Source organism: Muscardinus avellanarius (genome assembly GCF_963383645.1).
Source record: "Muscardinus avellanarius genome assembly, chromosome: 12".
Classification (NCBI taxonomy): domain Eukaryota; kingdom Metazoa; phylum Chordata; class Mammalia; order Rodentia; family Gliridae; genus Muscardinus; species Muscardinus avellanarius.
This window is the reverse complement of record NC_137798.1, coordinates 5,453,452-5,594,673: the sequence shown is the minus strand read 5'-3', so window position 1 is coordinate 5,594,673 and position 141,222 is coordinate 5,453,452. Positions and strand designations below refer to the sequence as shown.

The 141,222-nt window shown below is 48.4% G+C and overlaps 6 protein-coding genes across 7 annotated transcripts in view; 3 read left to right on the top strand and 3 right to left on the bottom strand.

The window, feature by feature from the left end:
• Positions 1-10,743, top strand: part of RPAP1 (RNA polymerase II associated protein 1) — a gene marked incomplete at both ends in the record, with an annotated part of 18,074 nt that extends 7,331 nt beyond the window's left edge. Inside the window, 16 exons of the mRNA XM_080708050.1 lie at positions 436-537; positions 654-821; positions 986-1,168; positions 1,274-1,408; positions 1,485-1,655; positions 3,111-3,268; positions 3,676-3,834; positions 3,951-4,152; positions 5,193-5,302; positions 5,533-5,728; positions 5,900-6,052; positions 6,403-6,545; positions 7,343-8,099; positions 9,920-10,096; positions 10,232-10,291; positions 10,594-10,743. Coding sequence (XP_080564176.1) covers positions 436-537; positions 654-821; positions 986-1,168; positions 1,274-1,408; positions 1,485-1,655; positions 3,111-3,268; positions 3,676-3,834; positions 3,951-4,152; positions 5,193-5,302; positions 5,533-5,728; positions 5,900-6,052; positions 6,403-6,545; positions 7,343-8,099; positions 9,920-10,096; positions 10,232-10,291; positions 10,594-10,743 — 3,024 coding nt within the window. The remainder of the gene's footprint in view (positions 1-435; positions 538-653; positions 822-985; positions 1,169-1,273; positions 1,409-1,484; positions 1,656-3,110; positions 3,269-3,675; positions 3,835-3,950; positions 4,153-5,192; positions 5,303-5,532; positions 5,729-5,899; positions 6,053-6,402; positions 6,546-7,342; positions 8,100-9,919; positions 10,097-10,231; positions 10,292-10,593) is intronic.
• A 13,218-nt stretch (positions 10,744-23,961) lies between these two features.
• ITPKA (inositol-trisphosphate 3-kinase A) lies at positions 23,962-33,964 on the bottom strand (the record flags this gene model as incomplete). The annotated part of the gene is made up of 7 exons (XM_080707956.1): positions 23,962-24,165; positions 24,258-24,329; positions 24,592-24,693; positions 24,871-25,075; positions 25,160-25,376; positions 25,446-25,542; positions 33,488-33,964. The coding sequence occupies 7 exons, from the start codon at positions 33,962-33,964 to the stop codon at positions 23,962-23,964; spliced, it is 1,374 nt and encodes a 457-aa protein (XP_080564082.1).
• Positions 33,965-42,451: 8,487 nt separating this feature from the next.
• Positions 42,452-87,706, bottom strand: RTF1 (RTF1 homolog, Paf1/RNA polymerase II complex component; the record flags this gene model as incomplete). The annotated part of the gene is made up of 18 exons (XM_080707694.1): positions 42,452-42,558; positions 42,766-42,877; positions 44,082-44,177; positions 45,580-45,657; positions 46,058-46,115; positions 46,289-46,410; positions 46,978-47,055; positions 47,786-47,893; positions 47,978-48,065; positions 50,309-50,391; positions 53,552-53,729; positions 54,324-54,459; positions 55,635-55,746; positions 56,419-56,533; positions 58,868-59,072; positions 64,518-64,665; positions 70,319-70,429; positions 87,503-87,706. 18 exons carry the CDS (start codon positions 87,704-87,706, stop codon positions 42,452-42,454), a joined length of 2,139 nt encoding a protein of 712 aa, XP_080563820.1.
• A 3,780-nt stretch (positions 87,707-91,486) lies between these two features.
• On the top strand, positions 91,487-98,848 carry NDUFAF1 (NADH:ubiquinone oxidoreductase complex assembly factor 1; the record flags this gene model as incomplete). The annotated part of the gene is made up of 4 exons (XM_080707252.1): positions 91,487-92,062; positions 94,756-94,941; positions 97,389-97,463; positions 98,699-98,848. 4 exons carry the CDS (start codon positions 91,487-91,489, stop codon positions 98,846-98,848), a joined length of 987 nt encoding a protein of 328 aa, XP_080563378.1.
• Positions 98,849-102,234: 3,386 nt separating this feature from the next.
• NUSAP1 (nucleolar and spindle associated protein 1) lies at positions 102,235-126,681 on the bottom strand (the record flags this gene model as incomplete). Its single annotated transcript, XM_080707955.1, has 10 exons — positions 126,574-126,681; positions 124,632-124,697; positions 122,306-122,459; positions 118,600-118,698; positions 116,102-116,211; positions 114,057-114,244; positions 110,683-110,840; positions 107,800-107,916; positions 106,296-106,404; positions 102,235-102,328 (listed from the first exon to the last, which is right to left on the bottom strand). Exons 1-10 carry the CDS (start codon positions 126,664-126,666, stop codon positions 102,235-102,237), a joined length of 1,188 nt encoding a protein of 395 aa, XP_080564081.1. The 5' UTR covers positions 126,667-126,681.
• Positions 126,682-127,036: 355 nt separating this feature from the next.
• Positions 127,037-134,236, top strand: OIP5 (Opa interacting protein 5; the record flags this gene model as incomplete). 2 transcript variants are annotated; one of them, XM_080706918.1, is made up of 5 exons in its annotated part: positions 127,037-127,361; positions 128,133-128,199; positions 129,394-129,516; positions 132,344-132,431; positions 134,141-134,236. In XM_080706918.1, 5 exons carry the CDS (start codon positions 127,040-127,042, stop codon positions 134,234-134,236), a joined length of 696 nt encoding a protein of 231 aa, XP_080563044.1. The 2 variants fall into 2 exon arrangements, with proteins under 2 accessions (XP_080563044.1, XP_080563043.1); XM_080706917.1 differs by lacking the exon at positions 129,394-129,516 and having other exon boundaries at positions 127,040-127,361.
• Between the last annotated feature and the right edge of the window lie 6,986 nt (positions 134,237-141,222).

The following is a 141,222-nucleotide window of genomic DNA, read 5'->3' as shown; positions in this document are numbered from 1 at the left end:
TACCGGTCACCTCCTCCATGCCTCCCCCAGGTGACAGCCGTGCTCTCTGGTGTCTGCTCAGCCACCAGGTCTTCCACGTGCTCCCTTGGGCCATCCCTTCCCTCAGGGGCTGCCTTGCCTCAGTGTCCCGGCTCCCCTCTGCTCCCAGAGTAAGGCCCAGCTGCTCAGCTCGTCCAGATGGGCCTCCGTGGGCTGCCCTGCTGATCCTGCAGCCCTGCCTCTCCAGTCCCCTGGTTGCAAATTCAGCATTCCCTCCGCTTGCCTTACACTGTGGTTACTTGTGTGCACGTCCTGTTTTCTTCATGAGCCTGAGGCTCCGTGCAGAGCAGGGGCAGGGATATGACTTATTTGTCTTTGTCTTTCCCTTGGCACCTTGCCAGGTATTTGGGGGCCATTGCTCTGTGTCTTGACTCCTGACTTTTGCCCCTGCCCCAGAGAGCAGGGTATTCCCTGCAGGAGCTGTTCCAGCTGACTCGCAGCCAGGTGTCCCAGCAGAGAGCGCTGGCGCTGCATGTGTTGTCCCGGGTCATTGGCAGGGTAAGTGGACTGCGGCCCTGTCCTGCCCAGCCCCCCCTGCCACACATCAGTCACCTGCGCATCAGGCTGGGCGCGGGGCTTGTAACTTCAGCAAGGTTCTATCGTCTGCCCCCAAGGCCCAGGCTGGTGAATTTGGGGACCGGCTAGTGGGGAGCATCCTACACCTCCTTTTGGATGCTGGCTTCCTCTTCCTGCTGCGCTTCTCCCTGGATGACAGAGTGGACGGGGTCATCGCAGCTGCCATCCGGGCTCTGCGGGCTCTGCTGGTGGTCCCTGGAGACGAGGTATCACAGGGTAGGAAGGTGGCCCGTTGCCAAGACTGCAGAGTGAAAGGGGGGCAGGCGTCACGCCTCCTCCCGAGGCCCCATCCCAGAAGCCTTCCCTTCTGTTCTTTGAGACGGCTCCCACTCTACCCCTGGCCCACTTCCCGTCCCTTCTCCTCTGGCAGGAGCTCCTTGACAGCACCTTCTCTTGGTACCATGGAGCCTCAGTGTTCCCTCTGATGCCCAGCCAGGAGGACAAGGAGGACGAGGCTGAGGACGAAGAATCCCCAGCAGAAAAGGCAAAAGAGAAGATTCCCGAGGAAAGACACCGACCTCCCCCTGACCTGGCCCGGCACGACGTCATCAAGGTAGACGGAAGTGTGGGCAGAAGCCAAGCGTGTGGGTAGGAAGGGCTGTGGAGGATGGCCTGGGGCTCAGCCGCGTTTGGCGGCGCTCTTCTCCCCGCCCTCCAGGGCCTCCTGGCTACCAACCTGCTGCCTCGGTTGCGCTACGTGCTGGAGGTGGCCTGCCCGGGGCCCACCGAGGTGCTGGACATCCTGGCTGTGCTCATCCGTGTGGCCCGGCATTCCCTGGAGGCAGCCACAAGGGTGAGGAGGGTGCCGAGCGATGGGCTGAGGGCCTCGCCGGCCTGCGCGGGACCCTCAACCTCCGTGTGTCTCACAGGTCCTGGAATGCCCTCGGCTGATAGAGACCATCGTTGGAGAGTTCTTGCCCACCTGCTGGTCCCCCGTGGGGACAGGGCCTACTCCCAGTCTGTATAAAGTGCCCTGTGCTGCTGCCATGAAACTGCTTCGAGTCCTGGCCTCAGCTGGTAGAAATATTGCTGCCCGGCTGGTAAGCAGCACACGAGGCAGGGGCGGGGCACAAGACAGGACTGGGCTGGGAACTAATTGTGGCTTCTAGACTGAAGGTGGGGCATCTTGCGCCATCTTCTCTTCCTCTCTGGTCCAGTCGGATAGAAATTCAATAGGAACTACCAGGCAGGAGCCTGGTCACCCACTGCCCAGTGCATCCTGTCGGGTCCTTGCCTTAGACTTAGAACAGCTACATACAGACAGGCACTGATCACCCAGAGCCCAGGAAAGTCCTCAGCAAGCGCCTGATACTCCTGTAATCCCAGCTGCTTGGGAGGCTGAGGCAGGAGGATCACAAGTTTGGGGCCAGTCTCAGTAACGTAGTGAGACCCTATCTTAAGATAAAATAGTCAGGCATGGTGGCTCATGCCTTTAATCCTAGTACTTGGGAAGCTGAAACAGGAGGATTGTAGGTTTGAGGCCAGCTCAGCAATTTAGCGAGACCCTCCGCATCTTAGAACGATCCTATTCTGCTGGGCATGGTGGCGCACACTTGTAATCTCAGCATTTGAGAGGCTGAAACAGGAGGATCACAATTCGCGGACATCCTCAGCTACTTAGTGAGGCCTTCCGCAACTTAGTGAGACCCTGTTTCAAAATAAAGAATAAAAAATAGGGCAGGGGGTGTAGCTCGAAGGTCAAATGCCCCTGGGTTCCATCTCTACACCCGAAAAATAAAAATAAAGAATAAAAAATAGGGCTGGGGGTATAGCTCGGAGGTAGCAAATAGTGAGACTCAACCTACTGAGACCCTGTTTCAAATAAAACGAGGCCGAGGGTGTAGCTCGGAGGTTGAATGCCTCTGGGCTTAGTCTCTAGTACCATAAAAAAATAAATAAAAATTTTCAAAATAAGTAAAAATGGCTGGAGGTCGCTGGGTATGGTGGCACCACTTTTAATCCCAGTACTTGGGAGGCTGAGATAGGAGGATCATAGGTTTGTGGCTAGCCTCAGCAATTTAATGAGGCCCTTCACAATTTAGTGAGACCCTATTTCAAAATAAAGACAAAAAATAGGGCTGGGGGTGTAGCTCAGAGGGTAGAATGTCCCTTAGTTCCATCCCCAGTACTGCCAAAAAAAAGGAGAAAGAAATAGGGCTGGGGGGCAGGAATCTAACTCAGGTAGAATGCCCCTGAGATCAATCCTCAGTACCAAATAGAAGTAAAGTAAAACAAGGACTGGGGTGTGGCTCAGTGGCAGAACACTTGTGCCAGCTCTGGGTTCAATCCCAGTCCTTCCGTCCTCCAAAAAAAAGTCGGAGGGAGGGAAGGAGGAGAAAGTAGCTTCATCCCTGCCATGAGCTGTGACCCTGCGACACCGCAGAAGCCTGGAGCAGAGCAGGGTTGAGCCGGTCTCGGTAGCGAAAGGACCTGGCCCTAGCTGGGCTGTAGTGGCTTCCAGCTGACCCTGATCCCTGGGTTTCTGTCCGCCTCAGCTGAGCAGCTTTGATCTCCAGAGCCGCCTCTGCCGCTTCATAGCTGAGGCTCCCCAGGAACTGGCCTTGCCCCCAGAGGAAGCCGAGGCTCTGAGCACTGAGGCCTTCCGACTGTGGGCCGTGGCTGCCTCCTATGGCCAGGGCAGTGGCCTTTACAGGTGAGGAGCAGCGGGCTCAAGTGCCCTGTGGCCCCTCCAGTCCTGTGCTCAGGCCAGCCTGATGCTTCAGCCTTGCTCGGTCTCAGGCTTGGAGGGGCCAGGAATGAAGAGGGTATCTCCTGGGGGTGAAAGGCTCTTCCCCAGATGGGGAAGAGAGGAATACCGTGGGTTAACATTCTGTGCACAAAAGCATTTGTATCTTGGTGAGATCAGATAAGATCCCCTGTTGGGGGAAGGTTTGAAGGGCCGCATGCTTCCAGTTTTAGGGCGTAGTCTTCCAGGAGCACCCCAGCCCTGGGGCCTTCTCTGTCCTGATTCTCATCAGACTACAGGTCCTGGGCAGGGCTGGGCCCCACGTCTTGCGTCTTCATCCCCTTCACAAGTGAGAGTGAGTTGTTCCTCCGCAGGGAGCTGTACCCGGTGCTCGTGCGGGCCTTGCAGGCCTTGCCGACGGTGCTCAGCAGCGCGCCCGCACAGCCTCTGTCGGTGCAGCGGATGGCCTCGCTGCTCACACTCCTCACCCAGCTGACCCTGGCAGCCAGCAGCAGCCCCACCCAGCCCAGCAGGTAGGCCAGAGCAGCCCGTGGTCCCGGCAGCCCCTGCAGACAGGAGGCTCCTCCCCGGGAGTGCTGGGCCGAGGGGAGAGGCAGCCAGGTCCTCACTGTCACCCCGGCACTCCTAGTGACTCTGCTGAGGCCCGCCTGCCGACCGCCCCTTCCTCAGTCACTTGGACTCAGGTGTCTGGACTGCAGCCCCTCGTGGAGCCATGTCTGAGGCAGGCCTTGAAGTTGCTGCCCACACCTGAGCTGTGGAGCGCCCTGGGTCCCATGCCTACCGCCTGCCTGCTGTTCCTGGATGCCTACTACCAGGCCTGGAGCCAGCAGGTGAGTGCGGCTGGTCTCCACCTCCCCGCTCCTGCCCTTTCTTTCTTTCTTCCTTTCTTTCTTTCTTTCTTTCTTTCTTTCTTTCTTTCTTTCTTTCTTTCTTTCTTTCTTTCTTTCTTGGTGGTACTAGGGTTCTTGGAAGCCCTTCTACCTCCGGGCTACACTCCCAGACCTATTCTATATTTTTTTAAATTTGGAAACAGGGTCTTTTAAGCCAGCGCGATCCTCCTGTCTCTGCCTCCCAAGTGCGGGGATTACAAGCGTGCGCGCCACGCCCGGCTCCTTCCTACCTTCTACCTCGTTGTTTTTTTTTTTTTTTTTTTTTTTAATATATTTTGGAAACAGTCTCACTAGACTGCTGAGAGCCTTGTCGAGTTGCTGAGGCTGGCTTTGAACCTGCACGCCTGTCCGGCCTCCCAAGTGCTGGGATTGCAGGCGTGCCTCACTATGCCTAGCTCTGCCTCGACCTTTTAACCCCTTCCTGTCCTCTTGCCACCGCCATGTCCCACTGGAGCTTCCAAGGAGTCATGTAGGTGGCGACCAGAGATCCCTGAGCAGCAGCCAGCCTTCCTGCAGACGTTATTCTCTCTTTAGGCACTCTGGACGCAGGGCTGCAAAGCAACCTGAAGGCCTCCTTTTTCTCAGAAGGATCAGAATAAAGAATGGTCTCTAGATTGGTTCCTTTTTGTGTGTGTGTGTGTGTGTGTGTGTGTGTGTGTGTGTGTATGTGTGTGTGTGTGTGTGGTACTGGGATGGAACCCAGGGCCATTCTGTCTCCAAACTACTTTCCAGCCCAATTTTTTATTCTTTATTTTGAAGCAGGGCCTCACCAAGTTGCAAAGGGCCTAAGTAGCTGAGGCTGTTCACGAACCACAATCCTCCTGTCCCAGCCTCCCAAATGCTGGGATTACAAGCTTGTGCCACTACACCCAGCTCATATTGGTTCTTTGGGGGCCTTGGGGATGTGAGTTGGCCTGGGCTACAGGGTTTGGAAGAATGGGTGTCCTGCACCACAGCTCAGCGAGCCCTTTGGTCCACAGCCAGACTTGTGCCCCGAGGACTGGCTCCAGGACATGGAACGACTGCTGGGGGAGCTGCTGCTGCCGCTGCTGGGTCAGCCCTCTCTGGGCAGTCTGTGGGATTCCCTAAGGTATATTCTGTGGGTGGGTGGCTGGGGGCAGGCAGTGGGGTGGCTCTCGTGGGCCTTTTGGGTTGGGCTCCTCTTCTCCATTCCAGGGTACAGCACCCTCGGGGAGCCTGACCCCTCCAGGCAGCGTGTGGGGCTCCAAGTTGGGCACTGGTGTGCACAGCCGAGGCCCTGCTGTGCTCTCCATGCTGGCCGCATCAGGCGCAGCCCCTAGCACTCCGTTCTCCCCACAGGCACTGCTCCCCGCTCTGCAACCCGCTGTCCTGCGCCCCGCCCCCTGAAGCGCTCCGCAGCCTCCCGTCCCTGGGCTGCGCAGGAGGCTGCCCTGCCCTCAGCCTAGCTGGCTTGGCCTCACCCTTCCCGTTCCTCACCGCCCTCCTCTCTCTCTCCAACACGCTGGCCCGGATCCACAAGGGGCTCTGTGGCCAGGTGAGCCCTTGCGCCTGGTTAGGGCCAGGATTTCAGAGGTCAGAAAGAAAGGAGGGGCACTCAGACGAAGGCAGGCCTCTGACAGCCCCATCCCTCTGGGTGACTGGGACTGGGTGCCGAGCCCGGAGCATCAGTCAATTTCTGCATCTGAATAAACTTTCTTTTCCTTAGCTGGCTGCCGTATTGGCTTTCCCAGGACTCCAGAACTACTTCCTCCAGTGTGTGGCTCCTGGAGCTGCCCCGCACCTCACACCCTTCTCTGCGTGGGCCCTGCGCCATGAGCACCACCTGCAGTTCCTGGCCCTCTCCCTGGCCCAGAAAGCCGTGAGTCCTGCCTGCAGGTTCTGCCCCAACCCTGTCACCCTCCTGCTTCTCTGCACCTCCCTTCTGTACCGAGGATTAACAGGGGTCCTTTACCACTCAGCTACCCACTCAGACCTACCCCTGAGCCCGGGCTCACCAAGTGGCAGAGGCTGCTCTTGAACTTGTAACCCTCCTGCTTCGGCCTCCCAAGCCCTTGGTAATTCGGGCGGGCGCCACCACATGGGGCTCCCGGGCCTCTTCTGCTTTATCCCTGTGCCCTGGACCTCCCCTCCATCTGCCGCACCCTCGTCCCGCCCTCTGCCTTGTTCCTGCTGTTCAGCCCCGCTAAGCAATGCTGCCGCTCCCCGCAGGCTGCGTTCCGGCCAGTGCCCAGCACCAGTGCTGCCCTCCTGCACGCCGTGGCCTTGGCCCTGCTGAGCCGGCTGCTGCCCGGAAGCGAGTACCTCGCCCAGGAGCTGCTGCTGCGCTGTGTGTTCCGGCCCGAGTTCCTCCCGTGAGTCCGGGTGGGGCGTCATGGCGGCCCTTCCGGATCCTGCAGCGGTCAGGAGTAAGGCAGCCTGAATTTGGTGCCAGGAGACCTGTGATTCTTTGTTTCATTTGTGGATCATCCTTTTCTCTGAGCTGTTGTTGACTCATTGCCTCATTAGTAAAGATGAGGTTGCCATGTCTGAAAATGATTGTGAGACTTCCACGTGACCACACGGCTAAGAAGCGGTGCCTAGAGCAGCGTGTGCAATAGCAGTGCACGCCCTGGTACTCCCTTGGGTTGTTTTCTTGTTTTGATTTGTTTTGCGGTGCTGGGGATGGAACCCAGGGGGATTCTACCTGCACACTACACCCCCAGACCGATTTTTTATTCTTTATTTTGAAACAGGGTCTCACTGAGTTGCAGAGGGCCTCACTGAGTAGTAGCTGAGGCTGTCCGCGAACCGCGATCCTCCTGTCTCAGCCTCCCAATGCAGGGATTACAAGCCGATGCCACCATGCCCGGCTTTCCCTTGGGTATTTTTCTGTGATATAAGTATTTTACCCGTGCCATGAGTTTGAGGCTGTCTTATCCCTGTTTTACTTAGAGGAAACAGCACAGAGAAGTTCTGTGAACTTGTCCCTCAGCTGCTGGCCCCAGCATTCATTCCCTTAACTGCCATACAAGGCCGCATGGGAGGTTGGTGGGAGAGAAGAGAGGAGTGAGATGTATTTGGATGCTTCTGGGAAGTCACGGAGAGCGGGCACAGCCTTCTGGGTGCTGTGGTTCCAGCGCTCATTCTTTTCTTTTGGGTCTCATTACAGAGAAAGCGCCCTGGGGGGTCCAGAGGCAGCTGATTTCTCTGATCGACTGTCCTTGGGGAGCACTGGAGACCCTCAGAGCGGGCGAGGGGCCCTGCTAATGCAGGCCTGCCAGGACCTCCCCAGCATCCGCAGCTGCTACCTGACCCACTGCTCTCCGGCCCGAGCCGGCCTTCGGGCCTCCCAGGCCATGCACCGGGGGGAGCTACAGCAAGTCCCAGGCCTTCTGCTGCCTGTGCCGAAGGAGCCGCTGCTGCCCGCCGACTGGCCCTTCCAGCCGCTGATCCAGCTCTACCACCAGGCTTCAGACCCTGTGCCCGGGCTCCCACCCCCTGACACTGTGGGCACAGCCACGCGGGCCCTTCAGTGGGTGCTGATTCTGGAGAGCTGGCGCCCTGAGGCCCTCGGGGCTGTGCCCCCTGCTGCCCGCCTGGCACGGCTCATGTGCGTGTTCCTGGTGGACAGTGAGCTGTTCCGAGAGACGCCGATCCAGCACCTGGTGGCAGCCCTCCTCGGCCGGCTCTGTCAGCCTCAAGCCCTGCCACGCCTCAACCTGGACTGCCCGCTTCCTGGCCTGACGTCTTTCCCTGACCTGTACGCCAGCTTCCTGGAGCACTTTGAAGCTGTCTCCTTTGGGGACCGCCTGTTTGGGGCTCTGGTCCTCCTTCCCCTGCAGCGTCGGTTCAGTGTCGCCTTGCGGCTCGCCCTGTTTGGGGAGCATGTGGGAGCCTTGCGCGCTCTGGGCCTGCCTCTAACCCAGGTACTCTCAGCAGGCGGCCTGGGCGCCCTAAGCAGGGCCCAGGGGCAGTCCTGAGTGGCGGGGGGTTTGGGTGGACCTGAGGCTTCTCATCTCGCCTCTGGGGGATTGTGAAGGACTGGCAGAGTGCAAGGTTATCTGGTATATAATGTCTGTACCATGCTGCTGGCTTCTAATAGAGAGGTATTCATTATTGTGAGCAAGGCATGACTTCTTCCCTCTCAGCACCATCTACAAAAGAAGAAATTAGCTAAAAACTATAGCTCTGGGAGCTGGGCGTGGTGTGCACGCATGTAATCCCAGCATTCAGGAGGCTGATACAGAAGAATCGCAGTTCGCGGCCAGCCTCAGCTACTTAGTGAGGCCCTCTGCAATTCAGTGAGACCCGGTTTCAAAATAAAGAATAAAAAATAGGGCTGGGGTGTAGCTCGGAGATAGAATGCCCTGGGTTCTATGCCCAGTGCCATACACACACAAAAAAAAAAACTATAGTTCTGAGTTACCCAGATTCTAGATGTTAAGTCAGAATTCAAAGAAGGGATATAGCAGTCGGCTTACTCGAAGGAGAAGGCTCTGTGGAGGGAGCAGGGACCGACCGGACTCTGAAGGTCAGGCAGAAGTGGAACTGAGGGGTAGAAGGGCAGGACGCTCCCAGGGAATAACTAGTAAAAACTCGGGCAGAAAGGGCTGGGCATAGGGGGGGAGCAGGAGGCATTTCTTTGGGGAACTAGCTGGAAACAAGGCTAAGAAGCAAAGTCCTCGAGGCTTCAAGTACCAGACTAACGTGTTAAACTTACAAGTTGGAAAGAGTTATTAAGTCTTGTTCATTGTGGTACTGGGGATTGAGCTGATGGGCCTTCTACAAGCACTCTGAGCTATATCCTCAACCTTCATTTAATTAATTTTTTATTTGATATAGGGTCCTACTTAATCGTTGACGGCTCTCTGAGTTGCAGAGACTGCCTGCGATCCTCCTGTCTCAGCCTGCCAAATACTGAGGTTACAGGGATGCACCACCACACTGGCTTTTCTCTCCTCTGCTACTGGGGATCGAGCCCATGGGCATCCCACCTCCAAGCTACACCTTCAGCCCTTTTGAATCCATCCTTCCTTCCTTCCTTCCTTCCTTCCTTCCTTCCTCCTTTCCTTTCCTTTCCTTTCCTTTCCTTTCCTTTCCTTTCCTTTCTTGTAGTACTGGGGATTGAACCCCAGGAGCATTTTATCTGCAAGCTGCACCTCCATTCCTAGTGTGTACGCACGTGTGTGTGTGTGTGTGTGTGTGTGTGTGTGTGTGTGTTACTGGGGATTGAACCCAGGGGAATTCTACCTCTGAGATATACTCCCAGCCTTTGTTCTTATTTGATTCAAGACAGGGTCTCACTAGGTTGCTAAGAGTGCCACTACCTGCTGAGGCTGTCCCCAAACCTGCAATCTTCCTGTCTCAGCCTCCTGAGTACCAGGATTACAGGCATGGGTCACCACCACCTGGCTAAAAATGAAGTTTAAAGTTTGAGTTGGGGGTGTAGCTCAGTTGTGAAGTGCCTGCCTACCACGCACAAGGCCCTGGGTTTAATCCCCAACACCATACACAAGAAAAAGTTTTTAACTTTACTAAACAGAAGTTTAATGCTAGGCAGTAAAAATTCACAACTGCTTCTCAGTCCCTGCGCCCTGCCCTTTGGTCTTTGGTGCCTGTACTGGAGGAGGGCTGTCACCCAGGGCCCGCTCTGTCCTCACCGTATGGCTCCATGTGCCCCCACATCCACCATGCTGTGCCTGGTGCGCGGTCCCAGCCTCTGGGGCATGTCTCTTCCCCATCGCAGTTGCCTGTGCCCCTGGAGTGCTACACAGCGCCTCCTGAAGACAGCCTGGCCCTCCTGCAGCTCTACTTCCGAGCCCTGGTCACCGGCGAGCTCCGCCCACATTGGTGCCCTGTACTCTACGCGGTGGCGGTGGCGCACGTCAACAGTTTCCTCTTCTCCCAGGACCCAAAGAGCTCAGTAGGTCCCATCCTGTCTCCAGGGGGAGAGGAGAGCTAGCAGTTTTGCTGCCCGGGGCAGCTGGGGAGGTGAAGATGGAGCGAGGCCGGTGGGGGCACCGGTCTCAGCCTCGGCCCCTCTCTGTTGTGTTTCCAGGATGAAGTAAAGGCTGCACAAAGGAGCATGCTGCAGAAGACGTCCCTATTGGCCGACGAGGTAGAGTTGGGACCATTAGGAGGGCGGGAGATGGAGGGTGGTTGGAAGCCGGGTGGGGCAGCCCTCGCTTGTATCCCAGTACATGGGAGGCCAAGACAAGAGGATCACGGTCAGTGTCAGCTACTTAGTGAGCCCCTGTTTCAAAATAAAGGATAAAATATAGATTTGGGGGTGTAGCTCATGGTAGAATACCCCTGGGTTCTATCCCCAGTACCGAAAAAAAGGAAAAAAAAAAGGAAAGGGTGTTGGGGATCCTCAACAGGATCTCCCCACCCGCTTCATAAGTCTTTTCCCCTCTGCAGGGTCTCCAGCAGCACCTTCTCCACTATAAGCTTCCCAACTCCAGTCTTCCAGACGGCTTTGAGCTCTATTCCCAAATGCCCCCGCTGCGGCAGCAGCATCTCCAGAGACTGACCTTAGGGGTGCTCCAGAACGGGGCGTCAGGGACCTAGGACAGTTGGTATGGATGGAGAGGTGGATCTGTTCTTCTGGAGCTCGCCGGTGGACGTCTGGTCAGACAGGCATGATGACGTGCACCTATAATTCCAGTACTTAAGAGGCTAAGACAGGAGGATTGCAGGTTCAAGCCAAGTCTTATTTCAAAATAAAAAATAAAGCCGGCATGGTGGTGCACACTTGTAATCCCAGCATTTGGGAGGCTGAGACCAGAGGATCGTGGTTCATGGAGGCCCTCTGCAACTCAGACCCTGTTTCAAATTAAAAAATAAAAAATAGGGCTGGGAGTGGAGCTCAGAGGTTGAATGCCCCTGGGTTCTATCCCCAATTCCACCAAAAAAAAAAAAAAAAAAGAGAGTAGGAGGAGGCAGCTCGTGGCCTCCTGTGAGCAGGCAGGAGGCAGAGGAGCTGGGGCTTGCTCTCCTGATGTCCTGTCCTGATGTTGTTGGGGCCTGTTGGAATGGAATGGCCTTACATTGCAACCTGACATCTGAGCTCTGCATCTGGGCCTCTGGGTGTCTGTGCTAGGAGTGAAGGGTACTTGGCAGTCTATCCCTGCTAAGACAGGACATTGCAGTATACCTTTCCTCACCTGCTCCCAGCTCCCACCATGGTCAGGCTATATGAATACTATGCTATGTGTTGAAATAAATCCTTTATAATCTCCTGGTTGATTCGGACTGATTGTGTGTACGTGTGTTTCTTTTCTTCTTCTTTTTTTTTTTTTTTTTTGGTGGTACTGGGGTTCCTGGAAGCCCTTCTATCTCCGGGCTACACTCCCAGACCTATTTTTACATTTTTATTTGGAAACAGGGTCTCCTGTCTCTGCCTCCCAAGCACGGGGATTACAAGCGTGTGCCACCATGCCCGGCGTGTATGTGTGTTTCTGCGCACGTGGTACTGGGGATAAAACCCAGGGGCATTCTACCTCTGAGCTCCACTCCAAGCCCAATTTTTTTATTCTTTATTTTGAAAGAGTCCCACATTTGAACATTTTTAAAATCAGTTGGAATCACCATGTCAGGCGTGGTGGCGCACACTTGTAATCCCAGTATTTGGGAGGCTGAGAGAGGAGGATGGCACAGGTTTGAAGGCAGCCTCAGCTACTAAGTGAGGCTCTCAGGAACTTAGTGAGACCCTGTTTCCAAATAAAGTATAAAATAGGTCTGGGAGTATAGCCCGGAGGTAGAAAAGCCCCTGCATTCCACCCCCAGTACCACACACACACACACACACACACACACACACACACACACACACACACAGTCTCACTAAGTTGTGGAGGGCCTCACAAGTTGCTGAGGCTGGCCACAAACCTGTGATCCTCCTTGTCTCCGCCTCCCAAACACTGGGACTATACAAGCGTGTGCCGCCATGCCTGGCATGGTGGTTTGAACTGATTTGAATCATGTTAGTCTAGAGTTAGTATGGAAGGGACAGGCAGGGAAGGACTCTTGAGTTGGGGTGACAGCAAGAACGTGGCCTAGTCCTAGGTGGAGTGCAGCCAGGACAGTGCTCTAGGGAATGAGGGTACTTTTGGAAGAACTGTCTCAGCAGTCCACTGGAAGTACAGCTGTCCTTAGTGGGATCACCATCCGTTTTTATGGTCCCCTAAACATCAGCTGCTACCGGAGGCAGGAAAAAGCCCCAAATCAGCCTGGTGCAGTATCCAGCCTCCACCAGCATTCCCACCATGGACTCCACCTCCACAGGGTAGGGCCAGGGCAGGGAGGAGGAGATCAATTAAAAGTTCTGGGGCTGGGCGTGGTGGTACACACCTGTAATCCTAGTACTTGGGAGGCTGAGACAGACAGAACCTAAGTTGGAGAACAGCCTCAAAGCCTAGTGAGGCTCTCAGCAACCTCACTGGACCCTGTTTCAAAGTAAAAAGGGCTTGGGGAAGCTGAGGTAGAATGCCTCTAGAATCAATCCCCAGTACCATGAAAATAAATAAGGCTAGGAGCCAGGTGGGATGGCGCAAGCCTGGAGTCCTACTATTTGATTTTTTTTTTTTTTTTTTTTTGGCGGGTCTGGGGATGGAACCCAGGGGCATTTGACCTCTGAGCTACACCCCCTGCCCTATTTTTTATTCTTTATTTTGAAACCGGGTCTCACTGAGTTGCAGAGAGCCTCACTAAGTAGCTGAGGCTGTCCGCAAACCGTGATCCTTCAGGTCTCAGCCTCCCGAATGCTGGGATTACAAGCGTGCGCCACCACGCCCGGCTTGAGTCCTACTATTTGAGAGGCTGAGACGGAGATTGCAGGTTCTTGACTTCCTGACCAACCTCAGCAACTTAGGCCCCGTTTCAAAATTAAAAATAAAATAGAGCTGCCGGGCGTGGTGGCGCACGCTTGTAATCCCCGCGCTTGGGAGGCAGAGACAGGAGGATCGCGCAGGTTTGAAGCTAGCCCCGCACGCTGGCTTAGGAGACCCTGTTTCCAAATAAAAAAAAAAATGCAAAAATAGGTCTGGGAGTGTAGCCCAGAGGTAGAAGGGCTTCCAGGAACCCCAGTACCACCAAAAAAATAAATAAATAAATAAAAATAAAATAAAATAAAATAGAGCTTAGGAGTGTTAGCTCAGAGTTAGAATGCCCCTGGGTTTCATCTTCAATAGCACAAAATAAATTTAAATAAAGGCTGGGGCTGGGGTACTTACTGTAATCCTAGTACTTGAGGCTGAGACAGGATCACAGGTTGGAAGCGGGCCTTGGCAGTTTAGCAGGACCCCGTCTCAAAATGGAAAATAGGACTGAGAGCTGGGTGTGGTGGCAAATTTTTATAATCCTAGTACTTGGGAGGCTGAGACGGGAGGATTGCAAATTCCAGGCCAGCCTCAGCAATTTAACAGGACTCTAAGAAATTTAGCAAGAATTCTTTTTGTGTGTGTGGTACTGGGGATGGAACCAAGAGTTATTCTGCCTCCAAACTACACCCTCGGCCCTATTTTATTCTTTTATTTTGTAACAGAGTCTCACTAAGTTGTGGAGGGCATTACTAAGTTGCTGAGGCTAGCTGCGAACCTGCAATCCTCCTGTCTAAGCCTCTCAAGTACTAGGATTACAAACTTGGGCCACCACGCTCAGCCTTAGCAAAGTTCTGTTTCAAGATTAAAATAGTGCTAGGGGGATGGGTATAGCTCAGTGGCAAAGCACGTGCTTTGCAGGTGCAGAGCTCTGGGTTCGATCCCTGGTTCCAAAAGAGACACACACACACACACACACACACACACACACACACAACCAACAACAAAACTTTAAAATAGTGCTGGGGGTATGGATCTGAAGTAGAATGCCTTGGGTTCAATCCTCAGTAAAGAAAGGAATGGAGGGAGAGAAGGAAAAAAAGATACATGGGGCAGGGTGTAGCTTGGAGGAATGTCCTGGGTTCCATCCCCAGTATCACACTCATAGAGTTCACTGGGAGATCCTAACACCAGTTTCTGAATCAGTAAGTCTGTGTGATTCTAATTTGGACTAATTTTGCACTTCTAGTTCCTAGAACTGTAATAGAATCATTTTTTTTTCGGTATTGGGAATGGATCCCAGAGGCATTCTATCTCCAAGCTACACCCCCAGCCCTATTTTTTATAGCCTGCCTCTCTCTCTCTTCTCTCTTCTCTCTTCTCTCTTCTCTCTTCTCTCTTCTCTCTTCTCTCTTCTCTCTTCTCTCTTCTCTCTTCTCTCTTCTCTCTTCTCTCTTCTCTCTCTCTCTCTCTCTCTCTCTCTCTCTCTCTCTCTCTCTCGTCTGAGGATGGAACCCAGGGGCTTTCTACCTCCGAGCTATACCCTCTGCCATATTTTTTATTCTTTATTTTGAACCCCGGTCTCACTGAGTTGCAGAGGGCCTCACTAAGTAGCTGAGGCTGTCTGCGAACCCGGATCTTCCTGTCTCAGCCTCCCGAATGCTGGGGTTACAGGCGTGCACCACCCGCTCGGCTCCCTATCTGGTCTTTTACCCCATCACAGTAGGAGTGTGTACAGGGTGAACAGAGCAATGGACAGTCACAAAAGTCCAGGTTTCCGAGGGCGCAAGGAAGGCTTGGCCTTGTAGTCACCGAGGCACTGAAAAACAGTACTTTCCACGCATGATCTTACAACACCAGCTGGCACCAAGGAAGCAAGTCTCCCGTGGGGAACTTCGAAGGGGAATGGCCTGCGGCCCTCCTGGCATCTCCGCCCCATCTGGAGCTCACCCTGGCCGCCCCTGCCCAGCCTGCTGGCCCAAGCTTTGGAGACAGACCCTGGGGGGGGCTTCCTTGGCTCCCCGGGGTCTGAGCGGGCTGGCTTCGGGCCCCAGGGGGCTCCGAGGCTGGACACTGTTGGGTGACCGCGCAGACCGGGCCTCAGTGGTCACTCCCGGCCTCAAGCCTTGGCAGCTCCGCTGCAGGCGGAGGAGCCGGATGTGCCAGATCCTAGGATGTTTCTGCGCAGCCTGGAAAGGAGGCGCAGGTCCTGGGGTCTCAGAGTGCCTGGGGAGGGCCACCAGCCAAGTAGGGAAAGCGGGGCGCTGCAGGACCGGGCTTGTCCCCCAAGCCACCCGATGGGAAGCGGGTCATCTCGACGGGAGAACCTGGGCAGGTGTCAGCGGACACCCGCAGCGAGCGAGCGGGTGCAGTTCCAGGGTCCTGTGGGCACTGACGGGCGGTGTTGGGGTGCGGCCTGGTCAGCAAGGGCTGTTGCGGGTTTATCTCAATAACCCCTCCCCCGCCTTAATATCAGCTCTGTCTCCCTGACACTTTTTTTTTTTTTTTTTTTAATGTAATGAGGATGGGACCCAGGGGCATTCTACCTCGAGCTACACCCCCAGGCTTTTTTTTTTTTTTTTTTTTTTTTTTTTTGTGATCCCAGGGATGGAACCCAGGGCCCTCTACCTCCAGGCTATACCCCAGACCTATTTTATATTTTATTTGGAAGCAGGGTCTCACTAAGTTGCCGAGGCTGGTTTCCAACCTGTATGATCCTCCAGTCTCAGCCTCCAAAGCGCTGGGATCACAAGCGTGCGCCACCACGCCCGGCTCTATTTTTTATTCCTTATTTTGAAACAGGGTCTCACTGAGTTGCGAAGAACCTCACTAAGTAGCTGAGGCTGTCCTCGAACCACGATCCTCCTGTCTCAGCCTCCCAAGTACTGGTATTACAAGCGTGCACCACCACGCCCGGCTCCACTATCATTCTTGAAAATTCTGTAAAATCTAATTTTTGGCTTGCGAACCTAGTTTTTAAAGCACTGTCTTTAAATCCCTGGGATGAATTCTGGAGCCGCGTCTCTGGCCAACCCCTGCGGGCGGCCGGGCCTGGGCCGGGGATTCAGCGCCCCCGCCCCGCAGGATCTCAGCCAGGGCGCCTCGGGTAGTCGTGGTCTCCTGGTCTCGGGGTCTCGTCTCCCTAGCGGGCCAGCAGGGAGAGGGCGCCACCCCTGTGGCTGGGCGGGCCCCTCCCGGGCGGGTCCCTCCCCTGGGTCCGCGGCTCCCCTGGGTGCACGCTGGGCCGCAGCCCAGGAGGGTGACCTGAGGTTACATCCTTTGAGCTGACCTGAGCTAGCGTGCTCCGCTGCTCACACCCGTAATCCAAGTACCTGGGAGGCTGAGGCAGGGATTGCGAGTTTAAGGGCAGCCTCAGAAATTGAGCGAAGCCTCATTAATTAGTGAGATGCTCTTTCAAAATGAAGTAAAAGCCGGGCGTGGTGGCGCTCGCTTGTAATCCCAGCATCCGGGAGGCTGAGACCAGAGAATTGCGGTTCACAGGCAACTTCAGCTGCTTAGTGAGGCTCTCTGCAACTCAGTGAGACCCTGTTTCAAAAAAAAAAAAAAAAATAGGGCTGGGGGTGTAGCTCAGATGTAGAATGCCCCTGGGTTCCATCCAACAAAAAGAAAATAACAATAAATAAATAATTTTAAAAATAGGGCTGCGGTTGTCGCTTGGAGGTAGAATGCCCCTGGGTTTTACCCCTAGTATCACAAAAATAAACAAACACAAATAATTAATAATTTTTTAAAAGAGCTGAGCAAGCCAGGCGTGGTGGCACACACTTGTAATCCCAGCATTCGGGAGGCTGAGACCGGAGGATCGCGGTTCCCGGACAGCCTCAGCTACTTAGTAAGGCCCTCCGCAACTCAGTGAGACCCTGTTTCAAAATAAAGAATAAAAAATTGGGCAGGGGTTGTAGCTTGGAGGTCAAATGCCTCTGGGTTCCATCCCAGACCCGCAAATAAATGAATACATAAATAAATAAAATAAAATAAAATAGCTGAGTATGCCGGTCCTGGTGGCACGTGCTTGTAACTCCCAAGCTTGGGAGGTGGAGACAGGAGGATCGCGCAGGTTTGAAGCCAGCCACGCTGGTTTAAGAGACCCTGTTTCCAAATAAAAAATATATAAAATAGGTCTGGGAGTGTAGCCCGGAGGTAGAAGAGTTTCCAGGAATCCCAGTACCACCAAAAAAAAAAAAAAAAAAAAGAGCTGAGCATGGTGGTGCATGTTTGTAATCCCAGTGAAGGCTGAGAAAAGAGGATAGTAGGTTTCAGTTACTTGGTGATGCCCTCCGCAATTTAATGAGACCCTGTTTCAAAATAGAGAATTACAAAATAGGGCAGTGCATGGTGGCGCACACTTGTAATCCCAGCATTCAGGAGGCTGAGACAAGAGGATCGCAGTTCATGGACAGACTCAGTTACTTAGGCCCTCCCTAACTTAGTGAGACCCTGTTTTACAATAAAGAATAAAAAAATAGCCGGGCGTGGTGGCGCACACTTGTAATCCCCGCGCTTGGGAGGCAGAGACAGGAGGATCGCGCAGGTTCGAAGCCAGCCGCGCTGGCTTGAGAGACCCTGTTTCCAAAAATAAAATAGGTCTGGGAGTGTAGCCCGGAGGTAGAAGGGCTTCCAGGAACCCCAGTACCACAAAAGAAGAAGAAGAAGAAGAAGGAGAAGGAGAAGGAGAAGGAGAAGGAGAAGGAGAAGGAGAAGGAGAAGGAGAAGGAGAAGGAGAAGAAAAACAAAGAAAAAATAGGGCAGGGTCGAATGCCTGGGTTCCATCCCCAGACTGGCAATTTAATTAATTAATTAAAAAATAGGGCTAGGGGTGTAACTCAGAGGTAGAATGCCCCTGGGCTCTATCCCTAGTACCGAAAGAAAAAAGAAAATTGGGTTGGGATGTAGCATGGAGGTAACATGCCCCCAGTTCCACAAAACAAACACTAGCAACAAACAAACAAACAAAAGCAGCTGCGCACACCTGTAATCCCAGTACTTGGGATGCTGAGATGGGAGGACCACAGGTTCAAGGCCAGCCTCAGCAAATTGCCGAGACTCTTGGCAACCTAGCAACACTCTGTTTCAAAACAAAAAATAAAATAAAATAAAATAAAGGGCTGGGGGTGCAGCTTGGAAGTAGAATGACTCCAGGTTCAATTCCCAGTACCAGAGGCATTCTACCTTCAAGCCACACTCCCCAGTCCAAATTTCTTTCTTTCTTTCTTTCTTTCTTTCTTTCTTTCTTTCTTTCTTTCTTTTTTTTTTCCCCTACAGGTGTGAGGATGGAACCCAGGGGCATTCGACCTCAAAACTACATCCCCTATTTTTTATTCATGTATGTGGGGGGGGGCACTGGGTGTGGAACCCAGGGGCTTTTCTACTGCTGAGCTATACTTCCAGCCCCATTTTATACTTTACTTGAAAACAAGGTCTCACTAAGTTGCTGAGAGCCTCACTAAGTAGCTGAGGCTGGCTCGAACCTGTGCGATCCTCCTGTCTCAGCCTCCCGAATGCTGGGATTACAAGCGTGCCCCACCACGCCCCACTCCAATTTTATTTTTTAGGCCTTCAGTTCCCAGCTGGCAACTCTGTGCTCTCCTCTCTAGACCCTCGGCTCCCACTTGTGAACACACTGGATGGTAATGCCAGTGTAGAGAAGGCACACTGGGCTTTCCTCAGCTGTGAGGCAGCGGTGCCCCCACCCGCCCACCCTCACTCCCCCTCTTTGTAGTCCAACCCTGCACCTCTCTGTTTCCACGGGGTGATGCTTTGGAGACTGACGTCTGGGCTGATGGGGAAGATGGCGAATCCTTCCTCACCCCAGCAGCGAGCTCTACCTGCAGCCTCTGGCAGGTATTGGCCTCGACGCCTCACCTTGTCAGCTTGGCCTCAACCCCTGGCCTCAATCCCAATGAGGCCCTGTTCCTGCACTGTGAACTACCCGGTCGTTATGCAATTTGGGAAGTGGGCTGTTGGTTGTGATAACAGTAGCTTTTTTTTTTTTTTGGTGGTACTGGGGTTCCTGGAAGCCCTTCTACCTCCAGGCTACACTCCCAGACCTATTTTATATTTATATATATATATTTTTTATTTGGAAACAGGGTCTCCTAAGCCAGCAAGGCTGGCTCCAAACCTGTGCGATCCTCCTGTCTCTGCCTCCCAAGCACGGGGATTACAAGCGTGCGCCACCACGCTCGGCTTTTTTTTTTTTAAACAGGATCTCACTAAGTAGCTGAGGCTGGCTTTGAACCTGTGCAATCCTCCTGTCTCAGCCACCCAAGTACTGGGTTTCTAAGTGTGCGCCACCACGCCCGGCCAGTAGCTATCTTTTTTGTTTGTTTTTACCCCGTTTGTGATGCTGAGGATGGAACCCAGGACCCTGTGTATACTCGGCAAGCACTCTACAGCTAAGCTACATCCCAGCCCTGGTGTGGTACCAATATGGGGCGCTCTGGAGTGCTCATCAGCGTCCCCTTACTATCTTCGATATCTAGGGGATCGGGGGCCCTAGATTGGGAATGTGGGAGCCTGGCATGGGCCCCCGCTTTCCCACAGCCCGTGTGCTTAGCACTGCTCCTTGCTCAGACTCCTGACCTCGAATTATCCACGAGGTTGGAGGGACTGCGGGGCGCGGGCTGGGCTCCAGCTGGCGGGTGCCGGCCCAGCGGGCCTGGAGCTGGCCGTGGTCCGTCACGTGTCCAGGGATGTCTCGCCTTCGCCCGCCGCCTGGACCCCTGCGATGCTGGCCGGGAGGGGCAGTGGGCGGGCACTGGGGAAGGAGGTGTGAGGCCTGCCGTGTGCCAGGCACTGTGGGTGCTGGGCAGGAGGGTGGGGGTGGAGCCGCGCACGCTTTGCCTTCAAGGAGTAGGTAGAGCCGGGTGGGAGGTGAGATGTATATTTAGACACAGATATGTATCTAAGATTGGCACTTGATATGGGAGGTATCAAGTGTTTTAGGGGTTTCGGGAGGGAATAGTTGCTTTTGTCTAAATCGTCATGGCAAGGGAACAATGAGCCAGATCTTGAAGCAAGGGTGTGTTGAGGTAGCGGGCCAGAGAGGAGCTTCCCATTGGCCGGCTCTCTCCCTATTGGCCGGCTCTCTCCCTATTGGCCGGCTCTCTCCCTATTGGACATCTCTCTTCCTATTAGGCGGCTCTCTCCCTATTGGCCTGTTCTCTCCCTATTGGACGGGCCGGCTCTCTCCCTATTGGCTGGCTCTCTCCCTATTGGCCGGCTCTCTTCCTATTGGCCGGTTCTCTCCCTATTGGCCAGCTCTCTCCCTATTGGCCGGTTCTCTCCCTATTGGACGGCTCTCTCCCTATTGGCCAGCTCTCTCCCTATTGGCCGGTTCTCTCCCTATTGGCCGGCTCTCTCCCTATTGGACCGCTCTCTTCCTCTCCAGATCCACCCGCCCCCTGGAGCCCTCTGGTTCTGCTGCTGGCTGCGGTGCTGCCCTTCCTTAGCACTGGCCTCCTGGGCATGCGGAGTCCTGGTTCTGGGTACGGAGCCTTTGGAAGCATGGCTCACTCGAGGCTGAGCTGTGAGGGCTCCGTAGGGTCGGGGGGCTTATTTCAGGATCCTCTTGTCTCCCCCCAAATCAGTGGTCAACTCCTCTGGGCTTATGAGTGCGGAAGGAGCTGGGGTGCCCGGGGAAGACGTTTACTTGAACAGACATCCAGAAAGGCGTCTGAGCAGGGAAAGCAGGTAGAGGGTGTGCCCTTGTTCGTCCCACTCCCAGTGAACTAGAAAAGGCAGGGCCTGCGGGGGACAAGGCGGGCGGGTCCTGAGCTTCAGCTGAGCAAGCTTCGAACCTGTGTCCCCAGGACAGCCCCCACCCCTACTACTGCCAGGTGGGGCCTCTGTCCCCAGGGTTCACGAGGTTTCCCCAACCAGCAGCACTCTGCTCAGGAATCCCCACCCGACCCTGCTCCCCGGGTGCCTGTGGGATCAGGTAGGGCGCATTTGAACATGTGGGGAGGTGGAGGCCCACATCGGCTCCCAGGCCAGCTCTCTGCCACAATTCTGGCACGATAGGGACTTTGGGCTGTGACTTCTGCAGCCCAAAGGTTCCTCCTCCTCGGAGATCTGAAACAAATTAAGAGAATCCCCCATTCCAGACTTCCACCCTGCCTTTGTGAGTGTGTGTGGTACTGGGAATTGAACCCAGAGCCATTCCACCTTCACACCACATCCCCAGCCCCATTTTATTTTTTATTTGAAACAGGGTCTCACTAGGTTGATGAGAATCTCACTACTTGCTGAGGCTGTCCTTGAATCTGATCCTCTTGTCTCAGCCTCCCTAGTTACTGGGGTTCCAAGTGTGCGCCACCATGCCCAGCCCACCCTGCTTGACCCCTCTTCTCTTTTCCCCTGGCTGAGGCAGCACCACCCTTGCAGGCTTGGGCCATCCATGATGCAGAGAGCTCAGATAGTGTCAGCTGGACAAAGGAGATAACCCGGTGCTAACCCTCTAGGACCCCTGGCCATGCCAGCCCCCCACTCCCTTCCAGCCTGTCCTCCTGCAGAGCCCTGAGCCATGGTGCCTCTGGGGAAGAGTCTGAGGGACCAGTCACTGGCCTTTCTGGGGATTCCAGCCCCGGCAGGTGGCAATCGAGGTAAGGGGGAGTGGCACCTCTGGTTGGGTGGGACAGCTGGGCACCCTGGACAGGTGGACAATTGCTGGAGCCATGGTTCTCTCTCCTGCAGTATCCAGGGAGCTCGGGTGTTCTGCGCCTTTCCTCTCCGACCCTGCCAGACCTCTGCTCTCATCAGGACGAGCTGGAGTTCCTCAGGCGCCGGGGCTGCTGGGCAGGGGAGGGGGTGGGAGCCTAAGCCTGCCTGCAGGAATAGCCTTGCTTTCCCCCTGGGTCTGAGAGGCAACAACTTTAGGGTCCCCGGCAGGTTTGTGGAGCTTAGAACATGTCTGTCTCCTGCGGTGATGGGGTATGTGCAGACCCCATCGGCAAGTTAACCATCAGAACACTGTGGGCTGAGGCCTCCGCCTCCAGGCTGCGCCTCGCCTCTCCTGCTGGAGCTGGTGTCTGGAGAGGACGTGAAGACTTTCCTGAGACACTGCCGGCCACACCAGGTGGGACCAGGCTTCCAGGCCCTTCTGAAGGCCCGTGTGTTCAAAGGCCTGCATGGACTGATGGACTCTCTCCCCACCCAGCGCCAACCATCACCTCTGGCCAGCTGGCTCAGGACATAGCCCAGGGCTGCCACTACCTCGAGGAAAATTACTTCATCCACAGGTAATGAAGTAATAAGTAATTATTATTATTTTTTGTGGTACTGGGGATGGTATCCAGAGACCTTCTACCTCTGGGCTATACCCCCAGACCTATTTTTTAAATATTTTATTTGGAAACAGAGTCTCACTAAGTTGCTGAGAGCCTCGCTAAGCTGCTGAGGCTGGCTTCAAACCTGTGCGATCCTCCTGTCTCAGCCTCCCTAGAACTGAGATTACAAGCGTGAGCCACCACGCCAAGCACTTTTCCTTTTTCTCCAGTACTGGGGCTTAAAACCAGGGTCATTCGCTGGGTGTGGTGGCGCACACTTGTAATCCCCACGCTTGGAAGGCAGAGACAGGAGGATCGTGCAGGTTCAAAGCTAGCCTCTCTGGCTTAAGAGACCCTGTTTCCAAATAAAAATAGGTCTGGGAGTATAGCCCGGAGAAGGGTTCCATCCCCAGTACCACAAAAAAAAAAAAAAAAAAAAAAAAAAAACCGGGGCACTCTAGAGCGACACCTCCCACTCTTTTTTTTTTTTTTTTTTTTTTTTACTTTGAAATGGTTTTGTTAAATTGCAGAGGGTCTTGCTAAATCTGGCCTTCAATCTGCGATCCTCCCATCTCAGCCTCCCAAGTACTGGGATTATAAGCATGCATCACCATGTCTGGCTGCACACAACTCTTTTTGTGTATGTGTGGTGCTGAGGATTGAGTAGAGGGTAATTCTACCTTCAAGCTACATCCTCAGCTTTATTATTATTTATTTTGAAACAAGGTCTAAGTTGCTGACAGCCTCAATAAATTGCTGAGGTTGGCTTCTGGGTTGAGAAGCAGGTCTTTGGAGGGCCTAAGATCCCCACAGCCCCAGAAAAACTGGCCAGCTTGGGAGGGAGCCCTCTCGGCCCCCGGCTGTCCTCAGAGGCCTCCAACCTTGGAGCCTTTGCAATCGTACCTATGGCCCCTGGGCCCCAAGGTGCCCAGGGGAGGCCTCGGGCACTGACCTGAGCAACCCCTCCTTCTGCACTGTCCCCAGGCACCAGGCGGCCCGTCATTCCGGAGCCTCTGCCCCTGCGCTGCACGTCTGGGTTGTCCCGGCAGCACTGGACTTCCCATGCTGGAAACCAACCCCAGGTGGAGCTCCAGAAGGGCCTGGCCACTCCCAGCCTTTGCTCCTCGGTTTCAGAGGCCATCCCCTCCCATCAGGTTGGGGAGCCTTGACTACCCTGTGCCCGACAGCATCTTTCATCTCCGTAGTCCCCAGCCCTAATATAGATCCTCTTCCATCTTCCAGTGATCTGAGTGGATGTGAGGATTTCAGACGTGAGCAAGAGGGGAGCAGGGGAGGGCGGGATCAGCCGGAGTCGTGACTCTGGGTCTTTTGAGTTTTATTGGGAAGGGGAATCCATTGTAGTGTGGTCAGTTAGACCAATGTAGGTCTAGGCCTGTGAAGTAAAACGTTAATCTGGCCCCTCTGGAGAGGCACAGAGCTGCCTCAGAAGAGCTGGGGGAAGGGTCCCGCTGCCCCTCCCGCGCTGTCATTAGCGCCATTCAGTTCTGGGAATACCGGGGCCGTGCGGGAGGCCAACTCCCTTAGCGGTGGCACCTGGTCCTGCAGGACTGAACGCACCGCCCGCCCAGCGGGGGTTTCCGTCTTGCCGGCATGCACTGTGGGGTCAACAGCAAGGTCCACAGCTGCCTGACCGCCAGCCCGAGTGGGGACAGGGCGCCGCCTCATCTCTCGGCCAGGTTGGCCAGGATGCCGATGAGATTGTCCAGCCCCAGCAAATAGCCGTCCTCGCGGTTGCCCTCCTCCCAGGGCCGCCGGTGGTCCAGGATCTGGCCGTCGGGCAGCGGCGTGGTCTTGCCAAAATCGATGAGCCACACGCCGGCGCGATGGCAGTGGTCGTGCACGAATAGGAGCGAGCTGCCGATCACCTGCCGGGCCTCGCGTCAGCCGCCGCCCTGCCCCCAGAAGCCCCCGACGCTGTCCCCACGCTGTCCCAGCGCGGAGCCCACCAGCCCCTTACCTCGTGCCTCCTAAAGAACTCCGAGACCTCCAGGGTGTCCCTGATCTGCTGCAGGCGGTTCAGATACAGCCTCTGGAGGGGAGGGCGGGCACGGGCGTCAGGCGGGAGAAAGGGCCTGCTACAGGTGGTCCTGCTGCAGGCAGGGGCCGTGGTGCACCCATGGCTTGATAAATACTGTATGAGGCCCCCATGGCTCAGAGGGGAAAAAACACACAATTACAGGCTCAGAGGGGAAAAACACACAATCACAGCACGGGGAGAGGAATGCTAGCGGGGACTCAGGTGGGGCACTGAGCCGACCCTCGGGTTGGGCGCCCTGGGACCAGCCTCTCACCAGCACTTCTGCGTCCCCTTGCATGAAGTCCTCAAAGACCCGAGTCACCTGCTCCCGGCTCCGCGTAGTCTTGAAGTCCGTGCTGCAGGAGCCATCGGCCTTCTGGAGGAGGAGGGTAGGGGGTGTCAGGCGGCCCCACCACCTGGGGCGAGGCGGGCAGGGTCCTGCCGGGCGGCGGGTGGGGTTACCTCCCAGGATGCTGACTGCTGGGGACCTGCGGGTGGCCGGAGGTCAACAGAAGGGGAGATGCCCGCCTCGCTGGGCAGGGGCCCGGCCCACCTTGATGCCCTCGATGCGGAAGCCCAGCGTGGTGCTGGAGCTGATGCCTTCCCGCCACTGCATGTAGCGAGGCTTGGTCACGGCCCGCTGCGCGTGCTCCTCCTCCGTGGGCGCCGCGGGGTCCACGGCCAGCATCTTCTTGTACATGTCCTTCCGCAGCTTGGGCCGCTCTCGGGCCTTGGTCAGCTCCTCCTCCAGGTAGGTCCTGTGGGAGCGAGTGATGGGCGCTCAGGGCCCCCGGCGCTCGCCGGCCCTTGGGGGCCCCTCCCGGCAGGCCGGGCAGGCCCACCTGACGCCCATCTTGCAGTCCAGCACGCAGGGCCCGTCGAAGCCGTCCAGCAGGTCCTGCAGCTGCAGGTAGCTCTCGCCGTCGCGCTCCACCTCGCCGTGGAAGGCGGGCACGCAGCCGCGCAGCACGTCGGCCATCAGCCGCGCCAGGCAGGAGCGCTCGGGCTCCGAGCTGCGCTTCAGGATCAGCCCGCTCGTGCCCGCCGCCTTGAAGCTCCCTGCGAGGGGAGGGGGCGAGTCAGCCGCGACCCTCGCCCGCCGCCCCGCCTGCCCGCAGCCACGCTCACCCGTGTGCCCCGCCAGCTGCACCCACGAGTAGCGCCTCTTGAAAGGGCTGATGACCGGCAGGTTCACCATGGTCCGGATCTTCTGCCAGTGGCTTTTCTGAAAGTAACAAGCCCCCGTTTGCAAGGGGTACCTCGGTAACGCACAAGTCCCCCTCTGGACGGCGGCGGGCCCCATCCCATCGCGGTGGAAGCAGCTAAGCCCGCAGGACTCTCGCTCACTCAGGGAAAGTTTACTGTGGGCCAGTGTGTCGGGCACCCAGGCACAGGGAAGGTTACTGTTTCTCAAATAAACTGAAAAGATCCCCAGACTTAGTGTCAGAAGGCTCAGGTTTGCATCCCAGCCCTATCACTCAGCTGAAGTGGGAAGCCTGGCGTGGTGGCGCACGCTTGAAATCCCAGCATTCGGGAGGCTGAGCCAGGAGGACCTCGGTTTGCAGGCAGCCTCAGCTACTTAGTGAGGCCTTTTGCATCTCAGTGAGACCCTGTTTCAAAATAAAGAATAAAAAATAGGTCTGGGGGTGTAACATGGAGGTAGAATACCCCTGGGTTCCATCCCCAGCACTGCAAAAAAAAATTATATATATATATATATATATATATATATGTAAAAATTAAATAAAATGGGGAACTAACAGCGCCTGGGTTGTTGAGAGTTGACCGTGAGGCTTGAGTGTGACCTGCACTCAGCTCCCCTCCATCCTTGGCGAGAAGCAGAGTGGGCGGGACGAACCTGGATCCCTGGTTCACTCACCTGTGACCTCACTCAGTTCCTCTCATTTCTGGAATAAACCCAGAATGAGCCCTTCTCACAGGCCCAGGGTAGAGAAGCCAGCCTAGCAGGGCCTGCAGGAAGAATGGTTTGGGCTGCCCAAGACTCTCTGGCAAAGCCCGAGGCACCCACGGTTCTGGTCTGGACCCAGAAACCTGAGTCTCACAATGGGAGAGCAGAGGGCCGGTCACCGTGGACAGGAGCAGCTGTGGACTTTCAGGGGTGCACCCCTTGCCTCATGACGCTGCTCTGCCTCCACCCATCCTGAAAGCACATCATAATCTGGACCTGTGTCTCACCCCAGACTCAGCAGCCCTGCATCTCCGAGGTGCACACGTCTGCTCATCAGACTGTGTCTGCCGCCTCCTCCCAGGGGTCAGGGTAAAGTTTAGAGGAGTTAAGCCTGTGTGTCCCCACAGGACTGGCACCCGGAAACCAGCCTCCCGCCAAGAGAGTCCTAGGAGGGAGAGGGCAAACAGAGGAGGTGGCCGGGTAGCGGGGCTGCTGGCCAAGGAGCCCTTGGTGACGACGCACTGGTCAGTTCCGGTCCTGGCGAGTGAACCCAAGCAAGTACTCTTAGACGTGTGGGCCTCCTTCCTGTGAGGACACAGTGGCCGCCCTACTATGAGCCACCACTTACTGCCTACTGTGTGCCAGGCGCCTCATCTTCCCTCAGCATGGTTCTTGCCTTGCTACTGAAGTCCCTTACCCGAGGGCGTGATCACATGACCAATCCCCAGGGATCTGGGGGTGTAGCCAGAAGCAGCCCACCAGCAGCCTGAAATCTTTTTCAAAACTCCCTTTTAAAATCTTTAAATACATACAAGGTTTACATTCTGCTGCATAAGAAATCCAAGATTTATTATAAAGCTCCCCACCTCCAAATCCTCAAGTAAAATTCCAGGAAGATGATTTATGTATCACATATTTAGCAGTACCATCCTCGCCCCCCATTGATGATGCCCACAGGTTCTTCTTTTCTTCTTTCTTTGGTGCTGAAGATTGAACCCAGGGGTATTCTACCTCCAAGCTACACCCCCAGCCCGAATTTTTTGTTTTTCATTTAATTAATTAATTAATTTATTTTTACATTCTGGGGATGGAACCCGGGGGCATTCTATCTCTGAGTTATACCCCCAGCCCTATTTTTTCTTTATTTTGAAACAGGGTCTCACTGAGTTGCAGAGGGCCTCACTAAGTAGCTGAGGCTGTCCTCAAACCGCAATCGTCCTGTCTCAGCCTCCCAAATGCTGGGATCACAAGTGTGTGTGCGCCACCACGCCCGGCTTGTTATTTTTTTGAAACAGGGTCTCACTGAGTTGTGGAGTGCCTTGCTAAGTAGCTGAGGCTGGCCCCAAACTCAGATCCTCTTGTCGCAGCCCCCCCACGTACTGAGGTTACAAGCGTGTGCCACCACGCCCAGCTTGCCCACAGGCATCATTAGTCCCATACTATAGGAGGAAATCAGGCTCAGAGGGTCAGATCCCCTCACTCCTCGTGCCAACTCCCATCTCTGGCTGAGGATGTTACCAGCCCAACTCCCTCCCTTGGTCCAAGCTTCTAGCAGGTTGCAAAGTCCATATTCCAATCCCGCCTCTCCTAGGAGGGTTAAATGAGACACTCCATGAAAACAGTTTTTGTTTGTTTGATGGCACTGGGGATGGAACCCAGGGGCATCCTACCTCCGAGCAACACCGCCAGCCCTATTCTTTATTCTTTATTTTGAAACAGGGTCTCACTGAGTTGCAGAAGGCATAAGTAGCTGAGGCTGTCCGTGAACCGTGATCCTCCTGTCTCAGCCTCCCGAGTGTTGTGGTTACAAGCATGCGCCACCCCCGGCTCTATTTTTATTTTTTTTAGGTAATGGAGGTTGAACCCAGAGACATTCTACTTCGGTGCTAGGTGCAGCTACACACTCAGCCCTATTTTTATTATTTTTTTAATTTTTATGTTTATTTTTTGTGGTGCTGGAGATTGAACCCAGGGGCATACTACCTCCAAGCCACACCCCCAGACCAATGTTTCGTTCTTTATTTTTGAAACAGGGTCTAAGTTGTAGAGGGCCTAAGTAGCAGAGGCTGGTGGGGAACCCAGACCCTCCTGTCTTAGCCTCCCTGTCTCAAGCTTGTAATCGAGATTACAAGCATGTGCCATCATGCCCAGCTTTTATTTTTTATTTGGAAACAGGACCTCACTAAATTACTGAGATTTGCCTCAAACTTGCAATTCTCCTGCCTCAGCCCCTCCAGTATTAGACTGTATGTACGCACCACCATGCCTGGATGAGAAAGGGCTTTCTTTTTGTTGTTATGGTGGTGGAACTGGAGATGGAGCCCAGGGACATTCTACCTCTGAGCTACACCCCCAGTCCTATTTTTTTATTTTTTTGGTGGTACTGGGGTTCCTGGAAGCCCTTCTACCTCCGGGCTACACTCCCAGACCTATTTTATATTTTGAAACAGGGTCTCTTACGCAAGCATGGCTGGCTTCGAACCTGTGCAATCCTCCTGTCTCCGCCTCCCAAGTGTGGGGATTACAAGCGTGGACCACCACGCCCAGCAGGTCCTATTTTTTTTTTTTCCAAACAGGGTCTTGCTAAATTGCAGAGGGCCTAAATTGCTGAGGCAGGCTGTGAACCTGCAATCTTCCTGTCTCAGCCTCCCAAGCACTGGGATTATGGGGATGTGCCACCAGGCATGGCTGAGAGAGCTTTTTCAAGGTAAAAATGTCTTGCAGACCTGGGATACTAAGAGGGTCAAATCTCCGAGGAGCTGGGTGTGGTGGCTCATGCTTGTAATCCCAGTACTTGGGAGGTTGAGACAGGAGGATTGCAGGTTTGAGAATTGCTTTAGCAAGTAGTGAGACTCATTAACCTAGAGAGATCCTGTTTCAAAATAAAAATAAAATAGGGCTGGGAGATAGTTCAGAGGTAGAATACTCCTGGGCTCAATCTCCAATACCAAAAACAAAAAAACAAAAAAACTCTAAGACAATAATGAGATAAACCTGGAGCTATCCCCCACACACAAACACACTGGCTGATACCTTTGCCTTCATGCAAAAGAATGGGTTTAGTAGAAGCTGGGTGTGGTGGTGCATGCTTGTAATCCCAGCATTTGGGAGGCTGAGACAGGAGGATCTTGGTTGGAAGACAGCCTCAGCTACTATTTAGTGAGGCCCTTTGCAACTCAGTGAGACTCTGTTTCAAAATAAAGAATAAAAAAAGCCGGGCGTGGTGGCACACGCTTGTAATCCCAGCATCCGGGAGGCTGTGACCTGGAGGATCGCGGTTCGCGGACAGCCTCAGCTACTTAGTGAGGCCCTCAGCAACTCAGTGAGACCCGGTTTCAAAATAAAGAATAAAAAATAGGACAGGGTGTGTAGCTTGGAGGTCAAATGCCCCTGGGTTCCATCCCCAGACCTGCAAAAAAAATAAAAAAATAAAAAATAAAAAAAAATAAAAAATAGGGCTGGGGGTGTAGCTCGGAGGTAGAATGCCCCTGGGTACTGCAAAAAAAAAAAAAAAAAAAAAAAAAAAAAAAAAAAAAAAAGTATGGGTTTAGTAGTGGGAGCTTAGCCTGGTATGGTGGTGCATGCCTGTAATTCCAGTACTTGGAAGGCTGAGACAGGAAGATTACAGGTTCAGAAATTTAGTGAAACTCAACAAGCTAGCAAGAGACCGTTTCAGAATAAATAAACTGGGCGTGGTGGCGCACACTGGTAATCCCAGTACTTGAGAGGCCGAGACAGGAGGATCACGGTTGGCGGCCAGCCTCAGCCACTTAGGCCTTTGCGACTCACTGAGACCCTGTTTCAAAATAAAGAAAAAGCCGGGCGTGGTGCGCACGCTTGTAATCCCCACGCTTGGGAGGCTGAGACAGGAGGATCACACGGGTTCGAAGCCAGCCTCAGCTACTTAGTGAGGCTCTCAGCAACCTAGTGAGACCCTGTTTCCAAATAAAATATAAAAAAGGTCTGGGAGTATAGCACGGAGGTAGAAAGCCTCTGGGTTCACCGCCAGGACCACCAAAAAAAATAAATAAATAAAAAATAGGGCTGAGATGGGCGTGGTGGCACATGCTTGTAATCCCCGCGCTTGGGAGGTGCTGGTTCGGAGCCAGCCTCGCTGGCTTAAGAGACCCTGTTTCCACATAAAAAAGTTAAAAAATAGGTCTGGGAGTGTATCCCGGAGGTAGAAGGGCTTCCAGGAATCCCAGTACCACCAAAAAAAAAAAAAAAAAAAAAAAAAGGGGCTGAGGTGCAGCTCGGAGGTTGAATGCCCCTGGGTTCCACCCCCAGTACCACACACAAAAAATAAAATAAAAAAAGGAGGGGGCTTTCATGCTCAACTCAGCAGAGCCCTCCCAGACACCCCCTGGTAGTGTCCTAGGTGGGCATTTAGCTCCCTTGCCAGTAAGTGACCTGCTCAAGCACCGAAAGAGTTGATGCCTCTGTCAGGGAACCCAGCTTGCTGCCATCCTGGGCAAACCTCCCCCAGGAAACATAATACATTCTCAAATGAACATACCCAAGAAGGCTCCTGGAGAATCACTGCTGGGTGGGTGGGTGGGTTGGTAAGTGGGTGGGAATTTTGGCTCATGTACAACAGCAGGGAAGATATTTTTGAGCAGGTGAGACTTTTATTGTATGCATATCAGAAAGCAGATTTTTGAAATTACAGAGTGAAATCCAGCTTTTTTCCTTTTTTCTTTCTTTTTTTTTTTTTTTTGCATGTGTGCGTGTGGTACCGAGAACTGAACCCAGAGGCATTCTCCCTCCTAGCTACATCCCAGACTGATTTTCTTATCTGAAAACAGGGTCTCTGTAGGTTGCGGAAAGCCTCACTAAATTGCTGAGGCTGAACCTGCAACCCTCCTGTCTCAGCCTCCCAAGTACTAGGGTTACATGTGTGTGTGTGCCACAATGCCCAGCTTATTTTATCTTTTTGCATGGTGCTGGGGATTGAACCCAGGGGCATTCTACCTCTGAGCTACACTCCCAGCCCTATTTTATTTTTTATTTGGAAACAGGATCTCGCTAAGTTGCTGAGGCTGGCTTCAAGCCTCTGATCCTCCTGTCTCAGCCTCCCAAGTCCTGGAATTGGAATTACAGGCGGGCACCACCATGCCTGACTGAAATTCTGCCTCTAAGCTGAAGCCTAATCCTATGGCCCAGCCTTCCCATGGAGACATACACACAGCCAGAGGCTACGTGGGCATCCTGGTCCAAAGCCAGGGAGCCATGTAAAGGCTCTGATGGAGTCAGAGGAGGACCCTCTGGTGCCCGACCTCCACGAGGGCTGAGAAGGGAGTACGCACCGTTGCGCGGCCTTGGCTGGATACTGAGCACAGCCTCTCCCTTGTCTAAGCTCCACCTGGAAGCCTAAAGACACATCACCCCAGACTCTCAACTAGTCTGCAGGGCCACCTGCGCTCTTGACCTCTGCTCCTGGCCTCCAGTCACCCGCCTCTGGCTGAAGCTCTCTGCAGCCCAGCACCCTCTCCGTGCTCCACTTGTCCTATTGAAGGAGCACTCCCTGTGGTGGCAGGGAGAGCAATCAGTTTAAATTTATACAGTGATTTGCACTAAGGTATAAATGACCCACGACTTCACCTTCCCATGGGCATTTGCTTTTTAAAAAGGAAGTCTGTTAACCTAAATTCCGCTCTATAATTAGTAGAAAGTGATGTGTGGGGGCTCTGAGTCCAGGAGGGGAGAGCATCCAGGTCTCCTTACCTATCCTGGAGCGCTGGGAGAAAACCAGAAGAACAGGAGCCCGCGCCCTCTCTTCTGCCAGACCCACCCCGCTCCCATAACTGTTTGAGGGGCAGGCACGGGGTAAGCGCCCTGACAGTTGCCCCTGAGGACAGGCCCCCAACTCCTCTCTTGGCTTGTTGGGGTTTCCCTGCCCTGCCTCCTCCCTCTACCAGAGCAGAGGCCAGTGGAGGGAGGGAGGCTGCCTAGTCTCAACTACCCTGGCTCCAGGCAGGCTCCCGGAGGCTGAGGCCAAGCCAAGGTTGTAGGCGTCTGGAGGAGGAGCTAGAGACTTCCTGGGCGAGGCGAGGGTGTGGGGGCCGGCCACCTAGCACCCTTCCTTCAGGTGATCCCTCAGGGCTTCCTGCCTGGGGAAGCCCCAAAGGAGACCTATGGCTGCGGGACCGGCCCGAGGCAAAGTCCGCTCAGGGCCCTTCCACGCGGGCGCAGGCAGCCTCTGTCAACAGCCCCTAGCTTATCTGCGCCGCGTGGCTGTGGCTGTTTGCCTTCCGGGAGGCCCCGGCGGGCTGGGGGTTGGGAAGGCCCAGAAGACGCAGCCCTGGAGCTGGAGGGGCCCTCGGCGGCCATCTGTACTAGTTCCTGGCGGCGCCTGGAGACGCCAACGGTGTAGGAGGCGACACAGGGCACTCACGGAGAGGGGCTGCCCCACTGCCCGCAGGCTTGGGGTGCGGGGCTCCTGCGCGCGGGGGAAGAGGGAAGCGGGGCGCCCCCTCCGCCTCTCGGGAGTTGAGCCGGGGGTCTTCCCGACGGGGAGGTGAGGAAGGGGTCCTGCTTCACATTCCACGTCTTGGAAGCCTCGGCGGCGTGCGCTGTGGCACGGGGGTGGCCCCAGCAGCTGACCACGGGCCAGGGGTGTGCTTACCCGCCGGGGGGGTGGGGGGCACGGCAGGCTCGTGGCTGAGCCCCGCACCTACACCTGGCAGCGGGGGGTGCTGTTCCTTCTCTTTGCGCTCCCCCCTTCTTTTTCTATCGCCACTAACCCCACCGTCCCCTGGGTCCTGCGATCTCCAAGGCTCAGAGTCACAGACCCGCTGCCAGCGTGCGGCGCGGCGGCCCTCGCCCCGCGGCGTCCAGGCAACCGGGACGCGTCCCGGCTCTGCCCCGGGCGGGTCCGGAGCCGCGGGCGGCGGGGCGCCCCTGGCCTCCCCCCGCTCCGGGGACACCCGCGTAACGCGGATCCCGAGCGGCTCCGCGCTGACCGCGCGCAGTGAAGTCTGTGGCCTTGGCCAGGACGCGAGGCCACGGCGGCGCCCCGGGGGCGGCACCCGGCCGGTGCGACCGCGGTCAGACGCGGCCCCGGAGCCCCCAGACCCCCGGCCGGCCCCCAGCCTCGCCCCCGCCCCCCGCGCACACCCGGGCGCACAGGTGGGCGCACGTGGGCCCGCGCCTCGTGCCGGGGCAGGCGGCGGCGGGGAGCCGGCGCTCACGCCCACTCGCGCGGGCGCCGTGGCAACGCGGGGAGGCGGCGCGGGGCTGGGCGGGGGTCCCGCGGCCGTACCTGCACCGCGTCCTCGCCGGCCTCCAGCTGCACGTTGCCGCGGCTGCGGCTCTCGCTGTCGCTCAGCAGGTCGTCCTCCGAGTCCTCGAGCAGCGACGAGCCGGTGGAGGAGAGCGACGAGGTGGAGGGGCGGCGCGGCTGCTGCAGGTGCGCGGCCGGGAGCCGGGCGGCCGGCGGCTCGGGCGGCCCGGGGCTGGCGGGCGGCGCGTCGGGCTCCTCGGCCGTCACGGTCAGCCGCGGGATGGCGGGCGCGGGGGGCGCGCGCGGGAGCCCGTTGGGCACCTGCCCCCCGCGCCGCTTGGCCCCGCGGGCCCGGGGCTCCCCGGCGGCGGCCGAGGCGGCGACCGCGGCGCAGCGCGCCTCGAAGAGCAGGCGCAGCTCCCCGACGCTCCGGCGCGGCGCGCGCTCCAGCCCCGGGCTGCAGTGGCCCGCGCCCCCCGGCCGCGCCATGGCCGCCGGGCCCCCGGGCAGGGTCATCTCCCTGCCCCGAGGCAGCGGCGGAGCCCACCGGCGGCGAGCGGGGACTGCCGGCGCGGCGCCCGGGGCTGGAGCTGCCGGGGCGGAGCCTGAGCGCGCCCCGCCCGCCGCGCCCGCCGCCACGCCCACCGCGCCCCGCTCGCCACGCCCACCGCGCCTCGCTCGCCACGCCCACCGCGCCTTGCCCACCGCGTCCACCGCCACGCCTACCGCCACGCCCACCGCGCCCGCCGCCACGCCCACCGCGCCCCGCTCGCCACGCCCACCGCGCCCCGCCCGCCCGGACAAGTTCCGCGGAAGCGCGGTCGGCGCGGCTCCCGGCTCCCGCCGCTCTCCGGCCCGGGGAATCCTGACTCCTCGGCGCAGCCGCGCGTGGCCCGAGCCCTGGGGCTGCGGAGGATTCCTCCAGCGGCGCGGAGGACGGCCCCGCGGGAGCAAACTGCTCCGGCCCGGGCTCCCTTCCGAGTGCCTTCCCTCCCCGGCTAGCGTTTCCCTAAAGTTTCCCGGTGTCTGGGGTTCAAGGCCGGCGAGGCTCCCGCCCAGGCCCTGCAGGAGGGGAGCCTGGATCCCGCCGAGCCCACCCGGGGGCGGCTGGCCGGGCCGCCTCTGTGTCTGGCAGGATCCCGAGGCTCCAAAGTCCTCCTTGTCAAGTCAGGAGCGAACTTTGAGGCCCTAGGACCGCTGTTATTTCGTGTCTCACCTCCCCGTATTTACTGACTTTTTTGTGCGCCCTGACTACACAGCCGTGAGATGTAACGGGATGCACTGGTCCGTGTACACGCTGCTCAGTGTATTTCCCTCGGAGTCCCGCCCTCTCACACTTTCTCCTTCCCCGTAAATGGTAGTGGGATTGGTATTGATATTTTCATATGTGGATATAACATTATTATTTTTTTTTTTTTTTGCGGGTCTGGGAATGGAACTCAGGGGCATTCTACCTCCGAGCTACACCCCCTGCCTTATTTTTTATTCTTTATTTTGAAACCGGGTCTCACTGAGTTGCAGAGGGCCTCACTACGTAGCTGAGGCTGTCTGCGAACCGCGATCCTCCAGGTCTCAGCCTCCCGAATGCTGGGATGACAAGCGTGCGCCACCACGCCCGGCTTATAACATTATTTTTGTGTGTGTGTGTGGCACTGGGGGTGGAACCCAGGGGCATTTCTACCTCTGGGCTATACTCCCAGACCTATTTTATACTTTATTTGGAAACAGGGTCTCACTAAGTAGCTGAAGCTGTCCTCGAACTGTGATCCTCCAGTCTCAACCTCCCAAATGCTGGAATTGCAAGCGTGCGCCACCACGCCCAGCTGATAGAACATTTGACTGTTTCCTTTCTCAAGTCTTATACCCCCCTTTTCCACCTCCCTCCCCCAATCCTCTTCTACGGGTCTTTTCCTTAACTGAAGTCTCTTTTATTTCCTGTTTTCATTCCAGCTCCCACATATGAGAGAAATGTACAACCCTTGACTTTCTGAGACTTGACTTTCTGAGACTGAGCCAGTTGTGGTGGCGTGCTTGTAATCCCTGTAATTTGGGAGGCTGAGACAGGAAGATCTCAGGTTAACAGCCAGCCTCTGCTGCTTAGTGAGGCCCTCTGCAATTTAGTGAGACCCTGTTTCAAAAAAATAGTTAAGCAGGGCATGGTGGCCCACGCTTTTAATCCTAGCACTTGGGAGGCTGAAACAGGAGGACCGCAGGTTCACAGCCAGCCTCAGCTATTCAGTGAGGACCCTCACAACTTAGTGAGACCTGTTTTAAAGTAAATACTAAAAATAGTGCTGAAAGTATAGCTCCCAGGTAGAATGCCTCTGGAGCCAAGCCTGGTGGTGGACACTTGTAATCTCAGCATTTGGGAGGCTGAGAAAGGAGGATCACAGTTCACCGACAGTCTCAGCTACTATTTAATGAGGCCCTTTGCAACCCAGTGAGACCTTGTTTCAAAATAAAGAGTTAAAAATAGGGCTGGGTGTGTAGCTCAGAGGTAGAATGTTCCTGGGTTCCACCCCCAGTGTTGCAAAAAATAAAAATAAAAAATAAAAATAAGGCTGGGGTATAGCTTGGAGATAGAAGGCCCCTAGGTTCAATCCCCAGTACCCACCCCCAAATGCTGTAGTTCCATTCATTTTTCTGTAAATGACAGAATTTTCTACTTCTTTTTAGACGAGTGAAATTCAATTGTCTGTTCTGGGATGACAAGTGTGTGTCACCATGCCTAGCTGCTGCTGCTGCTGCTCATTCTACCTCTGAGCTATACCTCTATCCCTATTTTTTTTTTTTTTTTTTTTTTTTTTGCGGGTCTGGGGTTGGAACCCAGGAGACATCAATCTCTGAGCTACACCCCCTGCCCTATATTTTTTTTGTGTGTGTGTGTGTGGGTTTGGGGACGGAACCCAGGGGCATTCGACTTGCGAGCTACACCCCCAGCCCTGTATTTTATTCTTAATTTTGAAACAGGGTCTCCCTGAGTTGCAAAGGACCTCACTAAGTAGCTGAGGCTGGCCGGGAACCGCGATCTTCCTGTCTCAGCCTCCCGAATGCTGGGATCTGGCTTGGTTTGGGTTTTAATTCCTCCTCTTGGTGGTGGGGGACATTCAGCCTCACACTCATTAGATGGCATGTGCTGGGGGCCAGAAGGAATGACAGCAGTGCCAGCAGGGTGACTGGCAGCCCACTTTCTCTGGAAGGTTCCAGCCAGACTCTGCCTGTGAGTGGGAACCCCAGGGGCGTGGTGTTCTTGGCCCCAGGGCTAGGGGCTGGGAGGCTCTGGGCCAGGCGTCCAGGTTCTGGCTGGTGATCTGCCCCAGGTCCACAGTCTTCTACAGTTCGTGCCCCAGCCCCTGGGCCCACCTGCCCTCTCCCATTCTGACTCCAGCCCCTGCATGATGGCCTGTGGCAGCTGTCAGGGACAGGACCCAGCCTCTTCTGCTTTCACAGATTCTACTGAAAACCCCTATGATGGTCAGGGACACTTAATATTTAACAAAATACAATCATTTGTTTTTATTATTGTGGTACTGGGGTTGAGCCCCCATCTTGCACATGCTAGGCAAGTCTACCACTGAGTTACATCCCTAGCCCTTTTATTATTTTTGGGGGGTACTGGGGATGGAACCCAGGGGTATTCTACCTCGGAACGACACCCCAGCCCTATTTTTTATTCTTCATTTTGAAACAGGGTCTCCCTGAGTTGCAAAGGCCCTAAGTAGCTGAGGCTGTCCGTGAACTGCGATCCTCCTGTCTCAGCCTCCCAAAGCTGGGAGTTCTCCACCATGCCTGGCTTCCTTAGCCCTTTTATTTAAAGAATGTGAAGCTTTATCTGGGCGTGGTGACAAATGCCTGTAATCTTAGTACTTGGGAGGCTGAGACAGGAGGGGCCAGCACTTGGCAAATTACTTTTTTTTTTGGTAGTACTGGGAATGGAATCCAGGGGCTTTCTACCTCCGGGCTATACTCCCAGCCTATTTTATATGGACGCGGGTCTCACTGAGTTGCTGAGAGCCTCACTAGGTAAGTAGCTGAGGCTGGCTCTGAACATGCACAATCCTGTATCAGCCTCTCAAGTACTCGGATTCCAAGCGTTTACCACCACAGATGGCCAATTTAGACTTTTTTTTGGTGGTACTAGGGGTGGAACCTAGAGGCTTTCTACCTCTGGGGTATATACTCCCAGATCTATTTTATATTTTTTATTTGGAAACAGGGTCTCACTAAGTAGCTGAGGCTGGCTTCGAACTTGTGCGATCCTCCTGTCTCAGCCTCCCAAGCACAGGGATTACAAGCGTGCGCCACCACGCCCGGCTCCAATTTAGACTTTTTTTTTTTTTTTTTTTTTGGTGGTATTGGGGTTCCTGGAAGCCCTTCTACCTCCGGGCTACACTCCCAGACCTATTTTTACATTTTTATTTGGAAACAGGGTCTCCTAAGCCAGCACGCGCGGCTGGCTTCGAACCTGTGCGATCCTCCCTGTCTCTGCCTCCCAAGCGCGGGGATTACAAGCGTGCACCACCACGCCCGGCTCAAATTTAGACTTTTAAAATATAAAGGGCTAAGGTGTAGCTCAGTGGTAGAATGCCCCTGAGTTCAGTTCTGCAAACAATAAAGGTGGCGAGCTTGTATAGCAGAGGCGTTGCCTGGCCCAGGCCCAGGTGCTGGGTGGTGGAGCTGGGGTATGAGCTCTGCTTAGAGCGGGGCTGCACAGTGGTTCTGGGTGCTCACAGGTCTGGAGCACAGACCAGAAGTCTCAGCCTTGCCTGTGTTCTAGTGGCTCTGAGCTACAGGGGGCCTAGAACTCACCGCCAGGCATGGTGGCTCGCGCTTGTAATCCCAGCATTCGGGAGGCTGAGACCTGAAGATCACGGTTCGCAGACAGCCTCAGCTACTTAGTGAGGCCCTCTGCAACTCAGTGAGACCCGGTTTCAAAATAAAAAAAAGAATAAAAGAAAATAGGGCAGTGGGTGTAGCTCGGAGGTTGAATGCCCCTGGGTTTCATCCTCAGACCCGCAAAAAAAAAAAAAAAAAAAAAAAAAAAACCCACCTCCAGGTTCCGCTCACTGGGCTCTAGGGCTGGCTTGAGATTCTTATGGAAAGGCAGGGTGCAGATGGCCATCCCTTGGGGCTGCTCTTCCCGTTGCCCCAACCAAGCCCAAGGAACCCAGATTTGGTTTGGGAAATCATACCAAAAAAAAAAAAAAAAAAAAAAAAAAGAAATCTGAGCTGAGTTGCTTCCTGGCTTCCTAGAGCGGTGGACCACAGCCATCATCCATGGTTACCCAAAGAATGGTCTCTCCTCCTGGAAGAAGCCGGGAAGTGAAGCTTCCACCCGAGCGCCTCGCTCCTCTACCAGAGGTGGCCATTTCACTTGTCTCCCAGAAATAGGCAGCAAGTGGCGTTCCATAGCACCCAGGTCCAGAGAGAAGTGAGCACCTTTGTTCAGATCCCTGTCCTCCGGGGCCGCTGCTCCCGAGTTAAGCAGTGTGTGGTAGGGGGCTGGAGAAAACCTTGGTGGCCACATTTCCGGGCCAAGTCCTGGGGACCCAGCTCTCCAGCACCAGAGATGGGCGTGGGCCTGCTGCTACCATCCTGCAACTCATCTTTCATCCCTAAATATGGTCCAGAAGGGGTTCAGATGGGGAGCTCTTCTAGGTGCCCCTCACTCAGACAGGATGGAAGGATGGCGTTTCCTTCATAGCCAGGCTCACAGCCCCCCGGACCCCTGCCTCAGACACACTGAAGGCAGAAATCAGGAGCAGGGAACCGTGCTTAGGCAAAGAAAAGCTGTTTGTTAGGACCAGATCTCACTGGGGTTGTGTAGCACGTCACGCGCTTTCCTTGGCTGGTTAAGCTTATTGGTCTCAGAGCCAGGCACAGTGGCCCAATTACTTGGGAGGCTGGGGCAGGAGGGTCTGTAGGTTGAAAGGCAGCCTTGGCAATTTAGCAACCTAGTGAGGCCTTTTTTCCAAATAAGAAAAAAAAACCAAAAACTCGGGCTGGGGGGTCTAGCTTGACGGGCTTATTGGCCTCTCACTAAAGACAGGGACAACTGGAGACCACTGTGGGTCTGTGGAACTACCCACGGAGAGGCTTCTGGGGAGCCACAAGGATAGAGCTACTAAAAGACACTTTCACTCTTAGGGTGCAGGCCTAAAGGGAAAGAAGGCTCTCTGGGGCTTTCAGCCGTGGCTTTAAGAGGTGCCACTCACAATGCAAGCCTCGACTAAGTCTAATCCCCTTGATAAAATGGGATCAAGTTTATTTACAAATATCTGTACAAATGTGGGTGACAAGTCAGGCCCCACAAAGAAAACAAAAGCATCCTCTTTGAAGGGAAGCTGCAGGTAGTCTTTCTCTATACCTGTTAAAAGCCAGACAGCCTGCCCGACACATGGACACTGGCCTTTTTTTCCCCCCTGGGATTTGGGGATGGAACCCAGGGGCATTTTATCTCCGAGCTACACCCTCAAACCCCCCTTTATTTTTTGGTGGTACTGGGGTTCCTGGAAACACTTCTACCTCCGGGCTACACTCCCAGACTTTTTTTTATACTTTATTTGGAAACAGGGTCTCCTAAACCAGCACGGCTGGCTTCGAACCTGCGTGATCCTCCTGTCTCCGCCTCCCAAGCGCAGGGATTACAAGCATCTGCCACCACGCCCGGCCCCCAACCCAATTTTTTATTCTTTCATTTTGAAACAGGGTCTCACGAAGTTGCAGAGGGCCTCACTAAGTACCTGAGGCTGTCTGCGAACTGTGATCCTCCAGTCTCAGCCTCCCGAGTGCTGGGATGACAAGCGTGCCCACCATGCCCGGCTGACACCGGCCTTCTTGAAGGAACCAAAAAGTGTACACGACAGCCTGGCACTGCCCCTCGACACTGAAGCACGTGGGGCGGGGGCGGGAGGGGCCGCCGAGCAATTGCCCAACACAAGAGATGCGGCGACCGCGGCCAGCGGGCAAAGCCCGCACCTGGTACTTGGCCACACCGCGGCCCAGAGGCCCTGCCCTGGTGGAGCCTGCAGGCCGCCTGTCTTGGAACTCGGCGGTAAGCTAGCTCTCGGGCCTCTTGGCTAGCTCTTCGCCCTGCTCTGGGCTTTGGCATCCCAGGACAAAGGTTTCAGCAGCTGCTGGTGGGAGGCAGTGGCAAAATGGCTACAGTGTAATGCAGTTTCAATAAAAATTTTATTACACAGCCATAATGTAATCGACACTTCTCCAAATCCAAATGATACTAAATACAGATCTACATGGTGTATCAGAAAGACTCCAGAATTATATGGGATCTATGATTTTATCTTTTAAAACCAGGAAGAAAAAAAAGTCCATGTTTGACATGATAGGAGGGTCCCGGCAGCTCCAGGACTCGCCGGAGCCCAGGCGACGCTGAACAGTCTGCGACCACGTCTACACAACGGTCTCGGAGGAGCTCGGGCAATGGACTGTTCAAGTATGTGTGATTTTAATGAGTCCATCACCGCTCCTTTGCCCACGAGAACTGTCACAGCTACCATCTAGCTGTATTACAGTCATATTTACCAGTTTTACAGTCACAATACTTTAAAACCATCCATTGCCGCTTTTAAAAAATATGTAAACTAAGTTAAAGCAACACTGAGGCTCTACTAGACCCAGAAGTTATCAGGTTCATTTTTATGTTTAAATACAACTTAACTGTGTCATTTCCCATCCCCCCTTCCTTATACAAAAGCAGATTGAAGATGGGCAGGGAGCTGATCCTCTCCCTCACTGGAAACCAGCAGCTCTCAGCTGGTTCTTGAGCTTGGTTCTTGGTATATATAGTAAGCTGTACTTTGTTCTGAAAGGATCTGTTAAATGCCACTTTTATTTACACTTGGAGGTTTACACCTGAGAGTGATTATCAAGCAGTCAGCTTATCTCTTCTCAAACATTTCATAACAACATACACACCTCTTTGCTGGCTTTACCCTAGCTGCACAATACATGTGCTTACCATATGTGTACACGCACACACACGCACATACACGCACACACACACACCCTGCACATGCTAACATCTGCAACCTAAATCCTGTGTCTGCTCTCCACATTCAATGTTGAGTAATTTCTCTTAAAAACAAAATGTTACTTTTGCCAAAATATCAAAACAGAATCACCAGGAGGGGACAGGAAGCCGCAGGCGCCCCCTCCACGGCCCTCCCACCTGCGCACAGCCTGCGGGGCGCCGGGCTGGGCCTTTCTGCAAGGTGGGAGGTGGGGGGAGTCACACAGCTACAGCAGTCAGGCCTGTTTAGTAAGAATCACATTTAATGAGTTTCTTTCTTGCAGTTTCAGATGCTCAAGTACAGCTGAAAAAAAATCTGAAACAGCTATAGACCAATGACAGACTGATACAAAGAGTACTGCATTTTAAAAAAATGATAAAAAATCCACACACACACACACACACACACACACACACACACACTCGCTCTTTCTCAAATTAGACCCCCCTCCCTCCCCACAAATGTACACTTTTTGGAAACTAAATTGGTTTTGAAAACCCCTCTCCTGCAGAGACAGGAAGAAAAAGATGAGGAGAGAGGAGAGGAAGGAGGACTGCAGGTGCCCGCCCTCCATCCCATGGCGGCCAGGGAGGCCTGCTAGTGCTGCGCTGTGGCCACCGGGGGCTCCAGCCTGAGTCCCAGCTCCATGGTAATACTGAATGCGTGCAGAGTGGCCAATGAACTGTGCTGGTTTAAAAAAAAGAAAAAGAAAAAGAAAAGACAAACACAAATCTAAAGACATGGAAAAAGCCTACAGAGGCCCGAATCCACACTGGGTGAGCCCACGGGGCTGGTGGGAGATGGTGCAGACAAGGGAGGTCTATACAGCAAACGGTTTATATTACAGGCGACTGGCAGTTTAGAGTCTCTTCCCGGTTCTGCTGCTCCAGCCCAGAGGGCAAATTAAAGGAAAAAAGGAAAGGCTGGACACCGATGGGCATGCAGAGTCAGAAGCAGCAGCTGGGTGCGCTCAGATAAGCCCCCGTCGTTTTTTGTAGTCTTCTAAGTTCAGAGATCTCCTTGGAGCGCCATCCTTGGCTGGCGGAGCCTTGGAGGTGATGGCTAAAGCCTTTGACTCTGTGGGAGAGGAAAGCAAACTGGCTGTTACGTGGGCATCCCTTATTGCGTGGGAAGTCCTTATGTGCGAAGCCCTCAGCGTCCTTCAGGTCCTGTGATTTTCCTCATACCATCACCCTGTCTGACCTCAGCCTCGGACGCCCCACCTCCTCCCTACAGGCAGGCCACCTCCTGCCAAGAGTGCCCCGAGTCCCGGCCATCCCCTACCTGAGCTGGGGACCTGTAGATCAATCTTCACATCAAAGTCATGGACTTTGAATAAGTCTTCTGAGAGGTCGCTGGCTGATTTAGAATTCAAATCTTTGTCCTTTCCCTGGCCCTGCAACAAGAACAAGAAAACGGATCATACGAGAAGAATTACAAGCAGATCTCCAGCAGCAGCAGCCCTAACGGCCACGGCCCTCTGACTCCCTCCTGCAGAGGCCACGGACCAAGAGCTTTCCCGAAGCCTTCCTGGGTTTCCAGGGAGGAGGAGAAGGAAGGTGCAGCCTGCTACGTATCGGAAGACAGGGTTGAAGACAACAGGCTGCCTCGAGAGCCAGAGCCCAGGAGTTCTCGGGACAGGCGGCTCTGCAGGAAAAGCCAGACGGAGGCAGCAGACCACTTGCAAACGGGCCGTTTCTTTCAGTTTCCCATTTTTGTTTTCACTTTTACAACCATCTGATCCTTACATGCTGTTTGCTCCTCTTAATGACCCTGAAAGGAAGGTAGAGTGTATTGCAGTATTCCCATCTTACACGTGAGAAAATGCGCTGCAGATATTTAGAAACCAGTGGCCTAAAGACACAGCAACCTTAACCCTATTAAGTAGTGGTTTGGGCCTAGTTTAGGTTGTCTGATTAAAACTCAGTACCGCTAGTGGGGCGTGGTGGGTGGGCTTGTGATCCCAGTACTGGGGAGGCTGAGACAGGAGGATCACGGTTCACAGCCAGCCTCAGCTACTTAAGTGGGGCTCGCTGCAACTCAGTGAGACCCTGTTTCAAAGCAAAGAATTAAAAATATAGAGATGCCGGGCGTGGTGGCGCATGCTTGTAATCCCAGCATTCGGGAGGCTGAGACCAGAGGATCACGGTTCACGGACAGCCTCAGCTACTTAGTGAGGCCCTCTGCAACTCAGTGAGACCTGGTTTCAAAATAAAAAATAAAAAATTGGGCAGGGGGTGTAGCTCGGAGGTCAAATGCCTCTGGGTTCCATCCCCAGACCTGCAAAATAATAATAATAATAATAACAACAACAACAACAACAACAATAATAATAATAATAATAATAATAATAATAATAAATAAATAAAAATAAAAACATAGAGCTGAAAGTATAGCTCAGAGGTAGAATGTCCCTGGGTTCAATTCCCAGTACCGGAAAACAAAAACAAAAAGCCCCAGCACTGCTGACTACAATTGTAAATAACTGGGATGGAGAGAAGACACCAAGTGGGACTTCATATTCCTCCCAAGCGGGGAAACCACGCTGGAGTCAGGTAGAGCTCTCGGGCCGGCGGCCGCTCCTGGCTGGTTCTACTTGCCTTGCTCATCTCCTTCGGAGCATCCGGCAACACTCCAGAACCGTATTTTGCATTTAACTGGGCCAAGATGGCAGCTTGAACAGCGGGGTCTCTGGACTGAGAAAGAAAGTAAGTTACTTTGGAGAGTGCTCGACATGCACGGAGTTCTACTGCTAGATTCTTTCCTGTCTACCACCACTACTATCACCAGTGCCACAGCGACCTATAAGCAGCTCATGTTTTCCTCAAGGCAGCAAAAAGAAAAGAAAAGAAAAAAAAAAAAGCAATCAAAAACTTTTAAACTAGCTGGGCATGGTGGCGCACGCTTGTCATCCCAGCACTTGGGAGGCTGAGACAGGAGGATCGCAGTTCGCAGCCAGCCTCAGTGACTTAGTGAGGCCCTCCAAAGTCAGTGATAGCCTGTTTCAAAATAAAAAATAAAGCCAGGCGTGGTGGCGCACGCTTGTCATCCCAGCACTTGGGAGGTTGAGAGATGAGGACTGCAGTTCAAGAACAGCCTCAGCGACTTAGTGAGGCCCTGTGCAACTCAGTGAGGCCCTCTTTCAAAATAAAAAATAAAAAGTAGGACTGGGGGTGTAGCACAGAGGTAGAATGCCCCTGGGTTCTGTCCCCAGTACCACAAAAAAACAAAAACAAAACAAACAAAAAACAAAAGAAAAGCCGGGCATGGTGACGCACGCTTTTGATCCCACCGTTTGGGAGGGAGGCTGAGACAGGAGGATCCAGTTCAAGGTCAGCCTCAGCTACTTAGTGAGGCCCTCTGCAACTCAGTGAGACCCTGTTTCAAAATAAAGAATAAAAAATATAAAAAATAGGGCCGTGGGTGTAGCTCGGAGGTAGAATGGCACTGGGTTCCATCCAAAGTAGTGGAAAAAAAAAATTAAAGAGTTGGGATTATAGTTTATTGGTAGTGTCTCTGAGTTGAATCCTCAGTACCACATGCAGCCAAGCCAAAAACCCAACTTCAAATATTCAAAACTGTGTACCAATATGGTGCCCAAAGTGGAAAATCCCACACTTGACCTCATAAGACAGGTTAAAACACAGACACACAGAGAATATAGAATTATTTCAGGTGCTGCACGTAACATGCATATGAAGCGTCAGTGAGCTGCGTGTGTAGTCAAGGGCCCTCCTCACGGTACCTCAGTATGCGTGTAATAAAACGCAAATCCTCAAAAAAAAAAAAACAAAACCAACAGCTTACACTCTGAACACGTCTGTGTCCAAGCACTCCGTAAGAGGCTTCACCCTGGGCTAAGCCGGCCGCACTGAAAGCACCTGCCAGGGGTCTGGGTCAGGGCTTTACAAATCCATGCCAGGCTCTCACTACCGAGGTGCCTTAAAGCAAGATAAAAAGGGAAGTATCCAGACCCAAGAGCTGAGGCAAGTCCCAGCTAGGAAAATATTTTTAACTTCTTTATTAATTTCCTAATGGAATTAATTTTATGTCCTAGAATCTAGGTCCCAACTCAAAAAGTCCTCTGTGGGCACTCACGTTGGAGACGATGGTAGGCTTGCACTGCCGCCGGGTGAAGGGGTCCATCTGCTGGTTTTTCATGTTGTGACTTTCGGCCTGAAACAGAGCGTGTGTATCAGAGAACCCTTCTCCTTGCCCTCCTCCCATTCACCACAGGCTCACAGATAAATAACATCTTTCTTTGCAAGGCACTGAGAAAATCCAGAGGCCATCTATCTTCCTTTTCCCATCAAGCCGGGCATGGTGACCCACACCTGTAATCCCAGTACTTAGGGAGGATCACAGGTTCAAAGTCAGCTTCAGCAACTCTGTGAGGTTCTCAGCAACCTAGTGAGACCCTCTGTTTCAAAATAAAAAATAAAATAGGACTGTGGGTGTAGCTTGGAGGCAGAATGCCCCTGGGTTCAATCTCCAGTACCACACACACACACAAAACCTCAGTCACATAGGAAAGACGGCATTTTCTTCAGGATCTGGATAAAGCTGTCTTACTCACCACAAGGGCCTTCTCAGACTCCACGATGTTCCACTCCCGGTTCCTCTGGTTGATGTAACTGTGGGGCAGGTAAGCGGGGCGAGTCAGTGGCCGGAGAGGAGGGAGGGAGGGAGCCACGGAGCCCAGCCCTGCAGAGCCCTGGAGTCAGTGCTGCACATGCATGAGGCTCCAGGCGTGCCCGAGAGTCCAGGCCGAGAACGGAGGCCCGCCAAAGCAGGCTCAGTAACACACCTGATGGCAGAGATGTTCTTGGTCCGCTGGCGGTCCAGGGCCTCTGCCCGCTCCTCCAGCTCGTTCAGCTGGTCTTGGATCTGTTTGGCCTTATCCTGATCCCCCAGGTCCTCAGCCATGGCCTGCACACAGAGAGGCGCGTGAGCTCCTGCTCTGCCTGGCCGCCAGGCACTGCCGCTTCCAGCACGGGCAAGCCAGCCCGTGAGCGAACAGCATACGTATGAGTGCTTCACAGGTGGAGAGCACCATGCTCTCGCTGTGGTAACATCTTCCCGTTCAGTCCCCTACCGTCGGCCCTGAGGCTGTAACACACAACCTCGGCCCTGTGAGCCCCAACTATCATGTGAGAATGAAAACCACAGGCCGAACCAGCCTACAACTCAGCCCCAGCTTGTGAGAATGAAAACCACCCACCGCAGTTCAGACCCAGGGCCGAACAGTCCTCCAGGGTCTATTTTATTACACATGAAACGAAAGTGACTGCAAAGTACAGACAACGGAACAAACAAGAGCAATTTGAAGTTGTACAGAGGCATATGGCCAGTGAATTCCGCCAGGTGTGAGGACGCACTGCACGGATTCTAACGGAGCCAGTTTCCTCCCAATCCTGCCACCATCGCTTGGCAGAGGATGCACGCGCTTCCGTGGCCGCAGAGCATAGGCAAGGAGCCTGGAGCACAAGGCCTTACCTTTTCCTTGAGCAGCTGAGTCTTCTTCATAGCATAGTTGGGTGGAGCCTTTCTGAACCTTTCTTTCTCTTTCACAATCTGTACGAAAGAGACACCAGCAGTGAGGTATTCCTGAGCTCTTTTTGTAGACAGCCCATTTTGGAGGCAAGCAGCTAGTTACAGGGGGCCGCTCGGAGCAGTGCCAGGCCCTGGGAGACAGAGCCAGTTCCTCCCCAGGGATACTATGCTGCTTCCAGGGTCACGAAGACTCTTCTGGGACAGTCTGAAGGAACAAGCACCAATAAGCAGCAGCAGCTCAAGGGCCCTACTATAAGGCTAGCCACACTGCCCAAGAGAATAGAGATCAACTCATTTCACTAAATTTTTTTGTGTGTGTGGTACTGGGGTTCCTGGAAGCCCTTCTACCTCCGGGCTACACTCCCAGACCTATTTTTATATATTTTTTATTTGGAAACAGGGTCTCTTAAGCCAGCGAGGCTGACTCTGAACCAGCGCGATCCTCCTGTCTCCGCCTCCCAAGAGCGGGGATTACAAGCGTGCACCACCATGCCCGGTTCACTAAATGTTTTTCAGAAAGAAATCTCTGAAAGGGCAAAGCCTGCCCGAATACACATCCCTGCAACCCTGACCACACTCAAGTCCATGTGGTCACATCTGTAGACGAGACTGTCTACAGAGAGAAGCTTGAGGAACTTGACTAAGGCAGCAATATTAGTGTTCCCTCATCCTCACGCACAGGATCCGGGGAGAGAAAATCAATTAGGCTCTGTAAGTACTGAAGAACCTGATAGACCTCCAGGCTTCTTACCTCTTCAATGTCCTGATCATTGAATTTATAATTAAGAGCTTCTTTGATAGATAACTCCTTTTTATTGATTTCATCTAAGGTGGGCAACTGCATGCCAGCAGAGAACATCTGGACAAAACACGAGAAATGTCAGTAAGAGGCTTGGGAAGAGCCTCGGTGTCACCGGCTGCGGGGCATTGTCTAGCCACTCACCGCTTCCTTCCACTTCATGAATTCGCTCTCAGTGAACTCTTGGTTTGAGACGAACTCTAGGCGGAACACTCGCTGGTCATTGCCGTGCCTGCATGGGAGAGACAGCATCTTGTAGGGTGTGCGCTGACTCCAGCATCAGCAGAGCAACCCAACCGCACCGTGCACCTCTCTAGCTCTCACCAGCTAGGAGAACGCGTCATTCTAATGCCAAAGCACCCAACTAGACCAACGGAGCCAGGACCTCTAGGAGTAAGCACTAGGCACAAAATGCACCTCCCAGGTTGTCTTAATGGGCAGCCAGGGCTGAATTCACAAGTAATGGACGGCAAATGGACTTGGCCAATGCTTCAAAAGTCAATTTATTGCCCGGCATGGTGGCTCACACCTGTAATTCCAGTACTTGGGAGGCTGAGATGCGAGGATTTCAAGTTTGAGACCAGCCTCAATAATCTAGTGAGACCCTGTTACAAAAACAGGCCAGGCGTGGTGGCACATGCTTGTAATCCCCGTACTTGGGAGGCTGAGGAGGGTCACAGGTTTGTGGCCAGCCTCAGCTACTTACTGAGGCCCTCTGCAACTTAGAATAAAAAATAGGGCTGGGGTATAGCTGAGAGGTAGAATGCCCAAATTCAATCCCCAGTACACACACTAACACACACACACACACACACACACACACACACACACACACACACACACCAATTTATGCCAGGCATGGTGATGCATGCTTGTAACCCCAGTATTTGGGAGGACGAGAAAGGAGGATAACAGGGTCAGGGTCAGCCTCAACAACTTAAGAGAGGCCCTCTGCAATAAGTGTGATCCTGTTTCAAAAATAAAAAATAAAATAAACAGGGCTGGGGGAGTGTAGCCCAGAGACAGAATGCCCCCAGGACCACACACAAAAAATCAATTTGTAATAGAACCCCTCCCAGTCAATCAACGTGAGAATGATTCAACATTACATATCTGAGTGACAGGTGATCTCTGCTCCCTGGAGAGGAGCCCAGAGCTTCCGCCTGAGCGCCGTGAGCAGAGCGCAGGGTCTCAATGCCATCCTCCTGGGGTCTGTTAGTCAAGGCCACTCTCTCGCTCAACAGCTCTTTTCAAACCAGGTATGATGATGGGGTGAGATGTGAGCGGTACTGGAGACCATGGTGACCAAACCAGGCCGGGGACAGCCATGTCCCTTACCTGCTATTTGCTGTGTGATCTAGCAATCTATTTTTTTTTTTTTGGCGGGTCTGGGGATGGAACCCAGGGGAATTCGACCTCCAAGCTACACCCCCTGCCCTATTTTTTATTCTTTATTTTGAAACCGGGTCTCACTGAGTTGCAGAGGGCCTCACTAAGTAGCTGAGGCTGTCTGCGAACCGTGATCCTCCGGTCTCAGCCTCCCAAATGCTGGGATGACAAGCGTGCGCCACCATGCCCGGCCTTAGCAATCTATTTGTATCCTTCCTATATGGGGGCTTTAGAATTCTCAGCACCCAAGAGTGAAGGTTATTTATTGGTACTGGGGATTGAACTCAGGGGCATTCTACCTCCAAGCTATACCTCCAGCCCTATTTTATTTTTGTTTTTGAAATGGTCTTGCCAGGTTGATGAAAGTCTCACTACTTGATGAGACTATTCTTGAATCTGCAATCCTGTCTCAGCCTCCCAAGTACTAGGATTGCAGGCATGTGCCACCTTGCTAGCTAGGCAGGGTGGTTTTTTTTCTTCTTCTCAGTTCTGGGGGTGGAACCCTGGGGGAATTCTACCCCTGAGGGACACCTCCAGCCCTAGTTTTTATTCTTATTTGGAAACAAGGTCTCACTGAGTTGCAAAGGGCTTAAGTAGCTGAGGCTGTCCACAAGCCGCACTCCTCCAGTCTCAGCCTCCCAAATGCTGGGATTACAGGCGTGCGCCACCACGCGGCTTGGCAGGGGTTCTTCTATGACTATTTTGGTCTCTCCTTCATCCCATGACTAGAACTGTGCCTGACCCGTGGAAGGGTGAGCGACACCTGTTTTACTGAAGAGGAAGCTATGTCCCGAGGGGCGACTTGGTTTGTCACAGATGAAGTTAGTTCAGTGAGGGACTGAGCCAGGGCAGAGGGCGATGCCCCTCCGTCCTGTACGTGCCCTCCTCATGCCCCTCTCCCCTGGGAGAGCACGCAACTTTCCCTAGTGGTGAAGACAGGATCTCGGCTCCTTCCAGGTGCCTTGTGGGGCAACTAGCGTGCAGCTGGCGCGCACTGTCACAAGGAGCACCACGCTGTAGGCGAGGACGGCCCCTGGCAGTGCCTGTGGAAGAGGGACCCGAAGCTGCCACACAAGTCCCTCTTACCGTAGTTGTAGCCCTTTGTTTGTTCTGGTGCCGCCCAGCTGGTAAACTTTGGCAGTTTCCACGACACCTGTGATCTCAGCGACCTAAGTGAAAGCACAGACACTAACTAGTCTCAGAACTTCCCACGCCGCTCCTCTGTGGAGCGGGCCTGCACTGAGAGGGGCCCACGGATGGCAGCGGTCCACGCCTGTAAGCCCAGTACTTGGGAGGCTAAGACAAGAGAACTGCAGGCGCAAAGCCAGCCTCACTTAGTGGACCCTGTTTCTAAATAAAATGCAAATCAAATAGGGCTGGAGACAGAGCCTGGAGGTAGAAGGCCCCTGGGTTTCGATCTCAACCCCCCCCCCACTCACACAAATCCAGACGCCAAAGCACAGGTCGCCTTGTGCCCGGGTAGGCAAGTTCCAGGTGCCTCATTCTTTATCTTGAAACAGTTTGAGACCCTGTTTCAAACTAAAGAATAAAATAGGGCTAGGGTAGCTAAAAGCCCAGGGATAATACGCCCCTGGTTTCTATTGCCCACTACATAAAAACAAAACAAAGCAAAAAAACGAAACAGTCTTACTAAGTTGTGGAGGGTCTCACAAAGTAGCTGAGGCTGGCCAAGAACCTATTATCCTCCTGTCTCAGCCTGCCAAGTACCGGGATTCCAAGTGTGTGCAAGACGCCTGGCCAAGTTTGTGTGTGTGTGTGAGACAGGGTCTCACGATGTTGCCCAAGCTGGTCTTGTACTCCAGGGCTCAAGAGATCCTTCTTTCTCAGCCTCCCGAGTTGCTGGGACAAGTGTGCACTACCATCTCCATTTCTAAAAGTCACAAACATTTTCTTTTTTTTTTTTTGAGGGTCTGGGGACGGAACCCAGAGGCATTCTACCTCTGAGCTACACCTTCCTGCTCAATTTTTATTATTATTATTCTTTATATTTTTATTATTTATTTATATTTATTATTTATTATTCTTACTAAATTGCAGAGCGCCTCACTAAGTAGCTGAGGCTGTCTGCAAATCGCGATCCTCCGGTCTCAGCTTCCCAAATGCTGGGATTACAAGCCTGTGCTACCACGCCCGGCTTCTAAAAGTAAAAAACTTGTTGTTGTTTTTATTTTGGTGGTACTGGGGGTGGAACCCAGGAGCTTTTCTACCTCCGGGCTATACTCCTAGAACTATTTTATACTTAATTTGGAAACTGGGTCTCACTAAGTTGCTGAGAGCCTCACTCAGTAGCTGAGGCTGGCTTCGAACCTGTGTGATCCTCCTGTCTCAGCCTCCCAAGCGCGGGGATTACAAGTGCCACCGTGACCCGCTAAAAGTCAAAAACGTTTTAAAAGTACTTCTGAGTACTTCACTGAGCTATACCTCAGCCTCATCTAGAGGTCAGTTTATTTGGTACTAGAAATTAAAACCAGTATCTCAGGTACGCTAGCCGAGCACCCTACATGAACTATGTCATCAGCCCTTTTATTTTTTATTTGGAGACAGGAGTCTTGTTCAGTTACCTAGGCTAGCCTCAAATTTATGATCCTATTACCTTGAACTTCCAAGTATCTAGGATTATAGGTATAATCCATTACTCCTGGTTTCGGTGTCAATTTTGTTTTTGTAAGTACTGGGTATTGATTCCAGGGGCATTCTACCTTCAAGTCATACCTCCAGCCATTCTGTTGATTTACTTCCTTGTTTACTTATTTATTTGATGGTACTGGGGATGGAACCCCGGGCATTCTACCTCTGAGTCAGGCCTATTTTTTATTCTTTATTTTGAAACAGGGTCTCACTAAGTTGCAAAGGACCTCTATTAAATACCTGAGGCTGGCTGCAAACCTGGAATCCTCCTGTCTCAGCCTCCCAAGTGCTGGGATTAAAAGTTTGCACCACCATGCCTGGCTTTATTTTTTTTCAATTTTGAAACAGAGTCTTGCTAAATTGCTGAGAGTGGCCTTGAACCTGTGATCCTCTTATCTCAGCCTCCCAAGTAAAGGGATCACAGTTGCATGCCACTACACTTGGTTTAGATGTTAATATTTATCAAGGAAACATGAAGATCATGGAGGTTAGTTTCTGTTGCCTAGTTTTCTAGGATATAATATGGCTACTGGTTGTCATACAAGGGAATAAACACTTTAAAACTAGACACACCTATTATAATCCCAGTACTTGGGAGGCTTAGACAGGAGGATTGTAGGCTTGAGGCCAACCTCAGCAACTTGTTGAGATCTTGTTTGGAAATTTCAAAAATACAATAAAATGGTTGGGGTTGTAACTCAGAGTCAGAACGCGGAATGTTCCCTGGGTTCAAACCATAATACAAAAAAAAAAAAAAAAAACAACAAAAAACCAAAAACAACAACAACAAAAAAAACCCAACAAAAACACAATAATCTCACAGTGCTGTGGCACAAACCTGTAATTCTAGTACTTGGGAAGCTGAGACAGGAGGGTCAAAGGTTCAAAGCCAGCCTCAGGAACTAAGATAGAGCTTTAGCAATTTAGCAAGATACTTTTTCCAAAGAAAAACCAAGCTGGGAGTGGTGGTGCACCCTTGTAACCCCCGCATTTGGGAGGCTGAGAACAAAGGACTGGGGTTCGCGAACAGCCTCAACTACTTAGTATGACCCTGTTTCAAAATAAAGAAAAAAAAAATAGGGTAGGGGGTGTAGCTTGGAGGTCGAATGCCCCTGGATTCCATCCCCCGTACCGCAAAAAAACACAAAACCAAAAAGCAATGGGTTCTCCTGACTGGAACTGCCAAAATAAACCTTTTAGTTTTTACCTCCAACAGGGATCAATACATTCAAAATATGAAAAGATGGGCGTGGTGGCATAAACCTCTCAGTCCTAAGGCCGAGATCAGGAGGGTCAAGTTTGAGGCCATGGCCAGGAATGGTGGCGACACTTGTAATCCTAGTACTTGGGAAGCTGAGACAGGAGGATCGCGGGTTCGCTGCAAGCTTCAAGAATTTACTGCCCCCCCCCCCAGCAACTTAGTGAGACACTGTTTTAAAATGAAATAATAAAATAAGGCTGGGAGTAGAGTTCAGATGTAAATGCCCCTGGGTTCAATCCTCAGTACTTAAAAAAGAAAAAAAAAAAAAAGTAAGTAAGTTTGAGGTCAGCGTGGGCAACTGAGTGAGAATCCATTTCAGGGGGGGAAAGAGAGAAGAGGAAAAAGAAAGAATGAATAAATGAATGAATGAGTAAATAAATAAACAACATGGATAATCAAGTCTGGATGAAAACACTAACCCGGTACACTGGTTTGCTGTTGTGGTTTCCGATGCCAATCCGCACAAAGCATCCAGTAACAGTTTTAGCGAAGAAAGGCATGTGACACCAGCGCTCCAGCTTGTGCCGGGAGAGCCGGACCCGATTCAGCTCTTCAGGCAGGGACACTGGCTGGGATTTTGGAGGGATCTCTTCTTTCCTGTGAGAAATAAAGGGGCAGTGGGAATGTGTTCACCATAAAAGCAGAACAAAACAAAAATGACACCAAGGTTTCAAAGTTTAACTGAAGTACATGTGATTAACCCAGGTTAAAAAACTAAAGCATCAGAAAAGAATTATAAGCCAGGCATGGTGGTGCACACTTGTAATCCCAGCATCTGGGAGGCTAAGATAGGAGGATCGTGGTTCGAGGCCAGTCTCAGCTACTTAGTGAGACCCTGTTTCAAAATAAAGAATAAAAATAGGACAAGGGGTGTAGCTCAGAGGTAGAATGCCCCTGGGTCCCATCCCCAGACCGAAAAAAAAAAAAAGAATCCTGCTGTAACCAGCAGTGTGAACTATCTTGAGTGAGGTGCTGCCCCAGGTAAGAAAACTAGGCAGACCTCTAGGCCCACCAGAGGTGACACAAAATCCCTTCCTATCTGCCAGCCCAGGTGCAAGGCCCACGGCTGGGATCCAGTCCAGCAGCTCAGTGCGGAGCCACCATCTGCGCCCACACAAGAGCGTTTAGGGAGGCGCCAGCCTCTCCTCCAGGAGCCGCCCTCCGGCCCACCACACGGAGAGCGCGGCTTACTCCTCCTCCTCATCAGACGACGACGTCCGGGACGAGCGGTCCGACTTCTCGCTAGACTTGTCGTCCTCCTCTTCCTCCTCGTCATCAGAGTACACCTCACTGGTTTTTAATGGCTGTTTTTTGGCAAGGAGCTCAGCTAGAAAGAAAGAGGAAATGTTACCTAGGGACCCTCAACTGGGAACTGTTAGCTTTCATCTTGGAAAAGGAACCGAAACATCGAAAGAGGACTTCAACAGCTCTGTCCTCTGGAGGCTGGACCGCGAGGACGCGGGCTATGGAGGGTTACAGGAGGCAAGATCAGGCCCCAGCTCTCGAAGCCTGGAGATGGCGCAAGAAAGGAGGAGTATATATATCATATCTATAAAGATATATATATATATATTTCTGCGGTACTGGGGATGAACCTGGGGGCATTCTACCTTCCAGCTATATTCCTCAGCCCCCCCCCCCCGTTTTTTGGTGGTACTGGGGTTCCTGGAAGCCCTTCTACCTCCAGGCTACACTCCCAGACCTATTTTTACATTTTTATTTGGAAACAGGGTCTCCTAAGCCAGTGCGCACGGCTGGCTTCGAACCTGTGCGATCCTCCTGTCTTCGCCTCCCAAGCGCGGGATTACAAGCGTGCGCCACCACGCCCAGTTTATTCATTTTGAAACAGGGTTTCACTGAGTTGCAAAGGCCCTTACTAAGTTTGCTGAAGCTATCTGCAAACAACGATCCTCCTGTCTCAGCCTCCAAAATGCTGGGATTACAAGCATGCGCCACCATGCCTGGCTATATTCTCTATTTATTTTTTTGTGGTACTGGGGGTGGAACCCAGGGTCATTCTACCTCCAGGCTACACCCTTAGATCTATGTTTTTATTCCTTATTTTGAAACAGAGTCTCACTGACTTGCAAAGGGCCTCACTATGTAGCTGACGCTGTCCACTAACCGCAATCCTCCTGTTTCAGCCTCCCAAATGCTGGGATTGCAAACATGAGCCCAGCTGGCTATCTATTTTATAGAAAAATTTTATTTGCATGTAGAGTATTATTGTTAACAGCAGAAGAGTTAAGGCAACCCAAACATTCACAAATATCCATGGACTACTATGAAATTGTAAAAAGGAAGGACACATACACTGTGTTTGAGTCAGAAAGGTCTGTTTGCTTTTCGGTACTGGGGATTACACACAGGGACTATACACCCAGCTCTTTTTATTTTAATTAATTAAAATAAGAGCTAAAGGGGAACCATAAAGACTGGCACCAGAAGATCAGCTCACATGGTCCAAGCCACACAAGTAGCCATTACATCTCTCCCACTTACCTGTTCTGTTCTTGCGTTTTTCTCGCTCTGCCTTAAGCTCCTCCATGGCTTGAGATTTCTTATCTAGTCTTTCATCCCGCTTGGAACGCCGTTCCTTGTTGTGGGATGTTACCTGGAAGGGAGAGGTAAGTGGGGCTGTTGGTACTAACAGTCAATAGGAGTCTCTACACCCAACAATTAAAACACTTGGTCCTCCGTGCAAACGTATATTGGCTGCAGAAGCTTAGAACTTATGACGGGAGAGAGCATCCTCTCGTGGACAGAGGGTAGAGCAGGAATCAGTCCTCACCTGCCTTAAGAATTACCCGAAGAAACTTCCTGGAAGCACAGCCTAGATCATAATCTGACATCTGCTGATAATACATGAGACGTGCAGAGATGTCTAACTCTCCATGCTGTATTTATACCAAGGATCACATATATCTGAGTGATGTGTATAACTAATGTGGTTATAACTAATAACTAATGGTTATTAATACTAATCTGGCTACTTGAGACAAGAGGTTTACTAACTTTTCCTCCAAGGATGCTCTCCTTCTAGCAGGCTCCTATTTAAATGGAGATTTGAGAGAAAATGTCTCAAGGAGGTAACAGGTACAGTGAAATGATATGTCCAGAAAAAAAAAAAAAAAAAAAAAACACCTTCAGGGTAAAGACAAAGGTACTCAGTAGGTCTTGCACTCATGATACGAGGCTGATAAATATAAGCCCACCTCTTGCATACACACAGACACTCAAAACAGAGGTGCACTCTCTGGGTACTGAGAACCACCAAATTTCCCACCTGAGATTCTTGAATCTGCGTCAGCTTTTTCTTTTCCTGCTCTTCTTCTTGCTTTTTCTTTTTTTCTTTCTTTTCTTTCTTTTTGGCTGTTTTTAGTTTTTTCTTGATTTCAAACCTGATTAAAAGATATTTGTCTGGTTTTCAAAAAGTAATAAAACATATGTAGAGACTATTATTAGATAGGAGGAGGAAAAAAAGAAGAAAACTAGTAAATATTTAGATTTCCTCAAAAAATGCCAACGTACCAAAATACCAAATATAAGTACAATAAAAATACATGAAAGTAAGCCAGGTGTGGTGGCACATGCTTGTAATCCCAGTCCTTGGGAGGCTGAGACAGGAGGATTGCGGTTTATGACCAGCCTCAGCTATTTAGTGAGGTCCTTTGCAACTTAGTGAGACCCTGTTATAAAATAAAGACAAAAAATAGGGCTGAGGGTGTAGTTTGGAGTTGGAAAGCCTGTGTGTTCCATCCCTAGTACCACAAAACAAAAACAAGCAAACAAAATACTTGAAAGCATTAAGCTGGAAAAGATTCAAAATAAATAAAATAAAATATTCAAGGCAGGTGTGGTGATGTAGACCTATAATCCCAGTACTTGAGAGGAAGACTGCAGGTTTGAGGACAGCTTCACCAAGTAGTGAGACTCTCATCACCCTAGCGAGACCTTGTTTCAAAATAAGAAATAAAATCGGGTTGGGGTATAGCTCAAAGGTAGAATGCCTCAGGGTTCAATCCCCAATGCCAAACACACACACACACACACACACACACACACACACAAACACACACACAGATTTTTTCTGGTTGCAGAGAGCCTCACTAAATAGCTGAGGCTGTCCGCGAACCATGATTCTCCTGTCTCAGCTTCCCAAGTATTAGGATTACAAGCGTGTGCCACCACGCCCGGCTATAATATCAATTTAGAATGTACACTAAAAATACCATTTCCCAGCCAGGAAAGTTGGCCAACACCTGTAATCCCAGTACTTCAGAGGCTGAAATAGAAGGATCGTGAGTTTGAGGTCAGCCTCAGGAATTTTGTGACTTTTGAGACCCTGTTTCAAAATAAAAAATAAAGCTGTGCGGGCATGGTGGCACAGGCTGTAATCCAGCATTCGGGAGGCTGAGAACAGAGGATCACGGTTTGTGGACGGCCTCGGCTACTTAGCGAGGCCCTCTGCAACTCAGTGAGACCCTGTTTCAAAGTAAAGAATAAAAAGTAGGGTAGGGGGTGTAGCTCGGAGGTCGAATGGCCTGGGTTCCATCCCCAGACCGCGAAAAAAAAAAAAAAAAAAAAAAAAAAAGGCTGGGGTGTGGCTCAGGGAATAGAATGAATGCCCCTGGGTTCCATTCCTAGTACTGAAAATATAATAAATACATAAATAAAAACAATATAATATAATATAATATAATATAATATAATATATACATAAATAAAAACAGATCCTGTTTCAAAACAAAAAATAAGCTTGTAATCCCAGTACTTGGGAGGCTGAACCAGGAGGATTGCAGGTTCGAGGCCAGCGTCAGCTACTTAGCCCTCCGCAACTCTGTGAGACCCTGTTTCAAAATAAATAATAAAAATTAGGGCGGGGGTGTAGCTCAGTGGTAGAACGCCCCTGGGTTCTATCCCCAGACCCCTCCCCACACTCAAAAGATAAAAGAAAAAAACTACTGTACAATAAAGTATACATTTGTGAGTGTGTGTAGCGAGGGGGTGTGGCTGGGGGCATTTTACCACTAAGGCACATCTTCAGCCCTATTAGAATTTTTTTTTTTTTTTTTTTTTGGTGGTACTGGGGTTCCTGGAAGCCCTTCTACCTCCGGGCTACACTTCCAGACCTATTTTTACATTTTTATTTGGAAACAGGGTCTCCTAAGCCAGCGCGCACGGCTGGCTTCGAACCTGTGCGATCCTCCTGTCTCTGCCTCCCAAGCGCGGGGATTACAAGCGTGCGCCACCACGCCCGGCTAGCCCTATTAGAATTTTAAGACAGGTTCTTAGCTAAGCATGGTGCAAAGCCAGTCTTGGCAACTGTACAAGACTCTTTTTACAAATAAAAAGTAAAATAGAGCTGGAAGTGTAGCCATATGTAGAGCGCATCTAGGTTCAACCCCTAGTACCAACAAATACCAAAAACAAAACAAGCAAACAAACAACCACGGTCTCACAAAGTTGCTGAGGCCTTGCTAACTGGTCAGGAGGGCCTCCAATTGGTGATCCTCCTGTCTCAGCCTCCCAAATCCTGGGATTGCAGGCATGTGCTACCACACTGAATTTTATGCTATTTACTGAAAACTGTACTGAATTTGTCAAGACCCAGAGTGGCTGTATGGATATTCGTTCATACCATAGAGTAGAAAATCGTGATCCAAACTGTGGGTGTGCTCTCCACAGGGCAAGTGCGGAGCAGAGACCAAGGGAAGACGGCACCACAGCCTCACCTTCTTTTCAACACCTCCCTCTTCTCAATGCGGTTGAAGAGCTCTTGCTCCCGCTCCTTTTCCGTCATCTGCTCCAGACGAGCCCTGTCTTCCTCGTCTCCCATGAGGTCTTCTCCGTAGCCATCATGGAACTCTTCATCTTCGGAGGAAGAGTCGGAGTCTGAACTAGAAGAGGAGCTGTTGCTGTCAGAATCTGACACCTCACCTGCAACGAAGACCCACACAACATCACCGCCGTGCTCAGCGACCCGGTGTCGCCGAGTGTCACCCTTGATTCTCCCGGGTAAAGTGGCACAGGGCCATCAGGAGGAGACAGATCCTTCTGTACTGGCCTAGGTACGGGGATTACAGGTATGCGCCACCACGCCTGGGGAACTGTATATATATGCATTATATACAGTTACCCAGTGAGGCCCTCCCCAACTCAGGGAGACCCTGTTTCAAAATAAAGAATAAAAACAGGGCTGGGGGTGTAGCTTGGAGGTAGAGTGCTCCTGGGTTCCACCCCCAGTACTGGAAAAAAAAAGACCCCAATCTAGGAATGAGTTACAACTGGTCGCCATGTCTTTCTCGTATCCTTTAACCTAGACTTTTTTTGGTCAGGAAATGAATTCATTTCTTTTTTCTTTTGAGTGAGACAGTGTCTTGCTATGCTGTCCAGGTTGGCTCCACACTTTTGGGTTCAAAGTGATCCTCCTGAGCCGGGCATGGTAGCATACGGTTGTAATCCCATACTTGGAAGGCTGAGACAGGAGGATCACAGGATTGTGGCCAGCCTCAGCAACTTAGTGAAGCCCTGTTTAAAATAAAGAGTTCTTTTAAAAAGGGCTGAGAGCCAGGCGTGGTGGCACACGCTTGTAATCCCAGCATTCGGGAGGCTGAGACAGGAGGATCGCGGTTCACGGACAGCCTCAGCTACTTAGTGAGGCCCTCCACAACTGGGGTGTAGCTCGTAGGTCGAATGCCCCTGGGTTCCATCCCCAGACCTAAAAAAAAAGGGCTGGGGGTGTAGCTCAGAGGCAGAATGTTAATTCCTACTACCACAAAACAAACACATACACAAAGAGATCCTCCTTCCTCAGCCTCCTGAGTAGTGGAGAATACAGTGGTAAACTCTGCCTGGCTTGCAACCTTTCTTTGCCTTTTGAGGCTTTGAAAAGCAAAAGCCCACGTAGGTACAGTGGTACATGCCTATTAGCCCAGTACTTGGGAGGCTGAGACAGGAGGATCCGCGGTTGTAGGCCAGCACGTTATAACTTATTCTGAGACCCTGTTTAAAAATAAAAAATAAAAGCTGGGCCAGGTGGCATATGTTTGTAATCCCAATACTTGAGAGGCTGAGATAGGCAGATCACGGGTTCAAGGCTAGTCTCAGTAACTTAGTAAGACCATTTGAGAAAATAAAATAGGGCCGGCGTGTGGCTTGGAGGTAAAATGCCCCTGGATTTCAACCCCAGGACCACAAAATAGTAGTAGTAGTAGTGAGCAGCAGCAGCCAGGCGTGGTGGCACACGCTTGTAACCCCAGCATCCAGGAGGCTGAGACAGGAGGATCACAGTTCAAGGACAGCCTCAGCTAATACTTAGGCACTCTGCAACTCAGTGAAACCCTGTTTCAAAATAAAAAATAAAATTAAAAAAAGAAATAGGGTTGAGGGTGTGTTTTGGAGGTAGAATGCTCCTGGGTTTGATCCCCAGTACCGCAAAAAAAAAAAAAAAAAAAAAAGAGTAGGTCAGAGAAAAGAGTAGGTCAGAGAAAAAATGTCCACGGGTTCAATCCACAGTACGTAACACGCATGCACGCACTCACACACGCAGGAAAAGACAAAGTGTGGTATGTAAAAAAATATATATACTGGATTCAGGCATGGTAGCACATGTTTATAATCCCAGCATTTGGGAGGTTGAGACAGGAAGATTGTGATTAGCGGACAGCCTCAGCTACTTAGGCCCTTCACAACTCAGTGATGAAAGGTTTGAGCCGCTGCCCCACAGGGGGCGGGGCCGGAAGCTAGGAGGCGGAGCCCTGTGATTCCCAGAGGAGACCACGCCTCTCGATCTGAGAGAAGCCCGATAGAGACAGAGAGACGGGCTCTCCCCCACTAGCCCCTGTGGGCCTGCGGGGGCTGCCGGCCGACTCCCCACTAATAAAGGCATGCATATCATCATATCGGAAACTGCGTGTATCTGTGCTCTGATGGGAAACCGCCAATCTTATATCTTGGTGCCGAACCGTGTCGAATTGGGCCTTAATCCACTGAGCCCCAAGGACCCGCAGCCCTTCTTGGGGCTCAGAGCCCGGCCAGCGCTTCTTGGACTGTCCATCTGCTCTACCTGCAGCTTACTCTCCATCTGCGCTCTGAGCTCGGACTTTACACAAAAGCGCCGCACTCCAGCTCAATCCTGCCACCGCCGGCCTGGCCCGCCAAGTCTAGGCCGCGCGACCCGCCGGGCGGCCCGGGACCCCTGCACCGGCTACGCCTAAACTTCCGCCGCTGCAGCGTCCGCCAACATGGTGTTGCCAGCCCGCCCCTCCATCCAGGAGGCTGCCGTGCTGCCGCCCGCAGCTCAGGCTCCAGCCGCAGCCCCACCACGCTCCAGTTCAGGTGCCCGCTGCCACCCCATGCCTGCCCGGACCATAAGCCTTCTTCCCCAGCCCCGCGTTCCGGGAGAGCCCGCAGCCATCTTTCCGGCCCCGAGCCAGACTGCTTGGGTGATGCTGGCACCTGCTCTGCCTGCCAACCGCCTGTGCGGGCCAGGACCTCTGCCTGCCGCTTGGACCTCCTAAAACCTTCGTTCCAGCTCAGCGTTCCAGTCACCGTCGGGACCTCTGGCCATTTTGCCCTGCCCGCCCACCCCGAGCCAGGCTCATTGGGCAGCGCACAGCCGGCCTCGGCATCTGCAACGCGCCTGTAAGCCATTTTGTCTCCACGCCGCGGGCCCGGCAAGCCATGCCGCCTGCGCCCCCCACTGATCCCACCTGAGCCAGCCGCCAGCACTGTCCACACCAGCCACCGGCATCCGCGCGTCCCAGCTCCACCACGCCCCCAGCAGCCGGTGCTGCCCGGCAACGCTTCACTCCGGTAAACTGCCTCCTTCCCTTGGTTAGCGGGTTCTGGACTTGGGTCTTCCGGTCCACTGGGACCCCAAAATCCAAGCGCTTGGTGACCCATTGTTCCCCAGTCCACTGGGACCACCCTCCGGATGACCAGGTCATCCTCCGGTTTGGAGAAGGGATGAAGATGTTCTTCTCTATCTCTTAACCTCTGTTTCTGAACGATTAAACAGGGAAATCGGGGATGCCCATTTCCTGTTCTTCGTTTCCGCCCGCAAACCAATTATGGGAAATCGAACCTTTAAACTAGCAGATGCCCTGAGCGCCTGTCTGGGCTTAATATGAGTTGGTAAATGGGTTGCGGTGGCCCAGGAAGAGTTAGGAACTTTTCAGCTGCTATTTATTTTCCCACCTGCCACAGCCGCCATCTTGGACACCACGTGGCAACTCACAGGCGCCACCTGGTGGTCCTTCTGAGTCACAGGCTTATAATTCTGCGGGCTCATGGCCACCATTTTGTGATGAAATGTGGGTGCCGGGGTCACAGGCCCCATCTCCCTCTCTCCTGGCCCCACTTTGTGAGGTGGCTGGTGCAGAAGGTGTGGTCCGGGTCCATGTTCCTTTTTCCCCTCATCCTCCTTCCTCCATCTTCCTTGCTGGCCCAGGGTAACTCTACTGGTACAGGGTAAGCCAGTTTCCTCTTTGGCCTGCTCAATCTTTCAGGCCTTAGCCTTCCTCCCCAATCTCGGTCCAGGGTGATGACGGCAAGCCCTCCAGCCTCTGCCCATGGCTTAGGCCATATCTAAAAGGGCTCCGTTACAACAACTCCAGGACAAATTTTCTTGCACAGTGTTGGGACCCACTAAACTTTGTTTCTCTCGACATAACTCTCTTTGATGTTTATATTTTAGCAGGTCCACTTGTTTACATACTACGGTGCTCTCCCTCTTCGGATACCAAACTGCCATAAGTATTAAACCTCTAAAATTGGTAACTGATGCTCCTGACGCAGTAACAGGTGTTTGTTTGACAAGTCCATACCCACTCAGTGCTGAAAAGAGTGGTGTGGGGTCCTCTCTGGGAGGTGCTGCTATTAACGACTCTGGTCTAATGAAAAACTGCTAAAGGGGCGGCACACGTCTCCCTCAGGGAAGTGCTGCTATTTGTATTATAGATCTAGTGACAATCTGTCTCATATCTAAAAGGGCTCCTGCCCAGCCTGGGATCCACTCTCACGATTTTCTTTTTTCTTTAATAACACCTTGCCTGTTAGTCTCCTCAAAGCAAACCACATCACTGAGCTCTCCAGAGTAACCTCCAACTCTCGCTGCGACCACACCCACCTGCCCCCTTCCAGCGGCTCAGACTCCGATTTCTCCCAATCTGGGGCCCCTGGCGACGACGTCCCTTCACAGCAGGAAGTAACTAGAGGGGGTAATCATCATCCTGTATCCCCCCCTAGTCAAAGAGGTCGGGATGAAAGGTTTGAGCCGCTGCCCCGCAGGGGGTGGGGCCGGAAGCTAGGAGGCAGAGCCCTGTGATTCCCAGAGGAGACCACACCTCTCGATCTGAGAGAACTGAGAGAAGCCCGATAGAGACAGAGAGACGGGCACTCCTCCACTAGCCCCCGCGGGCCCTGGCGGCTGACTCCCCACGAATAAAGGCATGCATATCATCTTATATGGGACTCCTGCGTGTATCTGTGCGCCAGTGGGACCCACCGTATCTTTATTTATCAAGTGAGACCCTGTTTCAAAATAAAGAATAAAAAAATAAGGCTGGAATTATAGCTCAGAGGTAGAATGCTCCTGGGTTCCATCCCCAGTACCACACACACACACAGACACACACACAAAAAAGAGCATATGTTATTTTATTTATTTAGTTTTTGTGTGGGACTAAGGTTGGAACCCAGGGGCATTCTACTTCCGAGCTACACCCCAGCCCTATTTCTTATTCTTTATTTTGAAACAGGGTCTCACTGAGTTGCAGAGGGCCTCACTAAGTAGTTGTGGCTGGCTGCGAACCACGATCCTCCTGTCTCAGCCTCCCAAATGCTGGGATTACAACTGTGCGCCACTACACCTGACAAGTATATATTATTAATGAGTACTAAGTTAAATCAGTAACTTAAGAATTGTGCTTGATTCAATTTGAGGTAACATTCACAATCATGGGCTTAGAACTAGGTTAGGCCAATTTTATACCAATTTGCATATATGCCTCCCCTTTTGTCCCCCAAGAAAATTTGAAGTTCATTATTCTAGTCCTGGAACAAGTTCAGTTGTTATACTAATGTTGATTTAATAAAAGAACCCTTTGTACTGAGTTCGTCTGTTTCCAGACCTTGCCTCCTCAGTGGGACCGTGTGTGAGCGGGCAAAGGGGAGACTGGAGCGGAGCCGGGCCGGGCCTCAGTGACCTCCGCGTCACGCTGGCTGGGGCTCGCCCGCGCTGCTGGAATCCACTGTTTACCTTGTTTTTCCCATTCTCGCAGGACCCCCGAGCACGGCTGGCGGGGCAGCAGGCAGGGCCGAGCGGCGACACCGCCCTGCTGCGCAGCCTGGGCGCCCGCCCGCCCGGCCGGGCTCGCTCACCTTCCTCAGGGGCGGAGCTCTCGGCCGAGCTGTCTTTGTCAGAGCTGCCCGAGGAGGCGGTTTTGTTAGCTCGCTTCTTCATAGTTCCTTTCTTCTCTATTTTTCGGGCTTTTCCTTTCTTCTTATTTTTATTGCTCCCAAATGTCCACTACAAGAAGAAAAGAAAACAGAAAACTGAAATAGAAACAGGACTTTACTGGGAAAAAACTGTGTAGAAAAATCCCAGTACTTGGGAGGCTGACACAGGAGAATCACCGATTTGAGGACAGCCTCAGCAAACAGTCTCTCAGCAACCCCGACTCTGTTTCAAAGTGACAGTAAAACAGGACAGCGGGAGAGGGGAGAACTTAGAGGTATAAATCCCCAGTAACACACACACACACACACACACACACACACTCTGGAAAAATAAATGAAAGCGCCCGGGGTGGAGGATCGCAGGTTTGAAATCGGCCTGGGAAACTCAGCGAGGCTTGCACCAACAAAGTGAGACCCTGTTTCAATAGGTAGAATGCTCCTGGGTTCAATCCCCAGCGCCACACACACATACACAAAGTTTACCAACCCAATGTACACACAGGAAAACACGAACTCAGCAGTGAAGGCTGTTACTGGAAGCATCTGCTAAATATGTTATTTATTTATTTATTTATTGATTGATTGATTGATTGATTGCGGGTCTGGGGATGGAACCCAGGAGCACAGGACCTCCAAGCTACACACCTTGCCCTATTTTTAATTCTTTATTTTGAAAGTGTCTCACTGAGTTGCAGAGGGCCTCGCTAAGGAGCTGAGGCTGTCCATGAACCACGATCCTCCTGTCTCAGCCTCCCGAATGCTGGGATTACAAGCATGCGCCACCACGCCTGGCTTGTATTATCTTTATAACCTGTATACTAAAGTAACTACAAAATGCTAGCTATCTAGGCATACTTCCAGAAAAGTTTTTTCTAAATGAATTTATAATTACAAATTTTATCTCTTTCAAAGTGTTCCATTAATCTTTTTTTAGTGTGAACAGTCGCACAAGAGAATCAAAATGGGACAGCTTGAAAGGTCAAACGGGGGAAGAGAAAGAGGGAAGATGCTTAGAGAGGAAAGAAAGGAAACAGGAGAATAACAAGAAGTATCAGAGTCTTTGAAGAGGCAGGTGGCTGGGCGTGGTGGCGCATGCTTGTAACCCCAGCATTGGGGAGGCTGAGACTGGAGGATCGCGGTTCACAGACAGTCTCAGCTCCTTACTGAGGTCCTCTGCAACTTACTGAGACCCTGTTTCAAAATAAAGAATAAAGCCGGGCGTGGTGGCGCACGCTTGTAATCCCCGTGCTTGGGAGGCAGAGACAGGAGGATCACGCAGGTTCGAAGCCAGCCACGCGGGCTGGCTTAGGAGACCCTGTTTCCAAATAAAAATGTAAAAATAGGTCTGGGAGTGTAGCCCGGAGGTAGAAGGGCTTCCAGGAACCCTACCCAGTACCATAAAAAAAAAAGAAAAGAATAAAAATTAGGGCTGGGGGTGTAGCTCAGAGGTAGACTGCCTCTGGGTTCCATCCCCTGTACCGCAAAAGAAAAAAAAAAAAAAAGACCCTGTTTCAAAATAAGAAATAGTGCTGGGTTATAGCTCAAAAGAACACCCCTGGGTTCAATCTCCAGTCTCCAATAACACACACATACCCCCCACACACACATACTTGCGCGCGCACACACCTAAAAAGCCAATAGCAAGCCATGCGTGGTGGCGCACGCTTGCAATCTCCGTGTTTGGGAGGCTGAACAGGAGGATCACACAGGCTCAAAGCCGGCCTCAGCAACTTAGTGAGACCTTGTTTCCAAATAAAAATATAAAATAGGTCTGGAAGTGTAGCCTGGAGGTAGAAAGCCCCTGGGTTCTACCCCCAGTACCCCCCCCCACAAAAACAGCAGACATAATTTTGAATTCATGGTAATACTGTTGAGCTCTCTAGTAGAAGATTCCTAGACTTTTTTTTTTTTTTGGTACTGAGATTAAACTGAGAGGTGGTCTACCTCCAAGCCATGCTCCCAGTGTGATTTTATTTCTTTATTTGGAAACTGGGCCTAAGTTTCCGAAAGCCTCACCACGTTTGCCTAGGCTGGCTTTGAATCAGCGATTCTCCTGTCTTGGCCTCCCAAGTACCAGGATTACAGCATGGCACCACCACATCTGTCGTATTCCTAGGATTTTACTTACTTATTTAGGCACTGGGGATTGAACCTAGGGGCATTCTACCTCCAAGTCATACCATCAGCCATTTTATTTTATTTTATTTTGAAATACGGTCTTGCTAAATTGCTGAGGCTGGCCTTGAACTTTTGCTCCTCTGGTCTGGAATGTGCCACTATGCGAGGCAGGACTCCTCCCCACCCAAGATGTTAAGTGTTCTCTCTGCCTCTCTCCTTTTGGTGGTGCTGAGTATAAGCCCGGGGTCTGGCACCTGCTGGGCGAGCACCCCCCCTGGGCTGTGCGCCCGCCGCTTTGCCTCCCTGAATCTCTCCGGCTGGCCGCGGACGTCCATTCTTCCCGCCTCTACCTCCCAGGTATTCGGTATTACAGGCATACACAACCATGCCCAGACTATTTTTTCTTTCCTCTCTTTTTGTCCTGGGGATGGAATCCAGGGGCATTCTACCTCCGAGCTACACCCCCAGCCCTAGCTGTCATTCTTTATTTTGAAGCGGGGTCTCACTAAGCTTGCAAAGGGCCTCGCTAAGTAGCTGAGGGTCTCAGCCTCCCGAATGCTGAGATGACAAGCACGAGCCCCCACGCCTGGCTGCAGCAGGGTCTTTCTGAGGCTGTCCTTGAACTCGCAATCCTCTGTCTCCCAGGTACTGGGAATCCCTGAGTTCAATCCTCAGTATCCCCCCACCAAAAAAAAGTGCTGGGAGCACATCTCAGAGTTAGAAAGCCCCTTTGTTCAGTACCCAGTACCACACACAAAAAAGTGTCATTCCCTCCTGGGCAGGAGGCAGCTCGCCTGTCAGCTTCTTCTGCCTCAAGTACATAAACAGTTGAGTCGTAGTCTAAGACAAGTTTACAACAAAGACAACTCTAACTGTAAGGACTTTTTAGGACACTGGATCTATTTTAACACAAGCTCTGGGGTCCTCCAATGTTATTAAGTAGACAGGCACTCTACTCTCCTGGAAGAAATAGAAAGGACAGCCAGGCGTGGCGGCATACACCTGTAATCTCAGTACTTGTGAAACCAGCCTCAGCAACTTAGTGAGGCCTTCTTTCCAAATTAAAAAAAATGAAATATGGGTAGGAGTACAGCCTGGAGGTAGAAGGTCCCTGGGTTTCCCCTCCCCCAGTACTACAAAACAAAACACAGGGTAGAGGGAGCGGGACCAATGGCTCTCCTGTAATCCAAACTACCTAGGAGTCTGAAGCAGGCGGCAAGAGGGTCTCAGTTCGGCCAGCATGGGAAGCTTGGCAAGACTGTCTTAAAATAAAGGGCTGAGCCGGGGCGTGGCACTCTTGTGATCCCAGTACTTGGATGCTGAGATAGGAGGGCCACAGGTTCAAAGCCACCCTTGGCAATTTAGTGAGGCTCCCAGCAACCTAGTGAGACCCTATTTCCAACTAAGAAATAAAATACGGCTGGGGGTATAGCACAGTAATAAAAATAAACAAGTAGATAAATAAGTAAAGGGCTGGGGTGTAGTTCAGTTGCAGAGTGTCTGCTTAGCATGTACAAGGCCCTAGGCTCCTTCCCCAGGACTGCAAAAAGAGAAAGGAAACAAATGAGGGAGGGAGGGAGGGAGGGAGGGAGGGAGGGAGGGAGGGAGGGAGGGAGGGAAGGGGGGCAGAGGGAGGCAGGCTGACACCAGCATCAGCATTACTGAGGCCCTGTTCAAAATAAAAATAAAATAGGGCTTGGGGTATAGCTCATAGGTAGAAAACCCCTGGGTTCCATCCCAAGTACCACACACACACACACACACACACACACACACACACACACACACACCAAAAACAACAACAACAACAACAACAACAACAACAACAACAACAACAACAGAAAGATTCCCAGTTCCACACACACACCCAGAAAGATTCCCAGTACCACAAAAAGGACAGACAGACAGACTGACTAGCCTGGGAAATATAGTAAGGGTCTATCCAAACTATAAAACAGCTGAGCACATAGACACACGCCTGAAATCCCAGCTACTCAAAAGGCAGCAGGATCACAATTTTGAGGACAACCTGGATAACTTAAGCAGGACCTTGACTCAATAAAATTCAAAGGGCCAGCCTCAGCAACTTAGTGAGGCTGTCGGGAAGTAAGTGACACCCTGTTTAAAAATAAAAAATTAGCCAGGCGTGTTAGCACACACTTGTATTTCCAGTATTCGGGAGGCAAAGACTGGAGGATTGAGGTTCGCAGCCAGCCTCAGCTACTTAGTGAGGCCCTCTGCAACTTAGTGAGATTCTGTTTCAAACATAAAGAATAAAAAATAGGGCAGATGGAGGTCAAATGCCTCTGGGTTCCATCCCCAAACCCACCAAAAAACAAAAACAAACAAACAAAAAAACTAAAGAGTAAACTGGTCGGGGGTGGTGCACGCTTATAATCCCAGCATTTGAGAGGCTGAGACTGGAGGATCGCAGTTTGCAGACAGCCTCAGCTACTTAGTGAGGCCCTCTGCAACTTGGTGAGATCCTGTTTCAAAAATAAAAAAGTCTTGCCGGGCGTGGTGGCGCACGCTTGTAATCCCTGCGCTTGGGAGGCAGAGACAGGAGGATCGCGCTGGTTCAGAGCCAGCCTCGCTGGCTTAAGAGACCCTGTTTCCAAATTTAAAAAAATATATAAAATAGATCTGGGAGTGTAGCCCGGAGGTAGAAGGGCTTCCAGGAACCCCAGTACCACCACCACCAAAAAAAAAAAAAAAAAAAAAAAAAAAAAAAAAAAAAAAAAAGGTACAATGCCCCTGGGTCCTATCCCTGGTACCACAAAATAAATAAATGAATAAAAAATAAAATTCAGGCATGGTGGCACACGCTTGTAATTCCAGCACTTGGGAGGCTGAGACAGGAGGATCAAAGGTTTGTGGTCAGCTTCAAGCTATTTAGTGGGGCCTCCATAACTGAGCGAGACCCTGTTTCAAAATAAAGAGCAAAAAACTGGGCTGGGGGTAGAACATCCCTGGATTCAATCCCCAGTACAGCATAAAATAAAATAAAATAAAACAAAACAAAACAAAATAGGGCTGGTGGTGTAGCTCGAAGGGAGAATGCCTCTGGGTTCAATCCCCAGGACCGTCCCCCAAAAAAGGGTAGAAAGAAAAAATATACTGACTAGTTTAACCGAGGAAAGAAGAGCCAGGAATCGGGAATGTCCTACAGAGCTACCCAACTAGGTAACTAGCAGTGCAAGGACCATGATAATTCAGATTTATTTCCTTCCTTCCTTCCTTCCTTTCTTTCTTTTTTTGCTGTACTAGGGATGAACCCAGGGGCATTCTACCTCTGAGCTACACCCCCAGCCCTATATTTTCTTTATTTTGAAACAGGGTCTCACTGAGTTGCCAAGGGCCTCACTGAGTAGCTGAGGCTGGCTGCAAACCACGATACTCCAGTCTCAGCCTCCCGAATGCTGGGATTACAAGTGCGCACACCACACCCGGCTTTACAATTCAATTTCTTTATTCAATTTTCTTCCCCTAACAAATTTTTGTAGCTTTTGGGCTTTAGATCCTAGTTTGATAAACAAAGCCACTAGGAGTCACCAACGGAGGCCCCTCAAACACCCAGCAGTCTCGCAGGCCTAGCCCGTACGCACCTCGTCATCGCTGTCGGACGTCTCCGAGTCTGAGGACGCGGCAGGCTGACTCACGGGCGGCTCCTTCTCCTCCGAGTCACTGCGCTTCCGTTTTGCCAGGGACAAGAGCTCCTAACAGGGTGCAAATGGTCACTTCAGTCTTGTCCAACAGAGACAGAGAAATCAAACGCTACCTCTACATCTCCATCCTTGCGCTTGCCACTGAAGGACAGGACACCATCATGAGGTGAGGTCTTGTGCTCACAGTCTGTACTCCAGGTGCTAAAGACACAGCCTCAGAATCGGCCCTTCTCCATGGGAAATGACTGCTGAAACAGGAACTGAACTGGAAGCCACCTCCAATTTGCCACTGATTCCTCTCTAAAGTACAGAAGCACTGCTTCTCAGGAATTGATGACATTTGTTTACAAAGGTAATTTGGTGTGTGTGTGTGTGTGTGTGTGTGTGTGTGTGTGTGTGTGTTTTATAAAGAATATATGCTATGGGGAATTGAGCCCAGAAGCATTCTACCTGTAAGCTCCACCCCAGCCCCAATTTTATTTCTATTTTGAAACAGGGTCTCACTAAGTCGATGGGAGTCTCACTATTGGCGGAGACTGTCCCTGAGCCTAAGATCCTCCTACCTCAGCCTCCTAAGCACTGGGGTCACAGGTGTGTACCATAACACCTGGCAGTTTGTTTTGTGTGTTTTTTGTTTTTTTTTTTTTTTTTTTTTTTTTGCTATCGAGGATGGAATCCAGAGGCATTCTACCTCCTGAGCTATACCCCCAGTCCTAGTTTTTAATTCTTTATTTTGAAACAAGGTCTCACTAAATTGCAGAGGGCCTAAGTAGCTGAGGCTGGCTGCCAACCTGCAATCCTCCAGTCTCAGCCTCCCAAATACTAAGATTACAAGCTTGTACCACCACGACCCTCAGTTTGCTCAGTTTTAAATGGTACGTAGCTAAATAATACTCCAAAAACCAGGTACAGTGACACAAACCTATAATCTCAGTATTTGGGAGGTTGAGACAGGACGATCCCAGGTTTGAGGTCAGTCTCAGCAACACAGTGAGGCCCTGTTTAAAAACAAAGACAAGTGGGGATGTAGCAGCGTAGAGAACACTACTGATTCAGTCCCTAGTACCAGCAAGAAAAAATCCCAAGTCCCTCATATTATATTTCATGATAAAATTGGTGTTTGTTGAGTTTTATATGTGTGTGTGGTGAGGATGGGGGGTACTGGGGACTGAACCCATGGGCTTTCTAACCTTTGAGCTACACCCCTAGCCCATTCATTCATTCATTCATTCATTTTATTTTGTGGTGCTGGGGATCCACTTCTGACCTATACCCCCAGCCTGATTTTTTTTTATTATTTATTTATTTATTTATTTATTTATTTATTTTTGTGGGTCTGGGGATGAAACCTAGGGGCATTCGACCTCTGAGCTACACCCCCTGCCCTATTTTTTATTCTTTATTTTGAAACCAGGTCTCACTGAGTTGCAGAGGGCCTCACTAAGTAGCTGAAGGCTGTCCGCGAACCGTGATCCTCCTGTCTCAGCCTCCCAAATGCTGGGATTACAAGCGTGCGCCACGATGCCCGGCTTATTTTTTATTTTAAAACAGAGTCTCACTAAATTGCTGAGTGCCTCACTAAGTAGCTGAGGCTGGCTGAGAAGCCAGATCCTCCTGATTCAGCCTCCCAAGTACTGGGATTACACGTGTGCACCACCACACCTGGCTTATTTTTTCTCAGCAGGTGGCTGAGTCTCGCTACTTGCTGAGGTTGGCCTGGAACTCATGAACCTCCTTACTCAGCTTCCCAAATACTGGGATTACAGGTGTCTGCCACCACACCTGGCTTGTGGAGCTTTCTCGATAAATTTACAAATTATACTTTTTTTTTTTTTTTTTTTGGTGGTACAGGGGTTCCTGGAAGCCCTTCTACCTCCGGGCTACACTCCCAGACCTATTTTTACATTTTTTATTTGGAAACAGGGTCTCCTAAGCCAGCACGCATGGCTGGCTTCGAACCTGCGCGATCCTCCTATCTCTGCCTCCCAAGCGCCGGGATTACAAGCGTGCGCCACCATGCCCGGCCCAAATTATACATTTTTGAGGTCATTTTATATTTTCAATGGTTAAACCAGGGGGGAAAAAAAAGAAAGAAAGAAAACTCTATTTCTGGTGTTTAACCCAGGGTCTGCCAACAAGCAGTAAATGTGGTGGCCACTCCAGCAGAACCCTAATTTGCCAGGCCTGGTAGTGCACACCTATAATCCCAGTACTGGGAGGCTGATTCAGGAGGATTGCAGGTTCGAAGCCAGCCTCAGTCATTTAGCAAGCCCCACAGTAACTCAGCGAGACCCTATTTTAAAATAAAAAACAAAGGAGGACGAGAGTATAGTCAGAGGTAAAATGCCTCTGGGTTCAATCCCCAGTACCAAAAAATAAGTTAATTAAGCTGAAAAGAGCTAGGAGCAGAAGAGAGGTTAAATATTTTACTCAAGCTGTGCAAATACTTAGTAACATATTTAATACATGAGAAAGCCAGGGTTTGCACCTGAGCAGACAAAATCCTGGTTCCTGATTCAATCAATACTTACTAGTCTAAAACATGCCAAGAGAAGAGAAAGTACAGCTAATAACTACTAGTAATACAACTGCCTGAAGACGACGGTGCTACACAATTAGGAGTCAAGTGCCAGACAGATTTAAAAATAATAGACTGCTCCGTAGTGTCTGCTGTCTTGAGTCTATTTCAGGAGTAGCCTCCTTCCTTGGCCAGACTAGAAAATGACCTTCTCAGATTAAACCGCTGGCACTTCCTCTCATAAGCACTCAGAACTGTCGCTCTTCTCAGTTCACTGGAGAGCCTGATGCTAACTTCCTGAAGAGGCTGAAGAATCCTAACACCCCTCTCTCGCACCAAAACCGTAACTCCTAGAGACCAAATGCGAATTATTTGTGTGTTTGCCACACAAATATTGTAGTGTTTTGTATTCATCCTTTTTTTGGTACTGGGGATTAAACCCAGAGGCATTCTATCTCCAAGCTCTTCCATAGTTCATTCATTCACTCATTCACTCATTCATTCATTCACTGTGGTACTGGGGATGGAACCCAGGAGCATTCTACCTCTGAGCTATATACCCCTTGCCCTTTTTATTTGTTTTGAAACAGGAACTTGCTAGGTTGCTGACGCTGGTCTTGAACCTGTGATCCTCCTGTCTCCGGCTCTCAAGTACTGGGATTAAGGGCATGTGCCATCAAGCCCAGCTATTTTTTTCTTTTGAAACAAAGTCTTGCTAAGTTGCCAAGGGCCTCACTAATTTGCTGAGACTAGTCTTAAATCTGTGATCCTCCTGTTTCAGCCTCCAAAGTACTGAGATTATACGCATGTGCCATCACACCTGGTTGAGCCTACCTTTTTTTTTCTTCCAGTACTGGGGATGGAACCCAGGGTTATTCTACCACTGAGCTACACCCAGCCCTATTTTTTATTCTTTATTTTGAAACAGGGTCTCACTGAGTTGCAAAGGACCTCACTAAATTACAATAGCTGAGGCTGTACGTGAACGGCAATCCTATCTCAGCCTCCCAAATGCTGGGATTACAAGCGTGTGCCACCACATCTGGCCATATTTTATTCTTTATTTTGAAATAGCGTCTCAATAAATTGCAGAGGGAGCCGGGCGTGGTGGCGCACGCTTATAATCCCCGCGCTTGGGAGGCTGAGACAGGAGGATCACACAGGTTTGAAGCCAGCCTCAGCTACTTAGTGAGGCTCTCAGCAACTTAGTGAGACCCTGTTTCCAAATAAAGTATAAAAAAAAAAAGGTCTGGGAGTATAGCCCAGAGATAGAAAGACTCTGGGTTCCACCCCTAGTACCACAAAAAAAAAAAGAAAAAGAAAAAGAAAAAAAAATTGCAGAGGGCCTCACTAAGTAGCTGAAGCTGGTTTAAACTTGGCGATCCTCCTGTCTCCACCTTCCAAGTACTGGGATTACAGGCATGTACCACCACATCTGATTGAGCCTGGCCTCTTCCTTTCAGCATAAAGCATTGCAGATCTATTCATGTTGTAGTATGTATCTAGTTTGTTCCTTTTTATTACTAAGCAGTAGCATTTGAGTTGTTTCCATGGGGGGCCATTTGATGTTCACATACAGGTTTTTGTGTATGCATACGATAAAAAATGCCTCAGTGTTGGACTGCTGGATTGTATTTTTCTTTTTTTTAGGGGGGGGCGGGTCCGGGATGGAACCCAGGGGCATGACCACCAAGCTGCAACCCTGCCCTATTTTTATTCTTTATTTTGAAACAGGGTCTCACTGAGTTGCAGAGGGCCTCACCAAGTAGCTGAGGCTGTCTGTGAACCACAATCCTCCAGTCTCAGCCTCCCGAATGCTGGAATTACATGCGTGCGCCACCACGCCCAGCTTGGTAATTTGTTGGTGACTTTTACTATTACATTTTCCCCACTTTACCTTAATGCAAATTTAAACTTTAGAAAGGCTTTCTACAAACGATCTCTTCCATGACACCACGAGGTTCACAAATGTCCTGCTTTAATACCATTCATTCGAACAGAGATTTGGACATGATTTGAATATGGTTTATCCCCCTAGATTCAGGTAGAGCTTTAATCCCTAATGTCCTATTTAATGGTATTAAGAGGGTAGAGAGCAGGCATGGTGATGCACACCTGTAATCCCAGGAGTTGGAGATAGGATTGCAGGTTTGAAGCCAGTCTCTGCAACTGAGAGAGGCCCTTCGCAACTCAGTGAGACCCTGTTTCCAAATAAAAGATAAGACATGACTGGGGAGTATGTAGCTCAGAGGTAGAATAGCCCTGAGTTCAACATACACACTTATATACGCACACACACAAGATAAGGGCAGGAAACTGGGCTGGGGTGTAGCTGAATGATAGAACACTTGACTAGCCTGTGGAAGGACCTGGGTTCAATCCCCAGCACCATAAAAGTAAACAAACAAACAAAATAAAGTATAGACTTAATCTGACTCATGTTTAGAGTTGGGGCTTTGGCAAAGTTACTAGATTAGGTCATAGGATGGAATCCTGATATCAAATCCTGGTGGCTGGCCAGGCGTGGTGGCGCACGCTTCTGATCCCCGCGCTTGGGAGGCTGAGTCAGGAGAATCGCACAGGTTTGAAGCCAGCCTCAGCTGCTTAGTGAGGCTCTAGGCAACTTAGTGAGACCCTGTTTCCAAATAAAGTATATAAAAATAATAGGTGTGGGAGTATAACCCAGAGGCAGAGAAAGCCCCTGGGTTCTACCCTCAGTACCACACACACACACACAAAAAAAAATCCTGGTGGCTTTTTGAGGAACACACACACACACACACACACACACACACACACACACAGGTACGTATGTGTGCTCCCTGCGGTGTGATCAGCCAGAACCTGACCCACGCTGTTGGACATCCAGCCTCCAAAACTGTGAGCTAAGTCAGCCTCTTCTCCTAACAGCGTAGCCTGTCTCACTATAGTAATGGGAAGGTGACTATCACTTTCTCAGTCAAATCCTTCCCAGAAAGATTACCTACTACCTGCAGAAGGCGTCCGTTAGAAGTTACTGTAACGAGCCAGGTATGGCATATGGTGGCCACCTATAATCCCAGCACTACAAAGCCTGAGACAGGAAAAGTCAGTTGAGTCCAGGAGTTCAAAACCAGCCTGGATAACAGAGTGAGATTCCAACTTAAAAAAAAAATGTCTTTTTACTGCAATTAAAATGTTGAGACATTAGTACTGTCTTCTTGTTAAGAGGTTCTATTCTATAATACTGTGTCAGCAACAGGATGGAGATAACGAAGACCTTTGTGTGTGTGTGCGTGCCTGTGTGTGTGCGTGCCTGTGTGTGTGCGTGCCTGTGTGTGTGCGTGCCTGTGTGCGTGCGTGCCTGTGTGCGTGCGTGCCTGTGTGCGTGCGTGCCTGTGTGTGTGCGTGCCTGTGTGCGTGCCTGTGTGTGTGCGTGCCTGTGTGCGTGCGTGCCTGTGTGTGTGCGTGCACAGCAGGACTCGCAGCAACCTAGTGCACCTCCGAGCTTCGCTCCCACTCTTATTTTTTATTCTTTATTTTGAAACAGGGTCTCACTGAGTTATGGAAGGCCTCACTAAGTAGCTGAGGCTGTCCTAGAACCATAATCCTCCTGTCTCAGCCTCCCAAGTACTGGGATTACAAGTGTGCACCATCACACCTGGCTAGTGAGACGTGTGTGTGTGTGTGTGTGTGTGTGTGTGTGTGTGTGTGGTAATGGGGATTGAACCCGGGGACATTCTACTTCCGAGCTGCACCTCCAGCCCTACTGTATTTTTTACTTGGAAACAGGACCTCAGTAAGTTGCTGAGGCTGGCCTCACTGAGACCTGTGACCCTCCTGTCTCAGCCTCCCACTGGGATTACAAGTATGTGCCACCACGCCTGGCTCAGTGCTCTACAGTCTACTGAGGACTCCCAAGTATAACTGAATAAACCAATGTGCAAAGAAGAGGTCCTCACAGCTCTGCACACATTAAGATTTGTTAGGGGTGACCTATATGATACTTGTACTCCACAAGCCAACCTGAAATTGGCCCGTGCACTAGGGGTAGATCAATCCGCAGCTCTCTCCTGCAGCCTGCTCCACTACACCACACTGGATAAGACTGTATTTCTTGTGTTTAGTGGATGTCTTTCATTACCATCCCTATATCTCATCATTCGGTGAAGACTTTCCTAGCAAGACCTAGTAAGACTATTTCAAAATAAAAATAAAATGGTGCTGGAGGTGTAGCTCAGAGGTAGAATGCCCCGGAGTTCCATCCCCAATACCAAACAAACAAAGAATTTAAAATCAAGTGTGGAGCTGGGCAGGGTGGCACACACTTGTAAGCCCGGCATTTGGGAGGATCATGGTTCGCGGCCAGCCTGAGCTACTTAGTGAGGCCCTTCACAACTCAAGAAGATCCCGTTTCAAAATAAAGCCTAAGAAACAGGACCAGGATGCAGCTCAGAGGTAGAATGCCCCTGGGTTCCAGTAACACACACACACACACACACACACACACACAAGTGCGGAGCCAGGCATGGTGGTGCATGCCTGGAATCCCAGTTCCTGGGAGGCTGAGACGAAAGGACTGAAGGTTTGACGCCAGCCTCAGCAATCCAGCAAGACCAAGCAACCTAGCAAGACTCTGTTTCAAAACAAAAAATAAAACAGAGCGGGCGTGGTGGTGCACGCTTGTAATTCCAGCAGTGGAGAGGCTGAGACTGGAGGATCATGCTTTGCGCACAGCCTCAGCTACTTACTGAGGCCCTCAGCAACTCAGTGAGACCCGGTTTCAAAATAAAGAATAAAAAATAGGGCAGGGGGGTAGCTCGGAGGTCAAATGCCTCTGGGTTCCATCTCTAGACCCACAAAAATAAATAAATAAATAAATAAATAAATAAATAAATAATAAAATAGGACCGAGGGTGTAATGTAGAGGTAGAAAGTCCCTGAGTTGATCCTAAGTAACAACAACAACAAAAATCGAGTGTGGGAGAGACAGACCATAAAATAAACAATCACAGGTCAGGTAAGTGCTATGAAGAAAGAGAATGAAGGAAGCAGGGAGCCTGGGGGCAGCCGGGGAGCAGGCCAGGCTGCTCTGAAGCGATGGCACTTAGGCTGTGCTGTTCTGAAGAGGCTCTGGATGGGACAACTGTGGCCCCTGAAGCTGACAGCCCAGGGCTCAAAGACTGAAAGCGAAGCCGTATGACTTCAGCTCAACAGGCTCAAGGGGGAAGTGGACCGAGGTAGGCTGGAATAAGAAGAACCGTGCCCTTCTGAGCTGTACAAGAAGGTCAGCAGCATAGATTCAGTTAGAAGGCAGTGGGAGCCACCAAATGGTCTTAGGCAGGGGAGTAACCCTATCCACTAAGGGTTTTTAAGAGCACCTGGCAGGCAAATGAACAAGCTAGACAGAGAGACCAGGGCGAGGTGCAGAGATGGCAAAGGAATGTGTGAAGAGCCTAGGCAGACCGGTGGAGGCCTGGATAAGACAAGCAGTCACAGGGACAGAGAGGCGGAAGACTTGAGCATGCTTAGGAAAGAATCGTAACTCACAGGGTTTTCGTGTGTGTGTGTGTGTGTGTGTGTGTGTGTGTGTGTGTGTGTGTGTTACTGGGGGTGGAACCCAGGGGCTTTTCTACCTCCAGGCTATCTCCCAGACCTGTTTTATACTTTATTTGGAAACAGGGTCTCACTAGGTAGCTGAGGCTGGCTTCGAACCTGTGCGATCCTCCTGTCTCCGCCTCCCAAGCGTGGGGATTACAAGCGTGCGCCACCACGGCCGGCTCGGGTTTTAATCTTGAGATATAGTCTTCATATAAAAGTACTGCTAGAGGAGCATGATTCAAACAGTGGACACGGGTTAACTCTGCCGAGTAAGGAAGGGAATTATAACACGCACGCATGTTCTGGCTGAGGAAAGTATTTCAGCAATGTGAGAACTGTTTCAAAAAGCTCGTAGAGCCGGGCGCGGTGGCGCGCGCTTGTGATCCCTGCGCTTGGGAGGCGGAGACAGAACAGCACAGGTTCGAAGCCAGCCGCGCTGGCTTAAGAGACCCTGTTTCCAAAAAATGAAAAAGTATAAAATAGGTCTGGGAGTGTAGCCCGGAAGTAGAAGGCTTCCAGGAACCCCAGTACCGCGCGCGCTCGCGCACACATACACACACAAAAAAAAAAAGAATAAAAAATAGGGCTGGGGGTGTAGCTCAGAGGTAGAATGCCCCTGGGCTCCACCACCAGTACCACAAAACAAACAAACAAACAAACAAAAAACCCTAAAATAGGGCTGGTGTATAACCTAGAGATAGAAGGCCCTCAGGTTCCATCCTCATTAACACACACACACACACACACACACACACACACACACACACACACACAGAGTCAGGCCCTGAGCAACTTAGTGAGACCTTGTTTCCAAATAGCTCTAGATGTGTAGTTCAGAGGTAGAACGACCCTGGGCTCAATACATAGCCCCCCCCCAAAAAAAAAAATCAAAAGCTGAGACAGAAGGACCACAAGTTCCATTACAGCCTCAGCAACTTAACCAAACTCTGAGCAACCTACTGAAACCCTGTTTCAAAACAAAAACAAAAAATAGGGCCAAGGGTGTAGTCTGGAGGTAGAATGCCCCTCAGTTTAAAGCCCAGTAGCACATAAAATGCTGACTAATAGAGAGGCAAAATCGAATCTCTCTGCAGCGTCTCACTGTCCTCTCTCCAACTCGGTCTGCCCTCTCGCTGGCTTCTTTCACTTTCAGGGGCACTAGGTCTTTCCTGCCTCATTTCTTTTGCACACGCTGGCTCAACCGTGGACATGAGCATCCTTCTTTTCACGACTCATTCGCCTACGCTCCTTTTTTCCAGGTCTCAGTTTAAATGTCACTCCTATCCAAGTAGTAGAAGGTCCCTGAGGATAATAGTTCACCAATATTCTCGTTCTTCCTTCCCTGCCCACTGCACAACTTTAAGGAAGTGATTCTCTGAACAGCTCCCCTTCCCTACTTAGCTCCTTAACAAGGGAAACTTTCCATCTCATTCACCCAATAGCCCTAGTGCCCAGCACTGTCCAACACATTTGTTCAAAGATGAACAAAGAACCTCAACCCTTGAGAAAACAGTAAATACACCAACAGAACCTGGGTCCAATGATAAGTTTTGCCTTTTTCCTAAGCAGCTTGCTCTCAAAGTTCCCGTGTTACACTGGGCGTGGTGGCAACACCTGTAATCCCAATATTGGGAGGCTCAGATAGGAGGTTTGCAGGCTCACCACCAGCCTCAGAAACCTAAGGAGGCCTTCAGCAACTTAGTGACAGACCCCATTTCAAAATAAGAAATAAAAGCTGGGCATGGTGACCAGTACTTGGGAGGCTGAGACAGGAAGATCGCAGATTTGGGGCCAGACTCAGCTACTTAGGGCCTCTGCAACTTAGTGAGACCCTGTTTCAAAATGAATAAAAACTAGAGCTGGGGCTATTTAAATAAGGTTAATAAAAAAAATAAAGCTAATAAAAAATGTGGCCCAGAGGTAGAATACCCCTGGGTTTAATCCCCAGTAAAAACACACACACACACACACACACACACACACACACACACACACACACAGAGTCCCGTTACTTTTCCTAACCATTTCTAAAGAAAAACCAAAAGAAGTTAGCAAATGAGTTAGATCAAGTTAGATGAAACATTATGATACAAATTAAAAACTTAGCAGGGCATGGTGTCCCACACCTGTAATTCCAGTACTTGGGAGGCTAAGACAAGAGGACTGTAGGTTCCTAGATAAGATTCAGCAATGAGAATCTCAGCAACCTAGAGAAGCTTTGTTTTTCCAACTAAAAAAGGGCTGGGTAGTTGGCCTGGACTCAATCTCCAGCACCACACACACACACACACACACACACACACACACACACACACACACTTACAAATTAACAATGACACATCATACAGATTCTATGTAAACTTCAAAATCTGCATCTGATTAACCTGAAGTCTTAATGAAAAGCACATACTCTTTAATTTCTTAAATTTTATGGAGGTTTCTGGAAGGAAACTTTATATAACAATGATATCTTTGTGTGTGGGGGGGCTACTGGGGATAGAACCCAGGGGAATTCGACCTCTAAGCTATAGACCCCGGCCCTATTTTTTTATTCTTTATTTTGAAACCAGGTCTCACTGAGTTGCAGAGGGCCTCACTAAGTAGCTGAGGCTGTCCGCAAACCGCGATCCTCCAGTCTCAGCCTCCCAATGCTGGGATTACAAGCGTGTACCACCCCGCCTGGCTTAAAAAAATGTTTTTAAATAAAATGAAAAATAAGAGCCAGGCATGGTGGCGCATGCTTGTAATCCCAGTACTTGGGAGGCTCAGACAGGAGGATCACAGGTCCATGACTAACCTCAGCTAATTTGTGAGGTCCTCCGCAATTTAGTGAGACCCTGTTTCAAAATAAAGAATAAAATAGGGTGGAGATGCGGCTCAAGGTAGAATGCCCCTGGGTTTAATTTCTAGTACCACAAGAAAAAAATTATAAAATAAAATAGGGATGGAGATGCAGATGGGAGGTAGAGTGGACCTGGTTTTAATTCCCAGTGTTGCATAGCAGCAGCAGCAGCAGCCGCCGCCGCCCTAGGGGATGGGAGTGTAGCTCCATAGCAGAACACTAAAGCACGCATCAGGCCCTGGGTTCAGTCCTGGTACCAAAAAAAAAAAATAATAATAATAATAAAAATATTCCAACAATTTTATTTATCTATTTATGGTACTCAGGATTGAGCCCAAAGACATTCTACCTCTGAATTATAACCTCAGCACTGTGTGTGTGTGTGTGTGTGTGTGTGTGTGTGTGTGTGTGTGTGTGTGTGTTGTTGGGGAATGAACCCAGGAACATTTTAAAGCAGGGTCTTGCTAGTTTGCTGAGTCTCATCTAAGTTGCTGAGGCTGATCTCAAACCCATGCTCCTCCTGTCTCAGCCTCCCAAATTGCGGGATTGCAGGTATGCAAGTACAGCCAGCAAGCATCCCAGCAATATAAACAGCCTGAGGTTCAGAGTGGCCTTGGCACCTTAAACATCCCTGTAAAATCAGTCCCCAGGGCTATATATGTGCCTTTAGCTTGGACACACACACACACACACACACACACACACACACACACACACGGCAGAGACAGGAACTTATTTCTCTCTCAAACTATTTACAAGGTCTTACTAAAAAGGCTAATTTGTATGCAGACTGTGATAGTGGTCATCAACATATATCCCATTAATCTAGAGGGTACCCATTACAAATGCAGCATCCAAGGCTCTATCCCCTGAGGGTCTGTGTCAGTAGGTCTGGGTAAGAGCTGCACCCTTCACCTACATTCTAAATAAGCAATTCTGGTGGCTTGTTGTTAGTCCTGGGAACTGAACCCAGGGGCATTTACCTTCAAGCTACACGCCCACCCCTATTTAATTTTATTTTGAAATAGGGTCTCACTGGGTTGATGAGAGTCTCACTATTTGTGAGGCTGTCCTCGAACGTGCAATTCCGTCTCAGCCTCCCCAGTACTGGGATTACAGGTGTGCAACACCAGGTTCAGCTCACTGGTGGTTTCTGACACAGGGGTCCCTACCCCAACCACCAGGAAAAACCAGCCTTGAAGGCTTGCTCACCCACCTCGTCTTCGATAAGGACTAAGTTGGAGGCAATATAGTATTTCTGACATAACAGCTTACTTCTTCGATTTGGAACATTCAGGGACAAAGGGCCTCCTTACCAACTGTGATACTCTCGATTGGAGATGTGTCATGTTCTATTCTTTCACAAGGACCATATCCAGGCTAAACAGCAATGACAATCTTTGAGCCCCAATAAAGACACAGAACTAAAGCTGGGCGTGGTAGCACACGCTTGTAATCCCTGCACTTGGGGGAGGCTGAGACAGGAGGATTGCACAGGTTGGCAGACAGCCTTGGATACTTAGTTGAGGTTCTCAGCAACTTAGATCCTGTGTCCAAATAAAGTATAAAATAGGTCTGGGAGTATAGCCTGGAGGTAGAAAAGCCCCTGGGTTCCACCCACAGTGCCACAAAAATAAATAAAATAGACTCAGAACTAGATGGAAGCCAGGTGTGGTGGTACACACTTGTACTCTCAGTACATGGGAAGCTGAGACAGGAGGATCACAGGTTTGAAACCAGCCTCATCTACTTAGTGAGACCTGTTTCAAAATAAAGAATAGAAAATAGGGCTAGGGGTGTAGGCTAGGAGGTAGAATGCCCTGAGTAGTTTAATCCCCTGTAACACACACACACACACACACACACACACACACACACACACACACACACACACGAACTAGATGGAGCACACACACGAACTAGATGGAGCAGCAGCATGGCAGTGAGGAAAAACTCAGGAGGCACTGACTGTATTCTGAGGATTCCTAAGGATCCTAAAATCAGGCCGACTGTGAGCTTTTTTGAAAGGTCGCTGGTGGAATATCCAGCAGGCCACGATCATTCTCTTTGATTCCTCTGAGAACCTGGCACAGTGCTGAACAGTCAGAAGGCTGGTGCCCCATTAGGATGTGCAAGGAAAGAGATGTTTGATGTGGTTCCCATCTGATAACAAAAATGCCAATGAGCAAATGAAGGGAAGCTGGAATTGCTGTTAAAACATACTAGGTATCACTTTACAAATATTTATTTATTTATTTGCAGTACTGGGGATTGAACCCAGGGGCATTCTACCTCCAAGCTACACCCCCAGCCCTATTTTTTATTCTTTATTTTGAAAGAGGATCTCACTGAGTTGCAAAGAGCCTCACTAAGTAGCTGAGGCTGACCCCGAACTGCCATCCTCCTGTCTCAGTCTCCCGAATGCTAACATTACTAGCATCCACCACCATGCCCAGCCCTATTTTTTATTCTTTATATTTGAAACAGGGTCTCATTAACTTGCAGAGGGGCTAAGTACCTGAGGCTGACTGTGAACCTGCAATACTCCTGTCTCAGCCTCCCAAGTACTGGGATCACAGCATGCGCCACCATGGCTGGCTTACAAATAGATATTTAGAATTTAATTATTTTTCCATTTCAGTACTGGGGATGAAACCCAGGGGCATTCTACCTTCAAGCTACACCCCAGACCCTATTTATTATTATTTTTTTGCAGTACTGGGGAGTGGAACCCAGGGGGCCTCTACCTCTAGGCTACACCCCTGGCCCTATTTTTTACTTTTTATTTTGAAACATGGTCTCACTGAGTTGCAAAGGGCCTCACTAAGTGGCTGAGGCCCCAAATTCTGAGGCCTCACTAAGTGGCCTCCTCAATGCTGGGATTACAAGCGTGCGCCACCACGCCCGGCAACCTTTATTCTTTATTTTGAAACAGGGTCTCACTGAGTTGCGGAGGGCCTCACTAAGTAGCTGAAGCTGTCTGCGAACCACGATCCTTCTGACTCATCGGCCTCCCCAATGCTGGGATGACAAGTGTGTGCCGCCACGCCCAGCCACTTATAATTAGATTTAAAGCTGCAATCCCCTCCAATTCCCACTTTGGAAAAGCTCTTTGTGAATCAGGTAAAATATCTCAACCACCAATGGAAACAATTCACTCATTTAAATTCTGTGAAGCCAAGAGTGGTGGTTTCACTCCTGTAATCCCAGTACTTGGGAGGCTGAGACAGGAGGATCCAGGTTCGCAGCCAGCCTCAGCTACTTAGTGAGGCCCTCCGCAACTTAGTGAGACCCTGTTTCAAAATAAAGAACAAAAAAATGGGCTGAGGATACAACTTGGAGGTAGAATGCCTCCGGGTTTAATCCCCACCCCCACAATACCAAAATAAATAAATAAATAAATAAATAAATAAATAAATTCTGTGGAAAACCACTAAGGACAGAATAATTTGCAGCTTAGTTCGTTCACCTTCTCAATACAGGTCTTGCATGTGTTTTACCAAACCCTCCAAACAATAATTTAAGCTGATATACCTAAAACTATTCAGTATACTTTACAAATATGTATTCTAGCAACATGAAAAGTCAGCATTAGATATTATTCTCACTCAGCAATATGAAAATTTACAAAGACTGGAAGATTGAGCCGGACGCGGTGGCGCACGCTTGTAATCCCAGCATTTGGGAGGCTGAGACCGGAGGATAATGGTTCAGGAACAGCCTCAGCTGCTTAGTGAGGCTCTCTGCAACTCAGTGAGACCCTGTTTCAGATCCCCAGTATGAAGAAAAAAAAAAAAAAAAAAAAAAAAAAGACGGCACAATTTAAAGAATATACTTGTGTAAATTTAGGTTAAATTTCAATTCTGAGCCAGACATAGTAGCTCCTGCCTGTTACCTGTTATCCCGGTACTTGGGAGGCTGAGACAAGAGGATGAAGGTTCAAAGCCAGCCTCAGCAACCTACTAAGACTCTCAGCAAACTACCAAGACCCTGTTTCAAAACAAACCAAAAAAAAAAGGCTGAGGACAGAATGCCCCTGGGTTCAATACCTAATGCCTCTGCCCCTCCATCATATTCATTCATTCTCTCTCTCTCTCTCTCTCTCTCTCTCTCTCTCTCTCTCTCTCTCGCTCTCTCTCTCTTGCTCTCGCTCTCTCTCTCTCTCATTTTGAGAATTACTTATCTTCTTCAATTTCCATTTTCCTCATATGTAAAGTGGGAAAAATGATTACAACTCCACCACAATTTGAAAACTTGACACTTTAACTAAAGCGCTTAATTAAGGTGTCTACTTCACCTTAGACAGTCTGAAAATGCATAACTGATGTTATTTTCTGAAACATCAACACCTGTAAAAAATTATATTCTAACCCTCCTAACTGTGGATTCAAAATTATCTTACCAAACAAACTTTTATAATCAAAAAAATATTTTTTGTAGATTTCAGTATCTTTTCAATGAGAACATTTTCAACTTACTCTTTTTTTGTTTTTGGTGGTTCTGGGAATTGAACCCAGAGGCATGCTACCTGACCTACACTCCCAGCCCTATTTTATTTTCAAATACAGTCTTGATAAATTGCTGACGGTCTTGCTAGGTTGTTGAGGTTGGCCTCAAATCTGTTATCCTCCCATCTCAGCCTCCCCAGAATACTAGGATTACAGGTGCACACCACCGAGGCACTGCTCATTTTACTTGGTATCTGCCCCAGAACGAGGTTTCTATCCTTTTATACTCTTCTATAGGCCCCAATGTCCCCACGTCCCTCCCCATGACCATTTTTAAAATAGTCCTCTTTCCTTTAACACCTTTCCAGTCCCCTGGTTTTTTTTTTTTGTGTGTGTGTGTACCAGGGATTGAACCCAGAGGCATTCTACCTTGAAGCTATATCCCCTAATCTGATTTTATTTCTTACTTAGAAACAGTCTCACTAGGTTGCTGAGAGCCTTGCCAAGTTGCTGAGGCTGTCCTTGAACCTGCGATCCTCCTGACTCAGCCTCCCAAGTACTGGGATTTCCAGTCCTTTCTTAAAACTTCTTTTTTCATGCCCAAATACTTTTTAGTCCTGAGGCCTCTGGTCCCGTACAACGGGCCTCCAAGACACCATTTATACAAAAACTAGAGTTTGCAAATGCTTGCACCAAGAATAATTCTTGCAAACATTAGATCCTTACCCAACTGGATATGCAAGGCTGATGTTATATCTCAATTTTAAGACCAATGAAAGGAGCATAAGCTTAGCTTATCATTCAAATTTTCAGATTCCATATCATTCAGATTTTCAGATTCCAAGTTAGGTGCTTTCTTAACTCAAAGTATAAGGTTATTCTTGCATATTCTTTCTTTATATAATTTCAATATGGGGAAACCCATCTTTATATCTCCTGGTATCACCAGTTCACAGCTACAGAGGCCAGCTTCCTCCCTAGAGTATTTTCTAGAGTATATATAGTTTAACCTACCCTAAGACACTAAGGCCAAAAGTTACTTTCAATGCTTCTTGCACAGTGTTTAAGAAAGAAAGAATTCTGAGATGCTGCATAGAAAGGCTAAGAGGTCTGGGCCACAATCCCTCCGCACTACCCCACAGTTCTCTTTCTTCCAGTATCTGCCCTCTTTCCTCCTCCAAGGGAGTTTTCTGGGCCTGACACCCCAAGGGGTACCCGATTTCAACCACAAACGACCCTAGTCGCCAAGCAGACTCGTGCCTACAGCCCTGGCAGAAGCTTCATCTCCGTCCACACCCCTGTCTGAAAAACTTCATCTTCCGAAGTCCTCATCTCTGCCCCCCCCCCAAAAAATCTCCCAGCTTCTAGGGTTGGCGGGCGATACTTCCTACCTCCCCGGCCCGGATCGCCAGGCCTGCAGCCCGCCGCCCCGATCGGCCCCAGCAGATCGTGGCCCCCTTCGGTACCCCAGAGCCCGAGGCCCGTCGGCTCGGTCCCTGCCCCGCCTCCCCGCCCAAGGCGCCAAGTCCTCGGGGCTCCGTCTCCAGGCCTGGGCCGGGCTCCGAGGTCCTTGGACGCAGCGTGGAGGGCAGGAAGGGGGGCTGCAGCAGCGGTCAGGACACGGGGCGGACCGGGCGCCCTGGCCAGGAGGCTCCGGGCCCGGCCGGCTCGGACTCCGGTAACCGGGACTCAGCCCTCCCGCTCTGCCGGCCCGCGCCTCCGCGGCCTGGCCTCACCTGATCCAGGTTCTCGTCGCTGCCGCTGTCCTCCGTGTCCGAGTCGATCACCACGCGGCCTTTCCGCTTCTTGACCATGGTGGTCCCCCGGCTCCCACGCCGGACGCCGCCCGGACTCCCCTCCCGCCCGCCTGCGAGTGGGACCGCCACTGCCACCGCCGCCGCCGCCGCCGCCGCTCGACCCACACAAAGGCGACCGCGCATGCGCGCTCCGCTCCGCCCCTGGCCCCGCCCCGCCCCGCGCACGCCGTTCGCCGGAGCCCCGCCCCGCCCCGCCCCGCCCACGACGCAGCGTGGGGGCGGGGCCTCGGCCCGGGCTTCCCGGCCGCGCGGTGCGGAGTCCCGCCCGGCCCCGCCCCGCCGGGGCTCGGCCGCCTGGCCTAGGCGGGCTGCTACCTGTCGGGGACTGGAGCCGGAAGACACAGTTCTGCCCCGAGGAGGCCCACGCACCTCCATCCTTTGGCCTCTCGAAATCTGATGGAGTGTATAGGGCGACTCCCAGGGCCACCCCGCAGAGGGCGCGGTTGAGGGATGGAGCCGGCCTGCCTGGGCTGTGCAAGTGACAGCTGCGCTGGACCCCGAGAAAGCCTCAGAGTTACCTGGAAGTAGAGTGTAGGGGAGGTTGTTCCAAACAAAGGGACAGCGTGGGGAAAGGCGCGGGGATAGTAGAGTTGGCTTCATCGCAAGAGAGACAGAGACAGAGGAGTGGGAATTAGATTCAGGGAACTGAAATTCATTATAGTCGGAGCAGCAGGTGTGTGGGGGGATGATGCGAGAGATGAGGCTGCGGAGGGGTGCAGTGGCCTCATCCTTCGGATTCTAAAAACTCTATTAGGGAGATTAATTGGGGGAAGAAAGGAGAAGTCGCAGGTAGTAATAATGCTCAGATTCTGGCCTAGGAAGCAGGTGGCAAGTGGGCTCTTCATCAAGATACGGAAATACAGCCGGGCCGGGCGGACGTGGTGGGACACGCTTGTAATCCTAGTATTTGGGAGCCTGAGAATGGAGGATCACAGGTTCAATTACAGCCTTAGCAATTTAGTGAAGCTCTCGGCAACCTAGTGAGACCCTGTTTCCAAATAAGAAAATCGCTCTGGGGATATAGCTCGGAAGTAGAATGCCTCTGGGTTCAATTCCTGTAATAGGAAGCGGAGACTGGACGATCTCAGGATTGCAGCCAGCCTCGGTATCTTAAGGGAAGCCCACAGCAACGCAATGAAACCATGTTTCAAAGTTAAAAATAAAAGGCCGGGCATGGTGGTGCGCTCTTGTAATCCCCGCGCTTGGGAGGCTGAGACAGGAGGATCACACAGGTTCGAAGCCAGCCTCAGCTACTTAGTGAGGCTCTCAGCTACTTAATGAGGCTCTCAGCAACTTAGTGAGACCCTGTTTTAAAATAAAGAATAAAAAATAGGGCCGGGCGTGGTGTCGCACGCTTGTAATCCCCGCGCTTGGGGGGCGGAGACAGGAGGATCGCGTTGGTTCAAAGCCAGCCTTGCTGGCTTAAGAGACCCTGTTTCCAAATAAAAAATACAAAAATAGGTCTAGGAGTGTAGCCCGGAGGTAGAAGGGTTTCCAGGAACCCCAGTACCAAAAAAAAAAAAAAATAGGGCAGGGGGTGTAGCTCAGAGGTCAAATGCTCCTGGGTTCCATCCCCAGACCCGCAAAAAAGAAAAAGGAAAAAATAGGGATGAAGGTGTAGCTTAGAGGAAGAATGCTCCTGGGTTCCATCCCCATTGCTGTAGTAGTAGTAGTAATAATAATAATAATAATAGTAGTAGTAATAATAATAATAATAATAATAATAATAATAAAAACATGGGAGTTGAAACCATTGGACAGACTGATGAGTTCTTGTTTCTGGCCGTCTATCTCCCTTTTACTGTATACATTTTGTTTTTCTCTACCAAGTTATAGTACACATTACAAATGTGTATACCTTGAAGTAATAATAAAAGAAATGAAACAGAGAAGTGCCTGGAACTAAAGACGTACTAAAGACGTACCTCTATGTCCAGCTGACGCTAGTTACTTACAAAGGTGTTTAGAATTAAAGTGAAGGAAACAAACTAAAGCCAGCTACCTTTTCTTCTGAAGAGTTCTGCTAGACATCCCTAGATTTATTTCCAATATATCCTTAAACTGAGCCCATGGCCAAGATTATCCCATTGACCAGAGAAACTCTCCCATCTCTAGCCCCCCCCCTTTTTTTTGGTGGTACTGGGGGTGGAACCCAGAGGCTTTCTACCTCCGGGCTATACTCCCAGACCCATTTATATTTTATTTTGGAAACAGGGTCACACTAAGTTGCTGAGAGCCTCACTAAGTAGCTGAGGCTGGCTTCGAACCTGTGCGATCCTCCTGTCTCAGAAACCGGGTCTCACTGAGTTGCAGAGGGCTTCACTAAATAGCTGAGGCTATCTGCAAATCGCGATCCTCCCGTCTCAGCCTCCCAAATGCTGAGATTACAAGCATGCGTCACCATGCTGGGTCCTGCTTGACTAATTCTTGTAGGGCTGAGGGTGTAGCTCGGAGGTAAGAATACCCCTAGGTTCCATCCCCAGTAAAACACACACACACACACACACACACACACACACACACACACGAAAGAAAATTAGGTTGGGAGTGTAACTTGGAGGTAGAATGAGACTGACTGTGGATCAATTATCAGTACCCAGGAATAAAATAAGCTGGGTGTGGTGGCTCATGCTTGTAATCCCAGAGCTTGGGAGGCAGAGACAAGAGGATTGCACAGGTTCCGAGCCACCCTCAGCTACTTAGTGAGGCTCTCAGCAGCTTAGTGAGACCCTGTTTCCAAATAAAGTACAAAATAGATCTGGGAGTATAGCCCGGAGGTAGAAAAAGCCCTGGGTTTCACCCTCCATACCACTAAATAAATAAGTAAATAATAAAAAGACAGCCGGGCGTGGTGGCATGCACTACCATTTGGGAGGCTGAGACCGGAGGATTGCGGTTCAAGGACAGCTTCAGCTACTACTTAGGCCCTTTGCAACTCAATGAGACCCTGTTTTAAAATAAAGAATAAAAAATAGGGCTGGGGGTGTATCTCGGAGATAGAATGCCCCTAGGGTCCATCCTTAGTACCACAAAAATAAAATAAAACGTTTCTAAATTCTCCCCACTTTCTCACAATGGTCAGAAAAGATTAGAAGGAGTGGATGCCGGGCCTTCTGTACTCAAGTGAACCAAAACTTCAGGTCGTTTGGTTCTGGTTTATTTGCTACCCCTCTTGGGACTCCATGCCAGCCTGGAACCCTAGTATCCAACACCTAATTTGATGCCGGAAGTAAAAGGCAGCTGTACCTACACCGGAATAGTGGAGAACCGGGCAGAAAAGAGTGTCGGACCCGGCGGAAGCCGGGGAAGGTGAGCAGGCGCTGCGCCCCCAGTGGGACGTCCTGGACTTAGGACGGAGGCTCGTCCCTTGCAGGTGAGGGCCGAGGGAGACCGCCTCGTCTCTGTAAGACCCTGAGGCCCGGCGGCGGGTCGGCGCCACTCCCACCTATCCCCAGCCCGGGTCCCGCGCTGAACGCCGACCCTGCGGGGGTCCAGAGTTAATTTGTGCCTAGCTGGGGGTCTCGGATAATTTAATCGCGGAACTTGGGTTTCCTCCGCTTTGCAATTGGAATCACAGTAGTACCTCTCTGTTCCATTTCAGCTTGTGATGCAGTCATTGCTATACCGGTGATCTTGAGTGTCTCTTCTCTTATAGGTGAAATTGAGCTATTTGTTGAAGTTTCTTCCTCTGGAAAGAAGCCCAAGGAGAGATTGACATTTTGGATTTTTACTTATTTATTTTTTCGATACTGGGAATCGAACCCAGAGGTCTAAGTTACAACCCCAGAGATTTTTATTTTGAAACAGGGTCTCACTAAGTTGCTGAGGCTGGCCTCAAATCTGCGACCTTCCCTTCCAAGGTGTGTGGCACCACACCTGGTCTGAATTTTTTTCCTTGCAAGTATGGCTTTGGTTCCCAAATTGCTGAGTGACACTTACGTTCTCAGAAAATGCCTGAGGCCAGGTGCGGCCTTGCGTCCATTTTTGGCCCTTCGCGTTGCAGACTATTGTTCCAGTAGTCTCCAGAAACCAGTGACCCCTCCTGGCAAAGCCTCCCAGCAGAGGAGTACTCAACAGGGTTTACAAGGACACTCCCAGAAAGAAGTCGCCTTGGATGTAACTTTTCCCGAAGACAAGCCTGAATTTAATTTTGATAAAGCAATTAAAGACGAAGTAAAGAATCACCTTCGGCTTTTGAAGGATGAAATTGTGAGTCACTGGATAGGGCCAGAAGGCCGGCCAATGCATGAGGTCTTGCTGGAACAAGCCAAGGTTGTCTGGCAGTTCCGCGGAAAAGAAGACTTAGATAAGTGGATAGTGACTTCGGATAAGACCATTGGCGGCAGAAGTGAAATCTTCTTGAAAATGGGCAAGAATAACCAAAGTGCACTGCTCTATGGCACGCTGAGCTCCGAGGCGCCGCAGGACGGGGAGAGTAAAGAAAGTGGGTACTGCGCGATGATATCCAGGATTCCAAGGGTAGGTGAGGCTGCGAGCCTCTTCTAGTGGGCTGGCGTGAACTTGGTTGTAACGGGCACCCCAACAGGCAGCTTTTGTTTCTGGAAAGGAACATACCTGGCAAGTTACATGTGGGCGTCTCACCTGTACCTGGGCAAAAGTAACCACTTGTCACAAGTGTGAAGCACAAGAGGGAAGTGGATCCTGAGGGGTTACTTGTTTCTGGGCATTGTTTTAGGCCAAGGAAGAACATTGCTATGTGTGAGGAATCCTGGACGTTAGACATTCGAAACAGCCTGGGGAGATCTGGATCCCTTCTTAGGTCATACCCCCCCTTTCAGTGACCGGGGTTCCTTAGATTGAATGTGGGGTCAGCCTATGGATCCCCCCACCCCTTTTTCTCATAGTAGACTTTCTGTAGTTATCTACTATCTATATCTTTCTGAACCCAGGGGCAGTCTACCTCTGAGTTATACCCCCAGCCCTATTTCTTTCTTTCTTTCTTTCTTTCTTTCTTTCTTTCTTTCTTTCTTTCTTTCTTTCTCTTTCTTTCTTTCTGGCATTGTGCCTCCATGCTACACCCCCAGCTCTATTTTTTATTATTTTATTTTAATATTCTTTTTTTTGCGGGTCTGGAGCTGATACCCGGGGGCATTTGACCTTCAAGCTATACCTCCTGCCCTATTATTTTTTATTATTTCTATTGTTGTTATTATTATTATTATTATTATTATTATCATTATTTTGGTGGTACTGGGAGTGGAACCCAGGGGCTTTCTACCTCCGGGCTATACTCCCAAACCATTTTATACTTTATTTGGAAACAGGGTCTCACTAAGTAGCTGAGAGCCTCACTAAGTAGCTGAGGCTGGCTTCAGACCTGAGCTATCCTCCTGTTTCAAGCCTCCCAAGCGCTGGGATTACAAGTGTGCGCCACCACGCCTGACTTTATTCTTTATTTTGAAACAGGTTCTCACTAAGAGTTGTAGAAGGCTTCACTAAGTACCTAAGGCTACCCTTGAACCTAGATCCTCCTGTCTCCGCCTCCCGAATGCTGGGATTACAAGTATGTGCCGCCATGCCTGGCTCTTTTATGGTTTTATTTTGTTGTTTATTTTTTTGTTTTTTGCAGTACTGGGGATGGAACCCAGGGACATTCTACCTCCGAGCTACACCCCCAGCCCTATTTTTTATTCTTTATTTGGAAACAGGGTCTCATTAAGTTGTGGAAAGCCTCACTTAGTAGCCGAGGCTGTCCTTGAACTGCTATTCTCCTGTCTCAGCCTCCCGAATGCTGGGATTACAAGCGTGTGCCACCACGCCTGGCTCTCTATTCTTCATTTTGAATCATTTTGAAACATGGTCTCACTAAATTGCGGAGGGCCTAGGTAGCTGAGGCTGTCCATGAACCACGATCCTCCTGTTCAGCCTCCCAAATGCTGGGATTATGAATGTGTGTCGCCACGCCTGGCTTAAATATCACTTTTTTGTGTGTGGTACTGGGGATGGAAACCAGGGACATTCTACCTCTGAGGTACACCCTCAGCCCTAATTTTTTTTATTCTTTTTATTCTTTATTTATTTATTTTTGTGGGTCTGGGGATGGAATCCAGAGGCATTCGACCTCTGGGCTATACCCCCTGCCCTAGTTTTTATTCTTTATTTTTTGCCCTAGTTTTTATTCTTCTTTTTTTTTTTTTTTTTTTTTTTTTTTTTTTTTTTTGGTGGTACTGGGGTTTCTGGAAACCCTTCTACCTCCGGGTTACATTCCCAGACCTATTTTTATATTTTTTAAAATTTGGAAACAGGGTCTCTCAAACCAGCGCAGCTGGCTTTGAACCTGTGCGATCCTCCTGTCTCCACCTCCCAAGCGAGGGGATTACAAGCGTGTGCCACCACACCTGGCAGAAGACTGCAAATTTAAAGTCAGCCTAGGAAACTGGTGGTGCACACTTTTAATCCCAGCATTTGGGAGGCTGAGACAGGAAGATTGCAGTTCGTGGACAGCCTCAGCTACTACTTAGTGAGGCCCTGTGCAACTCAGTGAGACCCTGTTTCAAAATATAAAGAATAAAAAATAGATCCAGGCGTGGTGGTGCACACTTGTAATCACAGCGTGTGGGAGGCTGAGGCAGGAGGATTGCCTAGGTTCGAAGCCAGCCTCAGCTACTTAGTGAGGCTCTCAGCAACTTAGTGAGACCCTGTTTCCAAATAAAATATAAAATAGGTCTGGGAGTATAGCTCGGAGGTAGAAAAAAAAAAAAAAAAGGGGCTGAGGGTGTAGGTAGAATGCCCCTAAGTCCCATCTCCAGTACCACCCCCCCAAAAAAGGTAGCAGAGCATCCTGGGGTTAATCGTCAGTACTGCAAAAATAAAATAAATACAAGTTATGTAAATAAGACAAAAGTTGTTAGTTTTTCTTTTTGGTGCTGCTGACTTGGTAATGACTCCCATTTTGCTAATCATAAAAAATGAAGTGAGCTGGAAGTCATGGCGCACGCTGGTAATCCCAGTGGGAGGCTGAGACAGGAGGATCGCACAGGTTCGAAGCCAGCCTCAGCTACTTAGTGAGGCTCTCAGCAACTTAGACCCTGTTTCTAATAAAATATAAAAATAGGTCTGGGAGTGTAGCCCATAGGTAGAAAGACCCTGGGTTCCATCCCCAGTACAATAACAACAACAAAAAAAGTGAGATTAACTTTTCCGTATCATAGGGCGCTTTTGAGAGGAAGAAATCTTATGATTGGTCCCAGTTCAACACTCTGTATCTCCGTGTCCGTGGGGATGGCCGCCCTTGGATGGTGAACATCAGAGAGGACACAGACTTTATCCAGAGGAAGAATCAGATGTACAGTTACTTCATGTTCACTCGCGGGGGGCCTTACTGGCAGGAGGTCAAGGTAACAGCACGCTTTTACTGTTCATGAATATGAGGTCTTTAAAGACTGTGCTTACATTCTAGGTTCCTTTATCCTTAGAGGAACTAGGGGAGAGAATTAAATAAATGACTTTTCTTTCATTAACATAAATGCTTCCTTACTAACCAGTAAGACTTTTTTGTTTTTGGACTGGGGTGTGAATCCAGGAGTACCTTATCACTGAGCTACATCCCCAGCCATTTTTCCCATTTATCTCAGGGAGGGTATTGGGAATTGAACCCAGGGGCATTCTACGGCTTAAGAGACCCCATACCCTGAACCCCTCTTTGTGTGTGTGTGTGGTACTGGGAATTAAACCCAGGGGCATTTTTACCTCTAAGCTACACTCTCAGACCTATTTTTTATCCTTTATTTTGAAACAGGGTCTCACTAAGTTGTAGAGGACCTCACTAAGTAGGCTGGCCATGAACCTGTGATCCTTCTGTCTCAGCCTCCTAAGTACTGGGATTACAGGCTCATGCCATGAATCCTGGCCCTACCCTCTGTGTGTGTGGTATTAGAGATGGAACCAGGGGCATTTTACCACTGAGATACATCCCCAGCTGTATTTAATTTTTTGAGAACCATCTCACTGAGTTACAAAGGGCCTCACAAAGTTGCAGACTCTGGTCTCAAACCTGCAATCCTTTTGTTTCAGCCCCCCAAGTACTAGGATTACAAGGTTGCACTGCTTGGCCTTTTTTTTTTTTGGTACTGGGGATGGAACTCAAGAGGCACTCTGCCCCCAAGTTATACCCCCAACCTGATTTTATTTCCTATTTGGAAAAAACTTGTAAGTTACAGAGGGCCTCGCTAAGTTGCCAACGCTAGCTTTGAACTTGTGATCTTCCCGTTTCAGCCTCCCAAGTACTAGGATTACAGGTGTATGCCACCATGCCCGGCTTTCCCTGGCCTCTTTTTAAAAATTTGAAACAGGGTCTCACTAATCAACCCAGGTTTACCTCAAACTTGGGATCCTCCAGTTTTGGCTTCCTGAGTAGCAGTGGCTACAGGCAGGAACCGCCATGTGTGATCTATGCTCAGTTCTTAGAAGGCGGAGATGAAGGTGTCATCTCATCTTTCTTTCTGGAGTTTCTGGGGAAGATTGTATTCCTAGCCTATTTTGGTTCTTAGCCACAGTAACATCCTATGGTTACTGGACGGAGGTCTCTCTTTTCTTGCTGGGCTGCTCCTAGCCCTTAGATCCCTGCTGTCAGCTGGGAGCTAGTCCAGCAAGCAGTGCAGGCAGCATCCAAACCCTACCTGAGAACCTTCCTCCATCGAGTCTCAGGCACTCATCTCCTTCACCATTCCCTTTTATGGGTTCAGGTCTGTAGAGCATAATCCCCCAGTATTAAGGTCGACTGATTTGGAACTTTAATTGTATATTCAAAATCCCTTTATCCAAAATCGAACACTAAGATTTGATTATGAGGAAAGTGTATGTACATCTGGTATGGAAATCTCGAGGGTCAACTTAAAATTCTGCCCATCACAATTGCCAGCTACCCTCTAAAATATAGTACTGGTTTGCCTTCCTACAGGCAGTAAGAAAAAAAAATGTGCTTGTTTTTCTCTATTTATATTTTTTCTTATTTTTATTATTATTATTTTTTTTGTACTGGGTATTAAACCCAGAGGCACTCTACATCTGACCTATATCCCCAACTTTTAAAATTATTTATATTTGGTACTGATACTTTTTTTTGTGTGTGTATGGGTCTAGAGATGGAACCCAGGGGCATTCAACCTCCAAGTTATATCACCAGCCCTATTTTGTAATCTTTATTTTGAAATAGGGTCTCACTGAGTTGCAGAGGGCCTCACTAATTAGGTGAGGCTGTCTGTGATCCGCGACAGCTTGGTAATGGTACTTTTTAATAATTTATATTCAGATGGGGCCCGGCATGCTGGTGAATGCCTATAATCCCAATATTTGTGGGGTGGAGAAGGGGATCACAGGTTCAAGAACAACTTCAGCAACATAGACTCAGCAATGTGGCCAGACTCTGTTTCAAAACAAAAAATAACAGTGCTGGCAGTGCAGGCTTGTAATCCCACCATTTGGGAGGCTGAGGCAGGAGGATCACGGTTTGTGGACATTCTCAGCTACTTAATGAGGCCCGCCACAACACAGTGAAACCCTGTTTCAAAATAAAGAATAGAAAATAGGGCTGGGGGTGTAGTTTGGGAGGTAGAATGTCCCTGATTTCCATCCCCAGTACCACACACACACAGAAAATTCCCCCCCCCCTCTCTCTATATATAATAGACTAAAAAATAGGGCCGGGGGTGTAGCTCAGCTAGAATGCCCCGGGTTCCGTTGCCAGACCACATAAATAAAAGTACTGTTCTCTCAGGGTTATAACTCAGTGCAAATGCCTCAACTGTTTATGTTCGTCTATGAAATAAATGGTTTCTTCTTCTAGATTCCTTTTTCCAAGTTTTTTTTCTCAAATCAAGGAAGGATCCGGGATGCCCAGCATCAGCTCCTGCTTGACAAGGTAATGTTTTCTCTGCTTTTGACTGTATGGTAATATCTTGAGTGAAACAATTCTGGTGAGGATGAGGTCGGTCCATTTTGGAAGCTGGCGCTGAATGGCGACGGTTCCTGCTCAGGACCACCTGTTCTGCTACACCTGTGAACCATACTCCCTTTCTGGCGGGAGGTTAGTCTGATCCTCTGTTCAGAATGTCTGCATTTTACTTTAGCTTCCCTTTTTTTTTCTTTTTTGCATGGTCCTGGAGATGGAACCCACGGGCATTCTACCTCCGAGCTATACCCAACCCAAATTTTTATTCTGTATTTTGAAACAGGGTCTTACCTAGTTGCGGAGGGCCTCACTAAGTAGCTGAGGCTGGCTGAGAACTTTCTATCATCCTGCCTCAGCCTCCCGAATGCTGGGATTACAAGTGTGCGCCACCACGCCCTGTTTTCTTTAGGTTTCAAATACAAATTCAGGAGAAATTTAATGGGCATCCATGTTGTCAGTACTGCTCTTCTGCTTTTTTGTTTTTGTGGTACTGGGGATTAAACCCAGATACATTTCACCTCTGACCTACATGCCCAGCTGTATTTTGGAAGAGTTTCTCTAGGTTGATGAGGTCCTTGAACTTGCAATCCTCCTGTCTCAGCCTCCCAAGTACTGAGATTACAGGCATGCACCACCACACTCAGCTTGTCAGTACTATTCTTTTTTTTTTTTTTTTTTTGGTGGTACTGGGGTTCCTGGAAGCCCTTCTACCTCGGGGCTACACTCCCAGACCTATTTTTACATTTTCATTTTGGAAACAGGGTCTCCTAAGCCAGTGCGCGGCTGGCTTCGAACCTGCGTGATCCTCCTGTCTCTGCCTCCCAAGCGCGGGCGTGCGCCACCACGCCCGGCATCAGTACTATTCTTAAGTGGAACCATCTAGAAGGGGAGAGGAGAGGAAGCGTGGAAAGAAAAGCAGTTTACTTCCTCTTATAACTAGCTACTGTGTATGAGAACTATTACACGTTTAACATCTTGAGCCGGGCGTGGTGGCCCACACTTGTAATCTCAGCGTTTGGGAGGCTGAGATAGGAGGATCTGGGTTCGTGGCTTGGGGTGTAGCTCGGAGGTAGAATGCCCCTGGGTTCCATCCCTAGCAGCTCAAAACAAAACAAAACTGCACCACCTCATAGATTTTGAAACCTCTAAGAATAACATTAGTACAGTGTATGAGATTTTAATCAATTTCTCTATTTTAAATTTAGATCTCTACTATTGGATTCACTCTGGCGGATAAAGTAGATGGCCCATTCTTCCTGGAAATAGATTTTATTGGAGTGTTTTCTGATCCAGCCCACAAAGAAGAATTTGCTTATGAAAATTCTCCAGAACTTAACCCAAGACTTTTTAAATAGATAAAGCAACATGGCAGTGTTGTATTACTAAGGGTAGTTTTGTATTACTAAGGGTAGTAGCATCCACAGTAATACAGATGACAAAAAAAAAAGAGCATTTATGTGCTGTGTTGCTGGGGACTGGGCTACATCCCCAGGCCAAAATAAAGCATTTCTGTAATGGCATGCCACAAATGGCTGGTATGTATTCCTCAAGACAACAGTGAAGCCAGGCGCGGTGGCACGCCCTGTAATCCCGGCATTCGGGAGGCTGAGACAGGAGGATCATGGTTCATGGACAGCCTCAGCTACTTAGTGAGGCCCTCTGCAACTCAGTGACATGTTGTTTCAAAATAAAGAATAAAAAATAGGGCAGGGGGTGTAGCTTGGAGGTTGAATGCTCCTGGGTTCCATTCCCAGACTGGGGGGGGAAAAAAAAAAAGAGAATAAAGATGGGCGTGGTGGCATACGCTTGTAATTCCAGCATTTGGGAAGCTGAGACAGGAGGATCACGGTTCATGGACAGCCTCACCTACTACTTAGTGAGACCCTGTTTCAAAATAAAGAATAAAAAATAGAGCCAGGCGTGGTGGCGCACACTTGTAATCTCAGCGCTTGGGAAGCTGAGACAGGAGGATCGCACAGGTTTGAAGCCAGTCTCAGCTACTTAGTGAGGCTCTCAGCAACTTAGACCCGGTTTCCAAAGTATAAAATAGGTCTGGGAGTATAGCCTGGAGGTAGAAAAGCCCCTGGGTTCCACCCCTAGTACCACAAAAAAAAACACAAAAAAACAAAAAAAAACCACAATAGGGCTGGGAGTTTAGCTCAGAGGTAGGATGCCCCTGAACATTGGGGTAGGTGGTAGATTCCATCCCTAGTACTGAAAAATAATAAGTAAATAAAATAGAAAATAGGGCTGGGAAGCCAGGCATGGTGGGCCACACCTGTAATCTCAGCATTTGGGAGGCTGAGACAGGAGGATCCAGGTTAGTAGCCAGCCTCAGCCACTTCGCGAGGCCCTCTGCAAGTTAGCAAGACCCTGTTTCAAAATAAAGTATAAAAAATAGGGCTGGGAGCCAGGTGTGGTGGCACACGCTTGTAATCCCAGCATTTGGGAGGCTGAGACAGGAGGATCATGGTTCGAGGATAGGCTTGGCTACTTAGTGAAGTCCTTTGTAATATGGTGAGACCCTGTTTCCAAATAATATATAAATATATCTGGGAGTGTAGCCCAGAGGTAGAAGGCCCCTGGGTTCCATCCCCAGTACCAAAAAAAAAAAAAAAAAGGGATGGTGGTGTAGCTTGGAAATAGAATGCCCTGGGTCCCATCCCCAGTACTGAAAAAAAAAAAAGACAAGATTGAATGATGCTGTTGCTAAGAAAGATAAGAGTAACACAGCATGAAACCAGTTAAACCAGCCTTTTTTTTTTTTTTTAAGGGAGGGTATGTATTGGGGTATTTGGAGTTGAACCCAGGGGCATTTTACCGCTGAGCTTAAATCCCCAGCCATTATTTTTTGGGGGAGGGATATGCGGGATGGAACCCAGGGGCCTTCTACCTCCAGGCTACACTCCCAGGCCTATTTTTTTTATTCTTTATTTGGAAACAGGGTCTCATTGAGTTGGAAAGGGCCTTACTAAGAGTTGAGGTTGGCCACTATCCTGGATCCTCCTGTCTCAGCCTCCCAAATGCTGGGATTACAAGCGTGCGCCACCATGCCCGGCTACTTTTTATTTTTTATATTGAGACAGGGTCTTACTAAGTTAATACCAAGTCGCCTGAAACCTGTGACATATGAAGGATAAAAAAAAACCTCTTGTTAATCTTAGCTAGTCATATAAGATTTGGCTGTACACTATATAAAGAATATATCTACTACAATAAAAAAAATTATTCATGAAATTCTTCAGTATACAACTAAGAAGCTCTATATAGGTATAAGGAATAAGGATGTGGTGCTTAGCAACTCTAGTCTTTTTCATAAAATTACTAAGATGTAATTTTAATTCTCATTTAATTCTGCATTTTAATTGTGTGTGTGTGTGTGTGTGTTGCTTGGGCTTATACCCAGAGCCTGGCACATGCTAGGCAACATTGTACCATTGACCTACACCCAATTCCTTTAAAATATTTTTTTATTTTTACTTTTCTTGCGGTACCGGGGATGGCACCCAGGGGCATTCTACCTCTGAGCTACAGCCCCAGCCCTGTTTTTTTTTTTTTTTTTTTGGTGGTACTGGGGTTCCTGGAAGCCCTTCTACCTCCGGGCTACACTCCCAGACCTATTTTATATTTTTGAAACAGGGTCTCTTACGCCAGCGCGGCTGGCTTCGAACCTGCGCGATCCTCCTGTCTCCGCCTCCCAAGCGCGGGGATTACAAGCATGTGCCACCACGCCCGGCCCCAGCCCTGTTTTTTATTCTTTGTTTTGAAACACGGTCTCACAAAGTTGCAGAGGGCCTCACTAAGTAGCTGAGGCTGTCTGCGAACCATGATCCTCCTGTCTCAGCCTCTCGAATGCTGGGATTACAAGCATGTGCCACCATGCCCAGCTTCCTTTCAAATCTTGATAGGGCCCTGCAGCTTTTATTTTTAAATAAGCAAGGCTAGAATGAGCTGTAGAATTTTATTTTATTTTATTTTATTTTTTGTGGTACCTGGTGGAACCCAGGGGCTTTTCTACCTACGGACTATACGCGCAGACCTATTTTACACTTTATTTGAAACAGGGTCTCAATAAGTCGCTGAGAGCCTCATTAAGTAGCCGAGGCTGGCTTCGAATCTGTGCGATCCTCCTGTCTCCGCCTCCCAAGTGCAGGGATTAAGCGTGCGCCGCCACGCCCGGCTAGAATTTTATTTTTAAGAATGCAGTGAGTGAGTGACAGTTGCATGAAATGATTAAACTGATGATTATAAGTTTAAAGGAAACATTCACACGGGCAACATTATCGATGCTATAATCAAACTATTGGCCCAGTTTCATTAAAATTGCTAGAATCTCTGAGTGGAGGATGCAGAGGTGGCATTTCTCTCCCAAGCTTTCCCTAGTCTTAATTTTTTATTAGAATTCTACTGACGCTTGTATTCAGGTAAGTGCTGTTGCCCAAGAGGAAGGTAAGGCTGTTAATGTTAGTTAGAACTAGCACAGGGACCCTGCGTTAGAGACCTCGGTTAACAATCTACAATGGGTCTTATTTTAACTGGGTTGTACAGGGACCATTCCAAAGACTTTGAACTTTAAGGTACTATCTTTTCAGAGCTGTGGTACACAAAGCACCCATAGACACACAGACTATAAGCAAAAGTTCATAGAGGAAAAAGATCCTTTGACTAAAGTGGGAAGGACAGTATAAAAATATTTACAAAAGAAAAACAAGTTCCGAATAAAGGAATCTTTACAGGAATGTTAAGATTTAACTGTAATGAGGCCCCTGCGCGCTTCCAAAACCTTTGCCTTCTTCTCCTTTCGTTCTTGCTCCCGTTTCTTCCGCTGTTCTTCCCTGCAAGCGAGAGGTCACACGTTAGGTTCTAGTGAAACTCCACAACAGACACTTTAAGTTTTTATTTTATTTTTGTAGTACTGGAGATTGAACCCAGAGGCATTCTACCTCTGAGCTACACTCCCAGTATTATTTTTTATTCTTTATTCTGAAACACGGTCTTCACCAAGTTGCAGACCTCGCGAAGTAGCTGAGACTGGCTGTGAACTTGCGATCCCGTCTCAGCCTCCCAAGTACTGGGATTTCCCCGTGCGCCACCACGCCCTGCTCTAGAGCAACTATTATTGGACAACAGCCATACTTTCTTGCATGGTACTAGGGATTGAACCCAGGGGAACTCTGTCACTGGTCTACATCCCTGGCCTATTTTATTTTTTATTTTATGTATTTATTTTTTTTGTAGTACTTTGGTGGAACCCAGGGGCTTTTCTACCTCCAGGCTACACTCCCAGACCTATTTTATATTTTTATCTGGAAACAGGATCTCACTAAATTGCTGAGAGCCTCACTAAGTAGCTCAGGCTGGCTTCAAACCTGTGTGATCCTCCTGTCTCAGCCTCCCAAGCTCTGGGATTACAAGTATGTGCCACCACACCTGGCCTTTTTTTTTTTTTTTATTTTGAGACAGGGTCTTGCTAAGATGCTGAGGCTAGCCTTGAACTTGCAACCTTCTGTTTCACTTTCTCAAATACTGGGATCACAGGCTTTTACCATTTTGCCCCCTTCGGATTGATGTCTAAACTTAAATGTCATCTAGCACACTTGGCTAAAACAGACTCCTACAGGGGATTACTATGAAGGACCAAAGTGGGACCATGACAGGCTTCACCCATACAGCAAACACGCGAGGCCTGAGTTTCAGTTTCCCAGGAATACAACTAACAGTTAAGTGTCAGTTTTGGCACCTGGGTCAGGATGAAAAACTCCCAACCCACCCCAGGAGGCACGAACCAAATGGGAGGCACCAAGTATCCCGTCCATTGCTTGTGATAGCAGCAAAGATTCCTTTTGGTTTAAAGATAACTCCTTTGTAAATCACAGCCCGAGAGACTGAAATGTAAATCACAGCCCACCCGAGTGACTGAAGTGTATAAAACTGCCTTAGAACAAAAGCTCGGGGTCCTTGTCAGGACTCCACCGTGTTGGAGGACTTGGACCCTAGAGCTCGAGCTCTTCCCCAAAACCCCTCCCCCCTTCCTGCCTTTGCATTACTGTGTGTTGGTGGTCTCTCTCCCCGAGATCCCGAACTTTGGGTATAACAACTATTACATAATTTATTTTTTCAGTACTAGAGATTAAACCCAGGGAAATTCTACCTCTGAGCTACACCCCCAGCCCTATCTTTTATTCTTTTATTTTTTTGTAGGTCTGGGGATGGAACCCAGAGGCATTTGACCTCCGAGCTACACCCCCTACCCAATTTTTTATTCTTTATTTTGAAACAGGGTCTCACTGAGTTGTGAAGGGCCTCACTAAGTAGCTGAGGCTGTCCGTGAACCACAATCCTCTTGTCTCAGCCTCCCAAACGCTGGGATTATAAGTGCATGCCAGTACGCCCGGCTATTCTTTATTTTTGAAACAGGGGTCTCACTAAGTTGCAGAGGCCCTCACTAAGTAGCTGAGGCTGGCTGTGAAACTGTGATCCTCCTGTCTTAGCCTCCCAAGTACTGGGATTACAAAATCATGTGCCATCAAGCCCAGTTTTACTTACTGGTTTTAACATCTGTTAGTTGTCATTCTAAAGGGCTAGAAGTAGGTATTTCCTTTTCTTTACTTACTGGTTTTAACATCTGTTAGTTGTCATTCTAAAGGGCTAGAAGTAGGTATTTCCTTTTCTATGTTAACATTTTTTGGTGTGTGTATGTGGTACTAGGGCTTAAGCTAAGAGGCATTCTTACCTCAGAGCCACAAACCCCCAACTTTATTTATTTATTTATTTATTTATTTATTTTATTTTTGGTACTGGAGATTGAACAGAGGCAATCTACCCCAGCTTGATTCTAATTTCTTTTTCTTATTTTTTTGTTTTGTTTTTGTGGTGCTAGGGGTGGAACCCAGAGGCTTTCTACCTATGGGCTACACTCCAAGACCTATTTTATATTTTATTTGGAAATAGGGTTGCACTAAGTTGCTGAGAGCCTCATTAAGTAGCTGAGGCTGGCTTCGAACCTGTCGATCCTCCTGTCTCAGCCTCCCAAGCGTGGGGATTACAAGCGTGCGCCACCACACCAGGCTAGAATCTGTGCCTTTTGACTTATAGAGCCTTGGAAGCAATGTAGATACTTGAACCTCATACCAAACCTGATTTGGAATCCATTTTTCTGGAGCCAAGGTCCAGCTACTTTTAGTAGTTTTGTAGGTGACTCCTTGGAAGCAATGTAGATATTTGGACCTTATACCAAACCTAATTTGGAACCCATTCTGCTGGAGCCAAGGCCCAGCTACTTTTACAAGTTTTGTAGGTGACTCCACGCTATGGTTTGGATATGGTTCCCATATCCAAAGGTTCCTGTGCTGGAAGCTTTGTTCCCAATGTGAGGATATTGAGAAGTGGTAGACCCTTTAAGTGCTGGGCTGAGTAGGAGGTAGTTAGTAATTAGGTCATGGGGTACCACGCACGGAAGGAATTAATGCTAATTTCCTCATCTAAAGGACTAGGCTGTCATAAGGCAAGGCCACCCACGAGTTTGGGCTTTAATTTTTTTTTCTTATGGTACTAGGGATTAAACCTAGGGGCATGCTACCTCTGAGCTACACCCTGATTCCCCCCTTTTTTGTGTGGCACTGGAGGTGGAACCCAGGGGCTTTTCTACCTTCAGGCTACACTCCCAGACCTATTTTATACTTTATTTGGAAACAGGGTCTCACTAAGTTGCTGAGAGCCTCACTAAGTAGCCGAGGTTGGCTTCGAACCTGTGTGATCCTCCTGTCTCAGCCTCCCAAGCGCTGGGATTACACGTGTGCGCCACCACGCCTGGCTGTCCCCTTTTAAAACTTTTTATTTTTGAGCCAGCATGGTGGCACATGTTTGTAATCCCAGTACTTGGGAGGCCGAGACAGGAGGATCACATGCTTGCAGCCAACCACAGCTACTCAGTGAGGCCCTCTATAACTTAGTGAGACCCTGTGTCAAATGAAAGAATAAAAAAATAGGGCTGGGGGTGTAACTCAGAGGTAGAATGCCCCTGGGTTCAATCCCCAGTACCGCAAAAAAAAAAAAAAAAAAAGTTTTTTTATTCTGAAACAGGGTCTTGCTAGGTTGCAGAGAATCTCACTAAGTAGTGAGGCTGATCTCAAAACTCTGATCCTCCTGTCTCAGACTCTCAAGAACTGGATTATGAGCATGCACCACTTGCCCAGCTTTAGACTCTTCTTCACACGCTGCTCCCTATTCTCAAATGTGTTGATGCCATATGCCACGTTATAACACAGCATGAGGCCCTTGCCAGCACCTGATCCTGGCTTTCCAGAAGTATAAGCCAAGTCTTTTTGATAAGGTATCTGGTCTTGGGTATTTTGTTATAGCAACACAGAATGAACTAAGACATTCTACTTATCACCTTCTTAAACACTACCTTTTTTTTCCCCCCCCCCAGTACTGGGGATGGAACCCAGGGGGCATTCTACCTCTGAGCTACAACCCCAGCCCTATATTTAATTCTTTACTGGGATTTCAAGTGTGTGCCACCATGCCCGGCTAACCACTATTAATGAGAATCTTCCTTCAGAGGTGGCTTTGAATACTTTTTTTTGGATGCTTGAACATAGGACTTCACACATGCTAAGTACATTCATAACCCTGTTTAACTAAGTTTTTTGAGATAGGGTCTCATTAAGTTGTCCAGGACAGTGTTCCTCCTGTCTTTGTCTACAAAATAGCTCGGATTACAGGTGTGCCCCACAATGCCCAACTAAGTAGACTGTCTTTGAAATTAGAAAAATTGTTAAACTTGATAATCATACTTACTTGGTTTGGAGACGAGGTTGTTTATAAGTTTTCTTGTGGAAGCTAACTCTGTTTCCATGTTCATTCAAGGAGTTATTTTCTTTAGATTGCCCCCATGGTTTCAGCTTTCCTAGTTTAAGACAAAGTCAAAGACAGTTGTTTTTTTTTTCCCTTTGGTGCTACTGAGGTTCCTGGAAACTCTTCTACTTCCAGGCTACACTCCCAGACCTATTTTTCTACTTTTTTATTTGGAAACAGGGTTTCTTAAGCCAGCGCTGCTGGCTTCGAACCTGTGTGATCCTCCTGTCTCTGCCTCCCAAGCGCAGGGATTACAAGCGTGCGCTACCACGCTCGGCCAAAGACAGTTTTAAGCAGTGATGTGTACATGTATGTACACACAATTTTTTTTTTTACAAAACCCAATATGATGTATGAATATAATGCACCAATAAAAAATTAAAAAAAGAAAAAAATTAAATAATCTCAAACACACCCAGCAAAGTTGCAAAACTAGTACAATGAAATCCCAAATACTCTTTGCTCACATTTGGCAGTTAACATTTGCCACATTTATAAGTCTGTTTTCTTGTTGCTATAATAAACTACCTAATGCTAGGTACTGTATAAAGGGGAAAAAAAAGATTCATTTTGTTTTTAATGGTACTGAAATTAAGCTCAGTAGTGTACTACCTCTGAGCTACATCCCCAGGCCTTTTATTTTTATTTTGAAAGAGGGACTTGCTAGGTTGGTGAGTCTCAATACTTGCTGAGGTGGTCCTCGAACCTGTGATTTTTCCTGTCTCAACTTCCCAAGTACTGGGATTACAAATGTACACCGCCAAGCCTGGCTCCATTTTGTTTTGAGATAGACAGGATCTCATTGTGTTGCCTATGCTAACCACAAACTTGTGCACCACCAGGCCCAGCTCAAACATATTATCTACACTATGTCCATTATTCCCAATAGCCCAAAAGTGTAAACACATAGTAGAGACTAAATTAAGTTTCTTGATTTTGGCTAATAATTTATTGAATCATTTTGTTCTAATATTGTTTAGAACTTATGTCTTTGGTTATTTAAAAATGGAAATGAATCAATTATTTGGTATTTCTTCAACATACAGCCTTAAATTATGGGTCCATGTGATAAGAGGGGTAGAGGGAGAAATTCTAGGTAGTTAAATATAACATTCACGCCAGGCGTGGTAGTGCACACTTGTAATCCCAGCATTTGGGAGGCTGAGACCAGAGGTTCGCGGACAGCCTCAGCTACTTAGTGAGGCCTTCCTCAACTCAGTGAGACCCTGTTTCAAAATAAAGAATAAAAAATTGGACAGGGGATATACCTCAGACGTCAAATGCCTCTGGGTTCTATCCCCAGAACTGCAAAAAAAAAAAAAAAAAAAAAAAATATATATATATATATATATATATATATATATAAACTTTCAATGAGTTACTAGACTTTTCCACATCCTTAGACACAGCATTTTACAGGCCATGTACCCATAATGCCCTCACATACCTTTGTGTGGCTCGTAGTTGAGGGGACGAGACAAACTTGCTTTGAGATCAAATACTGGTTTCTTACTGGAGACCGGAGTCTGCGTTGTCAGACCTGCAAGCTTGAATGGGGTAATAACTAAAAAAAAAAAAAAAAAGCACAGAAAACCAAGGGCTCAATTAGGAAAACAAATCCTACTAGAGTTTTCATCAGAGTATCCCTTCTCAATCTTACAAATGTAAAGTATGGCCGGGCCTGGTGGCACAGGCTTGTAATCTCGGTACTTGGGAGGCTGAGACAGGAGGACCACAGGTTCGCGGCCAGCCTCAGCTACTTAGTGAAGCCCTCTGCAACTTAGCAAAACCCTGTTTCAAAATAAATAATAAAAAACAGGGGTGCAGGTATAGCTCATGGATAGTATGACCCTGGGTTCCACCCCCAGTACCACCAAAAAAAAAAAAAAAAAAAAAAAAAAAAAAAAGAATGTGACTTTTGGTACCATAAAGTTAACAATATACCAACATGGTCTAATTTAAGCCTTTTTGCTACATCTGGACACCAAACACTGGCACATTTTTTGTTTCCCTCACAGGGCAAGTGACTTAGTTACATCTAGATCACTGCTGAAGATGAACAAGTGCCTGAATTTGTGAAGGGAAACTAGGATCTAGGAGTTCCTACTTAAAAACACAAAACCCCTGTGATTAAGCTATTACACTGTGCTTGCCAGTGCAAGCAGGAAGTGGAACATGTCATATACTGCCAGTGCTGGCACAGATAGCTCCAACCGAGCCATTACAGAAAATGCGCGCATGCCCCTGAACACGGCTACCATACCTGGCTATTTTTTATTTTTGAAATAGGGTCTCTCACTAAGCCAGGCGTGGTGGCGCACGCTTGTAATCCCCGCACCTGGGAGGCAGAGACAGGAGGATCGCGCAGGTTCAAAGCCAGCCGCGCTGGCTTAAGAGACCCTGTTTCCAAAAAAAATATATAAAATAGGTCTGGGAGTGTAGCCCGGAGGTAGAAGGGTTTCCAGGAACCCCAGTACCACCAAAAAATAAAATAAAATAAAAACATAAAAATAAAACATAAAGTAGGGCTGGTGGTATTAGCTCAAAGGTAGAATGTCCCTCCATTCAATACTCAATACCATAAAATAAACAAATAAAAGGAAAAGAAAAAACAAAATAGGGCTGGAAGTGTAGCACGGAGGTAGAATGCCCCTGGGTTCAATCTCCAGGATCAAAACAAAAGAAGTTGGAAAGCCCCACGCGTCCTTGAGCAGTAAAATGGACGTACCCATAGGCAGTGAGGCTCAGAGAAAATGGCTCAGCATGGCTGAACCCTGAAAAATACTGAGTGAAGGAAAGCACAGGAACAAACCCAGAATATGGCTGTCATAAAACTCATATCTGACAACTGGAAACAACCCAAACCTGAACTATCCTATCCCAGCAGGCACACCCCTGAACCACTTAGGGAAGACCGCTCAGAACATGGTAGATATTTAGTCTCTGCCTCTCAGGTCCTGACTGTGAGCATCTAAGAGCCCTTTCTCCTTATAATCAAGGGCTGCTTTTCAGTGACTCCCAACTCTTTGTAAAATAACATAGTAATATCTTAGTTAGGCCCATTAGCCATTATTACTGCCCCCTGCCCAAGGCCCCTTCATGACTGGGAATACTATACAGAATGATTGTTGGCTTAGATAGATAAGTTAAAAGAAATATGGCAGGAATGAGATTTCATTTAGTGAAAGAATTAAACAGGTGTGGTGGTGTATGCTTGTAATCTCAGCATTTGGAAGGCTGAGACAGGAGGATCTTGTTTCAAGGACAGCCTCAGCTATTTAGTGAGGCTATTTGCAACTTAGCAAGACCCTGTTTCAAAATAAAAAATAAAAATTAGGGCTGGGGTGTAGTGTGGAAAAAAAAAAAATCAGGTGAAAGAATTCCCGTGAACTCTGTCACATTGTTCAGTCTTTATTTATATTTTTTTAAGATACTGGGGATGGAACCCAGGGGCATTCTACCTCCGAGCTAAGCCCCCAACCCTATTTTTTATTCTTTATTTTAAAACAAGGTCTCACTGAGTTGCAAAGGACCTCACTAAGTAGTAGCTGAGACTGTCCTTGAACCGCAATCCTCTTGTCTCAGCCTCCCAAATGCTGGGATTACAAGTGTGCACCACCACGCCCGGCTCCCCTGTTCAGTCTTTAATTTAGGAGTTAAACCATGAAGAAATCCTCAAACAGCATCTCTACACTGATGATTACCAACAATATTTCACTATAGTTTAAAGTTCCTGTGGACTTTTCTAGTCTCAGGGAATTTGACAATCCCTTCCAGTTAATCAAGGTTTATGGACTGACAAATTCTGGTGGGAAAAAAAAAAAATCTTACACCCTTTTCCCCCCATAGGGATAGAGTTAAAGGCAGGGCCTTTAGCACGAGGAGCAGAGCACTCCTCAGGAGGGTTAGCATCTTTAAACGCATTTTCATAGAAGACATCCCTCAGGCAGGGATCAGCTTTTGTGTCTAGGATTTTCCTGACCCAGTATAAAATGAAAATTTGGTGAAATTTTTGTTTTTAGTTTTATAGCTATGAAGAGGCTTTCTTTTTTTTTTTTTTTTTTTCCAGTGGTACTGAGGATGGAACCCAGGGCACTCTACTTCTGAGCTATACCTCTAGACCTATTTTCATTCTTTTATTTGGAAACAGGGTCTTACTAAGTTGCAGATGACCTCAGAAAGTGGCTAGGCTGGCTGCGAACCTGTGATCCTCCTGTCTCAGCCTCCCAAGTACTGGGATTACAAGCGTGCGCCACCATGCCCAGCGAAAAAGATGTTCTAATTGTGGTTTAAAGATATGTGTGTTACTTTGTTTTGTTCTGTTCCTTACCAGCAGCAGAATCCCCCTTGGTGATCTTTAACTTGGGTGTCCCCAGCACAGCCTGGCCTTTTGAGGCACTCCCAAATGCAGTCACATGTGGAGACTTTCTGGCTGGAGTCTTGGTCAGTGATTGCTTATGTTCATTATCTTTAGTGGCAGCTGAAAATCTAAACAGGAAAGTAGAGTGTAAGACATCAATACTTGTGACAAGAATGACTTCTGTCAAGCCTATAAATAAAACGACTTGTCATGCTGGGCACGGAGGTGCACGTCTGTAATCCCAATACCTGGGAAGCTGAGATGGGAGGATTACAGGTTTAAGGCCAGCCTCAACAACTTACTGAGAGCCTGTTTCCAAATAAAAATTAAAATAGGGCTACGGTATAGCTCAAAGGTTCAATCCCTAGTACCAAACACAAACAAAACAATATTTAGCTCATTGCCAGGCACTTAAAGGAACTCAATAAACATGTATTATATGAGTGAAGTCATACATAAAGACAGTGGTCTTTTGTTTTAAGGGGGAGTGTCACAGATTGAAACCTGGGATATTTATTTTCAAAGTTACACCCTTAGCCCTATTTTATTTTTTACTTGGAAACATGGTCTTATAAATTGTGAGGCTGAGCTGGGCATGGTGGTGCACACTTGTAATCCCCGCACTTGGGAGGCTGAGACAGGAGGATCACACAGGTTCGAAGCGAGCCTCAGCTGCTTAGTGAGGCTCTCAGCAACTTGGTGAGACCCTGTTTCCAAATAAAACATAAAATAGGTCTGAGAGTATTGCCCGGAGGTAGAAAGCCCCTGGGTTCCAACCCCAGTACCACACACACAAAATAAATAGATAAATAAAAATAAATATATAAATAAGCCGGTCGTGGTGGCACACGCTTGTAATCCCAGCGCTTGGGAGGCTGAGACAGGAGGATCCCGCAGCCGCAGGTTTGAAGCCAGCCTCAGCTACTTAGTGAGGCTCTCAGCAACTTAGTGAGACCCTGTTTCCAAATAAAGTATAAAAAATATATATATATATATTGTGAGGCCGAAGCTGGGTGTGGTGGTGGCACATACTTGTAATTCCAGCATTTGGGAGGCTGAGACAGGAGGATCACGGTTTGTGGACAGCCTCAGCTACTTAGGCCCTCTGACCTTAGTGAGACCCTATTTCAAAATAAAGAATAAAAAAATAGGGATAGGGTTATAGCTTGGAGGTCAAATGCTTCTTGGTTCAACCCCCAGACCCATAAATAAATAAATAAATAAATAAATAAATAAATAAATAGTGAGACTGGCCTCAGCCTTCCAAATACTAGAATTACAGGTACCACTCTGCCTGGCAAATCCCTGTTTCAAAAAACAAAAAATCAAAACAAAAGGCCAGGGTTGTAGCTACAAGGTAGAATGCCCCTGGGTTCAATTCCTAGTGTCACACACACAAACAAAAAGAAAACAACTACAAAGTCTAAAGATCTATCTGCAGCAATCTTGTAAGCCAGCATTTGGGAGGCTGAGACAGGAGGATCTGGATTCGCAGACAGCCTCAGCAACTTAGTGAGGTCCTTTGTAACTCAGTGAGACCCTGTTTCAAAATGAAGAATAAAACATAGGGCTAAGGATGTAGTTCAGAGGTAGAACACCCCTGAGTTCATCTCCAGTACCAAATAAATAAAAAAATAAAAAAATAAAAAATAGGGCTGGGGATGTAGCTTGAGGTAAAATGCCCCGGGTTCGATCCTCAGTAATGGGAGGAGGGAGATATTCATCTGCAAGAATAATCAGTTTAAAGTGGTGAAAAATGCCAGGCGTGGTGGCGCGCGCTTGTAAACCCCGCGCTTGGGAGGCGGAGACAGGAGGATTGTGCAGGTTCGAAGCCAGCCGCGCTGGCTTAAGAGACCGTGTTTCCAAATAAAATATATTTTAAAAAATAGGTCTGGGAGTGTAGCCTGGAGGTAGAAGGGCTTCCAGGAACCCCAGTACCACCAAAAAAAAAAAAAAAGAGAGAAAAAAGACAAAGAAAAGGGATTAAACCGGGCTTTTAATTCCAGTACTACAAAAAAAATAACAACAAAAAATAGGGCTGAGGGTATAGCTAAGAGTTAGAATGTCCTTGGTTTCAATCCCCAGTACCATAGAAATAAATAAACAAACAGAAATATTACTACTTTTTCATTTATCAGTTCACTGCATTAAAACTTCAGGTAAGAATTTAGTTGTGCTTTTTTTGTGTGCGTGTTTGTGATACTGGAGATGGAACCCAGGGACCTTCTACCTCCAAGCTGCACCCCCAGCCCTATTTTATTCTTTATTTGGAAACACGGTCTCATTAAGTTGCTGAGAGCCTCACTAAATAGTTGAGGCTGGCTTCGAACCTGCCCAATCCTTCGGTCTCAGCCTCCTAAGTACTGGGTTTACAGCGTGCGCCACCATGCCTGGCTTAGGTTTGCTTTTTAGGTTTAAGGTTAATTGAAAATTTCTCTTTAGACATCTTTGCTAGCAAATATTACATTAATAAAATGAAGAGTATATATATGTCTTATAGTTCATCTTACTCATTAATCAAATGTGTGCTAGACCAGTGTGACACCTAGTACTTGGGAGTCTGAGGTAAGAGTTGAAGGTTCAAGGCCAGGCCCCAGAAATTCAGCAAGACTTTGTTTCAAAATAAAAAATGAGCTGGACATAGTGGTGCAGGCATGTAATCCCAGTATTGGGAGACTGAGACTGGAGGACTGTGGGTTTCCAGCCGGCCTTAGCAACTTAATGAGGCCCATGCAACTTAGACCCTATTTCCAAATAAAGAATAAAATAGGGCTGGGGGTGCAGCTTTGGAGGTAGAATGCCTTTGGTTCCAACCCCATTGCCACACACACAGAAATAAAATAGGGCTCAGGGGTATAGCCCAGAGATAGAATGTGTTTGGGTTCAGCCCATGTGTGTGCGCAAACACAGTGTGCTTAAGAAAGTTGAATCATACAGGAAAACTGCAGCTAAATATAAAGAAAAGATTAGAACTTCCTGAAACTGGTGATTTTTCTCTGTTGCTGGTCCTTTCTCTCCCATTTATTTATTTATTTATTTATTTATTTATTTATTTTCAGTACTGGGGAAGGAACCCAGAGGCATTCTACCTCTCAGCTACACCCCCAGCCCTATTTTTTGTTCTTTACTTTGAAACAGGGTTCACTAAGTTGCGGAGGGCCTCACTAAGTAACTAAGCCTGGCCATGAACTGTGATCCTCCGGTCTCAGCCTCTGAAGTACTGGGATTACAAGTGTGCGTGCGCCACCACGCCCAGCCCTTTCCCCCCTTTTAATAAAAATTAAAACAGATTTGGAAAAGTCTAAAATCTTGCCCCAAGTTACATCTTGTAGCAATTCCTTTACCTGACATTCATTTTAGTTGCTGAGAGCACACCGCGCCTGCCGGACTCCCTCGGACGTGCAATGCTCTGGCTCCCAGGGCCATGGGACCGGCCTCTGGAATGCCGCCGGCTGGTGGGTGTACAAACCACGGAGAGGCCTCCTCTTAAAAAACCTGGGGTCACTGCTCCTTCCTTATTGCAAGGCTGCTTCTGACAAAGAAAAAACACCACTTTAAAAGCTTGGTTTCAACAGGCATCGCTTTTTATTTTTTTTATTTTTTGTGGTACAGGGGGTGGAATCCAGGGACATTTTATCTCTGAGCTACACCCCCAGCCTGATATTTTATTCTTTATTTTAATGGGTCTGAGGACGGAACCCAGGGGCATTCTACCTGAGCTATACCCTCAGCCCTATTTTTTACTCTTCATTTTGAAACAGGGTCTCACTAAGTTGCAGAGAGCCTCACTAAGTAGCTGAGGCTGTGCGTGAACTGCGATCCTCCGGTCTCAGCCTCTCTAATGCTGGGATTACAAGTGTGCGCCACCACGCCCGGCCAGCCCCAGCTCTTTGTACTTTCTACTTTGCAATAGTCTAAGTTGCTGAGCCTGGCTTCCAATGTACCCTCCTGTCTCAGCCTCCCAAGTACTGGATTACAAATGTATGATTCTGCACAAGGCCTTTTTTATTTTGAGACAAGGTCTTCCTAAGTTGTTGAAGCTGGTTCTTCAATTGGCAATCCTCCTTCCTCAACCTCTGAAATAAATGGCATTATAAGCATGAGCCACTACTTCTTGTTCCTAATACTCTTTTTTTTTGCTGTACTGGGGATGGAACCCAGGGGCATTCTACCTCTGAGCTACACCCCCTGCCCTATTCTGTATTCTTTGTGTGTGTGTGTGTTTGTGGTACTGGAGCTGAAACCCAGGGGCATTCAACCTCCAAGTTATACCCCCTGCCCTATTTTTATTCTTTATTTTGAACTGGGCTTCACTAAGTAGCTGAGCTGTCCAAGAATGGTAATCCTCTGGTCTCAGCCTCCCAAATGCTGGGATTACAAGCATGTGCCTCCACGCCTGGCTGCCTATTTTTTTCTTTTTTTTTTGCAGGTCTTGGGGATGGAACCCAGAGGCATTTAACCTCCGAGATACATCCCCTGCCCTATTTTTTTTTATTCTTTACTTTGAAACCAGGTCTCACTGAGTTGCAGGGGCCTCACTAAATAGCTGAAGCTGTCCGCGAATGGCGATCCTCCGGTCTCAGCCTCCCGAATGCTGGGATTACAAATGTGCGCCACCACCCTGGGCTCCTACTACCTCATTGTATCCTGTTTGGCTACTACAGTTACCCACCACTGGGCTGCTACGGTGGTTCTGATGGAGAGATCAGGTTCTGGTTTGGCTGAATAATGTGCTCTGTAAGGAAACTTTTCCCACCTGCCACATACCCAGGCATTTTCACAAGTTCGAGAGTTTTAGCAAGTAATGAGACTCCCATCAACCTAGCGAGATCCTGTTTCAAAATAAAAATACAAAAGGGTGTGGTGGCACACGCTTGGAATCCCAGCATTTGGGAGGTAAAGACAGGAGGATCTGGGTTCACAGTCAGCTTCAGCTACTTAGTGAGGCCCTTTGCAACTCAGTGAGACTGAGTTTCAAAAGAAAACGAATTATAATAAAATAAGGCTGGGGGTATAGCTCAGAGGTAGAAATGCCCCTGGGTTTTATCCCCAGTACCGTAAAATAAAAATACAATAGGTCTAGGGGTGTAGCTCAGAAGTTGTATGCCTCTAGGTTCAATCCCTAGTAGCCCTCCAAATTTTAATACCAAGCCGGGCGTGGTGGCGCACACTTGTAATCCCAGCCTTCAGGAGGCTGAGACCAGAGGATCACAGTTCGTGGACAACCTCAGCTACTTAGTGAGGCCCTTTGCAACTCAGTGAGACCCTGTTTCAAAATAAAGAATGAAAAATAGGGCTGGGGTTGTGCTCAGAGGAAGAATGCCCCTGGGTTCCATCCCAGTACTGAAAAAAAAATTAGTACCATAAACCCCAAATTTTATCTACATACCTTCAATTCATTAGAGGAGTTGTGGTCTTCAAAATGTTTCTTTTTTCTCTTAATATATTCATCAATGGATTCCATTTCCTTAAAACGAGCCTCATGAAGTTTCTTAAAGTCTAGAATGTTTCCCCAGTACAAAAATTAGTAAGACCAAATACATCTATTGTTTTTGTTATTTTTATGTTAATCCTTATTCTTTTTGGCATCCCTCACTTTCTTTCAACTTCAATATCATCTTTGTTAAAAGTTTAATTTCAGCCGGCGTGGTGGCGCACGCTTGTCATCCCAGCATTCGGGAGGCTTTGACCTGAGGATCACAGTTCGCGGACAGCCTCAGCTACTTAGTGAGGCCCTCTGCAACTCAGTGAGATCCTGTTTCAAAATAAAGAATAAAAAATAAGGAAGGGGGTGTAGCTCGGAGGTCAAATGCCCCTGGGTTCCATCCCAGACCCAAAAAAGTTCAATTTCAAGACACTGAGTTTTTTTGTGTGTGTATGTGGTGTTGGGGATGGAACCCAGAGGCTTTCTACCTTTGGGCTATGGAACCCAGAGGCTTTCTACCTTTGGGCTACACTCCCAGACCTATTTTCTATTTTATTTGGAAACAGGGGCTCCCTAAATTGCTGAGAGCCTCACTAAGCAACTGAGGCTGGCTTTGAACCTGTGCGATCCTCCTGTCTCAGCCTCCCAATTGCTGGGATTACAAGTGTGGGCCACCATGACAGTTTTTTGAAACATTACAAAAAGCATATTTACCTTATAAACTATGACATTTTCACCATCTCCCTGTTGCTATTTTCCTGGTATGTGGTTTAGTCTAAAGGAGAAGAGTTAACACATTTGTCTTTCTTCTCCCTGTCACCTACTAGTGAAATGACTTTTACTAGCCAGGTGTGTAGGTGTAGGACTTGATGCACCTGAGTTCCATCTTTAGCATCATACAAAACAGAGTTCAACCTCCAAAATACACCCCCATGTCTATTTTTTAGTCTTTTCTTATTATATATAATTATTGTAGTAGTGGGGGTGGAACACAGGGGCTTTTCTAACTTTGGGCTATACCCCAAAACCTATTTTATACTTTATTTGGAAACAGGGTCTCACTAAGTTGCTGAGAGCCTCACTAAGTAGCTGAGGCGGCTTTGAATCTGTGCGATCCTCCTGTCTCAGCCTCCCAAGCACAGGGATTACGAGCGTGCGCCACCACACCCGCAGTCTTTTTTATTTTTATTTATTTTATTTATTTTTCTTTTTTTGGTAGTACTGGGATTCCTGGAAGCCCTTCTGCCTCTGGGCTACACTCCCAGACCTATTTTATATTTTTATTTGGAAACAGGGTCTCCTAAGCCAGCTCACGGCTGGCTTCAAACCTGCGGGATCCTCCTGTCTCCGCTTCCAAGCGCGGGGATTACAAGCGTGCGCCACCACGCCTGGCGGTCTTTTTTATTTTTGAAACTGAGTTGGAAAGAGCCTCGCTAAGTAGCTGAGGCTGTCGCTGTCTGTGCACTGTGATTCTCCTGTCTCAGCCTCCCAACCTGCTATTTATTTATTTATTTATTTATTTATTTATTTATTTATTTGTGGTACTGGGGGTGAAACCCAGAGGCTTTATACCTCCAGGCTATATTCCCAGACCTATTTTATACTTTATTTGGAAACAGGGTCTCACTAAGTTGCTGAGAGCCTCACTCAGTAGCTGAGGCTGGCTTCGAACCTGTGCGATCCTCCTGTCTCAGCCTCCCAAGTGCGGGGATTACAAGCGTGCGCCACCATGCCCGGCTTCTGCTATGCTTTTTAAACTACATATATAGTGCTCGCTTCAGCAGCATATATACTAAACTACGTATATAAACACTTGAGTTTCTAATATGTGATGAGTAGCATCTAACTACTACAAATATACAGCTGAGTCAATATTCTATGTGCCAAGCAATCTTTCAGCAATGTAAGATATAGAAGAATTTCGCGAGCCAGGCGTGGTGGCATCACCTGAAATCCAGTACTTGGGAGGCCGAGGCAGGATATAGCAAGTTCCAGCACGGGCTCAGCAAGTAGTACACTCTTCCCAACCTAGTGAGACCTTATTTATTTCCAAATAAAAATAAAATAGGGCTAGGAGCGTAGCTCGGAGGTAGAATGCTCCTAGGTTCAATCCGTAGTGCCACCCACACACAGAAAAAGAGAATTACACACCTAAAAATGGAGTCTCTTCCATTTATTAGAAAGTTAGTACACACTGGGCATTGGCCAAACCCCTCAGTGAGATTTCCATTCACCAGGTATTTATTGAATCCCTGCTATATACTACTAACTATGGAATGTAATTAGAAAAGGTAAGTCTCAGTCATTGTACTCATCATCCTGATGAGATAAAAAGCTAGAAAACCAGAGCAAGCAGAATGCAAACCCCGGTTCCAGAATCGGAGCCTTGAGGCCACTACCGCCCCAGTATTAGTATGACGTAGGCACACCACCCATCACTTTACATCCCCTTGTGTACTTACTTGGAGTAGTCAGTGCAGTTCTTTTATTGGTCCCAAGCCTGGAAAGCCCATCTGTGTGGAGAGACTTTCTTTCTGAAGGTCCCTTTGAATCTTCACTGTCTAAATTCAAAGACACAAAACTAAAGAAGAAACAACCCCCACTCTCCCCACTTCCCCGTTAAGCTCTTATTGACTAGAAACGATGGATTTTTAAAAAGCTCACTAAGAATTGGAGGTAGAATGCCTCTGGGTTCAATTCCCAGTACTGAAAAAAAAAAGAAAGAATTTAGGCGTAAACAGGTAAATATGTACAACTTATTCTCAAAACAGTTCAGGAAAAAAGTCCCATGCAACATATGTATGTACATAAAGACACAGACTGGGGGGAGGAGCAAGAAAGCGAGCGTGAGAGTGAGGAGGATCAAACGTAGTGAAACGTTAATATTTGAGTAATATGGGTCAAATAGAGATAGGACTCTTGGTACTATTCTTCCTACTTTTCTCTATCTGAATTTTTTTTGTGTGTGTGATATTGGGAATGGAACTCAGGTGCTTTCTACCTCCGGGCCACACCCCCAGACCTACTTTATATTTTATTGAAAACAGGGTCTCATTAACTTGCTGAGGCTTGCTTCGAACCTGTGATCCTCCTGTCTCAACCTCCCAAGTACTGGGATTACAGGCATGGGCACCACACTCGGTTCTATCTGAAATTTTTATCAAAATCAAAAGTTAAAACAACTTGGGATGCTGAGATAGGAGGATTGCAGGTTTGTGGCCTGCCTCAGATGCTTAATGAGGCACTCAGCATCTTAGTGAGACCTTGTTTCAAAATAAAGAATAAAAAATATGGCTGAGTATAGCTCTGATGTAGAATGCCCCAATCCCCAGTTCTACAAAAAAAAAAAAGAAAAAAGAAAAAAAACCTTAAACAATTTCCACTCCCCAAAACCTACATGGCAGCTTTTATTCCTTAAAACTGCTTCTATCTCAACAATGTGAACTTACTGTCCATTCTCATTTCTTCCAGGTTATACAAACCAGGTCCTAGAGATCCTTACTGTAAACTCTGTGTTATTTTTTTTATGTTATGCTTTTTTTTTGGTACTGGGTTTAGAACCCAGGAGCATTCTACACCTCAGAGATACACCCACAGCACTATATTATTTTTTAAACAGGGTCTCGCTATGTTGATCAGAGTCTCAATAATTGCTGAGGCAGTCCTCAAACCTGTGATCCTTCTGTCTCAGCAACCCAAGTACTGGGATTACAGGCATGCACCATCCTAACTGGCTTTATATCTTGCTATAAATGATTATTATTACTTTTTTTAATTTTTGGTGGTACTGGGAATGGAACCCAGGGGCATTCTACCTCCAAGCGTCACCCCCAGGCCTATAATTTCACTATTTATTTATTTATTTTTGCAGTTTTGGGGATGGAAGCCAGGGGCATTCAACCTCCAAGCTACACCCCTTGCCCTATTTTTTATTCTTTATTTTGACACAGGGTCTCACGTGGTGAAACAGGGCCATCACGCCTGGCAAGCAGGATCATTTTTAGTGAGAGTAACATGGCATACCATTTGTTTCCCTTTTTTCTGAGGCAAGTGCGTTATCATCTTGGCTCTGGCGTGGCAAAAGAACATTTGCAGTCCTGAGATCCTGGTTTCCTTGCTCCGCTTGATTCTGGAATTCAGTTGCTTCACTTATCTTTACCTCAGAATGATCCTGGTACAAATTGTAAAAAAGTAAGTACATTTATTTGTTTATTTTTGTGGTACTGCGGGTGGAACCCAGAAGCTTTTCTACCTCTGGGCTATATTCCCAGACATATATATATATATTTTTGTGGTACTGGGGGTGGAACAGAGACGCTTTCTACCTCCAGGCTATACTCCCAGACCTATTTTATACTTTATTTGGAAACAGGGTCTCACTAAGTTGCTGAGAGCCTCACTAAGTACCTGAGGCTGGCTTCGAACCTGCGTGATCCTCCTGTCTCAGCCTCCCAAGCACAGGGATTACAAGCGTACGCCACCACACCTGGCCTCCCAGACCTATTTTATACCTATTTTATTTGGAAACAGGGTCTCACTAAGTTACCGAGAACCTCACTAAGTAGCTGAGGTAAGTAGCTGAGGATGGCTTTGAACCTGCGCGATCCTCCTGTCTTCGCCTCCCAAGCGTGGGGATTATAAGCATGCGCCACCGTGCCTGGCTAAAATAAATACATAAAGTTTATTTTTTAAAATTTTATTTATTAGGCCGGGCGTGGTGGCGCACGCTTGTAATCCCCACGCTTGGGAGGCAGAGACAGGAGGATTGCGCAGGTTAGAAGCCAGCCACGCGTGCTGGCTTAGGAGACCCTGTTTCCAAATAAAAATGTAAAAATAGGTCTGGGAGTGTAGCCCGGAGGCAGAAGGGCTTCCAGGAACCCCAGTACCACCAAAAAAAAAAAAAAAATTTTTATTTATTTATTTTTTGTTTTTTTCATACTGAGGATCAAACCCAGCACCTCATGTATGCTAGGCAAGCTCTCTACCACTGAGCCACACTCACAGCCCCACTACACAAAGTTTAAATAAAAAGTAATTGCACGCCGGGCGTGGTGGCGCAAGCTTGTAATCCCCACGCTTGGGAGGCGGAGACAGGAGGATCACGCAGGTTCGAAGCCAGCCGTGCTGGCTTACGAGACCCTGTTTCAATATATAAAAAAATAGGTCTGGGAGTGTAGCCCGGAGGTAGAAGGGCTTCCAAGAACCCCAGTACCACCAAAAAAAAAAAAAAAAAAAAATGTACTTGCACTGGGCATGGTGGCGCACGCTTTTAATCCCATCATTTGGGAGGCTGAGACAGGAGGATCTTGGCTCATGGACAGCCTCAGCTACTTAGAGAGGCTCTTTGCAACTCAGTGAGCCCTTGTTTCAAAATAATAAAAAATAGGGCCGGGGGTGTAGCCTGTAGGTAGAATATCCTTGGGTTCCATCCCAGGTTACCCCCCCCCCACAGTACTTGCTGTTTTCTATATATAGCTAACAAAATTGAGGAGAGAAAAGGGTTAAAAAACCAAAGTAGGAGAATAAGTCTTCTGATCGGCAGATTTGGTTGATTGCCTCACTCAGTGGCATGAGAATTTGAGTTGGGAGTTTGGAGATACTAGGAGGCATTGGAAGAAAGAGAAAGATTAGTTCTCTTATAGATGATAAATAAACACTAAGAGACCTAGGTACTTTATGGACAAGACACTATATGAAGCCAGAAAATAAGAAATTAGGACTGTGTCTGGTAAAAGTTACGTGTAAGTGAAAAAGATAACATAGAAGAATAATATCAGGATCTATTCAGACCAAGCGAGGGAAGCCCCTAGCTCGTCAGACTGTGGAAAGACTAAGCACAGAGTGATCGCAGGGCTGGGGCAATCTTGGAAAGATAACATTAAAACCATATTACGTGTTGGTTTCCCTTTTCTTCTTATTTTCAACACCTCACTTAAGTAGACACTTAATGAACTTTCATATTTATCCAAAAAGGACTTAATTTACATTTAGTAACTGCTTCCCCTGTGCCAAGGCCTGGGGTGCAATGATGAACAGCTCAGTGTTTTCAAGGAGCCATTACAGCACAAGGTGTGTTTCCATCACCTGACAGAAGGGAATTTGAAAGGAGAACTTGCAAAGCATGTGCCAGTTTTGGCAAAAGTGGTGGCTTTTGTTTAATAAGCACACTTCCATTCACCTGGGAGTCAGGATCTGCGTGGACCGTTTTTCGTCTCTTCCTTGCTTTGGTAACACGGCCAACTGGCTCCCTCTTGGCTTGTTCCTGATCAGTAATCTGTACCACACTCTCATCACAGGAGGGTGCAGAAGTTTGACTTTCATCCTGAAAGAAGAGACATTAATCTGCCCTGTTGTACATATAGAGTTATAATCCTCAGAAAGAATCAGAATTTAGAATGCATAAGAGACATAAGCTGGGCATAGTGGTACAGGCCCCAAATCCCCATACTTGGTAGGCTGAGACAGGAAGATGCCAGGTTGCTAATGAAGCCAGTCGCAGCTATTTAGTGAGACTGTGTTTCAAAATAAAAAATAAAAGCTGGGCATGGTGGCGCATGCCCGAAGGTAGAAGGCCCCTGGGTTCCATCCCCAGTCCCACCAAAAAAAAAAAAAAAAAAAAAAAAAAATTCTGTGCATGTGCGGCAGGAACAGTCTACTTTCTGATCTCTTCTGGGATGTCCCCCCAAAAATCACTTTTCTTGCATTGGCGGGTGTCACGCTGCCATCTTGTATCCCTCAGGGGACGTAAGGTGTGCCAGCCGACCCGGCTATGCAGGGCTCCCTCTGACATGCCCCGAACCTTTTTCTTACATAGTATGTTGTCCAGAGTTTCTGAGCATGTGGGGCAGGTGCAGTCTACTTTCAGGGTGATTTCTTCAAAAGTTCAAGGTGGATTAGATTGAATCTGTCTGCCTCTCTTAAATACTGGCCGCTGCAGCCACCATCTTGGTTCTTCCAAGCATTTTTCTTACACAGTGTGTTGTTCAGAAATCCTGAGCATGTGGGGCAGGAGCAGTCTATTTTGGGGGAGATTTCTCCAACAGTTCAAGATGGGTTGGATTGGATCTGTCTGCCTCTCCCGAATACTGGCCGCTGCCACCATCTTGGTCTGTCTCTTCTCTCTTATATTTTAGGTAGGAAGTCATAGCTGGAAATGTCTCTGTATGTTGTCCCAATCAGATATTAAACCAAAATCTGTTGTCCAGGGTTTCTTAGAGGAATACATGTCCTATTCAGCCCTGCCAGCTGTCGCCGTCCCGGCCGCCACCATCTTCCACTTCCATTGGCCGCCACCATCTTCCACGCCCCTCTCACGCCTGACTCTTTCTAATTGTTCTTAATTACTCATTAAAAGCCCAGCATGAGCCAGGCATGGTGGCGCATGCTTGTAATCCCTGGGCTTGGGAGGCGGAGACAGGAGGATCGTGCAGGTTCGAAGCCAGCTGCACGGGCTGGCTTAAGAGACCCTTTTTCCAAATATAAAAATAGGTCTGGGAGTGTAGCCCGGAAGTAGAAGGGTTTCCAGGAACCCCAGTACCACCAAAAAAAAAAAAAAAAAAAAAAAAGAATACAAAATATGGCTGAGCTTGGGAGGTTGAGACAGAAGAATCACACAGGCTGGAAGCCAGCCTCAGCTACTTAGTGAGGCTCTCAGCAATTTAGTGAGACCCTGTTTCCAAATAAAATATAAAATAGGTCTGGGAGTATACCCTGGAGGTAGAAAGCCTCTGGTTTCCACCCTCAGTACCACACACACACAAAAAAAAAAGGGTCTGGGAGTATAGCCCCAAGGTAGAAAAGACCCTGGGTTCCACCCCCAGTACCACACACACACACACACACACACACACACACACGTTAATTAGTCATTAAATTGCAGGGGTCCAGCCCTTACAGGAGTCGAGGTTCGTGTGTTGGTGAGGGGAAGCTGAGGTCGATGAGAGAAGAATGACCACACGTATTAGATTCAAACTTCTCCATTTTATTCAGGATTTGTTACGTTTATACTTTCTTTGTTGGCAGAAAAGCAAAGGCATAGCCATGCAAGCAGGATCTCCAAGGACAGGAAAAGTTATTATTTACAGACTTCAGGGCGGGGTGTCAGACATTTAATTAATCACAGTATGCTTTGTCTCACTTTACCAGGCTGACTCAAACTTAATTTTATACATTGGTCCAAACTAACGTCAGTCTGAACTTAATGTTTGGCCCAATAACTTTATCCTTGGGAAAAAATCTTTGCTGCCTGAGTCTCTCACAAGCCACTGCCCATCAGTTTTAGTTATAATGTTTATACATAAAATTCTAATTATACATGTTAATCCAAATAATCCTAAAATTATTTTTTGAAGAAAGGAATGCTAGACATACTTCATGGGGGATCTACACTGTTGCGGATCTCCTGATCGAGCTTTCTCAAGATCTGCATGAAATGCTGTAACAAACATAATTGTCCTATTAGCTAATAGGTGATGGCAAGAAAAATCTTACTCACCTGATTCTTACTTTCTTTTCTTGCTTGTTTAAGATGGGCTTTCAAAGCTTTCAACAACTTGTCTGCCTACATTAAAAAAAAGAGAAAACTTTGTCATTAGAGCTAAAAGTCAAGCAAGCAAGAAAGCTTTTCTTATATTCACAAAATGTACCCAGGTCAGGATGGAAGACTAGAACTATGACCTGTATAAAACTGGTCCTTCCTTTAGCGGTTTCACACCCTAATAGTAGGAGGAAAAAGCAACTGTAATACAGCAGGGAAAGTGCCCAAGAGAACATAAGTGGCTCAGCCATCAGAGTCGGGACTTTTTATTTATTTATTTATTTATTTATTTATTTTGCCGAATTGGAGATGGAACCCAGGGGAATTCTACCTCTGGGCACACCCCCAGCCCTATTTTTTACTCTGTTGAAACAGGAAGATCTCGGTTTGTGACCAGCCTCAGCTACTTAGTGAGGCCCTTTGCAACTCATTGAGACCCTGTTTCCAACTAAAGAATAAAAAATAGGGCCGGGAGTGTGGCTCAGAGGTAGAATGTCCCTGGGTTCCATCCCCAGAACCACAATAAACAAACAAACAAACAAACAAATAAAACATAAGCCTAGTATGGTGGCTCACACTTATAATCCCACTACTAGGAAGGTTGAGAGATGAGGATATCAGGTTCCAGGCCAGACTCAGCAATTTGGTGAGGCCCTCTGCAACTAAGTGAGATACTATTTTTTTTTCTTTTTCTTTTCTTTTTTTTTTTTTTTTTGCAGTACTGGGAATGGAAACCAGGGCATTCTACCTCCAAGCTACAACCTCAGCCCTATTTTTATTCTTTATTTTCAAACAGGGTCTCACTCAGTTGCAAAGGGCCTCACTAATTAGCAGAGGCTGTTTGTGAACCATGCTCCTCCTGTTTCAGCCTCTCAAATACTGGGATTACAAGCATGCACCCACCACGCCCAGCAACACTGTTTTCAAATAAAATAATAAAAAAGCGCTGGGAGTGTAGCTAAAAGGTAGAATGACCATAGGTTCCATCCCCAGCACTCCAAAAAAGCAAAAACATAGTAAAAAATTAAAAGGGCTGGAGGTGTATCTCAGAGGTAGAATGTCCCTGGGTTCAACCCATAGTAATACCCACACACATCTGTAATGACCGATTTAGAAATTCTTCCATCACAGCTTGCAGCACAAATCACGAAGTATACATTATGTGAGAAATCTCAAACACAGCACATAAAACTCCAAACCTATATTGAATCCCATTTTATCCAGACATCTTGCGCATTTGTCAAAGACCTTATCAGTTTATTTATTTATTTTGGTACTGGGGATCGAACACAGGGGCATTTTACTTTCAAGCTACACCCCAGCCCGATTTTTATTTCGAAATAAGGTCTCACTAAATTGCGGAGGGCCTCACCAAACAGCTGAAGCTGGCCAAGAACCTGTGATCCTCCTGTCTCGGCCTCCCAAGTACTGGGTTGTGCGCCACCACGCCCGGCTGACCTTACGGGTGTTTAAAGAACACCGTTAGAATAAGAGATCTAGAAATGAACGATCGAATTAGAAATTGAACTGAGCTACAAAATTTAGCCCCAGGGTGGCCCGCTAAGTTGTTCTTTCCAGCAGGTCCTCCAGTTAAACACGGAGATGAATGGGCACGACCACAAGTTGTCAGTTTGTTTTCCAGACGCCATGCCAATGAGCTCTTCAGTTAACTCAAAACTGGCCAGAGACACATTCCTTGTGCTTTCCAGACTTGCGTCTCAGAGCCCTTCCAATCCAAGCAAACCAAAGCATCCGCTCTGAAGCGAGGGCCCCCGTGAGCCCGCAGACGGTCAGCCTCACAGGAGGTGACAACCCAGCTCCTCTACCATTTCGGAGCCGAGGCTCCGCGCCCCAAGCCCGGCCCCGCCGCGTCCCTTCCCGCCTCCGAGCGCCCGCGTACCCTCAGGTTAGCCCGGAGCCCCAGGCTCTTGGCCAAGTTCTGCAGGTCACTGTACTTGAAGGAGTCCAGCTCCTCCACCGAGGGGACGGCCATCGCGTCCTGCAGGCCCGGTGACGGGAAGAGGAGCGGTCCAGCAGAGCGAGGCGCGCCGCTCAACACTACCGCGCCACTCTGAGCGTTGGCTCCGTGGAACTTTATAGTCCGTTTAAAAATGAAGAACGCTGCACTCCTATTGGTTGAAAACGCATTGAGGGCGGGGCTTCTGGGCATAGACCAATAGAAAGACTGTTTTTCTGCGGGAAGGCGCAAGCGCGTCCCCCACAGTCACCAATACGCAGGCGTGCGAAGGCGCGTGAGGCGTATCCAGGTTACCGGCGCGCGGCGGACCCCGTGACCCTCGCCGTCCAATGAGGATGCTGGGGCGGCGCCCGGGCCCTTTTGAAACCCTGGCGGCCCCTGCAGGAAGATGGCGGCCCGGCCGAGGAGGCATCCTTCTCGCTATGCAAAGCTGTACTGGGGTGACGCTGGTGACCGCACCAAAAAGGCGGTCGACGAATCTTCTGTTACGACCTCCATGGAGTGGGACACACAAGTGGTGGAGGGGTCCTCGCCGCTCGGCCCCACGGGACTGGGGGTCCAGGAGCCCCCCGCCGGCTCGCTGCTGCCGTCCTGGATGCTGCCCGAGCGGTGTGCGGTGTTCCAGTGCGCGCAGTGCCACGCGGTGCTCGCCGACTCCGTGCACCTCTCCTGGAACCTGTCGCACTCCCTCGGGGCCGTGGTCTTCTCTAGTGAGTGGCAGGCGGCATCCAGGAAAGACGGATTGCTTGTGTGTGTGTGTGTGGGGGGTCCCGTTTTCTCCACCGCCTGCTGTAGAACTCGTTAGAGGGCGGGGTGGGGGGAAAGGATGAAGATTAGGAAGGAACCCGGGGGTGGAGAGCACGTTTGTAAACCCAGTACTTGGGAGGATGAGACAGGAGGATCGCAGGTTCAAACTGAGCCTCAGTTACTGCTTAGACCCTGTTTCAAAATAAAGAACAAAAAATAGGGCTAGAGGTGTAGTGCGAAGGTAGAATGCCTCTGGGTTCCATCCCTAGTACCACAAAAAAGAAAGAAAGAAGGAAAGAAAGAAAGAGAAATTAGCCCTTTGCCTGAGGGGTGGAAGCCGGGAGTAGTTTGCTTGCTTGCTTGCTTTTTTCATTTTGTTTTGCTGTTTTGTGGCTCGAATCCAGTGCCTTGTGCCTGCCAGGTGAAACCTCTAACACTGAGCCACACACACCCCTTGTCTGTTTTGTTTTCTTTGCTACTAGGATTTAATCCCGGGTTATTCTGCCTCTGAGTTACACCCCCAGCCCTATTTTTTATCCTTCATTTTGAAACAGGGTCTCACTAAGATGCTGAGGCAGGTTGGGAATTTGCCATCTTCCAGCCTCAGCCTCCCAAGTATTGGGATTTCAAGCATGAGCCACCACACCGCTTCTTTTTTATTTTGTGTGGCTACGTGAGTCTGGCAAGGCAGGAGGTTTTCCTTTTCAACCGCTCATTGGTGTTTGTCATTTTAGGAGTTACAAATAACGTCGTCTTGGAAGCACCCTTCCTGGTGGGCATTGAAGGAACACTTAAATGCAGGTGTGTTTGGATAATAGGAGATAGAATGCCTCTGGGTTCAATCCTCAGTACTGAAAAAACAAAACATTTCTCTATTTAAGTGACAGTTAAATATCCATGATTTCAGTGGGACATAGTGGTGCATGTCTATAATCCCATTACTTGTGAGACTGAAACAGGATGATCACAGGTCCAAAGCCGCCTCAGTAACTTTGTGATGCTTTTAGCAATTTAAAAAAATATATAGGGCTTGGGGTGTAGCTTATAGTTGAGAGGTAAATGCTTATGGGTTCATGCCTAGCACACACATACACATACAATCCATGATTATTTTATTGCTCAGAATTCATGATGTATCTTTAATTTAGGGTAGAATTATAATTTAAACCTGAGTTGATGTTTCTTTTTTGTTTGTGTGTGATACTGAGGGTGGAACCTAGGGGCTTTTCTACCCCTGGGCTACACTCCCAGACCTATTTTTTTAAATATATTTTATTTGGAAACAGGGTCTCACTAAGTTGCTGAGAGCCTCACTAAGTAGCTGAGGCTGGCTTCAAACCTGTGCGATCCTCCTGTCTCAGCCTCCCAAGTATGGGGATTACAAGTGTGTGCCACCACGCCTGGCTCTGAGTTGATGTTTCTATAATATGACAGTATGATATTCTTTTCTTTTCCTTTTTACAGTACTGGGAATAGAACCCAGGGGCATTGTACCTCCGAGCCATACCCCCAGCTCTATTCTTTATTTTGAAACAGGGCCTGAGTTGCAAAAGGCCTAAGTAGCTGAGGCTGTCCTCGAACCACGATTCTTCTGTCTCAACTCTCCAAATGCTGGGATTACTAATGTGTGCTACCATGCCCAATTATATTTATTTATTTATTTGTTAGTACTGGGGATGGAACCCAGGGGCATTTTGCCTCACAATGACACCCCCAGCCCTATTTTTTTAAGATTATTTTGAAACAGGGTCTCACTGAGTTTTAAAGGGTCTGAGTATCTGAGGTGGGCTTCGAACCTACGCAATCCTCCTGTCTCAGCCTCCCGAATGCTGGGATTACAAGCATGCACCACCAGGCCCGGCTTGATATTTTTAAGTCTCCTATTATAATATAGTTTTCTCTTAAGTCTTTGGTGCAGGAATGCTTTCTGAGACTAGTTGTTATTTTATTTGTTCTACAATTTTTATTCTTCTCATATTTCGTTTTCCCCCTCAGCGTTTATAACCTGTTATTCTGTAGTTCCTGTGGGATTCCCATTGGTTTCCATCTGTATTCCACCCATGCTGGTCTGGCTGCCTTGAGAGGTCACTTCTGTCTTTCCAGTGATAAAATGGTGTGGTAAGTAGAAGGAGATATTCTTACACAGTATTTGTACCAGGGAAAATGCTAAAGCTGGCACTTTCTCATACAAAAAAAGATAACAGTACAACCAAAATAGGATGTCATCATGTTATGATCACTGTAGATGTCTTCTAACTATTCCATGCCTTAATAGTTGTGGTTTTTTGTTTGTTTTTGCAGGTCTGGGGATGGAACCCAGGGGCATTCTACCTCCGAGCTACACCCCCTGCCCTATTTTTTATTCTTTAGTTTGAAACAGGGTCTCACTGAGTTGAAGAGGGCCTCACTAAGTAGCTGAGGCTGTCTGTGAACCGCGATCCTCCTGTCTCAGCCTCCTGAATGCTGGGATTACAAGCATGCACCACCACGCCCAGCTTTTTTAAATTTTTGAAACAGGGCCTCACTGAGTTCTGAATAGCCTCGTTAAGTAGTTTGCGGCTGTCCGTGAACTGTGATCCTCTGTTCTCAGCTTCCCGAGTGCTGGGATTACAAGAGTGCGCCACCACGCCTGGCCCCAAGCCCTATTTTTTATTTATTTTATTTTAAACTTAAGCTGAATAATAATTTTAGCTCTACATCTATATAATGCTTAACACTAAAAATGCGAAATTTTTTTATCAGAAGTGTATGTTTATTCTTTATTTTTATTTTTATTTTTTGGTGGTATTTGGGGTGGAACTGAGGCTTTCTACCTCCAGGCTATACTCCCAGACCTATTTTCTATTTTATTTGGAAACAGGGTCTCACTAAGTTGCTGAGAGCCTCACTAAGTAGCTGAGGCTGACATCGAACCTGTGTGATCCTCCTGTCTCAGCCTCCCAAGTGCAGGGATTATAAGTGTGCGCCACAATGCCCGGCTTTATTCTTTATTTTGAAACAGGGTCTCACTGAGTTGCAGAGGGCCTAAGTAGCTGAGGCTGTTCTCCAACCACAATCTTCCTATTTTAGCCTCCCAAATGCTGGGATTACAAGAGTGTGCCACCAAACCCAGCTCTCAGCCCTATTTTTAGCTTTTTCGTTTGGAATCACGGTCTTATTAAGTTGTGGAGGACCTCACAAGTTCCTGAGGGTAGCTGCAAACCTGTGATCCCGTCTTTGCCTCCCAAGAATAAAATGAAATAGGGCTGGAGGCCGGGCGTGGTGGTGCACACTTGTAATCCCAGTGCTTGGGAGATTGAGACAAGAGGATCGCACAAGTTCGAAGCCAGCCTCAACTACTTAGTGAGGCTCTCAGCAACTTAATGAGACCCTGTTTCCAAATAAAATATAAAATAGGTCTGGGAGTATAGCCCAGAGGTAGAAAAGCCCTTGGGTCCCACCCCCACTACCACCAAAAAAAGGGTGGGCTGGGAGAGTACCCCTAGATTCCATCCTCAGTAACACACACACACACACACCGCACAATAAACAAATAATAATAAAAAAAATAGGGTCAGCCGTGTAGCTCAGAGGTAGAATGCCCCTAAATTTAATCCCCAGTACCACGAAAAAAAAAACCAAAAAAAAAAACAGAGCTGCATGGTGGTGCTTGCCTATAACACATATATTTGGGAGACTGAGATAGGAGGATCATAGTTCAGCGTCAAAAAGTAATAAGACAGCCAGGCGTGGTAGCGCACTCTTGTAATCCCTGCGCTTTGGAGGCTGAGACAGGAGGATCACACAGGTTCGCCAGCCTCAGCTATTTAGTGAGGCTCTTAGCAACTTATTGAGACCCTGTTTCCAAAGTATAAAAAATATAGCTGGCAGTATAACCCGGAGATAGAAAGCCCCTGGATTCCACCCCTAGTACCACCACCAAAAAAAAAAAAAAAAAAAAAAAAAAGTAATGAGACTGCCGGGCATGGTGGTGCATACTTGTAATCCCAGTACTTGAGAGACTGAGACAGGAGGATCCGGGTTTGTGGACATCCTTAGCTACTTGGTGAGGCCTTCCCCAATTCAGTGAGACCCTGTTTTTTATGCTTTTTTTTTTTTTGGTGGTACTAGGGGTGGAACCCAGAGGCTTTCTACCTCTGAGCTATACTCCCAGACCTTTTTTATATTTTATTTGGAAACAGGGTCTCACTAAGTTGCTGAAAGCCTCACTAAGTAGCTGAGGCTGGCTTAGAACCCCATGCGATCCTCCTGTCTCAGCCTCCCAAGCGCGGGGATTATAAGCGTGTGCCACCACGCCTGGCTTAGACCCTGTTTTTATAAAGAGTAAAAAATCGGGCTGGGGGTGTAGGTGTAGCCAAAAAAAAAAAAAAAAAATGTAATGAGACTCATTAGCCTAGCAAAATCTTATTTCAGAGGGAAAAAAAGTGGGTATAGTGGTGCACACTTGTAATTCCAGTATTTGGGAGGCTTGAGACAAAAGAACTGTGGTTTGTGGTCAGCGTCAGCTACTTAGGCCCTTTGCAACTCAGTGAGACCATGTTTCAAAATAAAGAATAAAATATAGGGCTGGGAGCCGGGTGTGGTGACTCACACTTGTAATCCCATCAATCAGGAGGCTGAGACCTGAGGATCACGGTTCATGGACTGCCTCAGCCACTTAGACCCTCTGCAACTCAGTGAGACCCTGTTTCAAAATAAAAATACAAAATAGGGCAAGGGGTGTGGCTCAGAGGTCGAATGCCCCTGGGTTCCATCCCCACCAAAAAAAAAGGGGGGTAGCTAGGGGTGTAGCTTGGAGATAGAATGTCCCTGGGTTCCATCCCCAGTACTGCCCAAAAAAAAAAAGCAGGCTTTGCTTGAAAAATACATTTCAAAGGCGAGGTTGGTTCACTGAGCATCTTAACTATGGTATGGTACTAATATTTTCTTTGTATTTTCTATCTAGCTATCTCTTAAAAACAAAAGCCATAATAAATGCATCCGAAATGGAAATGGATATTCACACCGTACTACTACCAGAAAAGATCGTGGAGGTAAATTTCATGTTGGTGGTATGGTACTATAACGTAGACAACTCTGGAATATTTTACTCACGAACATGGGGATTATGAAATAAATAGTGTGATACTCCAGTATATATGGTTTGGTGGTTCTTGTTGAATTTGGAACACAAATCAAAATATAAAGTGAAATGGTAAGATCGTACAGGAGGAGGTGCAAATTGTTCAATTCTTAAATTTATGAAAACCCTGTTTTTTGGTTTTTTTTTTTTGGCGGGTCTGGAGATGGAACCGAGAGGTATTCGACCTCCGAGCTACACCCCTGCCCTATTTTTATTCTTTATTTTGAAACAGGGTCTCACTGAGTTGCAGAGGGCCTCACTAAGTAGCTGAGGCTGTCCGCGAATCGTGATTCTCCAGGTTTCTGCCTCCCGGATGCTGGGATTACAAGCGTGCGCCATCACGCCCGGCTCTCAGCAAGGTATTGAGACTCTCATCAACCTAGTGAGTCCCTGTCTTAAAACAAAACAAAAAAAAAATAGGCTGGGTGTGGTAGTATGCACTTGAAATTCGAGTACTTGGGAGGCTGAGACAGGAGGGTCACAAGTTCTTGGCAGCCTCAGCTACTTAGTGAGGCTCTCCACAATTTAGTGAGACCCTGATTACTCATAAAAAAATAAAATAGGTCTGGGGTGTAGTTACTTGAATGTAGAAGGCCTCTGGGTTCTATTCCTGTACCTAAGAAAATAAAATAGGGCTGAGTGTATAGTTTGGAGGTAGTATGTCCCTGGATTCAGTCCTTGGTATTGCAACAAATAAAGATGAAGGCTGAGGGCATAGCTCAGTGTTAGGGCACACCAGTGTTCAGTCCCTAGTATTGCACAAAAAAAGAAAAAGGAAAGAAGAAATAGAACCAGCCAGATGTGGTACATGCTTGCAATCCCAGTACTTGGGAGGTAGGTTGAGAAAGTAGGATCGTGGTTCCCAGACAGCCTCAGCTACTTTTTTTTTTTTTTTTTTTTTTTTTGCGGGTCTGGGGATGGAACCCAGAAGCATTGACCTCCGAGCTACATCCCCTGCCCAATATTTTTTCTTTATTTTGAAACAGGGTCTCACTGAGTTACAGAAGGCCTCATTAAGTAATTGAGGCTGTCCGTAAATCATGATCCTCTGGTCTCAGCCTCCCAAATGCTGGGATTACAAGTGTGCACCACCACACCTGGCTCAGCCTCAGCTGCTTAATGAGGCCCTTTGCAACTCAGTGAGACCCTGTTTCAAAATAAAGAACAAGCCGGGCGTGGTGGCGCATGCTTGTAATCCCACCCAGTACTTGGGAGGTGGAGACAGGAGGATTGTGCAGGTTCGAAGCCAGCCTTAGCTACTTAGTGAGGCTCTCAGTAACTTAGTGAGACTCTGTGGAAATATGTCTGGGAGTATAGCCCAAAGGTAGAAAGCCTCTGGTTTCTATCCCCAGCACCACACACACAAATACATACATACATACATACATACATACATACATACATAATACATACATAAAACAAAAAATAGGGCCACAGGTGTAGCTTGGAGATAAAATCCCCCAGGGTCCCATTCCCAGTACTGCAGAAAAAAAGAAAGGAAAAAAGAAATATAACCAATGCATCCTGACATGTGTTGAGATATTGCCTGTTTCTAGTCATTATATAAATTAGCTTCTATTTGAAATTGATACCTTGGCATCTCTATATTTATTTTTTCAGCTGAAAGAGAAGATAATGCTAATGCATACTCGCTTGAATTCACTAATGAAGATTCTGAAGAAAGTGAGTCCTGACCTGTCCAACCCAGAAAACTGACCAAGAACGAAGGCTTGACTATCAGGTTCAGGCTTGTTGCTGTTTGATCAATTTTGGGGAAAAAGTTCAAGAACTGGCGGAGGTGGGGGTGAGAGAGCCGAGCTTGGTGGCTCATGTTTGTAATCCCAGTACTTAGAGGCTGAGATAGGAGGATTGCAGGTTGGAACCCAGCCTCAGCAATGCAGTGAGACTCGTATCAACTTAGCAAGACCCTGTTTCCAAATAAAAAATAAAATAGTGCTGGTGGTATAGTTCCAAGGTAAAATACCCCTGGGTTCAATCCTCAGCACCACAAAAAGAAAAAAGGAAAAAAAAAAATTGGGCAAACTGTGACTTATTATTTTTACTTTTACACCGACCCCCCTCCCCCCTCCACGATACTGGGAGTGGAACCCAGGGGCTTTTTTCTACCTCTAGGCTATACTCCCAGGCCTTATTTTATACTTTATTTGGAAACAGGGTCTAAGTTGCTGAGATCCTAAGTAGCTGAGGCTGGCTTCGAACCTGTGCAGTCCTCCTGTCTCAGCCTCCCAAGCTCTGGGACTACAAGTGTGCGTCATCACACCTGGCTAGACCAATTTTCTAAATATTTGTAGATAAGAAATTAAGTCCTCTACCTAGGTCCCGTAGCTATTTGCCTTAAGAATTTATTTTAGCTCCTCTTTCATTTTACAGTCTCTATCTCTGAAAACCTGCTATAAATTTCAGAACAGCGAAGCTGTTTTTTTATTTGTGGCACTGGGAATTGAATCCAGAGGAATTCTACCTCTGAGCTATACCCCCACCCGTTTTCTCTTTCTTTTTACCTTTGCGGTACTGGAGATAGAACCCAGGGGCATTCTACCTCCGAGCTACACCCTCAGCCCTATTTTTTATTCTTTATTTTCAAAACAGGGTCGTACTAAGTTGCGGAAAGCCTTAGTAGCCGAGGCTGTCTGTGAACCGTGATCCTCTGGTCTCAGCCTCCCGAATGCTGGGATTACAAGCACACAAACACTATGCCCGGCATTATTTTCATTTTCAAACAGGGTCTAACTAGGTTGACAAAAGCCTTACTACTTGCCGAGCTTGTCCTTGAACATGCAATCTCCTATCTCAGCCTCTCACTGAGATTATAGGTACATGGCACCATGTTTGGCTGGAGACCTCGTTTCAAAATAAAACAGGGACTGGGGTATAGCTTGGAAGTCAAACCAAAAAAATGCATTGTGGGTCTGAAAATAGTCTATGCTGACTGCTGGCATTTCTACATGGAGCAGTTGCCATAGGAATATTGATCAATATTTGTGTTTGTGGTACCAGGGATTGAATCTTGTGGTACTGGGGATGGAACCCAGGGGCCTTCAACTTCCATGCTACACCTCCAGACCTATTTTCTATTTTATTTGGAAACAGGGTCTCACTAAGTTGCTGAGAGCCTCACTAAGTAGTTGAGGCTGGCACTGATCCTCCTGTCTTGGCCTCCCAAGCACTGGGATTACAATTGTGTGCCACCATGCCCAACTGGCCTTTTTATTTTTATATTTTAAACAGGGTCTCACAGAGTTGCTATGATTAGCCTCAAAACTATAATCCTTTTTTTTTTTATCATTGATAATTCTTTTTTTGGGGGGGGTGGTACTGGGGTTCCTGGAAACTCTTCTACCTCCAGGCTACACTCCCAGACCTATTTTTTTTTTTTTTAATATTTTTATTTGGAAACAGGGTCTCTTAAACCAGCATGGCTGGCTTCGAACCTGCGCGATCCTCCTGTCTCTGCCTCCCAAGCGCGGGGATTACAAGTGCGCCACCATGCCCAGCATGATAAGTCATTTTTAATGTAAAAATGTAGATACATAATATTCTATGAAAAGGTAGACTGCATAATATTCACTTTTCTGTTGTAAACAACTCAATCGTAATATTTAAAGTAATATAAAATATTAAGCATTCACCAAATACTGTACACTTCTCTGATTCCTGCTTTCTGTAATATACACTCTTTTTGTAAACTGAACTCAGTGGTAATAATGAAAGTAATAAAGAAGCCGGGCGCGGTGAGCACACTCGTAATCCCAGCACTCAGGAGGCTGAGACCGGAGGATCGCGGTTCGCAGACAGCCTCAGCTACTTAGTGAGGCCTCTGCAGGTCAGTGAGACCCTGTTTCAAAATAAAGAAAAAATAGGGCAGGGGGTGGAGCTCAGAGGTCGAAATGCCCCTGGGTTCCATCCCCAGACCTGCAAAATAAAAAATAAAAAAAAAAAGAAAAAGTAATAAAGTTTCAAATATTCACCAAAGTACTATTTTCTATAATTTTGTTTCATGTAGCACTTTGGCTAAGTAGATTAAAAATATTCATTTAATAAATTTATTTTGTGATACTGGGAAATTGAACCTAGGGGCATTCTACCTCTGAGCAACATTCCCAGCCCTATTTTATTTGGAAACAGGATCTCACTAAGTTGGTGAGACCCTCCCCCACAACTTAGTGTGAGACTGTCAAAATACAAAAATAAAAAATAGGGGTGGAGGTGTAGCTCGGCAGTAGAATGGACCTGGGTTCAATTTCCAGTAACACCCCCACCAAAAAAAAAAAAATTGGGCATGGTGGCACATGTTTGTAATCCCAGTACTTGGGAGGCTGAAACAAGAGGAACTCACATTTGAAACAGTCTCAGTAACTGTGTCGTTCTTAGTAACTTTCTGAGACCCAGTTTCCAAGTTAAAAAAAAAAGGTCTAGGGGGTATACTCTGGAGGTAGACAGTCCCTGGGTTCTATCCCAAGTCGACACAAAACCATAAAATTGGGCTGGAGGTGTAGCTCAGAGTTGGTATACCCTTGGGTCTAATCCCCAGTACCACACAAAGATAAAATAGTGCAGCCAGGTACAGTGGCACACATTTGTGATCCCAGTACTTTAGAGGCTGAGCTGGATCACAGGTTGGCAGCCAGCCTCAGCAACTTCCTGAGGCCCCCACAACTTAGTGAGACTGTTTCCAAATAAAAAATATAACAGGGCTGGCCGTGTAGCTCAGAGGCAAATATCCTCAGGTTCAATCCCCAGTACCACAAAAATAAGTTAAATCAATGAATAAATAAGGCTGGGGATCAGCTCAGAGGAAGAATACCCCCAGGATCAATTCCCAGTACTACTACAAAAAAAAAGAAAGAAAAAAGAAAAGAAACCCAGTTCCTTGTTTTTTTTTTTTGAGGGCCAGAGATGGAACCCAGGGGCATTCGACCTCCGAGCTCCACCCCCTGCCCTACTTTTTACTCTTTATTTTGAAACCGGGTCTCACTGAGTTGCAGAGGGCCTCACTAAGTAGCTGAGGCTGTCCGCGAACTGCCATCCTCCAGGTCTCAGCCCCCCGAATGCTGGGATTACAATCGTGCGCCACCACGCCCGGCTAGTTCCTTTGTTTTTTGACATCTGCAGCCTACTTCAGACTTGCAGAATGGTTTCTACCAACATAATGTACATCTTTATTTGAAATGACCACTTCAAGTAACAACACATAAAGTTTCAGTGCATTCTCAGCTCATGCTGCTTTATTGCTAATATACATATATATATACACACACATACACAGGTGCAGAGCTTCCAACTCATAACAGTTCCCTTTTACATCAAGGAATAAAACTTCTTCAAAACTCCCAAAGATGCATAGATTAAAAAGCAAGCTGCCTTTATAATACTTCCAACATACTCAATAAGATCGTTAACATTACCTTATATACACCAATGGTGCAATGGAATATGTAAAACACAAGTAAACAAAATGAACAACTCCTGTACTTAAAGAATATTTTTAAGACGGGAAAACAAACAAACAAACAAAAAACCCAAAACAACAAAATGGATACTTTTTGTTTTGGTACTAGGGATTGAACTCAGGACCATTCTACCTCTGAGCTACACCCGCAGCCCTATTTCATTTTTTATTTTGAAATCTCACTAGTTGGATATGGTGGCATACACCTGTGATCCTAGTATTTTGGAGGCGGTGAAAGGAAGACAAAAGGCAGATTAACAATCAGCTTTAGCAATCTAGTGAGACTCTTTCAAAATGAAAATAAAATAGGGCTGGGAGTGTAGCTCAGAGGTAGAATGGGTTCAATCCTCAGTACACAAGAAAAAAAAAAAACAGATAAGGATTTTACTAAGTTGCTGAGGCAGACCTCAAATCTCAATCTTCCTGTCTCAGACTCCCAAATACTCCTGAGATTATAGGTCTGTTCTAAGGCTAATCTTTTCAATTACAGCAAATGGGGAGCTTTAAGGTTAACACCAACATTAGTACTGTTGTTTAAATATTAGTAAATATTGCCACAGAACTTTTCTCAAACTTAAATATCACCCCTCCCCAGTGCTGGGGATTGAACCCAGGGCCTTAAGCATGCTAGGCAAGCACTCCACCACTGGGCTACCCTAAGCAATTCTGCTACCTCAATAAATATGTCTTTTCATCGAATAAAAAGGCAAGACTTATTTTTTTATAAGTGGGAAAACTGGCCTGTTCACCTGAGAACTTAGGCAAGAAATTGTGCAAACTGACCAAATCAAGAATAAAACATGCTACAAGGTTTATAATAACTGACAAGAGAAACCAAACCAGATATTATCAGTGTCATATAAAACAGTTACCTCCTTACCTGAAACATCTGAAACGTGTGCACAGTTTTGTGTTGGGATTCTTACTATGTTGCTCACACTGGGCTCAAATCCTGGGCTCAAGCAATCTTCCTTCAGCTTCCCGAGTAGCTGAGAGTACAAGCACATACCACTATACCTAGCTTGATACCAATTTACATAAACTTTACCAGACAGATCGCCCCCCTTGTCTAGTTATTTTACATGACACAACTGGTATTCCCTACTTTCCTGCCTTTTCTGAAACTCTGCACCTTTCTGATTACTATAGCCATAGCAGCTTATTTATTATCCAACATGCTTAGTTTTTCTTTTGTCTTCAAACATGCGTGGGGACTATTAGAACAGGTAAAGTGGTTAAGGGTGAGTTTGAATGTCTCGTGGTTGCCCTTGTTTATCTTCAACTTCCAATATTCAATGGAAAAACATAATCTTTAATTAGAAGATGAAAACTAATATTTCAAACAGTATAGTCAAGCTATTCAAGTACCTATTGCTTCATTATTAAATGCATATGTAAAATCACTAGTAACCACATAACACTGAAAAATTTGAATCATGCATTAGAACATTCACATTCTAAAACCAGTTATGGACCTGCCACCATTGTTTGCACTTTCAGTCAGACCCAGCTTTAATAAACATGCTGAGTAAAACCCCTAGATTCAGAGGAATTATAGAAAGTAACAGGAGACATATAACTTCAACTGAAAATTTGAGCTAATAAATTACTTAGAAGTGCAGGCAGATGCTCCATATCTATTACAATGCTGCTTCAGAACACAGGTACAAATCACACTCAAAAATAACTTTCAAAAGGTTAAAATTAGGACCACTATTTAGTTATAAAAGGCTTATATGCAAATCTTGGCCCTTTGGGTAAAGAATGCTGTAAAATCCTCGGGTAACTAAAGAAAATTGAGAGATGCAGTCTTACTGAACTAAGTTTTCTTAGCCATTTACAAACAGCTATATCATAGCAGAGTGTAGGTGGTGTAGGAATGGTGATGATGCTCTTAGGCATAGCAGTTTCTTTTCTGATTCACATTAATGAGTATTACCTGTACAGCTCCCTGGGGAAAAGGAGTTCGAGCAGATCTTAAACAATGTAAACTGAAGCATCAATGCCCTGAAATTTAGCATAGCCCTCTGCTTTTTAAAACTGTTGGCCAAGGGATCCTTCCAAATTGGTATAGTTAATAGCCAAGCAATGTTCTGAATAAACTAGAAGCGATTTGCTTGCATCAACAGCACCATGAGAATGTAAACTCCTAGAGGCCAATGGTCTCTTCATTTTTTGCATATCGCAGGTAAAGAGTAAACATGAGACCACAATAACTTCAAAAATCAACCACATAATGGAGACCACAAAAACTTGTAGCATATTTTATTCTTTAGAACTATTAACATGGCTATTCAGAATAATTGATTCTTTGTTTGAACTATTAACATTACAGTAATAAGTAGCCATGTCTTCACGATCATGCGGATGTCTGAATATTGCTTGACTGTTCCATGTCTGACATGGACTGATATCATAGAACAGTTAAAGAGAAGCTATAGTCAATTTAAAATAGGCTTTCCTCTGTCCACTGGAGTTGCCATAAGAATTAAATATTCAAGAGTAGATCGACAACTCTGTTTAGGATTTTTTTTCCCCCCTGGGAAAACAAAGGTACACAGACACAATCTCTTCAGGGATCTTCAAGGTGATAAATGGCCACGATGGACATGAGGTATAAGGGAGTAAGAAATCAGCTTAGTTCTACTATATCCTGATACAATCTGTGTGATTCTTCAAGAAACTAGTTTGCTGCACTCTCCTTGTTAAGAAAAAAAGTAGCCACAGTTCTTAGACATTGTCACATCGACATTAGACAGGGTTTTAAAACACACACACACACACACACACACACACACACGTCCTTTTGTTGTGTCCTTTTTGTGTGTGGGTGTGTGGTGCTGGGAACTGAACCCAGGGGCTCTACCTCCAAGCGCCCGATTTTGTATCCTTTATTTTGAAATAGGGTCTAAGTTACAGAGGGCCTAAGTAGTTGAGGCTGGCCACAAACCCAGATCCTCCTGTCTCAGCCTCACAAGTATTGAGATTACAAGCCTGCAGCCACCACGCCCAGCTTGTTTCTTATCTTTAAATCCTAAATTCATTAATCATAAATATGAGGAAAAGCCAGCTCACAAGTTCTTGGTTTTCATTAAAACCATAGTCAAACAAATTACAAACTTTTCCTTTAAAAAAATGTATCTAGGAAGCCAAGAGATAAAGGTGACAAAGCAGAAAAATATGCCCTTCTACGGAGTAAATACCTGTGGCTAAAAGGAATAAACAAAGATCA